The sequence below is a fragment of the Cucumis melo genome, chromosome 6, assembly GCF_025177605.1.
Source record: "Cucumis melo cultivar AY chromosome 6, USDA_Cmelo_AY_1.0, whole genome shotgun sequence".
NCBI classification, from domain to species: domain Eukaryota; kingdom Viridiplantae; phylum Streptophyta; class Magnoliopsida; order Cucurbitales; family Cucurbitaceae; genus Cucumis; species Cucumis melo.
In genome coordinates this window covers 31,123,630-31,267,808 of record NC_066862.1, presented here as the reverse complement: position 1 = coordinate 31,267,808, position 144,179 = coordinate 31,123,630, and the positions used below count along the sequence as shown (strand labels likewise).

Sequence of the window (144,179 nt, the reverse complement as noted above, 5' to 3'; positions counted from 1 at the left end):
CTGATGATCAACTAAACATGCTAGTTTTATAGTATTTTAAATCGAGAAAAAAAAACCTCAATTCCTTTTAAAAATTGAATCAAATGGTTTTGATTGTAGTCGGTTGGTTTCAGTTTTAACAAATTTTTCCTTTACATATAACATAGCTACAAATGAAAGAGAGAGAAGCATAGAAGAAGATGAAAATAAGATAAAGTGGTAACGTACAGTGAGGCAATAGACAATGGAATGAATAGCATATAAAAAAATAAAGAGTGGTAAGAAAATGAGGGTATAAAGTAAGGAATGTAATTTCCAAAGAATTGACGAAAATGAACAACAATGATAACAAATATACAACGAAAAACAAACCTACTATGGTATGTGGTCATGGGAGAGAGGTGGTGGGGGCTTGAGTAAAGATAGAGAGAGAAGAACGAACACTTGAAGTTGTCGTGGCAAGGGTTGAGATGGAGAGATAATTGAAAGCTTTTTTTAGTATAAAATGAGGGGAGATTTAAGTCACAAACTTTCTGTTCCTTACCACGTATAAGTTGGGTTAGGTCTTGTTGAGAGAGAGAAACGAGAGTTTGAAGTTGAAGGAGAGAGAGGGAGGGGAAGAGTAATATTCTTCGATGTGATTTAGTGAAAAGAGAGATGTGTTATTATTTTAAGGCTTGGAAGTGAGACTAGGCTTTCAGCTTTTGGGCTTTATATTATTTGGAATGTGGGCTAATACATTGATGGTTTTTATTAATGGATTTTAACTCAAATTGTCTAATTTGGCCTATGAATTTATACAATAGACTTAATTTGCCTATATATTGCACAAAGGTCCTAAATGAACTAATTTTTTATACAATAGACTTAATTTTCCTTTATTAATTTACGAATTAAAAAAAATAATAATTGGGTAACTGATATGTTAATGGCGTGAAAGAAGGGGAAATTTTGAAACTATTATGGAAAGAGCATAATGGGAGAACGAGCGAAAACCAATCTACTCTCCTTCGTGTGCAGACATTCTACGTTCGATCATTAGGGTTTTCAAAAGCTCATTCTTCTGCATACATTCTAGGTTCGTGCAAGTCGGTTCCATCACTGTGTTCAGAAGCATTCTTCCCTTTCGGTGAGTGTTTTTATTCTATTCTTATCTAAAATTAAATGGGGTATATATGGAACTTCATTTCGTGCGCATAGATACACCGTCAACAGCTAATTAGGATTTTCAAAAGCTCATTATTTAGCAGACATTCAACGTTCGGGAAAGTCAATTCCATCACTCTGTTCAGAAAGTTGGCTCTCTTCCAATGAGTGTTTATTTTTTGTTCTAATCTGAAATTAAAGGGGGTATATTTAAAAGTCTTCCATCACTTTGTTTAAAATGTCGAAGAAATTAGAGTTCAGGTGATAATTATCTTTTTAAATCACCTTAAAGTGTAGAGAGTCTATGTAAAACAAATCTCAAAAGTAATGCATGTTGTATATATTGAATGATTAAATCTAGTTTGCAGTTTGTATATATTGAAGTGTTGATTTAGTATTTAAACAAACAATTTTAAGTGCAGATTCTCTGTGAAAACAACAAAATAGTTTGTAAAAGCGAAAGATGCCTAGGATCGAGGATGAAAAATATAAAATCAAACAAGGATGAACCTATTGTCATTGACGATAATACAGAGATATATTTCTTATTTACTGAATTTAAATTTTAAATTGTACAAATAGTTAAACACAAATATAATATGTGTATATATGGTAGGAGAAAGTACAAAATGAAGAACCAATAGAATACCAACCACTACAAACAATATATCCAAAGGATGATGAAGAAGAATTAAGAGGACTGACAGGTACACAGATGTGTACCAGGATCAGAAGTTCGAGAAAACGAATGTGGTGTTCGAAACTCCAGAAGCAAAAATGCCAAAAAAACAACAAAGGAAAACAATCTAAAACAGTAAGTATATGTTATATTTACTAATATATATATTTTATATGATTTATGCTGATGACTTAATTATATTTGTTTGTAGATTAATGAAAGAGAAACTTTGTATGGTGTACCACTAAACTTCTCGTCTAAGTGTGATGAGGTTTATTTATGATCAATACAAATTGAAAAATGTTTTTTGTACAAATGATATTCAGTTTTATATATGAATAGAAACTGACGTTAATGATATTCTATTATCTGCAGGACAATGTACCAATAGCCAAAAGGAGATTGTTCGAACATGTGCTGAAGGAGAAAGGGAAGGAAACTCAAAGTGAAAATGTACGTATATATAAAATGTAGGTATGTAAATAACTATCCCTACATTACAATAAGGTTTTGGTTGTTTATATGAAATGTAGGCATCTAAGAAGAGGAAGTTAGAGAAAGTTGTGAAACCAATGGAACAAAAGAAGGACAATAGTAAGAAGATAAAAAAAAAGTGATAAGAAAGAAGAGGAGGAAAAACAAGGAAATACAAATGTGAATAAAGCAAGAAAATCAATTAAAAAGGTATATAAAATAGATGTATATAATATTTAAGTTGAGTAAAGTGCAGTTAATTATCTCTAACAAATGATTTTATAATTTAAAATGTATATTACTAATATTGTTTCAGAAATCGACTAAGGAGAAAAGAAGAAGGAAAAAACAGAAGATATAGAGGAAGATTATAAGGTAGTCATTAAGTTATTGAAATATACTTTGGGTAATGTAATTTAATAGTATAAATTATGTGTGCAGAGTGCACCATTGGTCCTGAAAAGGAGTCAATGGTCAAGAGTGCAAAAATTAAACATCTAATGCAAGATTAGATATAATTAGAAATATAAAAAGAAAATTAAATAGTAGGGAAATAGAAGTATTTAGAAATACGACTTTTTGTAGTTTTCTAAACCTCAAATTCTCCAAATTCCAAAGCCAACTCCTGTAGCACATAATCAGACGTCAATGTACATTGACGAAAAACGATGAATTATGGTTTAACTTTAAAGCAACTATAGCCAAATTCGGTATTAGGGAATTCGAGGCAATAACTAGTTTGAATTGTGCTCCATTGCCAACCGTAGATAATTCTAAGGTGAAGAATAAATTTCTTTCAAAGTAGTTCAAGAATGAAAATCCTATATCAAGGTCAAGGGTCTCATTTTTATTTATTGAATCAAAAAAACTAAAGGATGAAGATAAAATAAAAATGGCCAAAATATACTTCGTAGAGAATTTCCTCCTTGGAAAACAATTCACCACCGGATGTGATTTGGAATACATCAAACTACTGGATGATGAAAAATAGTTTGATGCGTATCCATGAGGAATGATAGGGTATAATGTGTTGATCGATTCTATTAAGAAATCTATAAAAAAAACCTTTCTACCTTAGCTGTTGGAAGTTTTAGATTTGCTTACTCTCTATTAGTATGGGTGTATGAGTGCATCCCTCTGTTGATCGGTCCTTCAATATTTTGTGCACAAAGAATTGATGATAATAAGATATGCATGTTGAACTAGGTAGTCGACAGCCACCCAGAATAGAAAGAACTAGCAGAAAAGGTCTTCGACTATGAAGTGGTTTGATAGAAACTCTATATTTTATACTTACTGAGAATATTTTATATGTATATGCATATAGTATAAACTCATATCTAAATGTAAATTCTGAAACAGTTCCAATACAAGGCCATGTTTTCCTAAGGATGATTTCATGGAACGAAACACGTTCCATGAAACAAAAATGATGGAGTAAATTGATGATAGATTTGAGAGAGGTGAATGCTCACGGGAACCTGAGCAATCTAAGGAAGTTCCTGAATACTTCCTCAAATTTCAAGAAATTATGATGGTCAACGATCAATGTTTAAACATGAAATTGGACAAACTTATTCTGGAGGTCGAAGGTCTAAAAAATATGTTGAAAGAGAAAGAAAAGGAAACAGTGGAAAATAATGAAACCATACAAAGGGATTGTAGCCACCTAATTTCATCCTACATTTATTTTTATTCTTTAAAATATTTAGTAATTATAATTTTGTCTAAGCTTTTATTTTTTTTAAAGAAAAAAAAGGGTAAAATCTTTTGTAATAATATAAAATCTTATGTTTTTTTAATCTTTTTATTAAAATGGAAAATAGAGCCATTAATGAGAATATCTATTATTTAAAAAAAATTCAAATCATTTTTTACTTATCATTTTAGAAAAAAGATAAATACAAAATATTTTCTGATTTATCAGTTTAGGAAAAAACAAAGTATTTTATTTTATTAGTATCATATTTGATTTATCATTTTAGGAAAAAAGTAAAATAATATATTTCATACAAAATTCTTTTAATTTATCTTTATCATTTTAGGAAAAAACAAAGTATTTTATTTTATACAAAATCTTTCAATATCATATTTTTACTATTTTAGAAAAAAGAAATTCAATAAAATAACCTAATTTAATTTTATACTTATTTTTTCCTAATTTGTGGCACACCCTAAGGTCTATAAATAGAAATCTTTTGTCATTTGGAAAGGGGGAGAAGAAATTGTTTTAGAGAAATTCTCTAGGAGAAAAGAAAGTGTATTAGAAAGAATCTCTATGAGAGAAAACAATTTTTGATTGCTTAGAGAATCTCTACAAAAAAAAAATTAAGATACATATTTCTTTACAAAAGGTGGGTTATTACTTCTTTTCGCTTTATTTTTTTATGCGTTATTTTCATTTTTATTTATTTACTTATCTTTTTTTTTTACCCTAAATCTAATCTCATAGAGGAAAAACTTAGTTGGAGGTTGCATTAGGTAGGGATTTATTCCAAGGATCCGCACTTCATACAACAAGCAATTTCCTTTAGGATTGAGTCCTTATGTTTGTTCTTCTCTTTTTTAAATGTAAAGAGAAAGAAAAATTGCATAAGGAATTTTTTTTGGCTACTTTTTTTATTGTCATGCTAAAAAAAAGTCTTTTAACCTTTTTCTTCTCTCTAAAAAATAGAGAGAGAAAAAGTTATAAGCTAAAAATTTTGTATTATTATTATTATATTATATTTTTTTAATTTTTAATATATATATTTTTCCCTTTTAGAATGGCGGCAAGGTTGCCGCCACCTTCTGTTTTCGTTCTTCTTTTTTCTTTTCCTTTTATTGACTTTTTTTTATTTGTTAATTATTTTATTTAGTTTTTCCTTTTCTTTTCCTTATCGTTATTATGTATCTTTCCTTTCTTTTTCTTTTAACTTATTCTCATTACCACCATAATAATAATTGACTTTAAATACATATATGTATGCATTGATATCTCATGTTATTTGCCTAATTTATTGTTGGTGCATTTGATTTGACTTATGATGCATTATTCCTATTTGATGTTCATTAAGAATTTGTTGAATTTTTTTAAAATATTTTTAGCCTTAATTACATGTGATCTTGAAATATTTCTTAAATCTCCATTTTTAAACCATTTAGAATCTTTTTTTTTTTTTGCTTTAAAATTATTTATTTTAAAACTCAAAATTAAATAGATATTTCATAAGGTTTCCTAATCAACCTTTTTTGTAATAACCCACATCGATTTCGCTAAAAAAAATCCTACGATGGAATCTAGAAATTTCTGAGAGTCCATTATTTCTAGATTCTTGAGGTGAGGGATCAATATCTTTGGGAGTTCGAGATTTGGTCCCAAGAAAAAAATAAATTTAATCAATGTTTTAAAAAAAATAAATTTTATCAATGTTTTAAAACTCAAAATTAAATAGATATTTCATAAGGTTTCCTAATCAACCTTTTTTGTAATAACCCACATCGATTTCGCTAAAAAAAATCCTACGATGGAATCTAGAAATTTCTGAGAGTCCATTATTTCTAGATTCTTGAGGTGAGGGATCAATATCTTTGGGAGTTCGAGATTTGGTGCCAAGAAAAAAATAAATTTAATCAATGTTTTAAAAAAGACTTTATTCGAATATTAGCCTATGATAGCTAGAATTTGAGAAATTGTAATAATCTCTCATTCTCTTAAGATGAGAAAATTTTCCTTAATATAGTCTAATTAATGGGTGTATCCCACTTATTTTATGGCATCATTGCTCCAAATATTGGAGTGGCGAGCAATGAAATAAGACACAATTTCTTTTTTAAAAAAAATGAATTTTACTCAAGACAAAAAAAATTGGCAACCGTTTTTCTAAACGGGTGTTACGGGGTGCTAACACCTTCCTCGTACACATTGATCGACTACGTTTAATCTGTTCCTTTAATATACCTTCAATGGTTTTAGTAAAATTAGTCACTTGATAATCAACTTCATTTCTTCGTTCAAAAAATCATCTTTGCAACATCATTCGCAAAACCTCAAGCATTGAACATATTGGTAACTCCCCAGCTTTAAGCATAGCAGAATTTGAACTCTTAGATATATTAGTGGTCATGACATTATATCTCCTACGTGGTGAGTAGGCACCAAACCACTTAGCAAAACCAATGGATTCAAGCTTCTCACGTATACCAAAGGCAAAAGATTCCAACCAATGCATTTCGTGTTCGAAATCTATAATATTAAATGCCTTCTCACATACATGAAATACTGTATCGACTATTCTCTTATACTTCAACTTTAGATTCCTAAGTAAATGAACAAGGCACATGCAATGTAAAACGTTGGGAAATACTACCTCTATGACTTTGCATATACTTTTATGTATATCAGATACTATGACAACCTCATTTCGGCCACCTATAATTCTCTTCAATTGGTTGCAAAACCGGGTCCATGAAGAATCATTCTCATAATCCACAACACAAAAGGCTAGTGAAAAAATCTGATCATTGGCATCAGGTGTCGAAGCAGAAAACAAAGTACCACTGTAACGACCCAACTCCTTATACTGAATCGAAGTCATTACTAAATATAGAACAAGTGGTTTAAGTCATGAAATTTATTAAAGACGCATAAGGTTTAAGAAATTTTATTTATGAAAATTTAAACAAGGTAGTTATGCAAAAAAGTGTAATGCATTTTAAAGTTCTACTCGGGCCCTGTCTACATAAAAAGATGCTAAGTAATGAAAAGTACTCAAACTCAAATACGAAAGTCTAAAATAAGGATAAGCGGAAGCAGTAGTCCCTATGGCCCTCCACGGTCACTTCGGGTCGCTCGCCAGCTTGCCCTTGCCCTTGCCTCGTCCTCTACCTGAAAACATAAAATGAAGAGAGTGAGTATAAAATACTCAGTAAGGGACCCACTACTAGTCCCACTAGGTGCCTGTTAATTTCCTGTCAGAGTCCTGTAACTGGTACCCAATCTCTGGCACGTTCCCGAACACGTGCAACATGCGCTCCCGTAGGAACGTATCTCTGGTCTTCGGAGCCCCGGGGGACACCTAGGACAGTCGGGATGCGAGGACCCCGTCGAGTCACTCGAGTCATATCTATATCCATGCTAGACTGGCGTCCCGTCGGACCACACAGTCCTCAATAGGTGGTGATCCCGAAGGACACCCATGCAGGTACGACTCTAACAGATTAAGCTAACAGGTACCCTAATTGCAGTATACATACACATGGCATCAGCATAAAACATATCACATAAATCATCTCTGCCCTCTCCGTCTCGGCATTCGTCGTATAGCTATAACAGCTCTCGCCACACATAACAGGCTATAGTATAACCATACCGTCATTTACATCATACTAACATTGATTTCAGGCATCGTACCGTCTAATCCTCAACATGCAAAATTGGAGTATACATCATCTCATATTTCTAAGCATGGAGCTAGTAGTAGAATCTCTTACCTGGAGATTTACTTGTCGAGTCCTGACCGCGAGGCAGTACGCTTTCCAAGCGACGAGGTCCTAACTGTTTAATATGCAAAAATTCGTAATTAGGTCGCCAACGACTAACGGTTCAAGACTCATTTGAAATAACTTACCCTAGAAGGAGGTTGCAGTGCTCGAGCCCCTACTGAAGAAATCCCGCGCTGCCGCAATTACTTGGTCCAAGACGTCCCTTAAGGAAAATAACTTAATTTAGTCCCAAATTAATTTAATTAACGTCCGAAGCATGGAGTCTTACTGGAAAATGCCACAATAATTAATTAAATTACCAAAATTTAGGTGGATGGAGCCAAATTAATCTTGGCGGCTCGGCTGGAAGAGGACAGGGATCGGCTCGGCTTGGCGTAGGCGCGGCTCGGCTCGGTACAGGAATTTACGCGTGCGGCTCGGCTTGCAACAGGAATTTACGCGTGCGGCTCGGCTTCGCAGAAGCGCGCGGCGCGGCTTCACACGCGGACGCGGCTCACACGCGGATGCACGCGGGCGCGGGTCGGGTTCCGGAAGATGGCGCGCGCCGGTTCGGGTCGCGGAGCGGGTTTTCGGACGGATCTTTACGCGCGGGGCGTCGGCTTCCGGATTTCGGGTGGCGCGGCGGCTACTGGTGGTCCGGCTACCGCGGCTTCGCTCGGCGACGGCTGCAGACGAGCGTTTCGGCTGCGCTGCGTCGAATCGAAGCGGCGCGACTCGGCTGGCTGTCGGGTTAGCTGCGGACGCGCGAAGGTGGCTTCGACTCGGCTTCGGGCGTGCGAGAGACGGCTGCTCCGACGGACGCTCGGCTGCTGGATCGGCTTGGACGATTCTTCCGCCGCGGCTGGAAGCTCGGCGACGGCTCGGTTTCGACTGTAGGCTCGGCTGCGCTGCTGAACAGAGAGGGGAGATGCTTGGCGGCTCGGGTTCGCGGCGTGCGGCGGCTAGGGTTTCAAATAAAAAATTTCCTTTTTTTCTTTTTTTTTTTTCTTTTCCCCTCTTTCTTTCTTTGATTTTTTTTTTCTTCCTCTTTACGCACGAGTCCCAAGGCCTTTTTTTTTTATAAGAGAAGGGACTCTTTTCTTTTCCTTTTAAAAGCCCAAAACAACCCCTCCTCTCTCTCCCCAAATCTCACAAAAAATAACCAACTTTAATTTAATAAGGTTTCCCTAATTATTTCCAATAAAAAAATAAAATAATAAAATAAAAGTAATACTTATTATCCTGAACAAATAGGGATTCCCAACCTTAATTACTCGAGAAAATCAAAATGGTAAGGTTCTTCCAATAAATTTAAAAATTCCCATAACCACACTTAATATTGATGACAATGGCCAAAACAAAAAGAAATATCGAATTTGTTGGGCGTTACAATCTTCCCTCCTAACAAAAACTTTCGTCCTCGAAAGTTCTAATCCTCGAACAGCTCGGGGTACTGGGCTCTCATGTCCTCTTCTTTCTCCCACGTGGCCTCTTCCACTCCATGGTTCTGCCAAAGGATTTTGACCAGTGGAATTTCTCGACTGCGAAGCTTCTTGACCTCCCTCGCCAGGACCTCGACAGGCTGCTCCTCGTAGCTCAAGTTCTCGCTAATCTGTAGTGGCTCGAAGTCCACCACATGTGTTGGGTCTGCGACATATTTCCTCAGCATGGAGATATGGAATACGTCATGCACTGCCGCAAGGGATGGGGGTAGCGCCAAGCGATAAGCCACGGGGCCAATCCGCTACAGTATCTCGAACGGCCCTATGAAGCGTGGACTCAGCTTCCCCTTCTTCGCGAACCTCAGAACACCCTTCATGGGTTACCTTCAGAAAGACCATATCTCCCACTTCAAACTCGAGGTCCTTACGTCGTACATCAGCATAACTCTTCTGTCTGCTCTGTGCTATCAGCATACGAGCTCGGATCTTCTGTATGGCTGCGTTGGTAGTCTGCACTAACTCGGGGCCTAGCATCCTCTGCTCTCCAACCTCGCCCCAGCAGACAGGGGATCTACAGCACTTGCCATACAGAGCCTCGAACGGTGCCATACCGATAGTAGCTTGGTAGCTGTTGTTATAGGCAAACTCCATCAGATGCAGATGGGAGTCCCAACTTCCTGAAAACTCTAGTACGCAGGCTCGCAGCATGTCTTCCAAAATCTGGTTCAATCTCTCTGTCTGACCATCGGTCTGAGGGTGGAATGCTGTGCTGAAGTCCAACCTCGTACCTAAAGCAAGTTGAAGTCCTTTCCAGAACTTCGATGTGAAGCGAGCGTCTCTGTCTGAAATGATGGATACGGGTACTCCATGTAGTCTCACAATCTCTGTCATATATAACTGCCCCCACTTACTGGCAGTGTAAGTGGATTTCCCTGACACGAAATGGGCCGACTTCGTGAGTCTGTCGACCACAACCCAGATCACCGTGTAGCCCTTTAGGGTCTTGGGCAGTCCCGTAATAAAATCCATCGACACACTCTCCCACTTCCACCCTGGCACACTCAAGGGTTGCAACAACCCTGCTGGATGCTGCCTAGGTGCCTTCACCTGCTGGCACACCAAACACCTACTGAGAAAGTCTGCCACTTCCCTCTTCATGCCCCTCCACCAATAGACACTCCTTAAGTCCTGGTACATCTTCGTACTCCCAGGGTGCATGGTAAACGGAGAACTGTGAGCCTCAGTCAAAAGCTCCGTCTTAACTGCGGTGTCTTCCGGCACACACAGGCGTCCCTCAAACATAAGGCCATCGTCAGCGGATATGGAGAAGTCTTCGCCTTGCCCTGTCTCCACCATACGACGCTTCTCGGCCAAGTAAGGATCATTCCACTGAGCAGCGATGATCTTTTGCCTCAAGGTTGGCTGAACTGACAACTGAGCCAACTGTGCGGTAACCTCACCCACTGAGACTGCAATCTCGGCTCTCTCAAAATCCCTGAGTAAGGGGGTCTGCTTGGTGATTAGCGCTGCTGAATGTGCAACCTTCCTACTCAGCGCGTCAGCCACTACATTTGCTTTACCTGGGTGGTATAGGATCTCGCAGTCGTAGTCTTTCACCAACTCGAGTCACCTCCTCTGCCTCATGTTCAACTCCTTCTGAGTGAAGAAGTACTTCAGGCTCTTATGGTCGGTGTAAATCTGAATCTTCTCACCGTACAGATAGTGCCTCCATATCTTCAGTGCAAAGACTACAACTGCCAACTCCAAGTCGTGGGTAGGGTAGTTCTGTTCGTGAATCTTCAACTGGCGGGAGGCATAAGCAACTACCTTACCTTGCTGCATCAGGACACAGCCCAGTCCCTTCTTGGAGGCATCACTATAGATCACAAAGTTTCCCGAACCATCGGGCACTGTCAGGACCGATGCAGTTACTAGCTTCTGTTTAAGCTCCTGAAAGCTACGCTCGCATGCTGGGCCCCATACAAAAGGGGTTCCCTTCCTGGTCAACTGGGTCAACGGGCTGGCTATACGTGAGAAGTCTTCCACGAACCTCCTGTAGTAACCTGCCAAGCCCAGAAAACTTCGAATTTCACTAACCGTGGACGGTCGAGGCCAATTGGTCACCGCTTCAATCTTTGCGGGATCCACTGAAACTCCCTCACTGGAAACCACGTGGCCAAGAAACGTCACCTTCCTTAACCAGAATTCACACTTGGAGAACTTGGCATACAGCTTGTTGGCTCGAAGAGTCTCCAAAACCTGGTGCAAGTGCTCCTCGTGCTCAGCCTCAGTTTTTGAGTAAATCAGGATGTCGTCAATGAAGACTATGACGAACGAGTCTAGAAAGTCCTTAAATACCCTGTTCATCAAATCCATGAACACTGCAGGAGCGTTAGTCAAGCCGAAAGACATCACCACGAACTCGTAATGTCCGCACCTCGAACGAAAGGCCGTCTTAGGGATGTCACCGTCCCTAATCCTCAACTGGTGATAGCCTGAACGCAGGTCGATCTTGGAAAAGACAGTGGCTCCCTGCAACTGATCGAACAGGTCATCAATCCTGGGCAAGGGGTAGCGGTTTTTGACCGTCACCTTGTTCAGCTCTCGGTAGTCAATACAAAGGCGCATCGACCCATCCTTCTTCTTCACGAACAATACTGGGGCTCCTCAAGGCGACACGCTGGGCCGGATGAAGCCTTTGTCCAGCAACTCCTGTAACTGGACCTTCAACTCCTTTAGCTCGGCTGGAGCCATTCTGTAAGGGGCCCTCGAGATAGGGGCAGTGCCCGGCTCTAACTCGATGGCGAAGTCTACCTCTCTGGGAGGCGGAAGTCCTGGGAGTTCGTCTGGGAAAACGTCGGGGTACTCCCTTACCACTGGTTCGGAAGATAGGGAAACTTATGGCTCTCTAATATCCACTACGCTTGCCAAGATGCCCCAAGTACCCTGGCTGAGTAGTTTACTAGCCTTCATGGCTGAGATGACCTTGGGTATACATACCATGCCTGCCCCCCTGAATTTGAAACTAGCCCCGGAGGGAGGGTTAAAGACAACTTCCTTGCCAAAACAATCTATATTTGCATGGTTGGCTGACAGCCAATCCATGCCTAGTATCACATCAAAATCCTGCATGTCTAACACTAGCAAGGTCACGTCTAACATACGATTCGCTATCTCTACCCGACATGCCTTTATTTGTTCTTTGGACAACAGAACCTCCCCAGATGGAGTAGAAACCGACAAAACACTACCCAAGGGTTCTACCTCCAAACCCACATGCTGAACGAAAACGGAGGATATAAACGAGTGGGATGACCCAGAGTCAAATAGAATAAAAGCATAATGCCCCAAAATTGGGAGCGTACCTGTCACCACTGTGCCAGCTCGCTCGGCCTCCTGCCGGGTAGTGGCGTAAACTCTCCCCTGCTGGGACGCCGAAGGCTGGGGCGGTGTCGTCTCAAAGGGTTTCCGAGGACACACATCAGCAGTGTGCCCCGGCTGTCTACATCTGAAGCAGACTCCACTTCCAGCCAAGCAACGACCTCCGTGGACTCCCCCACAGGTAGTACAAGTGGGTAGCTCTCTCAGAGTCCTCCCGGCTGCTGCAAGCTCCCATCGGTGTCTCTGAAAGACACCTCCTGACCTCTGTGTTCGCTGCGGTACTACGTCAGGCTGCGTCTCCACCTTTCTCTTCTGCCCCAAGGCTGACCCTCTGCCGGCAGCCTTAGACGAATCGGCTCTCTCAGGTAGGCTCAAATCCAGTGCTATACGTAGTGCATCAGCATGCGTGGCTGGCCGGAGAGCTCTGACAATGCCCTGAAGGTCTAGCCTGAGTCCTCTAACGAATTTCTCCGTCCTGGCAGCCTCATCCCTTACCATATCGGGAGCAAAGCGGGACAGCATATCGAACTCGGCGTCGTACTGCTCCACCGTCATGTCGCCTTGCTCCAAGTTTAGGAACTCTTGCAGCTTGGCGTGCTTCACATTGGCAGAGAATAACTTAGCATAGAAGTTCTCCTTGAACTGCTCCCAAGTTATCTTGCTGACATCGCCCCCCAGCATTCTCTCAGCGGTCTCCCACCAGGCGGTGCCCCTGTCCTCCAAGAAGAAGACTGCACAGTGCACCTTCTGGTCTTCTGGGCACTTCATGTACCGGAAAATAGTCTCTATGGACGTTAACCACATTTGGGCCTTTGTGGGGTTGTCCATGGATCCGTCAAAGGTCTTAGGATTATACTTCCTAAAGTCCCGTAAGTGTTTCGCCTCGGCCGACAGTTGAACTGGTACTGGTGGAGCTTCCTCATGGGCTGGAGGAGCGACGGCCTGGGCCTGAACAGGGGCGGCCTGGTTCTGCTGGGCGGCGAGGAAAGGCGCCAAAGCAGCTTGCAGCATGTCCTGATAACGCTGCTCCATCGCGGCGAGATCCGCCTGGGTGACCGGTGCGTTTGGGTCGACTGCCAGTGCAGCAGGGGGCGCCTCCGGCTGGCCACGCCCGACTCCTCTGCCTCCCCTACCACCTCCTCGGCGTGCACCTCTACGTGGCGGCATTCTCCCTAAAATTCACCAACAAAACTTTTCACCACAAGAACTGAACACCCTATCTCTAGGTCTTAGACTATTCAGGCAAAATCGTAATCTTAACATTAGCAAGGCTTTAGACATACCTGGCGAGTGCCGAAGGACCGTATAGCCATAGGGTGAAGTAAAACCAAAACAAAATGACTTACATCGTAGGTCAGTCTACAGAACCTAAAACACTGTGCTCTGATACCAACTGTAACGACCCAACTCCTTATACTGAATCGAAGTCATTACTAAATATAGAACAAGTGGTTTAAGTCATGAAATTTATTAAAGACGCATAAGGTTTAAGAAATTTTATTTATGAAAATTTAAACAAGGTAGTTATGCAAAAAAGTGTAATGCATTTTAAAGTCCTACTCGGGCCCTGTCTACATAAAAAGATGCTAAGTAATGAAAAGTACTCAAACTCAAATACGAAAGTCTAAAATAAGGATAAACGGAAGCAGTAGTCCCTATGGCCCTCCACGGTCACTTCGGGTCGCTCGCCAGCTTGCCCTTGCCCTTGCCTCGTCCTCTACCTGAAAACATAAAATGAAGAGAGTGAGTATAAAATACTCAGTAAGGGACCCACTACTAGTCCCACTAGGTGCCTGTTAACTTCCTGTCAGAGTCCTGTAACTGGTACCCAATCTCTGGCACGTTCCCGAACACGTGCAACATGCGCTCCCGTAGGAACGTATCTCTGGTCTTCGGAGCCCCGGGGGACACCTAGGACAGTCGGGATGCGAGGACCCCGTCGAGTCACTCGAGTCATATCTATATCCATGCTAGACTGGCGTCCCGTCCGACCACACAGTCCTCAATAGGTGGAGATCCCGAAGGACACCCATGCAGGTACGACTCTAACAGATTAAGCTAACAGGTACCCTAATTGCAGTATACATACACATGGCATCAGCATAAAACATATCACATAAATCATCTCTGCCCTCTCCGTCTCGGCATTCGTCGTATAGCTATAACAGCTCTCGCCACACATAACAAGCTATAGTATAACCATACCGTCATTTACATCATACTAACATTGATTTCAGGCATCGTACCGTCTAATCCTCAACATGCAAAATTGGAGTATACATCATCTCATATTTCTAAGCATGGAGCTAGTAGTAGAATCTCTTACCTGGAGATTTACTTGTCGAGTCCTGACCGCGAGGCAGTACGCTTTCCAAGCGACGAGGTCCTAACTGTTTAATATGCCAAAATTCGTAATTAGGTCGCCAACGACTAACGGTTCAAGACTCATTTGAAATAACTTACCCTAGAAGGAGGTTGCAGTGCTCGAGCCCCTACTGAAGAAATCCCGCGCTGCCGCAATTACTTGGTCCAAGACGTCCCTTAAGGAAAATAACTTAATTTAGTCCCAAATTAATTTAATTAACGTCCGAAGCATGGAGTCTTACTGGAAAATGCCACAATAATTAATTAAATTACCAAAATTTAGGTGGATGGAGCCAAATTAGTCTTGGCGGCTCGGCTGGAAGAGGACAGGGATCGGCTCGGCTTGGCGCAGGTGCGGCTCGGCTCGGTACAGGAATTTACGCGTGCGGCTCGGCTTGCAACAGGAATTTACGCGTGCGGCTCGGCTTCGCAGAAGCGCGCGGCGCGGCTTCACACGCGGACGCGGCTCACACGCGGATGCACGCGGGCGCGGGTCGGGTTCCAGAAGATGGCGCGCGCCGGTTCGGGTCGCGGAGCGGGTTTTCGGACGGATCTTTACGCGCGGGGCGTCGGCTTCCGGATTTCGGGTGGCGCGGCGGCTGCTGGTGGTCCGGCTACCGCGGCTTCGCTCGGCGACGGCTGCAGACGAGCGTTTCGGCTGCGCTGCGTCGAATCGAAGCGGCGCGACTCGGCTGGCTGTCGGGTTGGCTGCGGACGCGCGAAGGTGGCTTCGACTCGGTTTCGGGCGTGCGAGAGACGGCTGCTCCGACGGACGCTCGGCTGCTGGATCGGCTTGGACGATTCTTCCGCCGCGGCTGGAAGCTCGGCGACGGCTCGGTTTCGACTGTAGGCTCGGCTGCGCTGCTGAACAGAGAGGGGAGATGCTTGGCGGCTCGGGTTCGCGGCGGCGGCGTGCGGCGGCTAGGGTTTCAAATAAAAAATTTCCTTTTTTTTTTTTTTTTTTTCTTTTCCCCTCTTTCTTTCTTTGATTTTTTTTTTCTTCCTCTTTACGCACGATTCCCAAGGCCTTTTTTTTTTATAAGAGAAGGGACTCTTTTCTTTTCCTTTTAAAAGCCCAAAACAACCCCTCCTCTCTCTCCCCAAATCTCACCAAAAATAACCAACTTTAATTTAATAAGGTTTCCCTAATTATTTCCAATAAAAAAATAAAATAATAAAATAAAAGTAATACTTATTATCCTGAACAAATAAGGATTCCCAACCTTAATTACTCGAGAAAATCAAAATGGTAAGGTTCTTCCAATAAATTTAAAAATTCCCATAACCACACTTAATATTGATGACAATGGCCAAAACAAAAAGAAATATCGAATTTGTTGGGCGTTACAACCACCGTACTTATTCTTCAAACTTGTTCCATCAATAGAAATGACTGGACGACAATGTTGCCAACCAGAAATGGAAGTAGATAACGTCATGAATAAGTAAAGAAATCTATCATTGGCATCAACTTTGTATTCAACAACAGAACCTATCAACATAAACAAAATCAGAACATATGATGAAAACATGTTAACGAAATAATGATGGAAATTTTTTAAAATAAATGCCTAAGTATATTACTAATATACCTGGGTTGTTAAGTTCCAATATGTGTGCAAATCTAGGTAGCATCTTGTAAGAGTCCTCTAGAGATCCGCAAAAATCATCAAACGCAGCCTCACGAACACGCCATGCTTTTTGGTAGGATATACTTAAATCATGCTCAACACGAATGAAATGAACTATATCTTTGGGAATTGACAATTTAGAACCAACTAAAGATATTTTGTTCTTAAATAAGTCATTGATAACAATAAAGATGGTCTGTCTATGATCGGTTAATGGAACATCTACTCAACATGTATGTTCAGAATTAAATCTAGTATGAACTCATAATGACCTATCCCCATGAATACAACAAGAAACACGCAAGAACCATTTGCAATTTCCAATGACGAAACGTATTGCAAAATCATAACTTCCTTGTTTGATTTCACAGTAACGTATTGAAAATTGTCTCTAAGAGTAATGGTTTGTACACACTGTTTCAACAATACTATAACATTATGCTTCATCTTCTTTATATTTTAAACGGTTTAACTTCTATCTTGAAAATTATCGTTCAGTTCTTAAATTCTTATTCTCAAGCATTTTCGATTCGTTTAAGCTTATATTCTAGAGATTTTTAAATATTTCAATTTATCATTACTTACCGATTAATTATATTATGAATGTCTTTCTGTTTGGATTAAACGATATGTTACATCAAGTAAACGATAATTTAATTTTAGGGTTTATGGTTTAGTATTTTATAAACGATCGTGTACATAACAAAAGTATATTATGATCATTATTTTCAAGATGGTTGTACCTAGCGACAAGTACATTCCTGCCACTGTCTCATGCCAAGTGCACAAGATTGGTAATCTTATTAAGGATAAACTGACTAAGGAACAGCTGCAGATGTTCAACAAAAAACTTTTTGGTCCATTGTTGAATGTCAACATGGTCTTCAACGGCTAGTTGATTGTAACGCCCCAAAAATTTAGATAATTTTGGAGTCAGTTATCTTAATTTTGTTTATCTAGATTTAATTTATTGGGCGTTATTTTGAATCCATTTAATGAGAATTATTTGATTTATGTGAGAATTAAAATTAATTAAATATTTCTTGGATGAATATTTAATTAATTAGAGGTTTTGAAACGTGGTGTTTGTTGAGTTTTTATTAAATGGTAGGTTAAGAGGATTAAGTAAAGTTGTGGATTTTTAGTGTTGTTGAAGTTGAATTTAATTAAATAATTATGGACGTTATTTAATTAAACCGTAGGGTGGAAAGTTTGTTGGAGATTTGATAATTATATGTATACGTGGAAATATATATATAATTATTATGTTAAAGGAAAAGATAATTATATTTGTTGAAATATAACTATTTAAGGAAAAGGTAATTGTATTTTGGAGAAAAGATATTTGGTAAGGGAGAAAAAGTAAAATAATTATATTTTGGGAAAATATAATTATTTGTAAAAGGATAATTATTTTGGAGAAAGATAAATAATAATTAATTATTGTTGAAGATAATTAATTATTTTTGGAGAATATAAATAATAATTAATTATTGTGGAAGATAATTAATTATTTTGGAAGAAAGGTAAATAATAATTAATTATCAATAATTAATTATTCTGCAGAAAGATAAATATTGATTCTAGAGTAAAGTTGTTATGGTTGGGTTAAGATAATTCATGTTGGAAGTTATAAGTGATTTATTGGAAAAGATTTGATTGATTAAAAGAATTGAAGACTTAAGTTAATTTGAGATTTTGGAGGGAAAAGTTGGTTTTGGTGGAATTGGATTTAATTGAGTATATATATATGGATATATATATATATATATATATATATATATTTAATTAATAATTTGGAAAAGTGAAGTTAATTATATGTTGGAATATAATTATATTTGTTTGGAAAAGAAGATAATCCATAAGGAGAGAGATGGTTGATTTGATTGGACGAAAAAGATATATATTTATTTATAAGAGAATAATGGTTTAAATAAATATATATTTATTGTACATTTTGGTGAGAGAAAAAATAATAATAATAATAAAGAAGTATTATTATTATTATTAATGTTTATAAATGCCTAAGATTAAGGCATTGATTTAGGAAAGATAATGGGAATAAAGATATATGTATATTTTTTTTGGTATTATATATATATATATATATCCTAAAAGGAAAAGGAAATAATAATAATTATTATTATTATTGTTATTATTTGGGTCTATAAATAGCATTGAAATGCTTAAGATGAAATTAAAAGAAAAAGAAAAAGGTTCTTTATCTTCTTCTCTAAGATAACCCTCTGCTGTCGCCGCCTCAGTTAAAGTTAAGATTGGTCTCTTTGGAAGCTTGAGGATTTAAAGTGATGAATTAAGAGGATTTTTCGACCTCCATTTGAGTAACCTTGGTAAGCAAATAAAATTAAATTAATATTTTATTAATTTAATTTTGGATCTATTTGAGGTTTCTTTAAAGGTTCAATTGGCTAAAATTTTTAAGATTTAAATCTTGGATTTTTCCCAATCAAGGTTGAATTGGTTTCAACCCCAATTTTTAGAAAGTTAATTAATTTGGGAGGATTTTTGGATGTTAGCCAATTGCTAATTTCATTAATTAAGATACTAAGTGTTCCTTTTATGATTAGGATCAAGTTAATTGGAGAATTTTACTGTCAACTAAGGAGTACCTTTGTTTGGCTAAAATCTCCAGGTAAGAGATTCTCCTACTAGACCTTCGAACTGAATTCAAGAGACCGCATGTAATTATGATTATGCATTGATGGTAGCTAAAATGCATAATTTGATGATAATGATTATACTGAGATTATGATGATAGTTGATGTTGATGATGATGACTGAGATTATTATGTTGATGATTGATGATGATGACTGATGTTATGTTAATGACCGGTAGTATGTTGTTGATGACTGTTGATGATTGTTAATGCATGATATATTAATCACATGATTAAGGACGTTAAGATTAATACTCATGTCATGTTATGATGTTATGTTATGCTACATGCTATGGATAGGGTGTTCTGTTAACTTTGTCTATTAGAGTCGTACCTGCATGGGTGTCCTTCGGGATCACCACCTATTTAGGACTGTGTGGTTCGACGGGACGCCAGTCTAGCATGGATATAGATATGATTCGAGTGATTCGACGGGGTCCTCGCATCCCGATTGTCTTAGCGTTACCCTCGGGTTCACTACAGACCAGCATGTCCTAGGTGCTCCCTCGGGACGCCGAAGACCAGATTTTCGTTCCTACGGGAGCGCATGTTGCACGTGTTCGGGAACGTGCCAGAGATTGGGTACCATTTTCAGGACTCTAATGGGAAGTTAACAGACACCTAGCGGGACTAGTAGTAGGTCCCTTACTGAGTATATGTTTATACTCACTCTTTCTATGTTTAACATTTCAGGCGAAGGTAAAGGTAGAGGAAAGCTGGCGAGCGACAAAGAAGGATCCATGACATGCCATATGGGGACTCAGTTTTGCTTCCGCGTTTATGTTTCAGTGTGTTAATATTCCTTTTTTAATGAAAATTTATTCTTCCCTCGTTTCAAAAAGTGTCTCTTGTCATTGTTTCTTTTTTAGTAACGACCTCAGCTTAGTATAAAGAGTTGGGTCGTTACATTGATCCATCATTTCTTGTTGAGGCAGATACCTGAAGAAGTCAACGCAAATGGAATCTATTTTTTAGTTTTGGAGAAAAATATTTGTTTCACCCAAAAGGAATTCAACATCATAATTGGATTGTGGCCAACCAATGTAACATTGGAGAAAGATTATGATAATAAGCGCCTACAAAGCCTTCTATTCGGATCAAAAAACAAGAAAATAATAACGTGCTTGGAAGTTGAGAAAATTTTCAAGAATTTTGAGTTTACGAATGATCATGATGTTGTGAAGATTGTCTTGGCTGTCTTTATTGAAACTGTGATGGTTAGGAAGGATAAAAAAAACACAGTTTGATATGGATATTTTAGGTAGAGTTGATAATGAAGAAGTTTTTAAGAACTTTGATTGGTCAACTTTCTTCTATACTCGTCTACTCAACAGTTTGCAGACAAGTCTACAAGGAAAAAAGAAGCATACGAGTTAAAGAAGACAAAAAGTTCCAAAGCAGTGGCATACTACAACATCAAAGGCTACATACTTGCTTTTCAAGCGATTTTTATTTCTTTATACACTTTAATTAAATGCAAACTAAACATCAAAGTTTAACATATTTGTTTAAATATTTTAGGTGTGGACTTATGAAGTACTCTCAACTGCAAGTGAGCATCTGGCCACAAAAAACAGTAAGGGATCAATCCCTAGGATATTAAGATGGAATTGTACACAAGCTCCATTTTACGAAAGGTTGCAGAAGAACATATTTGACAACAAAAATGTGAGTAAAACTTGTCAGTGATCGTTTAATACAATTACACGATCGTTTACATTTTAACATATACGATCGTTTAGCTTAATGCAATATCGTTTATATTGAATACCATATGTAGTATCATATTATTTTATAAACGATTATTTATATTAACAATTCTTTAATTGTAACATTGCAGATTGTTGTTAAACATAAACTGAAGCTATTAACCTAAGAGAAAGCTTTCATGGAGAGTCAAATTTGAGGGGATGATAACATGGAAATAGAGAACGATGAATCCATTCCAGATATTAACAACAGTGATACCAATACTCCTGATGATGCAATGAACAATCAATCATCGGAGCAATCACACTCATCTCCACAACTGTCACCACGAAGGAAACAAAGACAAACAGTGGCTGACCAGTCAGAAATGCATCCAATAACTAACAAGAAACGTTGCTGATCAAATAAGTTCAATGACAAAGAACAACAAAGTCATTCGAAATCCTACAAAAAACTGAAGAAGGAAATAAAAGAAGTTCGTAAGGATTTATCCACACTGACTTCTATAGTCTATAGGATGGATGACACAATTAGAAAGCAGTCATTGGAGCTGTCTGAAATGAAGCAGATGCTTGAGAGATTGGTCAAGGTAAACTTTGTTTTCAGAAAGTATTTCGTTTATCAGTTGTTTAAATAAACGATCGTTTAACTAAAATATCCAGTCGCCTATCAAATTTCAATGATTGTTTATCAAAGTTACACGATCATTCAGATATGATACATCATCGTTTACTTTTATATACACGATCGTTTAACAATTGGTTTTTTTATTTTATTTTCATTTTTATTTGTTTATTAGAATCAAAATCAAAATCAAGAGAATGATCATACTCATCAGAGTGACAATGATCATCATCAGAATAGAGAAGATATGATCACCACTGACCAACCATATGTTAAAGAACAACATATTGAACATCAAGAGGAAACCCAAATGTTAACATTTCATTCATTGTTTATTGCTTTATATTGTTGAAAATTGCTTACATTCAAAATAAGTAACAATTGTATTTTTTTTCTTATTCTCATTTTTTTCTCATTTTATTTAGGGAACAAAAAATAACTTCACTTGAACATCAAGAGGAATCAGGTATTGATATTAGCATAGACGGCAGGGATGCAGACTTGCTATTGACTATAAGACATTTATCGAATAATATAAATGCTCAAAGTCAAAAAGAAAAAGACCTGCCAGAAATTATTACTACCCTTGCACTTATGAGCTAACCTCTTCCACTTTGTGAGATACTACCATCATCAAGTAGTACTCTCAAACAACTTGCAATGGCTCCATTGGATCAAACTGTACAAATTCATTAAGTGTCACCATCAATTTCAATTGTAAATGAAGAATGTCAACTGGTATGTATACATAACAATTGTGTAATCTTTTGAATTAAGAGTTTGTTTCTTATCTAATATTATGCATTATAGTAAATACAAAAAAATATCAAGCAGTTACTTTGGATGAGATAGAAAAAGAAAATGAACAAGTAACTGAGGATCAAACAATTGGAAATGTGTAGCAATCTACCTCAACTGAAAAAATAGAATCTTAATTTGTATGTATACACAACAAATGTGTAGTCCTTTAAATTAATAGTTTGTTACTTGTCTAATATCATGCATTACAGGAAAGACCAAAACAACAGGCTGAGATTCAAAAAACTGATGAATCAGTTTCTTAGGTTGAAAATGAACCAGTAACAGAGAAAGAAAGTTCTACAATTGATTTAGAATCTATATTGGTATGTATATAAAAGAACTCTGAAGTACTTTGCATCAATTATTATTATTTTTTCCTTAGTTAACAACATTGTGCATATAGAAAATAAATGAACAAGAAAAACCAATGAAAAGAAGGAAGCTATGTAACATAACAAATAAAAAAGTGTCAGATCAAGATCAACAAATTAATCCACCCACAACATCTACTAAGGTCATATTAGAACCTACAATAACTGCCCCGATGTCAAATTCAGAGATGTAGATAGATGTGATCCCATGTGGCAAGTGGATCCGAAATTATGGAAGGCATACTTATCTTAGAAAAGATTAAAAAAAACTCATGAAGAAAGGACAGTAGTGTCCACAACCAGAAAGAAAGAATTTTTCAAAAAGCTTGAAGAAAATACATGGATACTAAGAGACGTAAGTACTCTTTCCAAATTTCATTTTATATATAAAACTACAGGATCGAGTATAATATACTTTATCTAACCAAACAATCGTTTATATATATTACACGATCGCTTAGTAAAGAAAAGAATGTTGTAAACGATCACTTGTATCTGCTAAACGATTGCTTAAACTATCGCTTCTATTCACTAAACGATCGTTTAATTTTTTTGTAGACCATGGATTTGCTATTGACCCACTTGCAAAAAAAAATGTTACATATCAAGCAACTTTGCAAGTATACTTTTAAAGTACTAGATTCGGCATTTATAGTAAGTTGTTATTCTTTAATTTTTTTCTATAGAAGTTAAACAACGTAATTATATTTTAACTAAATTTTTTTACTTGTTCTTCAAGATTGGAATCAATAAACAACACTGCATAGTTTGGTAACGACTTTTTGATACTCATGTGCTGACAGCAAACAATAAGAAAGTTGAATGGACAGACACAACAGCACACTTAGAACTATGGACAGAATCAGATTTGGAATGCTATTTTAATACAGCTCTTGGTGATTTCCAAGATAAAGAAGGGTGGGGAGATGACAACTACGTGATTGGCTGCATCAACATAAAAGAACATTGGTTGGCTGTTGCAGCTGATATGAGGAAATGCAAGATCTACGTGTTCGACTCAATGCCAAAATATGTTGAGACAAAACTTGTTAATGAAGCTCTTAAAATGCCTGCACGATGCATCCCCTCACTCGCAATTGCAATTGAAATGAATGTCCATTCTAAACGTTTCAAATATAGCCCTTGGCCAGTAGTCAGATCGAATACCACATTATAAAAAGGGCGTTCATTAGATTGTGACATTTTTGTGCAAAATTTATTGAATGCCTTGTAACAAATACTGACCATGATTGTCTAACTGTGGAAAACATGAAACTGTTTATACAACAGTATGTACTGGAACTTTGGGCACATAAATACTTTTGGTAAATAAATGTGTATTTGATTCATGTACTTTTGACTGAATATTTGTATTCGTTTAGATAGATATCACAAAACAATTGTATAAAGATATAAAAACATTTGCGTAGAGAAATGTTCATCGTGCATATATCTTTAAGCGATCGTTTAGTAAAGTCTAAACGATCTTCTTAATACACATAAACAATATTAAGTGATCGTTTATAAATACCACAGTAATATCTAAAGAATATTAAGTGATTTTCTAAACGTACATGTGAAGAATATTAAGCGATCATTTATATGTATCACACTAATGTAAAAGGTCGTGCATATATCTTTAAGCGGTCGTTTAGTAAAGTCTAAACGATCTTCTTAACATACATAAACAATATTAAGCGAATATCTAAAGAATATTAAGCGATTTCCTAAACGTACATGTGAAGAATATTAAACAATCGTTTATATGTATCACACTAATGTAAAAGATCGTGCATATATCTTTAAGCAATCGTTTAGTAAAGTCTAAACAATCTTCTTAATACACATAAGCAATATTAAGCGATCGTTTATAAATACCATATTAATATCTAAAGAATATTAAGTGATTTCCTAAACGTACATGTGAATACTATTAAGCGATCGTTTATATGTATCACACTAAAGTAAAAAATCATGCATATATCTTTAAGCGATCGTTTAGTAAAGTCTAAACGAGCTTCTTAATACACATAAACAATATTAAGTGATCGTTTATATATCTAATGTCTAAACAATATCAACTCTCCATCAAATTTAATATCAAACTTGTATACATAATAATGAAAGAGAGAGAGTACGCATTTTCATTAATTGTTCAAACCTTGCCTTGCTTACAAGTCCTACAATTATGTCCTTTACGATTAGAATTGAAACATCTGGTTGAACTACTAAATTCGCCAACAGATGGAATTCTTTGTTTTCTTGGTCTTTCATCCTACTGCTTAAAGATTGGAGGTAATATTTTCATGACAGAACCTACAACTCTTCAATCAAAATGAGATCCAACAGGTTGAATATAACCATTGTATGTTTCTGATAGTGTTTCTCTATAATAAAACTCAGATACATAAGAATAAGTATCTAAATTAAACATTCGTAGAATAGAAACAGCATGTGCACAAGGAATTTCTTCAACATCCCATACTCGACAACTACAACATCTCACGTTTAACTTCACAATAAATTGTTGATTTTTCTCTGTACTTGGTATTCAATCGTACTTATTGGATTAACCTAATACATCACACAAATAAGGAAAATTTCTAAAATAATAAGAAATAGATTTCAATATCTATATACATCAGATATATATAGATATCAATCTATCAGTGCCTATCTGAGACAGGAACAGATAAATTGTTATCTTTATCTATCAGATAGACAAAGATAGCAATCTATCTCTAACTGTCTGAGATAAAAAAAAATCTTACCAATAATCTTCTCGACTTTTCATGTTCTAAACACAGAACGTTCTCAGTCCAAGAAGTCAAATGACTCTTCATTGTAGAAGCAGCTTTACTTCGTTCATAAAACCACTTTTGCAATACATCCCTAATTGAACAAAGCATCGTAGCCACAGGTAGTTCTCTAAGATCTTTAAATACGACTTCTCAAAACCAACACTACTAAGATAATCTCTAATATTTGAATAAACAGACTCCATGCATCTCATGTGGTACTCAAATTCTTCAACAGTGTAGGCATAAGCACAGCTAAAGAAATACTTATCAAGTAGTGGATCCTTAAAATGGAGTTTCAAGTTACTTAAAAGATGTCTTGTGCACACACAATACTCAATATCAGGAAACACTCTTAAAACTCCTTTAGTGATGCTAAGATACCTATCAGAAACAATGACTAAATTAACATGCTCTAAAAAACTACCTCATATCTTCTCAAAAAACCATGTCCAAAAAACCATGTCCATGATACATCATCTTCAGAATCTATAATGGCAAAAGAAAGAGGGAAGATTTGATTGTTACCATCTAGTGATGAGGCTATTAATAGAATGCCACTAAACTTACACTTCAAAAAGGTCTCATCAACAGAAATAATAGGTCTACAATATTTCCACCCCTCAATTGATGCACCAAAAGCCATAAAGAAAAACTTGAAATGACCACTATCATCCATTTCTAAAGCAGTGCATGTACCTTTAATAATTAAAAACACATTTTTATCAGCACAAACAAAAAAGAACAGAAAGAATATGGAAGATGCCAATATTGGTCTATCTAGATAGATTGTGATATTAGTCTATCCATATCTATCTGCAAATGAATTTAAATTTGATATACAAAATTGATCATACCTGGGTTAGATTCAACCAATTTATCAAAGAATCTTGGAATCAATGCATACGACTCAAATGTGTCACCATGTAATATCTTTACCATATGTTCTTTCGTCCTCCAAACTTTTTTGGTAACTTATATTAACTCTAAGATTTGTACGAGCCTTATGCACAATCTCTTTAGGAATGGAATGATCAGTAGACATAAATCTAAAATCATCTATCAAACAATTGTCAATTACTGTTGAAGAAGCTTGCATATAAGAACTTTGGGCAGTACTCAATGAACAATCATGGTCAGAAGTGTATTTTCGTAGCATCCACAAATCACTCTTATTATAACGAGATGCCCTTACATACCATTTGCAGCCTTCTTACAGACATCTAAATTCAAGAGACCTCAAATTTGATACTGTAGTCCTAAATTGAAAGTTGTTCTTCACTGCTATTATGCAAAAACACTTCGAAAGCACTTCTTTACTTTCAAATAAACTTTTTTCTTCAAATCAAAATAATAAGAGATGTCTCTTATGACTTCATCATTTAAAAAAGAAGAAAAAAAACCTATATTCAATGACATATCAACATCCTCTCGTACATTACTAGATGAAAAAGACATTCTTAAACAATTAACACTTACATGGGCAACTAATGGATGTCTACTAGTTGCATCTTTAGCAAAAGCTAGATACCAAGCAACATCATTGTCCTTTTTTATTGACACCACAGTTTGAACATTACTCTTACCAGAATCAAGTAAAATAGATAATTCTACTTATTCATCCAATTCAAGTTGTTCACATGTCAAAGCAACCAAAGAATTAAAGCTAACTCGTATATGTACCAAAATTTCAGACACTAAGTAATTCTCATAAACATTGCAGTCATTCCATTGGCCTCCATAAAAAACAACAATAGGAATAGACATGGAAAAGAAAAAAATATAATTAAGTATTTAGATGTAATAAGAGAATATTAAACGATCGTGCAAAGAAGTTAATAAATACTAAACGATCGTTTAACACCAATAGACGATCATATATAATAAATTAAATCATCGTATAGAATAAGCTATAGTTGATTGTTTAAACCATCATATTGAATTTGATACATGATCGTTCAAAGATGCTGATCGTTTAAACCATTGTATTGAATTTGATACACGATCGTTTAAAGACGTTGATCGTTTAAACAATCGTATTGATTTTGATACACGATCGCTTAAAGATGTCGATTATACAAAATATTGAAAATTTACGTGTTCATAAAGATGAACGGTCGTGTTCATATAGCAAAACAATCGTTTGTATATTGTTAAAAGATGATGTTAATAAAGGTAAATGATCAAGTAATTCAATGAAAATTATCCTGAAAAACATCAAACTATCGATTTTCATAATAAAATACACAATTCTTACAGTGATTCTTAAAAGTTCAAAACGAAAAAAAAAACTTCAAATTCTTACAAACAACAAAAAAACAAAAATGACATTCATACTGAAATTATAAATTCTTAAATCGATATAAACAGTAATCAAAATCTTCAACGATCTTCATAACCAAATACAGGATGTCTTACAATAATACATACATATTCTAAACATTCTATCTTTACGCCGAAATATATAATTCTGAACGAAATTTTATAATCAACTAAATAGTGTAGCCACCTAATTTTATCCTATATTTTTTTTATTATTCTTTAAATTATTAATTGTAGCAACGGTTAAGATATTTCATTAATTTATTTTGTTAAAAAAAGAAAAAGGTAAAATCTTTTTGTAATAATATGAAATCTTATGTTTTTTTCTTATCTTTTTATTAAAATGGAAAATAAAGTCATTAATGAGAATATCTATTATTTAAAAAAGATTCAAATCATTTTTTTTTACTTATCACTTTAGGAAAAAAATTAATTTATTTATACAAAATCTCTTTTGATTTATCATATTAGGAAAAGCAAGATAATTTATTTTATACAAAAATTTTAATACCATATTTGACTTATCTTTATCACTTTAGGAAAAAAGCAAAAAATTTATTTTGGACAAAATTTTTCAATATCATACTTTTACTATTTTAGAAAAAAGAAAATTAATAAAATTACATAATATCTAATTTGATTTTATACTTATTAAATTTTCCTAATTTGCGGCACACCCCGAGTCTATAAATAGGGTCCTTTGTCATTTGGAAAAGGGGGAGAAGAAATTGTTTTAGAGAAATTCTTTGAGGAAAAAAATTGTTTTAGAGAGAATCTCTACGAAAAAAAAGTGTTTAGAGAGAATTTGAAGAAACGTATTCCTCTGCAAAAAAGTGGGTCATTAGCTTTTTCGCTTTATTGTTTTTATTTTTATCTTCATATCGTCCTTTTATTTGCCTAATTCTAATCTCATAAGGAAGGAAAAACTTAGTTGGAGGTTGCATTAAGTAGGGTTTACTCCCAATGATCCGCACCTCATACAACAACTAATTTTCTTCGGAATTGAATCCTTATTTTTGTTCTTCTCTTTTCAAATGTAGAGAGAAAGAAAAAAATGTATAAGGAAAATTTCTTTTTTTCATTTTTACTACCTTTTTATCATCATGCTAAAAGAAAAAAAAAATCTTTTAACATTTTTCTTCTCTCTAAAACAATAGAGAAAAAGAAAAAGTTATAAACAAAAAAATTTCTATTATTATCATTTTTATTATTATTATTTATTATTATTATTATTATTTCTTTTAGGGTGGCGACAAACCTTGCCGTTTATTTACTTATTTAAATTTAATTTTATTTGTAATTTTATTATTATTATTATTATATATATATTTAAACTTCTGTTTTTTTTTTTATTTTCTATATATAACTTTATTTATTTAGTTTTTTTATATTTATGATTTTTTAAAAACTTTTTGCTATTTTTATTCTTATATCATTATCATTATTTCCTTTTATAACTTTTTTTTTAGTATATGCATACATTGATATCCTAAATTATTTGTCTAATTTATTGTGTGGTATATTTGTTATTTCCATTTGACTTTCATTAAAAATTTCTTGAAAATTTTAAAATACTTTTAATCATAATTGTATTTAATTTTGAAATCTTTTTTTTTCTCTTTAAACCATTTAGAATCTTTTTTTTTTTTGCTTTAAAATTATTTATTTTAAAACTCAAAATTAAATAGATATTTCATAAGGTTTCCTAATCTACATTTTTTTATAATAACCACGCCGATTTCGATAAAACACTCCTACGATGGAATCTAGAAATTTCTGGGAGTCCGTTATTTCTAGATTCTTGAGGTGAGGGATCAATATCTTAGGGAGTCCGAGATTTGATCCCAAGAGAAAATATATTTAATCAATGTTTTAAAAAAAACTTTATTCGAAGACTAGCATATGATAGAATTTGAGAAATTGTAACAATTTCTCATTCCTTTAAGGTGAGAATTTTTCTCCAATATAGTCTAATTAATGGGTGTATCCACTTATTTTATGGGATCATTGCTCCAAATATTGGAGTGGTAAGCAATGAAATAAAACATAGTTCTTTTTTTAAAAAAATAAATTTTATTCAAGACATTAAATTTGGCCACCGTTTTCTAAAACGGGTGTTATGGGGTGCTAACACCTTCACCGTACACAAATGACTCCTGAACTCAACTCTAATTTTTTCGTAGACCAGTTTTTATTTTATTTAAATGATTCACTTTATTTCGGTGTCCAATCACACCGTAAAAAAGATTGGTGGCGACTCCTCTTTTTTTTTAAAAAAAAATAAACCTTTTAAGGATGTCGGCCGCTCCGCGTCGTCTCGGGTACGTGGCGACAAATAGTTCAAAGAAAAAATAATATTTAGAATACTCACCGAAACCAAAATCACTAAGACGATATTAATAGAGCAATATACACGATCTTGATTGTCCAAGATGACAAGAAAAGAAACGATGTTATCGAAGATGATGGATATGAAAGTGAATATTGGCGAAAATTATGAAAAAGGCAAAAAATAATCAAGATAAAAGATATATAAAAGACGAGATGAATAACTCGGAAACGACGATCGTAAAAAAATTGGGAAGAAGAAGAAAATCATATTTGAAAGATCGTTATAAAAGATTAAGAGCAAATGAAGAATTCTGAAAAAATAATTTGCCTTAATAGACTTGTTATACTATTTACAGTTTTGTTACATTTATGTAAGTTTCCCTTTTCAATTGCTTATAATTTGGAGTTGTCATAGTTAAGGAATTGAATAAATTAAGTCCAAAGTTGCTGACTTGTGTGGAATTACTTAAAACCAATGTTTTTCAAAAATACAATTTTATTTAAGACTTTTTGATAAAACAAAGAAAAATCTTTAAAATAATAACACGCATTTATTTTACAACTCTTTATCAAAAAAATAAGTTTTAGGTAAAAGTTTGATTTGTTATATATTAGAAATATTTTTTTTATTTAATTTCAAATTACTATAAAGTGTTTGTTGGTGATGGTTGGAATTGGTCAACTATCACTAAAGATAGTGGTTAGAGGTGGCCAGGGGTGGTCGAAGGTGAAATCGTTGAAAATTGTCATCGGAAGTTGGCTATAGCCAGTCATCCAAAAGGATGGTCTCTGAGTGTTTATCCTAATTAAAATTATTTCATAATCTCATTTTCTTCATAATCTATTTTAGGTGATTGTCAAACAATTTCTTTTTCAAAATAACTTAAATTTTAATTTGATCCTTTGAACACCCCTCATCTATAAAATAACAAAACTACAAGAAAATGAAAAGTAGAAGTGCGTCGAGAGTGTTTTTCTCTTTTTTTCTATTTTTCTTTTAAAGAAGAAGTAGGCCTAGAACTAAAATAGTCTCTTTTTTTTTTCTTTTTAGCATTTTAGGTGTGACGATAATCATTTTTAGAGATAAGTATTTGTTCACTCTTGTGGGTTGATGATTTCTCTTATCGTTAATTCCACGATACTAAAAGTGGTGTTATATAAGAAATCAAATAGTTTGTGTTGGTCTATTGGAGAGAGATTTGTAGTCCAATTTTAAAGGTTTTTACAATCTCAATCATATTAGAACTTACAGTTGAAGAATATTTGACCTAATCCCAAATTTAGGGTGAATTAATATATTTTTCAATAACATTATTCTCTTTTTCTCTTCTCGTATTATGGTTAGTTGTTATTTTATGATTGATAACTTGTTTGGGTCTTAGAGAGTTTGAGATATGTGATTATTTAGTCTAATATTGTATAACTATTTATATGTAGGGTAAATTTCTCAACACCTATAACTCAATGGAAAAATAAAAAAGGGTCCAGCCATCATCATTCCTTGAATTGATAATTATATAGTCACATCACCAACCATCAAATCTTTTATCCTTTCCTCATCTTTCAATTTCCTATTTTAAGCTCAATAATTACAAATTAGAGTGTAAAGCAAAATATTAAACATACCTAAGTCTATTCTATTGATGATATTTAGTTACATAACTTCGAGAATTAAATTTAACTTTTGCTTATTCACAAATTCCTTTATTATGAGAAAAAAGAAAAAGATTGTAATCTCATGTTTATACCATGGGAAAGTAAGAAGTCACGAGAGAAAACTACAAAATTCAGACATAGTATCTTTTCTTCCAGAAATTTAAGAAACGAAATAATATCATAATTTTTTTCTTCTATTTTAGTAACCTAGAAAATGTTTTTGACAATAATAATTCAAAGAAACAACTTAACCTTAAAAGGCCCATTTGTCAAAAGATCAAAAGAAAAGAGTGTGAAAAAATAAGAACAAACATGAAATTTTCTACTAGAAAATTAGAACAACAACAATAAAGAAACGATGTCAACTACGAGGACAACAACAAAAAATTCCTAAGTTGAATAAAGGAGAACAAAGAAAGAAATGATATTGGAAATATAAGAAAAAAATAATCGATTGTTGGTATAATTACTTTTAAAAGCTATTCTCAAAAACAATTCTTGAAATATCTCATTTTAAGAAAAAAAAAAACAATCTACTGTTGTTTTCTTTATTTTTAAATTCACAACCCTTAAGAAAAATAGAAAAAATTATTGTACACAACTCAACAAAAATAACACAAATTTTAAATTTGGAATCAAGTTTATTTCCAAAGACAGTGAAAAAGAATAATTTGTTTTGATTTTTTTACTAAATTCTTTATTTTCTAAAATAATTTTTGATTAACAATTCAAAATGAATTTGATTTTCTAAGTGTCAAATCCATTCCATCAACTTTTTCGATCACTGGCCCCTCCAGAAAAAATCATACAATGAATTTCAAAGTTATATATGTTGTTGGATTAACCTTTCAACATGAATCTCATCAAATCTTCTTTGATTAAAAGAACTAATAATTTATATTAGAGATTCAATTGTATGATTCTTTTTTAGAAAAAAAAACAATTGAATTATTGTTCTAATTTTAAATATGTTCAACATGCATGCTTATTTATTTGTGATAATATATATAGTACACTGTAGTAACTTTTCAACTAATCCACTTAAAATATATAATAAATAATTAAATTAATATTGTATAAGAAATTATTTTTTATATAGAAATAAAAAAAATAGTTTAGATATTCTCTGGATCTCAGTATTGAAATTGGTCGGTTGAAAATAAATATACTATATAGATGAATGAACAGAAATTATATAACAAAAAAGTTAAATTCTTTTTTAAACCTGAACATATATCTGATCTTATTGTCTCGAGGAGTAGTTACTAATATAACAATCAAATTCAAAATATATATTAACATGTATAGTTATATTTTTTAAAAAATTGCAAATATAACAAAATCTATAGAGTGTTAATAGGCTCTCATTATTTGAATTTATCAATGATAGACCATATAACATTGGCGATTGATAACTAATAGATCAGTCAAAAAAAATAATTAAATCAAGAAAAAGAAATGACAAACAGTTAAAAAAAATTGGTATAACTATAATGGTTCATGTATAAGTATTGACTAGCAAGTTTTACTCGATATATCAAATGATTTAGTGGAAAATTTTGAAAGAAAAAAGAGTTGGGTGAAGCATGCATTCATCTTGGCTAAGGCCAATGTGCAAGCAGTTCGTTAAGATTGCGATGACACCCCAGGATAAAACAATCAAGATTTCGTCTATCTCGATCAAATATGCATCAAAAGTCGATCGGAATACTCAACCCTTTTGATTGTACTCAAGAAACTCAAAGACTATGCTCGAAAATTTCAAAAAAAAAAAAGCGAGACAGAGAAAATATGGTTTTTATTCATATTAATATGATCAATAGAAATAGTATTTATAAAGACTTGGAGATCTACGTCTTTACAAAACCTCAAGAGGGTCAAATATCGTCAAATAGTCAAGAATTAATTAAGGAAAACGAAGATTTAAACAAGGAAAAACTTATACAATAATCTGATTCATTAATTAATTTCTAATAATAAATAAGCATTTAATTAATAAAAATATTATTTTATTCGTCATCTCATCATGCTCAATCAGATGGCAGCGATAAAATATGAGAGAATCATCACAATAACATTTGCTTATCTCTTTACCCCTTTAAAACATAGGTATCCATGTCGTTTTGATATGATTTTAAATTAAATTGGAAATCAAAGGTGTCTCAACTTTCCAGTAGTTCTCTTTTTTCCCTTTTTCACTTTTTTCTTTATAGAAAAATTAAAAGTTTTGTCGAGGTGTTGAAACAATCAACAAACCGTACCATTCTATAGCCTTTATAAATGCATTATACTCATTTTCCCAAACTTCATCCACCAAAAAAGTTGGCACACACCCTTAGCTGCCCTCTTTTCATCATCAAACAACTCCGGCAAGAAATGACTTCCACGGCAGAGGAAACAACCATCACTTCGTTCGACGACCACGACGTCGTGGAACAACAACACTATGCTTACGCTATGGAACTGGCTACCTTATCGGTGGTGCCAATGACACTCCAAACAGCCTTTGAACTCGGCGTGTTTGAGATCTTATCTAAGGCTGGGAACGGGGCCAAGCTCTCTTCGACAGAGATAGCGGCTAATATAACCACAACAAACCCCGAAGCGTCATTGATGATTGATCGGATGTTGAGGCTTCTTGCAAGCCATGCTGTCGTGGGATGCTCTTTGGCTTCTGATGAAGATGGCAATGTGAAAAGACTTTATAACCTTACGTCGGTTTCTAAATGTTATGTTCGCAACAAAGATGGTGTCTCTTTAGGTCCACTTCTAACATTACTCCAGGATAAAGTCCTTCTGCATACATGGTTTGCTTTCTTTTACTCACACATGTGTTGATTTTAAGATGAGAAAATGTTAAATTTAAATTTATTTGGCTTTGGTGACAGTAATCATTCACCTTTTTTTAATTTTAGTTTTTTAAACTTAAACTAGTAAACACTAATTTTTTCGTAAGTTTGTATGTTTCTTTTTTCTTTTTGCTAGCTTTGAAGAATTAATTCAAAATTTAAAAACCAAATGGTAGATTTCAACCCCTCTTTTTTTTAATTTATCCATTTTGACTTCAAATTCAAGTATCTTTTTTTAAAAAAAAATATATGATAAAGTTAGCATCAATTTCAAGGAAAAGGAAAACAAAAAAAAAAGAACAAAAACGTAAACAAAATGAGAAGTCACTTCCAAATGCAACTCAAACAATATATATATATAACCATTTTAAATTTTAGTTTTTTTTTTTTTTTTTTTTGTTATTTTTTACTTTTTTTCTTTTAAACAACGAAAATCACGCACACATGTTTGATATAAATAGTTATACATTTTTGTTTTTGTTTATGTTTGATAACTAAATATACGTTTATATAGAGAAATATATGTGAAATTAAAGAAAAATATATGTTAAAGAGTAACATTAGAGAGACAAAAATATTTAAATAGTTAATTACGGAAGAGAAATAAAGGTTTAGAGAGAAAAAAAAAGTTAAAAAGGAGATAGCAAGTTGCTATTAGCAACATTGGATACAAAATTGGAAAATATTAGAGGGATAAATATAAATATTAGGAGGAGAAAAGGTCTAAAAATAAAAAAGTTTTTCTTTTCTTTCCTTTCCTTTTACGAGAAAACCAAGAATAAGATCTCTAAAGTAGATCCCGGTAAACAAAGGGCTCAAATTATGTCGGTAATTAAAGGTCGTAGAGCATAATGAAGAAAAATATAAGATATTTTCAAATATATATATAGCAAAATATAATTACACCAGTTTAGTATTTATTTGCCAAACACTGTAACTAGTTTTTTCTAGTTTAAAATTAAAATTTATTAAACATTATTTTACTTTGGTTAACAATTGATTTTTCTATAATCCAAAACTAAGTATCTAGAAATATGCAACTAAAAGAAGAAAAAACTAATATATGTTAGATAAATTAAACAAATAAATTTTCAAAATTGCAGGAGTGAGTTGAAGAATGCAGTTATCGAAGGAGGAGGTACTACTTTCACGAGGGCTTATGGGGGAATTCATGCCTTTGAATACCTTGGGAAGGATTCAAGATTTAACCAAGTTTTTAACATTGCAATGATAAATCATTCCACTATGCCCATCAAGAAAATTCTCAAAGCCTATAAAGGCTTTGCAAACATCAAGCAACTAGTTGATGTAGGTGGTGGCCTTGGGATCACCCTTCAACTCATCACTTCTATGTATCCTTATATCAAAGGCATCAACTACGACTTACCTCATGTAATTCGTGATGCCCCTCCCTATCCAGGTATTACTACCTACGAGGATTTCTTATTTTAGATATATTACTATTCGATTCTTATATTTGTTCATTTTGAGATATAAGACTATGAATTAAAAACAATGTTAAAGAGAGTTTTGATTATGATTTTGCAGGTGTGGAACATGTGGGAGGAGACATGTTTGAGAAAATTCCAAATGGAGATGCTGTTTTCATGAAGGTTAGTTTAGTTTTGTTTGTGTTATTTTCTTGCAGTCACTTTTGTTTTTTTCTTTGTTGTTTTTAAGAAACATTATATTTTGTTTCATAACATTTATTATCTATCATGTTGTTTAAAAATATTCTTAAAAAAACACATCCTCAAACAGCTCTTAATGAATTACACCCAACACCCACTCTAAACTTAAATATTTTAGTATAAACCTTGCTTTGGCAATTGTTACACAATATCTTAATCCCAAATAAAAGCTCTAATCATTCTAGTTGGTTATATTAATATATATATATATATTTACAATAAATCATGACTCAATCTAATAAATAGGTCGTATGATCTTGATATAAGGATTAACAAGTTATGAGTTACTTAGCTTATAGTTTTTTTCTTGAAATACTCCAAATGTTTTAGAGTTAGGAGGATTATTCCTTGAGATTAGACGAGATGTCTGTAAATTGAGATAGACATCTACAATTATAAAAGAAAAAGTAATATATATTTGCAAGTTTCTATTTTCTTTTTTAGCTCAATGTTTTGTGGTATGAGATTCAACCAACATCCACGTTTCAAATGACATAATTTAATATTCTAATCCACCAAACTATATATATATATACTATTATATTAATGTAGTATAAAGTTAAACTTGTGACCTTTACTGATTACCTAGAAACAAATTATGTTTTACAATCTCGATTTCACGGTGTTGTATTATAGTGGATACTACATGATTGGAGTGACGAACATTGCATAACGTTGTTGAAAAATTGCTACAATGCAATTCCTGATGATGGAAAGGTAATCGTAGTGGACTCAATACTTCCAACATTACCGGAGACCACAAGTGCAACAAAAGCTGTTGCCCAATGTGATATGGTTGAGATGACTCTGTATGAAGGAGGCAAAGAAAGAACTAGAGATGAATTCAAGGCCCTTGCAACCAAAGCTGGCTTTAAACATGTCATATTTCAATGTCTTGTGGCTAATCTTTGGGTTACTGAGTTTCTTAAAATTTGATTGTTATTATTATTACTACACACAACCAAGGTTTTGGGATGTTGTGATCATGGGTTTCAAACTGTAATTATATATATACTTTCCAGAGAAAGTACGGTGTGTGGTGTGGCTAAATTGCTAAGCTATTTTAGTATTTCAACTTCAATTTGCTATGTTTATTTGAGTGTGTTAAAATTAATTTGGCTTCATTTCTCATTTGCATCTTTTATATTAGTACCCTAGTAAGTGTTGTTACTTTTTTACGTTGCTTGTTTCACGTATGGAAATTTTATAGATATATATATTGTTGTATGTTTATATATTTGTGGAATGTAATTAGCTTTTTACACGGGCAAGTATTTAAGTAAAATAGATCTTTAAGATTAATGATAAATTAATAAGGTATTTAGGAATTAAATCACAAACTAATTTTTTAAAAGAAAATTACTTCTCAGTGTTGGAAAAACTCACAACTCTATTTAATCTGAACTGAACATGGATGAAAGACCAAAACCTATAAAATGTTGAATTACATAGAAGAAAGAGATGTAAGTTAATGGTCTTCCTTAACTATGCAGCTTGTAGACTAGAATAATGGGTGAACCCTTTACTAGAATAGGAGGGTAAAAAAAGGGCATAGTACCATAACCTTATATTTTATAAGTTGATCCTACGATTCCCCTAATTTCCTAATATCAATGGGTTGGATTTCTACTCAACCATTCACACTTCTATATGGAAAAAGTAATAGGCCCATAAATAAAATCATAATATACTTTAAATAGGTCAATATTAATGATACAACAATAAATCAATTTTGAGTCAAAGAATTTGTTCGATCATTATTGACAATGGAATGATAGCATATAAAAAAGTAAAGAGTGGTAAGAAAATGAGGGTATAAAGTAAGGAATGTAATTTCCAAAGAATTGACGAAAATGAACAACAATAATAACAAATATACAATGAAAAACAAACCTACTATGGTATGTGGTCATAGGAGAGAGGTGGTGGGGGCTTGAGTAAAGATAGAGAGAGAAGAACGAACACTTGAAGTTGTGGTGGCAATGGTTGAAATGGAGAGAGAGTTGTGAAAGCTTTTTTTAGTATAAAATGGGGGCAAGAGATTTAAGTCACAAACTTTTCCTCAACACATATTAGTTGGGTTAGGTCTTGTTTGAAAGAGAGAAATGAGAGTTTGAAGTTGAAGGAGAGGGAGGGAGGGGAAGAGCAAGATTTTTCGATGTGATTTAGTGAAAAGAGAGAGATGTGTTATTATTTTAAGGCTTTGGGCTTTTGGGCTTTATATTATTTGGATGTGGGCTAATATATTGATGGTTTTTAATAAGGCCCAATTAGGAATATAGGATTGGGCTCTAAATTAATCAAGAATATAGCAAAAGTTTAAAAAATTTGTAAATATGGCAAATTTTAACAATAAAGACGAAAATGCCCCAACATATACACTTTAAGGAGCTGTTTGGTGCGCAGGTTCGGAATCAAATGCCTGGGAATTAAATGCCATGAGCTTATCTGATGGGGTTTTGATGCCTGGGAATTAAAAATGACTGTGTTTGGAGTGCAGGATTTGGAAATCTAGGTTTGTGCAGGATTTGTAAATTAAATCATGTGTTTGGATGTTGGTTTTACATTCTTGGGTTTAACTTGCTTAGTTTTTTTTTTTTTTTTTTTTTTGCAAATTGTACATCCTAAAATTTATCATGCATCAATTATTAAATTGAAATGTTTTTTTTTTAAATTATGTACCTCTAATTCAATTTCTTTACTCTGCTGATTTTTCATGACAATAATATAAAAACGACAAATTTTAACATTCAATAATAATAATGTTGATCTAAATTGCATTAACATGGTTGCTCTAATTAGGAATATTACAATCCATCCACAAAATATAACAAGTCATTTAATTTGATGGGGTTTACAAAAGTTATAGTTAAGCAAGGGGTCTAGTTTGTTTCAAAAGTAAGCAACCAAAGGCTCAAACAAAAGTGAAAGTCAAGTAAAGTTACTTTAGTTAAGGTTATGGTTGCCTTCCTAAGATACGCATGCATTTTCTATACTTCCATTCTGCTGGGTAGTCAAGGAATTCGTGCAACATCGTGGGATCAGGTAATAGAGACTCGGCTACAATTAAATAATCATCCATGTCCATTCCAGGAATAGTCTGTAATTCAGCATATAATCGTTTGTGTAGGGATGATTCTATTTCAATTTTTTCTCTCTGCCATGCAGCAATCTTTCCAATTTCCTTGGAAGTTTCTCGCATACTTGCACGAAATGTGTCCATGAGGTCCCCTGAATATGACCGTCTTTTCTTACTTGGCCTAGATGATCCTGCATCATGTGCCATACTTGTTGGAGTGGATGGCATGTTCTCCCCCGAAGGTGGCTCGAGACCATGTGGATTTGGAATATCAAAGTCTTCAAGATTAATGTCCATGTCATCTTCCTCAGTATCTCTTACAGTCTGTGAGCCTATTTCAACAGGTGTCTTACATCTACCACCAGTAGCCCTATCTCTACCAAACACAACTTCCAAATCATAGAAGTAAAGAAATGGTTTATTTAGTAGGCCTCGAGCATTGGGGTGTCCCTACATGGAGTTAACATATGTAAGTATATATTTTACTTTTATAGAAAGTATGAATTATATTCATCTTCTTACCTTAACCCAATCATCAAACACGGATTTCTCTGCCTCAATGCACTTTCGTTCCTCATTCCAGCCAAACCCACTACAAGCTGGCCCCATCATCTCTGCTATGGCAGTGTACTCCTTCTTTAAAATTTTTACTCTCGACTCTAAATTTAGAGTCACTTGTATGTTGCTTCCAGGAATTTTTTTCTTTCATTAGTTTTTGTATTTGTACCAAATATCTCGGTTTGAATGTTCCATTATCAGCCCTCCAGCCACCTTCCTCCACTAGTTGTAGTAAGCATTCAACTAACACCTCATCCTCAATAGTTGTCCACCGATGCTTAGTTGCTTTTGAATTTGTCGATGCCATCTAAATTAGCACATGAATATTATAAAAGTCAATGGATACAAAATCTATAGGTTGACATATAGACAACTTAGTTCTCATAATTTAGAGGAAACCCTATGTATTTCTGACTTCAATTACACAAAAAAATATAGTTCAAGTACAGATCATGTGATAAAACAAAATTATATAGGAAGCTAAACTACATATATTAATCATACATTATTCCAATCCTCAAATATTTGGTTTGCAAGATTATCCCTCCATTCAGTCCAGACATTAGTTGTTTCCACGAAGTTTATATTCTCAATGTTCATCTCGCTTGAATCACCTTCACCAAGATGTGGCTCTTCAAATGTTTCCTCTGAACCCATTTCTCTATGTATCAAGTTATGTAAGAGGCAACATGCTGTTATTATTTTACATTGATGTCAACAGGGTAATAGGATCTCCCTCGTAGAATGGCCCACCGACCCTTCAATGATCCAAATGCTCTTTCAATAACGTTTCTAGCAGAGGAATGTCTCATGTTAAATAGCTCTTTCGGGCATTTTGGTGGGTTTCCTCCACGCCATTCAGTTAGATGGTAACATTGACCTCGGTATGGAGCGAGGAATCCTTCAGCATTTGGATAACCAGCATCACACAAGTAGTAGTAACCTGCCCATGTTGCACTCATAATGAATTATTAGGGTAATCCATATTAAATGAGAATATGGTATAACACCACTGTGTGGGGAAAAGAGAATGCATCATCTTATCCTTTGGGACTTTTAGACCAGTAGGTCGTGACACTGCATCTCTAAGTACTCTCGAATCAGATGCAGACCCTTCCCATCCAGGCATGACAAATATGAACTCACCATTTTGCGAACACACACCAAGTACATTTGTGGTAATGTCACCCTTTCTAGACTTATACCTTGGGCGATCACTCATACTTACATTCACTTTGATGTGTGTACCATCTAATGCATCTAGACATTTCTGTCAAGGGGCAAAAGACATTTTATTCGTCAATTCATAGAAGCACATATGTGGTAAAGTAGTGGCGGGCCGATTATATACCTGAAACCATCGCCACTTCTCATGCGAACATGAATGGGTCACTGGATCAGGTTGCTTAAGAAGGATTTCATGGAGTCTAAGAACTGCGTTAAGAACAGCATTGAAGTGTCTTGACACTATTTCACCAGACCTTGCAAAATGTCGTCGAGCTACCCTATTCTTAACATCGTGTGCTACAATATGCAAAAAAATCGCAACCATCTCTTCAACATCCACATATTGAGTGGCTTCCAATCCCCCTCTTGTTCTTAACATAGTACACAAGATAGTAAAACATCTTCGATCCATCCGTGTACTCTCTCGACAAGCTATATCACTTTCATGAATTAGACGAAAAAAGTTAAGTTGCCTAATTTGGTATCTTAGGTTTGATGATTGGTTTTCTATTCTTCTGTCTCCAAGTCTCATTATCATATTGAACATTAGCATCCATTGTTTTTGTGTTATGCAAATGACAGTAAGTATTGCAATCAACTCGTTTGGTTCTATGTCCATGCTATTTTAGTACTTTAATTAACGATGAGTTCCTGACAAAACAAACACAATTGAGTTCCTAGTACACGAGGTTTTTTTGTTCTTTTTTTTAATTATGTAAACAAAATTGTGAGACGTACTTGATTTTAATTTAGCATTGCTTTTTAAAAAGAATACAAGATTATCTTCTTTTACAATTTTTTTCTTCAAAACAAAAGTTTAAAAAATTGTTTTTGCTTTTTATTTTTAATTATGTAACTCTTTGTTCTATGTAATTGCTTTTTTTTTTTTAATTATGTAACTCTTTGTTCTATCTAATTTCGTTATGAAGTTTAAAATTTTTCTTGATTTAGTTTTAATTTTAGAAAAGACAATTATGTCTTAATTGATTTTAATTTAGCATTATCTTTACAATTTATTTTCTTAAAAAAATTTAAAATAATTATTTTTGCAAACTCATTATCTATATAATTTAGATATGAAGTTTGAAAATTTTCTTGACTTAGTTTTGATTTTAAAAATAAGGACAATGATGTCTTTTAAAAAAATTGTGAAATTTACTTAATTTTAATTTAGAATTACTTTAAAAGATACTAGATTATCTTATTTTACGATTATTTTCTTAAAAACAAAAGTTTTAAGAAATTGTTTTCGTTTTCTCAATTTATGTAACTTAATTTAGTTATGAAGTAAAACAATTTTTTTTTTTTTTGTTATTTAGTTTTGATTTTAGAAAAGACAAAAAACTTGCTTTGTAGATTATCTTTTTTTAATAATTTACAAACAAAAGTTTTAACATATTGCTTTGTTACAAATTTACCAACGTTTTAGAAGTTAAAAATAAGTTGTTAATTTGCCTTTCATTTGTAGCCACCTAATTTTATCCTACATTTTTTTATTATTCTTTCAATTATTAATTGTAGCAACGGTTAAGATATTTCATTAATTTATTTTGTTAAAAAAAGAAAAAGGTAAAATCTTTTTGTAATAATATGAAATCTTATGTTTTTTCTTATCTTTTTATTAAAATGGAAAATAAAGTCATTAATGAGAATATCTATTATTTAAAAAAAAATCAAATCATTTTTTTTTGACTTATCACTTCAGGGAAAAAAAAACAAATTAATTTATTTATACAAAATCTCTTTTGATTTATCATATTAGGAAAAGCAAGATAATTTATTTTATACAAAAAATTTTAATACCATATTTGACTTATCTTTATCACTTTAGGAAAAAAGCAAAAAATTTATTTTGGACAAAATCTTTCAATATCATACTTTTACTAATTTAGAAAAAAATAAAATTACATAATATTACATAATATCTAATTTGATTTTATACTTATTAAACTTTCCTAATTTGTGGCACACCCGGGTCTATAAATAGGGTCCTTTGTCATTTGGAAAAGAGGGGAGAAGAAATTGTTTTAGAGAAATTCTTGATGAAAAAAATTGTTTTAGAGAGAATCTCTCTGGAAAAAAAGTGTTTAGAGAGAATTTGAAGAAACGTATTCCTTTGCAAAAAGGTGGGTCATTAGCTTTTTCGCTTTATTGTTTTTATTTTCATATCGTCTTTTTTTTTACCCTAATTCTAATCCCATAGGGAAGAAAAAACTTAGTTGGAGGTTGCATTAGGTAGGGTTTACTCCCAATGATCCGCACCTCATACAACAAGTAATTTTCTTCGGGATTGAATCCTTATTTTTTTTCTTCTCTTTTCAAATGTAGAGAGAGAGAGAAAAAAAAGTATAAGGAAAATTTCTTTTTCTCATTTTTACTACCTTTTTACCATCATGCTAAAAGAAAGGTCTTTTAAAAATTTTCTTCTCTCTAAACAACAGAGAAAAAGAAAAAGTTATAAACAAAAAAAAAATCTATTATTATCATTTTTATTATTATTATTATTATTATATATAATTTTTTTCTTTTAGGGTGGCGGTAAACCTTGTCCCTTCTGTTTCTTTTTTTTTTAATTTATTTATTTACTTATTTAAATTTAATTTTATTTGTAATTTTATTAATATTATTTTATTATTATTATTATTATATATATTTAACCTTCTGTTTGTTTTTTTTATATATATAACTTTATTTATTTATTTATTTAGTTTTTTTTATATTTATGATATTTTTAAAACTTTTTGCTATTTTTATTCTTATACCATTATCATTATTTCCTTTCATAATTTTTTTTATCTCTTTTAACTTACTATCATCCCTATGTCCTCTTTTCTTCACTTATTTATTTAATTTTTTTTTACATATTCATTTGTTTATTATTTCATTTAGTTCTTTTTTTCATTTTTTTCTTATTTTCTTTATCGTTATTATGTATCTTTTCTTTTCCTTTTCTTTTAATTTATTTTTATTATTATTGTTATATTTAGTATATGCATACATTGATATCCTAAATTATTTGTCTAATTTATTGTGTGGTATATTTTTTATTTCTATTTGACTTTCATTAAAAATTTCTTGAAAATTTTAAGATACTTTTAATCATAATTGTATTTAATTTTGAAATCTTTTTTTTTTAATTTTTTCTCTTTAAACCATTTAGAATCTTTTTTTTTTTTTTTGCTTTAAAATTATTTATTTTAAAACTCAAAATTAAATAGATATTTCATAAGGTTTCCTAATCTACATTTTTTTTATAATAACCACGCCGATTTCGATAAAAAAAAACCTAGGATGGAATCTAGAAATTTCTGGGAGTCCGTTATTTCTAGATTCTTGAGGTGAGGGATCAATATCTTAGGGAGTCCGAGATTTGATCCCAAGAGAAAATATATTTAATCAATGTTTTAAAAAAAAACTTTATTCGAAGACTAGCCTATGATAGAATTTGAGAAATTGTAACAATTTCTCATTCTCTTAAGGTGAGGATTTTTCCCCAATATAGTCTAATTAATGGGTGTATCCCACTTATTTTATGGGATCATTGCTCCAAATATTGGAGTGGTGAGCAATGAAATAAGACATAGTTCTTTTACTAAAAAAATAAATTTTATTCAAGACATTAAATTTGGCCACCGTTTTCTAAAACGGGTGTTATGAGGTGCTAATACCTTTCCAGTACACAAATGACTCCCGAACTCAACTCTAATTTTTTCGTAGATCAGTTTTTATTTTATTTAAAATGATTCACTTTATTTCGGTGTCCAATCACACCGTAAAAAAAATTGGTGGCGACTCCTCTTTTTTTCGTTTTTAAAATTAAACCCTTTTTAAGGACGTCGACCGCTCCGCGTCGTCTCGGGTACGTGGCGACAATGTTTAACTTGTTTCTTTGGCATGTTGATCTATTTAAGGTTTGTGTGTTGCTTAGGGTTAGGGTCTATCAGTGATATGTTTGTATCACTAATAGTCTTGATGGATATTTAGTTTGTTTGCATTGGAATGTTAGTAGATAATTTAGTTTAATGTATATTTTTATGTGATGTTGTTTATGTTCTATCAGTGATATGTTTCTATCAACTTGAAGGATGTTTTACTTGTTTATGTTTGATTGTTATTAGATATTTCAGTTTAATGTGCACTTTTTATATGTTGTTGCCTAGGGTCTATCGATGATATGTTTCAATCCTTGATAGTCTTGGAAGATGTTTAGCCCATTTGACTTGGGAAGTTAGTAGAAGCTCTAGTTTAATTTGGATTTTGTGTGTTATGTTGCTTAGGGTCTATCACTAATATGTTTCTATCACTGATTGACAAATTTGGAGGATGTTTAACTGGCTTATGTTGGGATGTTTAACTTGTTTGTTTGACATGTTGATCTGTTTTAGGTCTATGTGTTAGTGCTTAGGGTTAGAGTCTATCAGTGATATGTTTGTATCATTGATAGTCTTGAGGAGTATTTAGTTTGTTTGCATTGGGATGTTAGTAGATAATTTAGTTTAATCTATATTTTTATGTGATGTTTTTATGTTATATCAGTGATATGTTTCTATCAACTTGAAGGATGTTTTACTTGTTTGTGTTGGATTGTTATTAGATGTTTTAGTTTGATATGCACTTTTTATAAAGTCTAATTCAATATTATTATTTCAGGTTGTTCAAGAAAAGAAACGAAGTGAAAACTATGCAAATAGCGAAGAATGTTAAAAATGTTAGGCCGAAGAGACAACTTAACCGATAAAAAAAATGTTGGAGAACGCAAAAGACTAGAATATTGCAAGAGACCTATTGATTTGTCCCTAGTTTTGATTTGCAACTCTCTCATTGAGTAAATTTATATTGTACTATATTAGTTTTGTGGATATTCCATAATAGAAAAGATCAATGATAGACTTCACATTTTATTTGATTTTGTTCTATTGACAGAGAAAAGTGTTGGACCACAGGTTGAATATTGCAAATTATTCCCCTTTATATTCTTAAATAGTCATGACTTTTCAATGTATGTTGAAGTTTATTAATGATAACGGTGAAAAACTTTATGGTGACATTACCTCTTCACATTTAGTTATGTGCTTTTGGGTTTCCATTGAGAAATTAGTACTATACATGTTGAATAATTGCAAATTAGATTAATTGGTGCATTTTATTGAGAAAAAAGTTTGGTTAATATACATGTAAAGTCTATCATTGATAGAATCTATCAACAATGGTTGACTAGTATCAGTGATAGAAGCTATCAACGATAAACTTCATAGTAAAGTCAATATTCGATAAAAACTATCAGCTAAAAATTAAACTCCATTATGACATTTACTGTTACACTTATAACATTGATTAATCATAATTCTGAATTACTGCAAAAGAAAAATATACAGTTATCATCCTAGTGTTACACTTATAGCATTGATAGAAGATAGAGTCTATAATTGATTGACTCATATCAGTGATGGACTAGGATATGAGTCTATCATTGATAGACTACTATCAGTGATAAACTAGGATTAATACAAGTCTATCGATGATAGACTAATACCACTATGCAAATATTAACTATATTCTATCAGTGATAGATTTCAGAAAAGAAAAAAAACTCAATTTATTTTAACCTAAAAACGTAAAATTGATAGAAAAATTCATAATATGCTCAATTTCGACGAAGTTCCATTCTTGAACAAGAAATTTTGGCCAATTAAATCATGTCACGTCATCAAAGCAAAATTGAGATGATTATAATTTGATTGGATTTAGGTAGTCAAGTTTTCTCCTATCCAACCTAGTTCAAACACCTGAAGAAAAATTGGACCAAAGAAATAATGGACCCTAGCCTGTGCAAATAAGTGGACCCGAGTCCGAGCCTACCAAGCAAATAGATCCAAGCCCAAACTCGCTGAGAAAATGGGCCCGAGCCCAAGCCTATCAAGAAAATAGGCCCAAGCTCAAACCTGTCAAGAAAATATGCCCAAGCTCAAGTCCAACAAGCAGATGGGCCCAAGCCCAAACCCAACAGGCAGATGGGCCTAAGCCTAAGCCTACTCAACAAGCAAATGGGACCAAGCCTGCCTAAAACCCATGGAGATTTTCTATAAATAGAGACCTTCCCATTCATTTTGGAGATCTTTTGGTGGAAGGAAGAATCGAAGCTCTGAAGAATTGAAGACAAAAACTTCTGAAGGCTCTCAAGACATGCAAGTCATTATCAACCTCGAGATCATCCTTCTGAAAGATCGAAGACTTGGAAGATCAAAATTTCCTTGAATTCTTGAATTCCAGAAGATTGAAGCTCGAATTGACTTGTAATTACAACTTCCTGAAGAACAAAGATCAAAAAATTCTAAGTTTAAATTGTATGTGAGATAAAGAGTCAAAGGAGTAAATACTAGAGATTGTATCCACAATACATAAATCAATACAAAGTTCGATTCCATAAATTAAATTTCTCCTGAAATTTCGTGTGAACACCCATAGAAGTAAATAAACACATTTTTTTCTATAAAATTCTAGTAAAATCATCAAATTGAATTGAACAAAATCAACCTACCGAGATGAAAATCAAATTGTAAAAATGGGATGAAGTCAAATGAAAAATTTAGGGACAAATCACATATGAAAACAAATATCAAACTGAGATGATTAACATAAATTGGATGAAAAAACTAAGAAACAAATCTAAGTTTTTTAAAAAGAAATTTTGATTACATACCAATAAAATTGATATCAAAACCCTAACATTGACCTAAAGTAGAAGCAAATAAAAAATTGTTGAATGCCAAAAATAGCTGAACGCCCAAAATTGTTGAACGTAAGACGAACAGTTGGAGGAGAGAATTGAATGAAAAATCGACTAGTTGGAGGTGGAGACAAAATCACAAAAGCAAAAGAGAGAGGACGAATCATGAAAAAAAAGAGAAAATTGTTTAGGTTTGAGAGAATGAAGAAGATGATATTAGAGACTGAGGAGAAGATCGTACAGAAAAACAGTTGTAGTAGAGAATGAAGAAGACCATCGCCAAAAGGGAGAAAATCGTGCCATGTATTTTTCATCTAAATTAAGGGCATTTTAGGAATATATAACAAAGAAATAAAAAATTTACTATATTTGCAAATTGCTTAAGAAGTTGCTATAACCTTGACATGTTATGCCAAAAAAGCCACCCATTATAAAAACTCTTTTAATAAAGAAATGGTAGGACATGTCCAAAATGGAAGGGTAGTTTTGTAAAATGTCTATTTCAACTAATCCAACTTGCTCTCTTTTTTTTAGGATTCAACCTTCTAACCCTCGAGACAAAAGTCTAGTCAATTTCATCGAGTTAAGCTCACTTTGTCTAGTCGTTGATTTCAAAATCTTTTAATTATATAAATTAATGGGGTCTTTTTAAAAATATAAAAAAAGCCGCAAAGTATTTACATTGTATAGAACAATTTCGAAAATGAAAAAAGCTCAGAGGCCCACCGTCTAAGATACCAAAAATGCCCTGTCAACAATGAGCGTAATATATTTGGTAACGCGATTTGGTACACGATCGTTTAATTAATTGGATACACGTCGTTTAGATTTATCTACACGATCGTTTAGATTTGGCTACCCCAAATCTAAACCATTTTTTTTTTCAAAATTTGGTATATGATCATTTAGATTTGGTTACATGATTGTTTACATTTGCCTACACAATCGTTTACATTTGCCAACACGATCGTTTAGATTTGGCTACACAATCGTTTAAATTTGGGGTTCCAAATCTATTTTTTAAAAAAAAAATTGGCTACACAATTGTTTAGAGTTGGTTACACGATCGTTTAGATCTGCCCACACAATCGTTTAACGACTTTTTTTTTCAAAATTTGGTATAAATGATTTTTTTAATATTCTTTACATACGATCTTTTAGTTTTGGTTACTCTAATTTAAATGTCTAACCAATTTTTTCAATGTTCTTTATACACCATCTGCGTAAAAAAGAAAAGAAAGACTATTTTTATCAATATTCTTTATACACAATATTTTAGTTTTGGTTAACTAATTTTTTCAAGATTCTTTATACACCATCTGTTTAAAAAAGAAAAGAAGAAAGACGATACAATGCATGCAGTGAATGAAAAAAAAAAAAAGAAAAAGAAGAAACAGGAAGAAAAATATGCCTAAAAAAAGAGAGAAAAACAAGAATGACGATATAAAGAAATAGATTTGGGTAAAAAAAAGAAGGATGGAAGAAATCGCATGAAGAGTACAGAGGAAGACAGATAAAAAATCGCAGAGAAGAGAAAATGATGGAATGGTCGTAAATATTTCAGTAGTTTGTTATATTTAGGAAAGTTTTCCTAAATTAATTATGAAGTAAAATTTTATTTTAATTTTAATAATTATGAAAAATAGTAAAACTCAGGGGTTCTTTTTTTTAAGAGAACAAACAATTTACTCTTCATAGAAAAAACCACTAAACACAAAAATTCAATAGAAAAAACCACTAAAAACAAAAATTCATTGTGCTTAATTTTTCTATGAAGGGTAAATATTTTATCCATTTTACCATTCTTAACAATTTCCCTAAAACTTCATTGATTAATTATAATTTTCTAATTCTTCTAAACTAATCAATAGACATCAATGCTAAAGAGACCGATGATATGACAATTTATTGTCTTCTGCAAATGGTCAACCAAATAATTAAATTGAATCACACACCAAGAGCTAGTCTTAGTGGCAAGTTTTGGTCGAATACAAGGAACACAGACAATTTCTCAGGTAAACAATTTCCAACCCGAGGGCAACTGATGGATGAATTGAAGTTGGTTTTAGTTTGCAAATAATGTACATATTGCAAGAAAAGTAACTAGAGATGTAAATCGATTCAAGAAAGTTTAAATTCAGTTTATAAGACCCCTAATCATTATATTTGATCATCGAATTTTCATTACTGAATCTAACAATTGGTACTTCTAACCAATTTAATTAAAAAAAAGAGTCAATCAAATTATCCTAGGCATTAAACTAGTTTGTACCAATGAAAAGCATGCAAGATTAAATTCGCGTTAATTGCATTACGATGAAGGCTAAGTTAGGTTGAGAGTCTTTGTAATGCCTCGAATTTAAGAGAGAAACATGAATGAACTGATATCACATCTGAATGAGAAGGGTCTTGGGAACATGAAAATAAGGTTAAGAAAGACTTAAAAGAATTAAAAGTTACTATCCTTTTCGACGGCTCAATCATAGGAACTCCAAAGTTAAGCATGGTTAGTTTGGAACAATTCTATATTGAGTAACCTCTTAGGAATTTTTCTATGATGCATGTGAGTGAGGACAAAGCATGCTGAAAGCATTCGTGTTAGTTTGTAGCTACAATTTTCCCTCTAATAAGTCTTTAAGACAAATAAGAATGATATAACGTTCACTCTAATAAGCATTTAAGATAAGTAAGAATGATATTATCAGATTGTAGGGAATGTAGAAGATTGTCGGAGATCCAATCCGAATCCTAGGCCTCGGAGTTACAACCTTATTTTCATGCGCTTAATTAGACAATCATCTAGTCCAAACCTAAGTCGGTTAGAACAATACAAGATTGAATTGATTTCGTAAGCTAACTTAACTCATCACTTTTAATTGAATTACGTACAATCACTAGAAGAAATATGACCTATAATGTCGGTTGAAAAAAATGAACACGGATCTTTAATGTCGGTTTTTAAAATACGGATCTTTAATGTCGGTTTTAAACCGACATCAAAGATGAAGCTTTAATGTCGGTTTAAAACCGACATTAAAGACTCCATCTTTTACAAACCGACATTAAAGGTACATTCTAAACCTATATCCAAACACCCCACAAACTATCCCATCAAACCTAACTCCCAATAACCCCTACATATAAATGCCTTCTTTAGGGTTTTTTTCAAGCTCATACACTCTCAAACTCCTCATTATCATTTTCATTGTAGCTTCTTCAATAACACTAATCATGGCTGAATGAGGAGGAGATCGTGGCGGCTTTGGCAGAGGCTTCGGTGACAGAGGTCGTAGTAGCGATCGTGGCTGGATGATATGAAGCTTTAATTTAAGTGTTTTCTGACATGGGTTTGCCTGATTCGTTGATATTCTTTTCATTTATCTGTTTGTTTCCCTTTTTGGTATTTGAATTGCGACTTTGACTGGTTGAAACTTGAAGTTTTTGTTACCTTTTTGCTTTGGGAATCGGATTCTACATTGGCTATTTTCCCAGTTTTATTACAAATTTCTTGAGTGGTTTTCATGTTTCTTCTTTGTGTCTTATAAGGAAAAATTAAAAACAATGATGATATTCCCCTTTCTAGTTTGATAATCAAGAATTTTGACCCTTTGTTCTTTTGCATAGCGGCTGATATTCTTCTGTGGAAACAGTGGCATGTTTCTTTCGGCATTATTGTTGTTTCTACAGTATTTTGGCTTCTAATTGAGCACTCTGGATTGCCATTGTTGACAACATGTTTGGATGTCTTGCTGATTTTGGTTGTCCTATTGTTTCTTCGTGCCAACTACGCTGCATTCCGAAACAAGTACGGTTATGGCTGACTTATGTTTTGATTCACTCTGAAGTTCTTGCATATCGCAGTCTTTTACAGATTACTTTTTGCTTATACTACTTCGTTCTTCCAGCAGATAATTTGTTTTCCTTGTTAGCTTTTCTTCATTTTCTCTCTTTATGCAGGCAACTTCAAACATTACCGCAGCTGGTACTGTCAGAGGAGTTTGTCAACAACGTAGCAGCATCGCTTCGGGCGAAAATCAATAACACGTTACTTATGGCCCATGATATCACACTTGGCAATGATTTCAAACTCTTTTTCAGGGTTAGTATTTGAAGCAACATTGAATGCGTGAATTATCATACGTGTGATGCATACTGGATTCGTAGTCCTAATATCCCATATTATTGGAACTTGAATTAAATGGCCAAAACTGATCAAGTATTTATTGGGTTTAAGTACTTTTCCTCTGGAAATAATAGATTTAAGATATCCAATATAATATACGCCTTCGATGATGCCATTTGGATGAGGCAACCATGAGTGGCTCAAGCCTCAGGTAGTGAATGTTTTACAGGACAGTTTCAAGAACGCATGAACTTAATATTCACTTCAAGAGTATAATGTTGACTTGCTACTTCTTTTGTTTTTGGCTGCAATAATTTGATTAACCTTGCAAACACCTTTTGCAGATGGTGATCGGTTTGTGGCTTTTATCCGTCGTTGGTAGCTACGTTTCTTTCTTCACCTTTGCATATATTGGTATGTATCACTTGCATTGACATATCTTTAGCTCGTATACGTTTCATCTCTTGGTAAATTACAGTAATCAGTCACATTACTTCATTTTGATCCTCACCGACAAGTAAAACTTTAGAAAATTTTGTTTGTTTTGTCCATACATCATTTCCTTTCATGTTTTTTGCTCCCATGAAATGAATACTGTCTAATGAATACCCCTTTGTAATTGAGTCTTCTTAACGTAGGATGTTGATTTTGTCCATGTAACTGGATGACAGGAACAATCATCTCAATAACCATCCCTGCATTGTACAGCAAATACGATAAACATGTTGACAGATACTGAGTGAATTCTTTCGTTCATTTCCCCAGGAGGAGTTACATGTTCTAATCATTGAAAGCTCGTGTCCCACAATAAATAGTTGTGATTTATATTATTTTATTTTGTGTTCTTGCTAAACTAAATGATTCATACTCTTTATAATGAAGATCTCATTTGATAGTACCTCATCCTCTGATTGCTTACTTTTCTTTACTCCTCTGTTTTTTTTTTTTGCAATAATGGAGATGATATCAGATTAAATGGTTTATTTTGATATTGCTTGTAGAATGATTGAAGTCATCAGATTGAAAGCTAAGCGATTGTTTAGATAGCCAGGCGATCATTGAAGGTTGAAGACTGAGAAGACGTTTAGGATTTCTTATTTGTATTAGGATCTTGTTTCATGTACTATTGTAGAATGTGTATATAAACACAATATTAAGTTTTCATTTTGTGTATTTGTAAAAGATAAATATTGTAGTTTCTAAAATAATATTCATTTGTTGGAGCGAGAAAAAAAAATTTATCAATATGGATTCAATGTTGGTTTATAAAAAATGGACAATAATACAACAATTAAATAAATATAAATTTCTAAAAATGGACAAAAACAAGCCTTTGATGTCGGTTTTAAACTGACATTATTGGCCTCTTTAATGTCGGTTTTAAAACGACATCATAGCCCAATCGACATTAAAGGGCTTCAATAACACTATCAAAGATGTCGGTTTAAAACCGACATTAAAGCCAAACCGACATTAAAGGGCTTCAATAACACTATCAAAGATGTCGGTTGAAAACCGACATTAAAGGCCTTTAATGTCGTTTTTAAACCGACATTAAAGAGGCCTTTAATGTCGTTTTTAAACCGACATTAAAGTCCAACCGACATTAAAGGCCTTTAATAACGCTCGCAAAGATGTCGGTTGTCAAGTGACATTAAAGCCCTTTAATGTCGGTTTTAAACCGACATTAAAGGTCAAATTTCTTGTAGTGAATTAAAAAGAAAATTGGATTCAGCATAAGTCCTTGTGCGTATGACAATATGAAATCATTAACAACAAAATTAGAACGATCAATACATGAAATTGATTCAAATCTCAGTAAAATGTAATGAATTTAAAGGAGATTACTACAAATCCAAACTAAAAGTACCTTAGCCTACTCTTGACATGTCGAGCAATGGGGTGTTGATTGCGCAATATGTATCAAAATAGAGAGAAAAGTGTGGATAAATCGAGGTTGGAGCTGCTGAAATCTAAGATAGGTCAAGTGGGTGGTGGAAACAACACTTTGCACTTTTCACAAATACTTATGCTACTGCTAGCGCTACAAGGCAGTGATCAAATATGACATTTTCTTTACATTTTGTTGCAATTTATGCATCCTAGCTTCGCTTTCGCCTTTTTAAGCACCATATCAACATCAACAATAAATTCTACTCTTAAATTTTTTAAAGCCTACACAATAGTCAAATAAGAACGTAAAATCATGAAATGATTCCTAATTAAGCGGGATTAGATCGCATATTTTCGATGCTATCAACAGAAAAGGAATATTTAGTAAAATTAAAATTAAAAACGGAAGATTTAAAACCTAAATACAAAATTGAAAACAAAACTCAAATCTCAATAATAAAATTGTAGTATTTTAACATATAAAGACTAAATTGAAACCAAATTAAAAAACTTAAGGAGAAGTTTGTTGGACCATAATTGAATAGAAATGTAATGTAATGTAATCCAAAACCTATGTTTGGATTTAGTATTTATGATCCAAATTATAATAACAAACTTGTTTCATTCCAGCAATTTTTAATTCAACCCTCTTTTATATCGTTTTCAAACTTCATAATCTAATTTTTGTTTCTTCCATCACAACACATCTTGATTACATTGTAGCTTTTCAAAGAACCCTTAAAGATGAATTATATAACAATAACACCTAAAAGATTAAATAAAATGTAGGTATTGAAAAGTTGATCCTTTCCGAGACTTTTATGATCTTAAAGAGAGTGGGCCATTAGAGGGTAGTTCCCAAAAGGGAGAAAAGTGAGATACAAAATGCCTTTGCTGAGTCCTACTTGACTCGGATAAAGAATTTAACAGAATAAAAAAAGATTTTCTTTTCTTTTCTTTTCTTTTCTTTTCTTTTTTTATCAAAAAGTTTTAATTTTAACTATTTATTCAATTTAACAACCAATAGAAAATTAGGAATCCACGTCATCTAAGTCCACCATCTTTTGTTATATTTGCCTTGTCACATCCCAAACTTACCAAAAAAGTTTATACTTGGGAGTTGGAACTCGACTATGTAAATAACTTATATATATATATATATATATATATATATAATTACATGTTATTTCTTTATTCAACTTTTTTTGCTTTTACTTCTTTATGCAACTTTTAAGTCTTTATGCGTCGGCTTGAAAACGAATATCTTAGTAATATTCTAAAGTTTTTATTTAACATTGTACCATGAAACACAAGTTTTTAGAATTTGATATCAATCTTTCCTTTAAAAAAATATTATTCAACTTTACTTTCTCAAATTTTACGCGAGTAATCATTTTTTTAAAAAAAAAAAAGTTAAATCTATTTTCATCTCATTTTTTTTAAAAAAAAAAAGTTAAATCTATTTTCATCCCATATTTTACAACTCGTCAGAAGTACGTATTTTGTACATCCCACATGCATAAATATAAAACTTAACAAAGTAAGTGTTAGCATAGTTACTTTACATCTATATAATATATTTAATCCTTAATTAAGATCATTCATGTCAAATTGTCGATAATAATTAAATTACATATTGAATTCTAATCAAAAATTAAAAATGGCTATAAGATGGTTATTGTCTTTCTCAAAACTCTGAATGTCTTTGCTACAATATTCATTGAAATGCCCTTAGTGGAATCTTGATAGGATACAAGAGCTTATTGTTTGTTTTGTTATATTGAGTACTAAAGCACTACGTCAGTTTTCATTAAACTCTAATCAATTTAGGAATATGTCTCAGACTACATAATATAGGGTCCAATCTAATAAAATAACCAATGTGATAAATTATTAACTCACATACATGATGAGTGAAATTTTGAAGATAGCTAATAATTTCTTCGATTTTCTTTTTATGAATTTAAAATTTTGCTTTTACTTTTATGATAAGAAAACATTAATACATATCCAAAGAAGTTTTATATTATGTAGTTGACAAAATCAAAGGCCGGAATAAAGAGATCATGTAAACAAAAATAAAAAAAAAATTAAATAGATTAGATAAAAAAGAGAAAACTTATGTTCCAAGAAGCTACATAAAGAAAGAAAAAAGTATAATGAAATTTAAAAATAGGAAGAAGAAAGATAACAAGCGTACCACAAAAAATTCTAAACATAATTTAGCTTGAATTTAGATTTAAAGTTTAATTCATTTTAATCTAAATCAAATCTCGAAATTATTAGATACAAGGAGATTTAAAATAAATATTTTTTATTAAATCAAACGTCAAAATTATTAAATATAACTAAATTTTAAACTAATAAAATATATAAAAAAAATCAATTTATCTTTGTGCTATGAATAATTTGTTTGTAATTTTTTAATAACAAATTTTAGGGATTTTTTGAAAAAAAATAGTCACACCCATTCGAAAAAATGAACTTTCATAAATGTAGCAAACTGTTAAAATGTTTATGGCCTAATAAATTCGATAAAGTTAGCCATTTTTTAAATATTACAGTTTGTCCTTACTTCTTTTTACTGTTGTGCCAATCGTCTTTTTCTTTTTTTTGCTGTGAATCATCTTTCTTCTTTTCCTTCCATTTTTACGTCATTTAGATTTGGAAAAGATCGTGTATAAAAAAATCGTTTAGCCAAATCTAAACGACCGTTTACCAAAGAATCTTGAAAAAAATAAACAATCATGTAAACAAATCTAAATGATCGTGTACGTTGAAAAGAAATCTTTTGGCCAAATCTAAAACGATTGTGTACCAAATTTTGAAAAAAAAAATCGTTTAGATTCTAAACGATCGTGTAAGAAAATTAAACGATAAAATTGAAAAAATAAATGTTTAAATTTGGCTATATATCCAAATATAATCGATCAAATTTGTACTAAAAATAGCCAAATCTAAACAATCAGTTACCAAATATATTACGTGCATTGTTGACGGAACATTTTTGGTATTTTCTATGGTGGGTCTGTAAGTTTTTTGCGTTTTTAAAATTGTTCTATATGATGTAAATATTTTGTCGTTTTTTTATATTTTTGAAAAGCCTCCTAGAAACAAATCACATACAAAATTTATTACACATAATTTTTTTATGGACTATAACTATTTAATCAATTTTTCTATTTTTGACGATTTATCCTAAACTTTTAAAGAATTTCAAACTAATAAAATCTATCTAAGAGGAGTTTGTAAATGGTATGAATACATTGATTATATATTTTTCTTATTATTTTTACAAATTTAGAAACCCAAGTTTGTGTGAAATCTATTATAAATAATTTTCAAATCTTGTTCACTCACAATATTTAAAAATTTAATATTTAAATCAAATTTTCAACGTGAATTTAACTCCAATGACACATGTATGTGTCAGTGGACAAAAGATCCTCGGTTCAATTTTTTTTCTATTCTTGCATTTAATTACAATATCTTACTATCTTTTCAAACCTGAAACTATAATTTCTTTTTAAAATATTTTTTTCCTCTGCGAATATATTTATAATCTACATTTTTTTAGTGTAAAATTACATTGTATAACCTTACTATCACTACAAGGAATAAAAAGGGGAAAGAAAAGGATCTCAATGTTTAGAATATAAATCCCTTACTTTTCATAAAAGTAATAAAAAGCAATTTTGTATTACCTCTTGGAAAGGCTATAGTCTAGTCAGAAATCATAAACATAAAATATATCTTATAATTGAGTTCAATTCAAAATAATTATATGTAATCTATTTCATATATAATATAAAAGAATTCACCCTTTGTTAGATTGTACCGTACAAAAATCTTTGTCATATTTGAGATAGTACTTAGTATAAATATTAATTGATTAATCTTAGTCCCAATTGACATTGACAATTTCATATATAATTATGCACTGCCCTTACTTTAAGATAATAATAATGTAGGTTAAAAATAAGCAACAACTTTGGGTGGCTTTACTCTAACTTTTCCTTTCTTTTTATTTGGAGATAATATTTACGCAAAGATTCTCTTGAGACTTGTTTGGATGTTTGGAATCGGTTACAAACGTATGTGATTGTACTAGTAGGTCTTGCATGCCTTAATCTTTCACGTGTTTTTAATATCACTCATTAAGATATTAAAGCTTAATTGAATTTTTCATGAGGCCTAAGGTCGGGAAAATACTCGTCGTTTAGTGTATTATTATTTATCATACCTGGCACGAACTTAATATTTTATATACATCGAGCTAGTTTGGTCCAATCCCATGTGATTAGACGTCAAGTGGTATAGTCAGAGGTTTTTTCTTTGTTGTTCTTAGTGGCTTGATGTAACGACTCAACTTCTTATACTGAGTCGAAGTCATTACTAAACACAAAAAAGGTTATAAAGTTTGGCTAAAACGAACAAAACCTCAAAATTTTATTTATTTAAAGAAAACCAAATCAAAGGTAATGTGCAAAACGTAACAAATATTAAAATCCTACTCGGGCCCTATCTACTTTTAAAGAAACGAAATAATAAATAAAGAATAATAAAAATTCAAATACTGAAAGTTTAAACTAGGGTGTAAAGCGGAAGCAGAAATCCCTATGGCTCGCCACGGTCACTTCTGGTCGCCCGCCAGCTTGCCGTTGCCCTTACTCCTGCCTCTACCTGAAAAATGTGACATGGAAAGAGTGAGTATAAAATACTCGGTAAGGGACCCACTAGGTGCCTGTTAACTTCCTATTAGAGTCCTGAAAATAGTACCAAATAACTGGCACGTTCCCGAACACGTGCAACATGCACTCCCGTAGGAACAGAATCTGGTATTCGGTGTCCTGAGGGAGCACCTAGGACATACTGGTCTGTAGCGAACCCGGAGGAAACGCTAAGACAATCGGGCTGCGAGGATCCTGTCGAATCACTCGAATCATATCTATATCCATGCCAGACTGGCGGTCCCGTCGGACTATGCAGTCCTAAATAGGTGGTGATTCCGAAGGACATCCTTGCAGGTACGATTCTAATAGGCTAAGTTAACAGGTACCCTAACCATAGCATACATATAACATAGCATCATCTCGTAATCATATCAGTCTAGTCATCATGTCACATCTCATTACAATATCCAAACATAAAATCATAACAAGCCACGTCATCACATTATACCATGCCATCATATCAAATCACATCATCAGTCACATCATGCCCTCATTAATTGACATATCGTTATACAGTCTAGTCCTCAACGTGCATAACTAGGAATGCATGCGGTCTCATGATTTTAGTCGTACAGCTAGTAGTAGAAATCTCTTACCTGGAGATTTGCTCAATCGAATTCTAACAGTAAGGTCACACGCTTCCCAAGTCGCAAGTCCTAAACGGTTAGGAACAACAATTAATAACCTAACCTTTATGGAGACGAAGTCCAAGAATTGTTCGAAGCAACTTACCCAAGATCAAGGTTGCAATAATTTCCTTTAAGACGAGAAATCCCACGCTCCAAACTCCAACTGGTCTAACCGACCCTTTCAGAAAGATAATTTAATTTAATCCAAAATTAAATTATTTAAAAACAAAAATTACTCTTCGTTGGGTATGCCAAAAACCCAACCAACTTACAAAAAACTTACCGATGATAGGTGGGGAAAGGACCGAAAAGCTAGGTGGCTCAAAAGGGCTTGGTAGCTCGGCTGGAAGGAAGGAGACGCGGCGCGGCTCGGCTCGGGCGCAGGTGCTGCGCGCGTGCAGCTCGGCGCGGATGGATGCGGCTCGGCTAGCGGTGCAGACGCGGCGCGTGTGCTGCTCGACGCAAGTGGATGCGGGTCGCTCGGGTTTACGCGGAGCAGAGACACGGTTGGGTACGGGTGTGCGGCTCGGGTTGCGGAGGCGCGACGCGACTGAGCTTCGCGGGCTTCGACGACCGGCGCGCGGCGTGCGACGGTTTGGCTGATCGAGCGACTGGCGATGGCTGGTTTCGTGGCGGCAACTGGCGGAAGAAATCGGCTGGAGAGACGCAAGTCGGCTTCCGATCCGCGAAGGTTGTTGGCTGGAGAGACGCGGGCCGACTTCCGATCCGCGAAAGTTGTCGGCTGGAGAGACGTTCGATTGAGGGTGACGGCTCGGCTTGGTGGCGATCGGCTCGGTTGTTCTGTGACGAACGCTCGACGGCGGCGGCTTGCTACGGTTTCTTCTTTTGGGTTTGGTTGAAGAGGAAGATGAATAGTGCAAGCTATTTAATGCCACAATAATAATTCTTTATCATTATTATTATCTTTTATTTTCTCCAAAAATCTCATACTCTCTTTCTTCAATTAAACCCATCAAAATCTCCCTCTTTAAAAAATTCAATTTCAACCAATCACATCAATCCCTTCTCTTTCTTTTTCTTTTTTCCAAATAATATTAAATCACCATTACCTTTAACAAAAAATTCAATTCTCTCTCTCCTCAACCCAAATATCTTTATCTTCAACATATAACTTTACCAATCTTATTATCCAAATCAAAATAATTAAGTCCTCAACTTAATTAATTATGCAAATCAAAAATATCACTAGTGAAGTTTCCTCAAATAAATTCAAAATTTCACTAACTACACTTAAGATAATGAAAATGAAAATCTAAATTGTTGGGGCGTTACACTTGAAGCTTGTTTCAAAAAGATTCAAGCTTAGTCTTCTCCTTGAATTCTTTTCCTTTGAGTTGTGTTTAATATGGGTTTTCTTTTCCTTTGAGTTGTGTTTAATATGGGTTTGCTTCAGTACTTTGATTTCTATTTATAGTTTGATCATAATGAGGTTTTTTTTTTTTTTAATAATTCTATAGGTTTGATTCTCTCATCTCACATGTTTTTAATTTTAAAGATTATTCTAATTATGTCGTAGTTATTTTTTTCTTGTTTTCTTAAATATTCTAGATCTATTTCATCTATTCCTAGTTAAAATACTATTTTGGTATTTGGACTTTTTTCATTTTCAATCTATGTACTTTTAAATATTCAATTTAACTGATTAAGTGGAATATTTATTGAAAGCAAAAGACCAAAATTGAACATTTGAAATTGCATTAACTAAATCTAAACAAGTTGTTTGAGAATATAAGACCATGGTATTTACTTAGACTAATAATCTTACCATATTGCCCAAACAATTTTACCAATGCATTGTACGGTTGTAGACATGGAAATAAATTATCACTATGCCAATTTTTTATGGTAATAATTTTTTCATCGACGCGTTAATCTTTTCCTTGATAATTTCACATTTCTATGGTTTTGACATCAACACAAGGAATTGACATTTTCGCTATATCATAACAAATTTATAAACATTAAAAAGACAAACAATAAAATATCACTAATGCCATTTTTTTCCTAGTAATATTCATCAACATCAATATCTTTAGTGGTAGGTTCACGCATTTCTATGGTTTTGAATCAATACAAGGAGTGAATTGGCATTTTCATTGTATCATAAAAAAATCCCTAAACATTAAAGATAAACAATAAAATATATCACTAATACCAATTTTTCTAATAATATTGATGAACAACAATATCCTCATCCACTGAAATGCTTTTAATCCTATGAAATCAACAATTAAGCAATACAAAAAATGTATAGAAAGCGTCACAGAGATATACGTGGTTTACTAACAATGTGTTATATAGTTAGGTCCACGAAGCAGAATGAGAACAATTTTAATAGAGAGAATTTTTTAGAATACAATACGACGTTAAATATTAAATTCAAGACATTCCAACATTTACTGAATTGAAAATCCTTTGCAAGAAAAACCCGCAGACTAATCCAAGTGTACATAATACAAAATTGGAAGAATTCTGAATCATTTTCCAAAGGGAATAGTGTTTTTGACAAAATTTAAAAATAACATGAATTTTCTTCAAGATTGCAACAATGGTACAAACAAAAGAAAAAAAATGTACGAATCAATATTTTAATTCAAACTTAGATGATTAAAATTGTAATTCTTTTGCCCAATGCCTAGAGCGAAAAACAAAAAGGTTTTAGTTCAAGCTCTCGTTTTCAAATTTTTTAGATTGTCTTAACAAATCTAAATCTTATTGAACCCTCTCTATGTTAAATTCGATTTTTGTATATTAATTTAGGTGACAAATCTAAAACTAATAATATTGTAAACTCTAATCAATGAAAAGAAACCTGCTAAAATACTAAAATTTGACAATATGTTAGACTTGTACTTCTCCTTGTCTTTAGAGTATCCACATATATATTTGAATCCTAATAAGAAGGTTAGCTCATAATGATAAAGAGAAAAATAACAAAGAAAAAAAGAATTGACATAACTAATAAAAAGAAAATGGGAGAGGGCTTAAAGATGAGATATTATACATTGTGAAATAATTGAATAAGTTTACCTCAAGATGTGGGGGAATTGTTACTGCAAATGGAGGCTCAATATTTGCCAAAGATTGAAGAAGAAAATCGTTGAATTTATGCCAAAATCGAATTGTATGAGATAAATTGTATAGAAGCTCAAAAAAATCATAATTAGATTTTGTCTCACCTTTTATAAACTTATTTTTTCCACTTTGCTTATTATCATTGTCCATCAACTTTACCAAAATACCTTTAACCTTTTTATTTATTTTATTTTGCCATTTTCTTCTTTCTCCACTTCTGAGACCATATGTTTTCATCTCACCAAAAAGGAATATGTGTGGTTGTCGAAGTGCGAGCGAGGGGCATGAGTTTGGGATCGGATCCTGTGGATTTTGCTTGGAAAAGGCACAGAAGAACGAGAGAGAGAGAGATGAGATCAAGAGTGAAAGGAAATAGAGAGGGGAGCAAAAAAAATGAGAGACCACTCGATTTAAGTTACTTCGAAATATTTCATTCTGATAATCTTAGAGGTCGTGAGCTCATCGAAAAGATATCTATATAGGTTGTTCAACGTCGAGTCCAAAAGACAATTAAAATTTGACTCAATTTTTTAAAAGCATATTTATATATATTCTAGTTACGTTAATCAGAGTGAAATTACCTAAACTAACATTGTGCATACATGGAAATATCTTGGTCGCTACATACTACTACTACAAATTGTTTACTTGATGGTATTTGTCTATCAAGTAGTCAGACATCAAGAAACCCCGTCTATTAAGAAAAGGGAATTTGATGTTTTTTTACCATCAAGTATAATGAAAAACTCATCAAGAAACCTAGGTAACCAAAGTCATCGATAACCGTTGATGGTTTTGACCATCAAGAAAGGAAACTTTATTGTCTCTTGTCCATCAAGAATATGGAAAAAATCCATCGACATAGCCATTTTTATTGACATGTTTTACCCATCAAGTATCATCCTAATATTAACGGTGTTTTACCGACTATATATATATATATATATATATATATATATATATATGTTACCATCACCCTTCTATATATGCGACCTGTAATCAAACCTAAAATCACATAAACATCAAAGTATCCAAAATATGCATACATACAACTAGAAAACAACTTATGTAAAATACCAACAATCACAAATATTATATCATTTAACAAAATCAACATGTATAAACAACTTGTTACAAAATGTGTCCAACATCATTAAGAAAATGAAAATAAACTTGTAATCAAAATTACTTAAACATCAACAAGTTTTCAAGTTTGAAACAGGTTCGAGTAACTTATTCGAACTTGACGTCATATATATCTTGATGATTGTTTCTTTGTTCCTATTAACGAATGAATAAAACAAAATGTTATTATTACATTATAAATTTAAAAACTAACAAGATCACTTTTAATTAAATTTGATGGCTAATTTAATTGAGGAGAAAAGGTTATACACAAGTTTGATAGCGTAGCAAGTCTTAACTTACCTCTAAGGCACACTTACAGGCAACGTTGCATTGTTATGTATAATAACAATATAATATTGTACTGCATATAACATTATCAAGAAAAAAGGAAAAATGCAAATAAAAGGATTATAGAATAAAACTATAATTCAATTACCTGCTCTTGAATCCTTTGTAAGAATAGTTTTCTGAAAAGAAGTGGTAAAAGAAAAAAAAATTAAAAAGTTCAAGTATCACTATTCAAATACAAAATTCCATTAAAAAAAATATGGTGTGAAACAAAAAGAGTTGTGTGAATAAAAAAATTATTATAGGAATGCAACCAACTAGCCGAGACCAAAGAAGAAAGTAAATTTCACTTCTAGATTATCACAAACCTAAATACATTGTATCAACAATAACAAAGAAGATTAGGAACTCTAATAATAAAAACAAATTAAGAATCAATATCACTATCATTAAGAAACCTAAATTGAATTAAGAAAATAAAATTAACAATAGAAAATTGTAAACAAGAATTTGGTAAACCTATATGCAAGTATCAAGAACCTATAATTAAAAAATATTTTGGTGTTGAGATAAATCGAATGGATGAATGGAGGTAGGAAGGAAGAGAATTAAACCCACAAAAAAGGATAGCGAGAGGCAAACTGCTACGTCTAAAATAGGGAATAGTAGGAGACATTTGCCATTTACCTATTTTGTTAAAATATATATATGAAAATTTTAAAATTTGAAAATAACCGTTATTTTTAAACTAAAATGGTTAATATTACGTAGAAAAAATGGTAAAATTAAGATTTTACTTTAATCAATATAATATCATTTTTTTACTAAAAAAATAAAGTTACGAAGTATAAATTAAAATATACTTAACACATAAAAGAAATTGTTGCAACTAATGAGTGATATATACGATATAACATTTTTTTTTAAAACGTTAGATTACTAAACAGAGGTATTTGTATTATTTATTGTGACGCTTTTAAATGCTATAAGTAATCATGCAATCGACTCTATTGCAACCGTTGTTAAAATTGTTACAACTTAAAATGTCAAACTTAGAAGAGATATCAAGATATCGGTAGCAAACTCGATTTTGAAAAAAAAACACTAAGGTAAACGTGAGGGAAGAACGTTTATCTCACATTATCTCTTTTCTTTATTTTTTTAATTATTATTATTATTATTATTTATTATATTTTGTATTTAAATGTGAATGGTTGATTCATGTCATAATTTTTTTTCACACGAGAATTGAAAAAAAAAATGGAGTGGGTCAAAATTTCCCATCTCTATTAAGAAAAGAAAATTTCTACAAACAAAAACTTTTATAGAAAAATAACATTAATAAAATAACAAAATATATAAGGTAAAAAGAGAGTGAAACAATTAATATAAATATTAATATTAATTTTATATTATTCTTGATGGTGTTGTCCATCAAGGAACCGTTGGTCACCAAGAAAAATAATTTAAAAGATAAATTGTTTATTTCCTTAATGGTTCATGTCCATCAATAAAGGTTTTCCTTGATGAATGTTGCCCATAAAGGAAGAGTTTTTCAAAGATAGACCCATCAACAAAATTCATTCCTCGATGGGTGCAAACCAAATTGTTTTGCACGATTTCTTGGTAGGCAATGCTTGTTAAATAATATTTTCTTGACGGTATTTTTTATATGTATTTCATCAAACAATGCTTTTCTTTGGTTTTTGACCGTCAACGAAATCTTAATTATAACCCAAAAACTCAGGTATTTTATCTTTTTTGTATGTGTCCACAAAATAAGAGATCTTTTCCACAAAATAAGAGATCTTTTCTTGACGATTAGGACCAAATAATCAGCATAAAAAAAATATTTTTCTTGATAGTCTTTTATCATGACCATGAAGAAATCAAAATTGGCATGCGTTAAGAAAAACCAAATTTGTAGTAGCTTGCTCTCATTCTCACTAGCCATACTCCTCTCCTTCCTTTTACTTTAGACTTTCTTGCTCCTCCCTTTCTATCTTCTCTCTCTACTCATTCTCGATCGCTATCGTTATTTTCATTATAAGGGAGCGAACAAAAATGGAGGTAGAAACTCTAAAGTGAAACGTACTTAGTCTAGATAAATTATATGTTAGGTGACATCCTGTAACTTTTCTTTCTAAGAAATTGTAATGACCCAACTCTTTATACTAAGCTGAGGTCGTTACTAAAAAAATAACAAAAGACACTATTTTTGAAAAGAGGGAAACTAAATTTTCAATAAAAACAGAATACGATACATAGACGCGGAAGCAAAACTGAGTCCCCGTATAGCATGCCATGGATCCTTCTCTGTCGCTCGCCAGCTTTCCTCTACCTTTACCTTTACCTAAAAAATTAAACATAGAGAGAACGAGTATACAAATATACTTAGTAAGGGACCCACTACTAGTTCCGCTAGATGCCTGTTAACATCCTATGAGAGTCCTGAAAACTGGTACCCTTAACTGACACGTTCCCGAACACGTGCAATTTGTGATCCCGTAGGAACATATTGGACTTTAATAGGAAGTTAACAGGCACCTAGCAGGACTAGTAGTAGGTCCCTTACTGAGTATATTTTTATACTCACTTTCTCTATGTTTAATTTTTCAGGTAAAGGTAAAGGTAGAGAAAAGCTGGCAAGCAACAGAGAATTAAGGATCCGTGACATGTCATATGAGGACTCAGTTTTGCTTCCGCGTCTATGTATCAGTGTTTCAACATACTGTTTTTATTGAAAATTTAGTTTCCTTCCTTTCAAAAAAGTGTTTCTTGTTATTTTTTTTAATAATGACCTCAGCTTAGTATAAAGAGTTGGGTCATTACAAAAACATCCAAGCATGGACAAAACATCTTGAAAGGATCTATGTTGGTTTGTAGGGATAGTCTCCCCTATTTGTAGTAACTTAAGACAAGTAGGTAACGACGTTAAGTCGTGAGGATGCAAAAAAATGTCAAAATTTGAATTTGAATCATGGTTTGAATTATATGCATGACGGCATTACATAGGTTCAAAGCATAACCTCTTCTATTAATATCTAGTTTGTGGACGAACCAAGGCAAAACCTTATGGCATGTATTGCACATTTTTTTCAGTTGCTCATTCATAGAAATGACTCCTAAAAATTTTCCTAGAAGCATATGAGTGAGGACGAATAATATTTAAAAGTTTTTTCTCTTGAAAGAAGTAATATTTAAAAGTTAAAACCAAAGTTTAAAGGAATGTTGTTATTATTTTTTTTACAAAGGATAAATTTAAAATTATACCAAAAGACAAATAAGTAAAAAGGGAAAAAAAAACAAAAATTATTACATAAAGAAAAGAGAGATATTTTGTAATATGAAAGAAAGAAAGAAAAAATAAATACAAAAGATGTCAATTTCTTATCTCTCTCCTCTTCGTCTCTCTCCCATCTTTGGCTGGGACTCTGTGTCAACGTGTATGTTCCTTCCTACGCTTCGCTAAAGCCAAGCCTAAGAAGTCACAACTTTCTTGTTGAAAAAGAAACAAGAAGGCCGAATTTGTAAAACCCATTTCTCAAAATTCCATTTTACATTGCTCCTTTTCCTCACTCTGTTTCATTAGCTTCTCTTCTTCCCACAAAACCCACAAAAACCTTCTTCCCTTCATTCACTAATTCTACCCATTTCATAAGATTATTCCGAATCTGGACTTCTTTCAGCTTTTGAATCTTCGTTTTTGATTGTGAAAATGCATCTCTACAATGCTTGGCTTCCACCCCCTGTTGCTCTAGATACCACCAAAGAGAAGGAATCTTTCGCTCTTGTCGTCAATTCTGTCAAGGATTCTTATCGCCCTGATGATCTTGATTCTGTTTATTCCACTCTCAAATGGGTCTCTGTTATTGACCTGTCAGTATTTCTCCTTTTCCTTGATTCTGATTCGGGTGTTGCTTTTAATGGGTTCTTAATTTCCCCTTTTCTTTTATAATTTTTTTTAATTACTGTTACTTGGGATTGTTCTGCCTGTCTACTTCTTTAAGTTTGTATGCCTCTCTCTCTCTCTCTCTCTCTCTTTTTCTTCCTCTTTTCATCTCTTTTGGGGATTAGCTTATTAAATAGTAGGAGGATTTATCATTTAATCAAGGTTTAAAGTCTTTTAACCATGATTAAACTCAGTTATCTGAATTGGGTTATGCTTTTAGTTAAAAGAACCCGTTTCCCGTGCTTTTGATAGTTTAACTATTTCATTGGATTCTGTATCCTGGAGTTGGAAACTCAGGATTAGTATGTCTCCGAAAATTAAGGAATTTTATTTATTTACTAAGCATGGTGCCTGGAGCTGTCCTGCCACCCGGATTCTATTCTTACTGATGATGAACATGAACTTTCTTTTAATTTATAATCTAATTTAATTTTAAAAATCTCTTTCATACAAAGATCTCAATTTTCTTGTGTTCTTGGATGGACCACTGTTACATGGCAATATCAGACGGTTTGAAGATGACCATGTTCTGATGAAAGTAATGGGTTCAGGAAAATGGCTTTTTCCAAAAAGGTGCTCTAAGTAGCTTGAGTTGGCCGAACTTGACTTGATGAATATGTATCTCATGTCTGGTTCAATTCTCTTCAGCTGATAATACTATTAAAAAATATCAACTTAATGAGACTACTTCGATAAATTTGACCTAAGATGAATAGGATAGACTAGGAAATGCTGTCTAGAATGTTATTTGATTTTTTGGATTTTATTCGCTTTGTTGCTTCTCTTGGAGTGATCTTGCTTTAGTATTTGTAGCTACTCTCCATCCCTTATTTACTTTAGTATAACTGCAATTATTATTGCCTTTTGATTCTGGTAGGCTGTTTTATCTTCTCATCTCCCTTTCCCCAACAAAATGTTATTAGGATGTAGGATGCTGCCAATAATTTGTTTCAGTTTTGTTCATTGTCTTGAATCATGAATGTAACTACTTAGATGCTTATCATGCAGTTTTATCAAAGCCAAAAGCGAAGTATCATTGGAAGATGTGGCTGCTGTTGTAGATATTGGGTTAGAATTGTTTCACATGTCACAAGACAAGCTGTATGCACAGGTGCTAATTTTTACATTTGAAAGGTTACATAATTCTTGTGTCTATTTATTTTTCCCTTCCTAAAAGAAGATTCTATTTATTTTTATAGGTCAGATGGGGAAATATCCTAGTCAGAATACTAAACAAGTATTCGAAGAGGCTTTCCTTGAAAGTTCAGTGGCGACCTCTGTACAACACTCTGGTTCATACACATTTTACTAGGTCAGCCATCCTAGCAAGAAACGGTTATGGTTATTAGAGCATGTAATATGTTCAATTATCTTGCAAATGATTTTTCATGTTACATCAAACTCTTCATGTTGTTGCTGTCTAGTCAAAACTCATGCTTTATCCGTGAGTTTTTTAGATTCAGAGTGATGGCTTTCAATATTTCTTGGTCTTAGATTTCATGAGATTACTGTCGTGCTCTTTGGTATTAAATTCTCTAATTTCTAATTTGGTACATGTGGATTTCATCACTCATTTCTAATTGAATGTTCATGATATTGAGCGAGGTTTGGTCTTCGGTGAGGTTTCATGTTTCTCTTTGGACTTCGGTTTCGAAGACTTTTAGTAATTATTTCCTAGGCAATATTTCACTTAATTGGAAACACTTTCTCTTGGGGTCTTTTGGGCTTGGTTTTTTGTTGCCTTGTAATCTTTCATTTTTTTCCCTCAATGGAAGCTGTGTTCCTTAAAAAAAATGTGGATTTCATCATTACTTTCAGACTGTGGAATGTCCTCGACTGCTTGTATTTGTTGGTTAATTTGCTTGCTAATCTGTTCTGAGTTCCTTTTTCTTTCTTATTAGAAACACTGGCCCTGAAGGTTGGAGGTTAAGGCAGCGTCATTTTGAAGCAATAACCTCTCTTGTTAGATCTTGCCGAAGATTCTTCCCAGCCGGTTCTGCTGCTGATATATGGGCAGAGTTTAGGTGGTGATATGCACTATTTTATAGTGTTACCTACTAGTCTATAAGCTTACTCTAATTACAAATTTTTTTTGCTTTCTTATTTTTGTTTTGCTTACATTTTACGCATACATTCTTAAAGTAGTACCAGGGAGTGACATAGTGGTGAAAGAGATGAGCTGTAGATCTAAATGCTCAAGGTGGTGAGATTGAGTTGGTGGCAACTCACTAAATATTAATTATTTAGTTTTGGTTAACTCTAGAAGTTGTAGTATCATACAATAGTTGAGGCTTGTAAAATTTCACTTGGAAACCCTCAGTTATGACGAAGTTTTTGCTTATTCTTGGTCATGCAAATAAGAATATGTCCCTATATTTTTTACGTGGTTGCAAAAAAAAAAAATGTGTTCTCATTTCTATCTTGGGTTAATTTATAGAATTGGTTATTATGGATGCACAGATCATATAAGGACCAGTCACTTTTGTCATAGTTTTGATCTTTAACCTCACAGTTTCCACATATTATCACAATTTAAAATGAGGATAGGACATGAATGTTTGACATAGATGGAAATATCCGTTTTCTTATAATTAAAATATCGATCCCTCGTCTTCACCATAGTCCTTGCACATTTTATTCTTTTTATACAATGGCGTTGTTTCCTAGCTCCACCCCCAAAATGAGGAAAAAGAATCAGTACAACTAATTGATGGAATTTGCAGATCTATGCTGGACAATCCGTGGCATAATTCATCCTTTGAGGGTTCTGGTTTTGTCAGACTGTTTCTTCCTACCAATCTAGACAACCAAGACTTTTTTTCACAGTAAGGAGTACTCCCATGCAAGAATTTCATTTGAAGTAGTTTTCTAGTTCAATTATCAAATTATAACTTCTTGCCATTGTATGGTAGCAATTGGATTGAAGAGTGTATGAAGTACTGGGACTCAATTCCAAATTGCCAGTTTTGGAACAGTCAGTGGGCTGCCATTATAGCTCGTGTTGTCAAGAATTACGGTTTCATAGACTGGGAGTGTTTCTTGCCTACACTTTTCACTAGGTTCTTAAACATGTTTGAGGTGAGTATGTGGACTTTGCTAGTTAACTTCGATTATGTTAAGTATTAGTTAGAAGTACGAGGTTGGTTGCTAAGTGGTAGTTGAGCACTTGAGTTTCCATGAACTGCAATTTAAGGATCATCTTAAATGAGTGTTGGTTGGATTCAGTTTTAGAAGTACATTCGGTGGATTCTGTTTGTTATTACTCAGTTGTAGTTGTGCATTAACCTTGTCCTATGAAGTCATTCATAAAGTTTAATATGTTGATCATATTAGAAACCTTTTCTTGTGGTTCATTTTTATTCCAAAAAATGATTCTCTTAACCTTTGTGGAAATTTTAAAGGTTTAGGGCTTACTTGAGTTGCAATTGAAACATGACAGTTTGGAAACATTAAGACAAGGAAATTCTTTCTGAAATTTCTAGAAGTTCTGGAACACGTTTGGTTTGACTTTCACTCTCTCAAAAATAAATTAATGAACTTAATAAATGTTCTTCTGTTATTTCAAGTGAAATCATATTTTATTTTATTTCACTAATTTGTTATATAATTTTGATAGTTATTAAGTTATATTTTTTCAATAGTGAAGATAGACAGGTGATATGCAAAATACAAACCAATTATGAAACTAACATCAACTTTTTGTTGTTTCTAAAATTTTCATGAATCTTATTCATTTTTCTATATATAACACTGTATCTTGAAATAAACCTTTAGGTTTGTTGCTGTTGAATCAAATGGGCATTGATTTTATCTAATTAAATTATTTATTTATTTATTTATGTTATCTTGAATAAAGGAGATAATTGAAATTCAACCACCAAACAGAAACTCATCCTTTATGTGAGATAATTGTAGGTTCCAGTGGCAAACGGTAGTGCATTATATCCATTTTCTGTGGATGTTCCTCGAAACACCAGGTTCTTGTTTTCCAATAAGATGGGAACCCCATCTAAAGCGATTGCAAAATCAATCGTAAGTTGATTTTATGAAGCCTCTATGTTATGATACTTACCGGGAGATACTATATAAACGTGCATCAATGTTTAAATTACAGATATATCTACTAAAGCCTGGCAGTTCAGCACAGCTTCACTTTGAGAAATTGGTCAACCTTCTCGAACAGTTAGTTCATCGTCATTTTAAAGCTTGCTGCTATTCTTAGGTCTATCAAAACTTATCTTTCTGTTTTTTTCATTTAAATCTCTAACAAAAAATTATGTCACAGATACTATCATCCTTCTAATGGTGGACGTTGGACTTATGTGTTGGAGCGATTTTTGCTTCATTTGGTTATTACCTTCCGGAAACGACTTCAGGCAGAGCAGTGAGAATTTCCAGTATTTGGTTAGCAAAACATATTGTTATCCATTATGGCTTTCTAATAAAATACTGTTATTCCAGGAAAGCAGATGAGAATAATCAGAACAAGCTGTATTTAGGACCATCAGAAAGAAAATCTTTTGTCAATACAATCCTAAAGTTAATTGATCGTGGTCAGTATAGCAAAAATGAACATCTTTCTGAAACAGTTGCAGCTGCAACCTCTATTTTATCTTATGTAGAACCTTGTTTGGTTCTTCCCTTTGTGGCCTATCGATTTGATATGGCCTTGGAGACGGTTAGTCATATTGCCTCTTCTTAAAAAATGCTTAGATCACTAAATTTAGAATCTGTCTTGTAGGTGAGCTGTGTAGTTTTGACTAGTAATTGAAAGTTATGTTTCTTCCAAAACAAAGATGAAAAACTAATTATTGACACCAAGCCAAGTACGTTGGCTTCCTAGAAGGAATCTGACTAAAAGCTATTGAATAAAACTGATGGTAATTGATAACATGGTCTTTTTTGTTGGGTGTGGTTAGTTCTTTTATGCATGACAACTAAAAGAAGGATAGGTTTTAGTTGTGGGTTTCAACTAATCGTTCATTTGTGGGTTTCTCATGTAAAAATAAATTTTGTTTGGATTTTTATTTTGTTGCAAGTGTTTTAGTCACATGTGATTAGTTTACTTGTCATATTTGTTTGTCCAGATGACTGCTACCCACCAGTTGAAAACTGCTGTTATGTCAGTAGCATTTGTTGGGCGTCCATTATTTCTGACATTTTTGTCAGCTTCAACTGCAAAGTCAGCTGATCCTGTTGCTGATGATAAGTTTGGTAATCTTCTCATGGTTTCACTTTCCAACGCCTTACTAGGTATGGATGCCAATGACCCTCCTAAAACGTTGGCCACCATGCAATTAATTGGTTCTCTATTCTCCAATGTGAGTAACAACATAAATTCATTTTGTCTTTTTTCTCCTTAGTCATTCCTCTGATGATCACAACTTAAATTTGCAGTTAGCTTCTTTGAATGATAACTTAGATGAGCTGTCTATTATTCCAATGATCCAATTTTCCGAATGGTTGGATGAGTTCTTATGTCGCCTATTTTCCTTACTTGTGGACCTGGAACCCAGCAGCGTTCTGTAAGTAATGGCACTGAGTTCTATCTTTTTGGCCAAATCATTTTCTTAAATCCATTTTTAATTGCTAAATCAAGATTCAGGCATTAAAAATTGCTTTGGCAGGAATGAGGGCCTACTTTCATCCTCAGCTTCAGGAACTTTTCTTGTTGACGATGGGCCTTACTACTACTGTATGCTTGAAATCTTGCTTGGAAGGCTTTCAAAACCATTATTTGCTCAGGTTTCATAGATATCATTACTGCTTCAACTTTGTTTTTCGAGCAACTAATAAACCTTTTACCATCGTTCTTATGTCCCTTGGTGCGAATTCTGTCCTTTATTTCTTAGATATAGTATTGCTGCTCATATACTTCCTTTGGCAAAGGGTTTATCTCTTCTTTACCCCTTCTTTTTATCCTACCATCCCAAAATGAAGGAATTGATCCTCATAAATTTGTTCTTCCACAGGGTATAATTTTATTTCTTTTATCACTTGCAGGCCTTGAAGAAAATTTCGAAATTTGTCAAGACAAATATTCTTCCTGGTGCAGTTGCAGAGGTTGGACTTCTTTGTTGTGCATGTGTTCATTCTGACCCAGAAGAGGCAGTTGCTCAACTTGTTGCGCCAGTTTTGTCATCTGCTATGTCCTCTATGAAATCAATGCCTAGTAGAGGATTTGGAGGGGAAGGAAAATCCAAGGTTCTTTTAGCTTCACACATTTTGTCTCTATAATTTAATAACCTGTGAAGTGTAACAATTTCCTTTTCAGGAAAAACCAGCACTTTCTCCAGCTCTTGAAACTGCAATTGACTATCACTTGAAGATGTTATCTGTAGCCGTCAGTTTTGGAGGCCCGGCACTACTTCCTTATAAAGACCAATTCAAGGAAACTATTGCATGTGGTTTTGATTCTCCATCATGGAAGGTCAACGTCTGCTTGCTATATCTTGATAATCAACGATCATCTCAAACGATAGTTTAAACTCCTTGATGACTAAGTTTGTTTAGTCTATTTTGAAAATTTTTCTTATGATTGTATAACAGGTGAACGGGGCTGCTGATCATCTTCTTAGGTCTCTCCTAGGGAGTTTGATTCTCTATTATCCTATTGATCAGTACATGTATGTCCGTCTCTTTCCAATAGGATTCTAGTTGATCTCCCTACATTTATCTCTTTCCACATTTTCCCAATAATTGGACTTTGAAATTTCTGGTATAGGTGCACTGTACGTCATCCTGATGTTTCAGCATTAGAGGAATGGATCAGTACAAAAGATTATTCAAATGACGAGTCACCATTAGTTGTCCCCAAGTGGCACATTCCTAATGACGAAGAAATTCAGTTTGCAAATGAATTATTGGATCTTCATTTTCAATCAGCTTTGGATGATCTGTTAAAAATTTGTGAAAGCAAAATCCAAGCTGATCCAGGTGCTCTACATTCTTGTTCCTCTCAAGCTGTGCTTGCAAAACCTAGATTGATTTTATCAGGAAGGATATGAATAGTTTTAGGAGTTCGCTGACCTTTTTTGTTTTTTATTACAAGAAACAAGGAGTCTTCTAATTTCAGAGATCCTTATTATAGTTATTCTTGAAATTATCTGAATGCATGTGATTTTTATTAAGATTACGAGTAGCTCATGACGTTCACATGTTTGATTGGTGTTTTTTGCCCCAAGATTATGGTTATGCAAGAAACTAAGTACTAACACCATACTGGTTGCTATCTGATCATGCAGGAGATGAGAAAGATCACTTGAAAGTGCTTCTATTGCGCATTGATTCTTCATTGCAAGGTGTTTTGTCTTGCTTGCCTGATTTCATTCCATCCGTGAAGAATGGGAAGGTTGGAAGTCCTGTTCATTCTTTCTTCATAGCTGGGGCATCAGGTCCAAGTGTTGGTTCCACTAAATTAAGGGAAAAAGCTGCCGAAATTATACATATAGCCTGCAGGTACAGAATGAATCTTATTTTTATTTCAATTTCGAATGGTGTAATAAGCTGATTGCCACTTTCTTCGTGTGGTGAGCAGGTATTTGCTGGAAAAAAAAGCCGATGACAGTAGTTTATTGATGCTCATTATTCGCATAATGGATGCTTTGGGAAATTATGGTAAAGTATATGTTTGTTTAAGTTTTGTTTTTATTGTCCTGGCTACATTTTTGTGTTTTTGTCTTTGTCCCGACTTTGATTCGTATCCCTTCATAAAACAACTATTGATTTTTATTTCGTATAGGTAGTCTGGAATATGATGAATGGTCCAACCATAGGCATGCTTGGAAGTTGGAATCTGCTGCTATTATTGAGCCTCCTACAAATTTTATCATGTCCACTTGCTCTAAAGGCAAGAAAAGGTAGCATTTTCCCCTTTTTTTTTTTGGATTTCACTTGGTGATGTTATTGTGCTTAGATATTATATTGGTGTTTAACTTGAGTCTCTCTTTCAATTCTAAGTATTATTCTTTTTTAAAAAAATTATCAGGCCGAGGTGGGCACTTATAGACAAAGCATACATGCACAGTACGTGGAGATCATCACAATCATCCTACCATTTATACCGAGTTTCTGGAAATTTCTGTCCATCAGAGCATGTGATTCTTCTGGTGGATGATCTCTTACAGCTTTCTTTGCACAGTTACGAAAATGTTCGTGTGTAAGTCTTCTAAGACTCTACCCTGTAGCTAGACATGCAACTGTTCGTGTGTAAATCATAATGATCATCCTTTGAATATTAATGCAACAATTTAATCTTTTTCTGTACATTATAAAGAAGTGAGCCTTTTGATGTAAAATTTCCCAATTTCCTGCACGGTTTACTTGAAGAATCATAACCAACAAAATTTAAATAATAAAAAAAATCGAACAGAACCAGACGCACGCATTTGGTATTTTCATAATTCTTCTGGGCGTTACTATCAAAAGGAAAAAAGACTGCTGCCTCTGAAGGGACCAATATCAATGAACTATAACATACAATGATCCTATCCAAGGTGTTATGTCTTCTGTAGTGGAGCTACCAAACCAGAAAAAATTTAACCTTCTTGGAATTACCATTCTCACCTTCCACCATGAAGCAAAGACTGAATCAGTTGAGGGAGAATGATTAATCAAACAAATAAAAAGGATCTACATGAGAACCCTTTGTATGAACTAGGGTTCCAAACGTGAACATCTCTCTCCCTAAGATAACAAAGCTCCCCAAGCTAAGAAGGTTGAAAATATCAAACATTTCCTTGCTGAACAAAGCACATTCGAACAGCAATAAGTGCAGGCATGGAGAGACAAACTAGTAGCCACTGGCTGATTCTTCGTTGAGGATTTCCCAACTTCTTATCCTCCCAGAAAAAAGTGTCCCTGGATAAAAAACAAAAAAAGGTGTCCTGTCCATCCCAACTGAACAACAAACAAAAAGAGAGAAGACAGAAAGATCCTCAGTGTTGCTGTTAGGTGGGAATGCGATCAAAGTCCCACTTAGGTTAAATAAGGGGATGATCATGGGTTGATAAGGAAGGATAACCATTTCTAATATAATGAGGTCTTTTGAGTGAAACCAAAAGTAAAGACACGAGGGTATATGCTCAAAGTGGATAATATCATACCATTGTAGAGATGTTAGGAGATTTTTTGTTCCTAACGAATTGGTATCCTTGCAGGTAGCTGGTTGATCAACCACTTAAAAATACTTTTAAAACCCAGCTATACAGTAACATAAGATACATCAGACCTATTAACACAAGGTATTGGTCTCATGATGAAAATGCCAAAGTCATTTAGCCTGAAGAACCTTGCTATGAGATCTCAAATTACCAATACCTATACCTGCAAAGTCCATGGGGTTCAATACAATTTTCCAGTTATGAGCCCCCTTGCCTTCCTTAACTGCCTTTGATAGAAAGTGCTTCATAGGGCTTTCTCAGATAGCTCATTGACATAGAGATCCTAAATAAAGATCAAGTCTCCCCCGTTTTGGGAAAAGTTCCTTTTCCAGGACTAAATTGTTTCACCCCTAAATTGATGGGCACACTTTATAAGGGACTTGAGACCTATCTGTGCCAATGATATAATGTAACAACTCCGGAGTTGTGGTTTGTTAGTTGAATGTAAGCTAGTTAAATCCTTTCGTACTTGGTGCTTCTATACCTTTTCTTTTCTGTTGAGTTTTTGTATGGAGACACCATCTCTAGTTTCTTTTATTCCCGATGCTACTTCAATTATTCTGCTAGTCACTAGCTAGGGAATCGTGATGTTATGTTAATTGAATGAAAGTTTACCTTTAAAATGCTATTGCTAGCAACGATTGATCATTACTTCCAATAGAAAGCTCTGTAATGTTCAGTTACCTGTTGAGAAATTGGCTATATGAAGTTAATTCCTTCCGTATAAGCAAGGCATTTAAATCAGTGGTTGAATGCTAAATAGCCCAGTATGTATTTGGTTTTGTTGCTTTACTGTGTCTATTAGTTTTGTCTGCATGCATTATTATTGCCAGAGTCTTCCATTCTACTTCGTGGGGTTCAGCTTTACTAAGTCATTAACAGTACTTTTCTAGTTGTTTTAAGCCCTTGACTACTTTCTAGTAACACGGTTTTGGTAGATTTGCCAGTTAAGGCTTTGGGCTCAGGTAAATAATACATCCCTAATGGCTAATACTTTGTGGTGGTGGGGGGTTACTGATCTTCTTGCTAGGTGCTTTTTCTTTGATCGTATGTGGGAATTGGCAAGCGCCATTGTTACCTGATTTCCTGATTTCCACATTGCAAACAGGGTGGCTCTTTAAAGGCCAGATGATGATTGAATGCCTTCCAGAATCCTTGTCTACCAAAAGAGGAATGCTAAGGAGTGAATGTGGGCCTCTTTCATAACTGAAAATCAAATTGAGGATGATATGAACTTTAGGAGTTAGTTCCTCTTTTTGGTATATTTAGTCATTGGCATAGTATTGGGAGTCTCTTGGATCTTTACCAGAGATATAATTCCAATATTTGAATGATAACACTAGTCGATTTTAATTACTTTTCAATGGTACAAAAAGTCTGTCAAGATTTTCTGCTGATTTCAGTTCTCTAGAGTTCCCTGGTAATTGGCAACTTTTTATTACTTTCTGCTAGTCAACATGGTATCTTACTTTTTCCATTATTATAATGTTAGTTAGTGACAGTTCTTTACATTGATGTCAACAATGCATGTTTTGGTTTGTCAATTTTATATATGATTTCTAATGTAATATTGTAAGTGTTTTAACAGTTCTCATTTAAAATTTCGGCTTGCTGCACAGACTTGCTGGAAAGTATCTTATAAAGTTGCTAAAGAGGTGGCCATCTATGATTTCGAAGTGTGTTCTCTCTCTTTCTGAGAATTTAAAGAATGCTGAGTCACCTGAATATGCTGTACTAGGTTCCTGTACAATTCTGGCCACCCAAACAGTTCTGAAGCATATGACAGTGGTAACTATCATAACAGAGGTCTTTTAACTGATTATATTAGTAATAAAATGTTCATGATATATTTTCCTTTTGGTACCAGAATTCAAAGTCGTTTTCATCATTTATTTTTGGAATTCTTTCAAGGTAACTTTTTTTTTCCTGCCTTCACTCGATATCTTTTAAATATCTGCCATGTTCACTTATTCTCCTTTTTGCCTGAAGCTCCCATCATGCATCACTGAAAGCCCAGAAAGCAATCAATGAGGTATAGCAACCTCCAAAATAATTTGATGGCAATTGTGATTTTATTCTATTTTTAAATAATATCTACCTCATCAAGGAAGAACCTTCAGTAATATCTTATGTGACTTTCTGCAGCTATTTGTCAAATTTAACATTCACTTTTCTGGAGTGTCTAAGAGCATTTTCTTAACATCCGAGAAACAAACAGATGAAATGGATTTTGCAGATTTGGTTTCTCAGCTTAGTTCAATGAATTTTGATTCTACCAGCTTACACTGGAGGTAAATTTCTTATTTTGCTTTACTTATGTAGTGAAATGTTTATGGTCGATCAGTCAAGCACTTCACCAGATGTTGAGGAACAAATGCACGCAATGATGTAACTCATTGCTTTACTGACTTTGACATGTGGGATTTTAAAATTGGTTAAATGTTCCTTTCCTTCTTTGTAGGTACAATTTGATGGCTAACAGAGTTTTACTTCTATTGGTGATGGCATCGCGGAATAATCCAAGCTCCTCAAAGATCCTCAGTGAAACTGCCGGTTTGACCAGTTGTTTTTGTGATGACATTATGCACTGAATGATTTTTTTTCCCTATTTCTTGAATTTCCTATCCCAAATGCTTTTTCCAGGTCACTTCTTGATGAATTTGAAAAGTCATCTCCCTCAAACTAGAATACTTGCAATCTCGGCCTTGAATACATTATTGAAAGAATCACCTTACAAAGTTGCGGTTCAGGGGGAATGTGTCTCGCCTGTGGAGATGCAATTAGATTCGAAGTCATCCCTTGAAGGAGCTTTGACACAAATTTTTCAGGAAGAGGGATTTTTCAGCGAGACTTTTAACAGTCTCTCTCATGTTCACATTACTGATGCTGATGCTTCAGGCTCTGGTGGAAACCATAGAAACTCTTCTTTCCAGAGTCATGCTGACAAATCAATTACCCGTTTTTATTTTGACTTCTCGGCTTCATGGCCCCGCACTCCTAGTTGGATATCATTGATGGGAAGTGGTACTTTTTACCCAAATTTTGCTCGGATTTTCAAACGGTTGATACAGGAATGTGGGGTCACTGTACTATCATCACTAAAAAGTACATTAGAAGAATTTGCAAATTCAAGCGAGAGGTCTAAGCAGTGTGTTGCTGCTGAAGCATTGGCTGGCATATTGCATTCTGATGTCAATGGCCTTTTAGATGCTTGGGAAAGCTGGATTATGGTTCAGTTGCAGAATATTATTCTGGCACAGTCTGTAGAATCTACGCCGGAGTGGGCAGCTTGCATTCGTTATGCGGTCACTGGAAAAGGGAAACATGGAACAAGAGTTCCTTTCTTAAGGCAACAAATTTTGGAGTGTTTGGTTAGACCTTTGCCTGCAGCAGCAACTACCACTATTGTAGCTAAGCGCTATGCTTTTCTATCAGCTTCACTTATAGAATTATCCCCTTCAAAAATGCCATCAGCCGAGATACACCTACATATTAGACTTCTTGAGGAGTTACTTGGAAATATGTGTCATTCTTCTTCCCAAGTAAGCATGTGTCTCTTCTATGAAACTATATTTCTAGTCAGTTTCATTTTGCTTGCATGTCTTCTAAAACCCAAAGTAATGAGGAAGCAATAGGCAGAGGTAGAAATTTTGATACGTGGGAAAAATTTCTCTGTATATATGTATGTGTGAGTGTGTGTGTGTCTGTGTTTGTATCTATATAATCTTTCCATCCTAAAAATTTTGGGGCAAATTGGGGAGAAAATTTTCAACTTTTTTAACGTAATTTTTCTAAAAATCTTAATCGAAGATGGGGCATTTTCCCTCTCCTTTGCTCTGCCACTATCCTGAAGCATAAACTCAAATGATGTCTTGAATGACATCAGTTCTAATCATAGTAGTATCCATCTGAGATTAATGGCTGCCCCCATCCTGAAGCATAAACTCAAACACATGTCTTTATTGACATCAGTTCTAATCTTGGTAGTTATCCATCTAGCACATTAATATTCTATGAGTTTCATACACAAAATATTATATGGTCAGGAGGTTATTCTGTTTAATTAATTAAGAGATAGGGTTCTAAATCCAGACATCTTGAAGAATTATGGGGGGTTACATAAGGTGTGGGCTTTAAACTCAACTGTCCAAACAAGTATGCCTACCTGGATCATCTTAAATTCCTAATCTATTATTCCTTCTCTTCCTTTTTTGTTAAATCACAAATTTTGTCCCTATGGTTGGAAAAAGTTAGAATTCAGTTCCTGCAGTGTTAGAAGTTAGAATTTCATTCTTATCAGTTGATAAAACCTCATAAATAGTCTCTATAGTAAGTGTTTTTTCAAGCACCTCACTAATTTTCTGTATGGTAAGGTTTTTATCAAATGATGAGGACTAAATTCTAACTCTCCAAACCATTAGAACCAATTTGGTTTTTTTTCCTTTTTTCCTTCTAGTTTTGAGATTAGAAAATGCAGAGTTATCTATCTTGTATTTGAAAATATTTTTTAAAACAGGTAATTTTTATAGTATAATGGAAAAATGCATCACATGAAATTTTTGTATCATTATTTTTCGGAAGATGTGCTTATTCTATCTTGCCCTTTAAAATCATCGAGTGAGATTAAAGAAAATGTTGATGTACAAGTGCATCGGCATAGTAGATTTTGGAACTTAGTACTTTTTAATATGATTACCTCAATGTTAATGAATTTTTGTTATTGATATCACAATTTCAAGCATAGGGTTACTGGTTTTGTTGACTTATTTCAATAATTTTTTTTTAAAGGGAAACAAGTTTCATTTATTAATAATAATAATGAGACAAAAGCTCAAAGTACATGAGAACTGTACAGTAATCAAAGAATCTAGGAATCAATGTATTTCAATGATTTTTATTCTCTATTTTACTTTTTAAAGACATCAAATTCTGTCTTGACGGTACTTATCTTCATTTTAGTTGTTGTGCTTTATAGAGCACAAGAAATTTGTTATCGAACCAGTTAAGTTGGATACAGGAAAAAGAGAAAAGAAAAAGAAAAAAGAAAGGAAGTCAACTATCATTAATCTTCGTGTTGTTTTCTTGAAAAGGTAAGGGAAGCAATAGGTGTGACTCTTTCTGTTGTTTGCTCAAACATTAGACTTTGCACATCTCATCCTCACGATCATTCACTTGAAGATGATAATGTTGAACTTAAAGAGGAAAGATGGGTTAAGCTCTTAATCGAACATGCTACTCAGGCAGTAAAGAACATTCACAGCTCAAGCCATTCTTTTAACTTGGACACAGCTCAAAATGGACACTCAAATGTTGATTCAGAAGATGATGTCAAATGGATGGAAACGGTAAATATCATAGTTATTTGTTTTGAACTTCTAATTATATATCATTTTATTTTATTGAATCTCTTCCACTTTTGCAGCTATTTCATTTTCTCATATCATCAATGAAGTCAGGAAGATCTTCTCATTTGTTAGATGTTATTGTGGGTCTTCTATATCCTGTACTTTCCTTGCAGGTATGCAAAACCCAACTTCACTATTGCACATACTCGATTAATTTAATTGCAAGTTCCAAAATTTTAATCCAGCGAATGGAACCTTTGGAATCTAACATTTAGAGAGATTTGATATACTTCTTACCGCTTTTCCTGCATCCTCTAGTAAAATAGCACACAGTAGCAGTGTACATCTTTTGACTAAAGGGAAGCCTGCATTTTGTTTCTTGGGTCTTTTTGCTAACTTACATGGTTTATTACAGCATGGCTAAAAGGGTAATTCTGCATATATGGTAACTCATAATCGCTATTTTTATTTATTATTACAATTATTTTATTCTTCGGTTATGAAGGAGACATCAAATAAAGATTTGTCAGCATTGGCAAAGGCAGCTTTTGGATTGCTTAAATGGAGGGTCTTCTGGGAGCCCCACCTGCAGAAGGTTATATCTGTAATTCTCTCTTCAGCTGGTGATTCTATCTGGAGAACGAGATCTGCTACCTTGACATATATTCGATCATTCATGTACAGGTACACTATTAGTTGGCTGTACACTAACTTGACTTCCAAGCAGTGCCTCTGTTCTTTAAATTAGTTGCGGTTGGAAATAAGACCACGAACTCATTGTCCCCTCTTCTGTGATGACATTCTCTTTACTCTTAGATTTATTCGATAAACTCATGATATTGGCAATATCATGTGGTGCGGTTGAATTACTTTTTTCTTAACCTTTTTGGTAATAAATACAGGCACACGTACATTCTCACAAGCTCAGAGAAACAACAAATATGGAGAACTGTTGAGAAGCTTCTAACTGACAACCAAGTGGAGGTATGTTCCTGATTCCCTATTTATTAACAAGAAGTATGCAGGTGTGTCATTGCGTTAGTGTTTGCTGATAGATGATTTTGCTACTTTGACCCCTTGACCGGTGACTGGATTTGTATCTTCTTTTGATATGATACCTAATTTTTTTTGTTTCAGATAAGAGAGCATGCTGCAACCGTTCTAGCAGGCCTTATGAGGGGTGGGGACGAAGATCTAGCTAGAGATTTCCGTGAGCGAGCATGCAGAGAAGCAAATAATCTTCAAGGAAAGAGAAGAAAAAGGTTAATCTTAAGTCCCATGTCATCTAATCTATAATCTAAAAGATCATTGATTACTTTTTAGATTATAGATTACTTTTGTAGTTAAAAACATAACCATTTATGAATAGAACTGAGAAATGTGAATCAATGTCTTATTCTTGCCACGCCATCGACTCCATTAAGTATGTGGTTTCAAATTTGCAATAGCGTTCATAGTAATGAGTCGAGCATGTATATAACTATATATTTTAGTTTTATGGGAGACATGTGAAGTGAAATGAGAATGAATACGTTATTCTTGCTTTCAAAGCTTTCATTAGGATGAATGGAAGATAACTAGTGTGAGCATCCAAGTCTTGTATGCTCCACATATTTTACTATAGCTTTAATTTAATGTTAGAAAATGGAAGGTCTAGCACATATATTTTCTGTTTGTTTTGCATTTATTGCAGACTATTTCAAAAAAAATTATTTTATCAATTTCAGAAATTTAAGTTCGGGTCAGTCGCTAGCTACAGTTCATGGTGCCGTACTTGCTTTGGTAGCTTCTGTCTTGTCAGCTCCTTATGATATGCCGGGGTATGTTTACTCATTCTTGACATATTCTTTCTTCTGTTTTTTTTCTCCATGAAAATAGTTTATAACCAATATGGCCGAGCATGATAACCAATATAGCAAGCATTTTCTATTATAGTTATCCTCTTTAATTCAACTCCTCTCCATGCTAGATATGTTTGCTTATTCCAAGTTATCTAAGATAAATGATTATTCAACTTAGCTTAGCACATCCATGAGACAGCCTGAAAAGCTTAAGTTTAGGTTTCCTTTCTGGGAAGTTCATCATGAAATATGATTTGTATGGATCTTCTCTGGGATTAATATGGTGAGTTTTGCTAGTTGAACCATCTGATGAACTATTTGAACAACAAATTCATACCCCATTTCCTGTATCTACTATTTTAGTTGGCTGCCAGAGTGTGTTACGCTGCTTGCTCGGTTCAGCGTGGAGCCATCACCTGTGAAAGTTACTGTAACAAAAGCTATTGCAGAGTTTCGAAGGACTCATGCTGATACTTGGAACATTCAGAAAGATTCATTTAGTGAAGAGCAACTGGAGGTGGGTTTAGCTTCCTATCGTATGCTTTGATATAGATGATCAAACTTTGTCTAAACCGTTGTTCTTTTGTTCTGCAGATTCTGGCAGATACATCCTCTTCATCATCATACTTTGCTTGAACAAATAGTGTAAAATTTGGAGGAAAAGATAAAGTTAAAAGAAAGTAGTCAGTTGATATTCTTGTATAAACATTATTGATAATATTCTGTTGTAATGCATAATATTGAGCTGCATCGGTACAAAGTGTTGCATTTGCATTGTTTGAGGCTCATAGAATTTAATGAGGAAATGAAGTGCCAAGATCCCTACTGCCTTCATCTAAATTAAAGCTTTCTTTTGGTACTTAAAATAATTTACTATTGTCCAAAAGGAATGTTCTTAACCACATCTTTCTATTGTTTCAACACAAATTTGCTCATAAGTAATTGACATGAATTTTCTCTCTTAAGGATTGAACTCTGATCTCACATCTTGGAATTATTACATTTAAAAAAAAATACATAAATTTTTGGAATTAGAAAGTCTCAACAAGTAGTAAATGAAGTAATCTTGTAGAAGTATGAGTCAAGTTTGTATTAGCAGTATTGTAAGAAGTGGGTTCACTGTTGTTTTGTATTTCTCTTTTTCTTCTAAAGAAGTTTAAATGAAAGTAATTGAGTATCCAAAGAGGATCAAAGGGAGGGAGCAAGAATCATTCTCTCATTCTCATTTTTACTGACTTTATCAACTTCATCATCTATATTAGAACGAAAACCAATTTTATTCAGTATACTACTATTCTCTCATTTTAGTTGGGTCCTAATATTATTATTCATTTTGATAGATTCCATGTTTCAACATTACAATGCTCTTAACTTTGATACCCACAACAAAATAGTTGTAGTTGATAAAATTGTTGAACCTTTGCTCTTATTGCACAAATTTTCTTTGATTTCATATTAATATGGAACTAACTTTTAAGAATCTTGCAAGTAGTTGAGCTAACTATTTTGTTTTTGTGTGAAAACGAGTCATCTGCTAGGATAAAGAATGATTTAGTGTGCATTTTGCTTGGCACAATTTGGCATGGAGCTATCGCATCTGAAAATTAAATAAACTAAAGCCACTATTGAGTTTGAAATTTATATGGAGGCATCTACTGCACATTAACGATAACGTTGTTACAAATATTGTTAGATTATTTCACAAAAAAAAATTACTAGCAAAAAACAACAAATAAAAAGAGCACTAGAGAGTGGTAACTTAGTGTGCTTAAGAAATATAACTTAACTAATATGAATGATAAGTGATTACACTATAGTACTTATCTATAATATTAATACAACTACAGTAACTTTCAATCAACTCATTGTTTAGAAGCTCGTTTAAATTCATATGTTGACCTCTTTAATTTATACATCATATGTTCCTTTTCTTCAACCATAAAACCTTCTGGTTGATCCATGAACATTTTTCATCTAAATTTTTATTTAGAAAGGTAGTTTTCATATCAATTTGATGAAGCTCTAAATCATAATTGGCTACTAAAGTCATAATAATTCTTAATGAGTTCTTTCTCGAGATAGGAAAAAATGTCTCTTTGTAGTCAATGTCATCTTTCTGAGTATAACCTCTGGCAACAAGTCTAGCCTTGTGTCCTTCGATATTGTCATTTGAGTCCCATTTGAGTCAAGTTTAGTCTTAAAGTCCCATTTACACCTAACTCTTTTACTTTCCTTTAGGCAATTCTACATGGTTCTGTACTTCATTATCATTAATTGATTTTAACTCTTCTTTCATGACATCCATTTGACTGATTTTTTTTTTTCAATGGCTTGTGAAAACAAAACTGGATCATTATTAATACTTAAGTCAAACTTTGACTCGTACAAATAAGCCACATAGTCATCACAAATAACTAATCTTCTTTGTCTTACAGATCTTCTTAATTTTATATCTTGTGGTTTCTCAGTTACAGGTTCATTTGTTTTAACATCATTATGTGGTGTTTGACTATTAATTTGTTCTTCTTATGTATTGTTAACAGAGTCAACAACTACAAGAATAACAACTTGAGAAGAAGTTACATATGAAGGAATTTCCACCCTAACTTATTGAATTTTCATTTTAAGTGGTTCCAAACATATTGAGTGATTATTAATGCATACATCCACAAGGACACAGGTAAAGACAAATTAATTAACATACTCTAACCACATTCATAAATGTACATGTCTCTTTGCAACACCATTTTGTTGTGGTGTTCTTGGTATTGTGTATTGAGCACATATACCATGACATTCTAGGAATTTAGCAAATGGGTCAAAACAATGTGCTTTCTCATCATATTTTTCATAAATTTTATAAAAACCTTGGCATTTTCAATATTGTAATTGCAAACTTGATATTGTTTACTAGAATCATTCGCATAAATATTAGGCTCAATCTATTTGATATTTTCCAAGCGGGTCTCTTCCGATTTCAGTGAAAGAGCAAGGTAGGATGGATAATGACTCTCCCTCGTCAGTCCACTAAGTATTCTCATCACTAGGTTTCTCACTTGAGAATGCCAGATAATCAAGATCCAAAACTCCATGATGGAATTGGATTTGTTTACACCAATTGAGTCCATTATACTTGATTATAGAAAATGAATAGAAACGGAAGCAAAATAATTACAAAATAGATATGTTTATATATTATTGTTTTGAGAAATAAAACATGAGTAGTGATTGAATCAACTTCAATTTGATGTCCATTTCTTTCAGCTCACAATGTATAGGGGTAGGAATGGATTTGAACTCAAAACCTCTAATCCTCGAGTACACATAGATACCAGTTGAGCTAAGTTTTTGTCAACCTTTCACTCTCACTTCTCTTTTTGTTATCTATTTGACACTTATCTAAAATAAATAAAATTGTAATTAAGGTATATGAAATATAATAGTAATAAAGATAATAAATAAAGCAGTAAATGATTCTAAGATTCACTTATTTTAACAAATTTGTGAAATAGTAGTTGTGTGCTTCAATACCCACGTACTTTTTTTTATTTGACTATTTATCATTTTCGTATGTTAAAGAAGATTTTGATTTTGAATTTCTCATAGAATTTTATGTTTTAACTTCAAATTTTGGTTCGATTATGACAACAAATTTCATCACTCAAATTTGTGCCAAATAATTACCAAAATACACATCAAACACTAGCCTTAGTGGTAAGTCTAGGTCGAACTCAGAGAGCACATTGATTCTTCAAACAAACTAATTTCCAACCATATAATTGAATGAATGGTTTTGAGGTTGATTACACCTAACCAATTCAATTAGAAAGGCCAATTGACTTTTCCTAAACAACTAATAAATTGACACTAATAGAACCGAGAAAACACATACAAAATTCAAATTATTATCAATTGCATTAAGTTCAAGGGCAAGTTAGGATGAATAATTAACTTCTATGCATCTAACTAATCACTCGATGATTCAATCCTAAGTTGATTAAAACAATATGCACACAATTTTGCTGGCAAACCAATCTAACCTAGGGCTTCATTCAATAATCATGAAAAGCGAGTTCTCTGCCAAACAACATCGCGCAAGGCACCATGGGGTGCCATGACACTGCTAGGCAGAAGCCAAAACCTCTTTTAGGCATCCAATTGCCTCGGTTTGCCTCGATTGATGTTATTCTACTTCATATTCGTCGAAATTATCTCCAAAATGACTTTAGCACCAAATTCCACTTATGAATTGATTAAAACCTATAACACAATCAAATAAGATCTTAAAATTACAGAACGAGCTTGAATTAAGTGGAAATGGATTAGAATGTACTTTTAATGTCAAAGGTTCTACATACATGGTTAAAGGGAATCAAACATGTCTAATTCACTCCCATTAATAATAATATTGGTTTATATGGTGACATGTGAACATTCGTTCAAAATTCACTACTATTTTAATATTTGATATATCAATAGTACATTAACTTATTCAAAATACCAATAATATATCAACGCTTATTCAAATTGTTCTTTCAAACATCATTAGTATATGGTACAATAATCATTTAAAATTTATTTGAAGTATCATGTTTTAATAATATATCAATTTACTCATTAGGAATGTGTAATTTCAAGTATATCATAAATGTATCAATTGTTAGTGTATCAATAATCTATCAACATTAGTTTAAATATAATTTCAAGCATATAATGGATAAATATCATTTATTTAGCTTTAATAACCTAAACTTTATTCACTCATCCCTAGAGTTGTATACCAATAATCTAATATAATACTCTAGTAGTACTTAGTTCTAGCGGAGGATTATTGGTAGGAGTGCAAACAAATGTTTGCATTAACTAAAGAAGGAAAATATTCTTAATATATAAATTCAGAAGTATGAGGCACTTTGGACCAAACAAAAACAAAGTTACAAAGGATTAGTCTCAATATAGGTGTAAATATCATACCGGTATGTAAATACGTCCTGATTTTGTTGTCTTTTAAAAGAAAAAATGAGAAATCATACGACTCAAAATCAACAAGAAATAAGAAGGCAGTTATTTCAGATCTGTAGAGCTAAAATATCAAATTAAAAAACATGAGGATTCATATTCAATCAAACCCTTGAGGATCAAAAACGTATTTTCCCTATATTTTACCTTACTTCTTTGTTCCAACTTAACTCGTTACCCTGAACAAAAATATGCTCTGTTTTAATGTTGATACAACTAGAAAGAAGTGAACTAAAAAAAAACTGTTGTAACCCTTTGTTGAATGTATTTTATTGTAGCCCATAAAGTGAGCTCTATTCACAGTTTCATCATTTAATGTGATAGAATTTATTTTTTAGATACTCTTTTTTGTGGCATTTTAAATTTCTTTGGTTTCATCTTCCTCAAACTATCGGATTCATCAGATCATCACATGGTAAATCCCACAACACTGAGTCTGAACTGAATATACTTGTCCCATTTCTTATCTCTTTTCCACCCTCTGATAGACCCTCTTCATTTTCTTCAAGGATTTCATGCAATTGCCCTTGCTGTTCTCCTGCTGTGCACGTGCTTCCCGTACATATACTCTGGCTCCACGACGACCCATCCCCCTCGTTGCCGAACGTCAATGGAGCATATTGAAATCCCGATGTCGATTGTGGGAAACAATTGCTTGTCCCTGCTGAATCAGCAGAACTCCAAGGCTTATAAGGGGGGATGAGATCAGGCTGTTGAATGGCTCTTGACAAACCAAGTTTGATATTCTCAACAGTACCATCTCTCTCATTTTCTTTGCCGTGTATGTAAGTTCCTGTGGAAGTTCCGGGTGGTATGTTAGCCTGTTGAAGCTGGAAATCGACACGCTTCTTAGTCAAAAGGTGAAGCATTTCGTCTTTGAAGCAGCCGAGCGCTGCTTCAGCAAGATGGGCAACTTGTGGTGGGGCCAAAGTGGTGGCAATTTCAGCCATGAGATGGGAAAATGGTTTGTGAGTGACTGGATCAATTCCCATACCTGATAGCTTCTTCTTCAGCTTAGTGTTCCAGTGATTCTTGACGTCATTGTCCGTGCGACCAGGTAATTGAGCTGCAATCAGTGACCACCTACAGAATAGAACCGATCCTATTATATTAGAAAGTAATAATACACAATTTTGATTAATATAACTGTGGGTGGGGATCGAACCTTTGACCTCTAAGAAGGAAGACCATGACAACTATTGCTGAACTAAGTCTACTTCAGTAATGTTTTAATAGTATATAAGTTACGCAATTCCTTTTGTTGATAGACAAGCAATATTGATGTTGATAAGATGGTGTTACCTGTTGCCAACAACAGAATGTAGCTTGACAATAGTTTGCTCTTCAATGTCCGAAAACTGGCCATGCTTGAGGTCCGGGCGCAGGTAATTAGTCCAACGTAGCCTGCAGCTCTTCCCACATCGTTGGAGACCTGAAAAACAGGGCAGCATTAGCCATTTAGTAACTTAATAACTTCAAATGTTATAGAGAGAGTGTGTGATACCAGCATTCTTGGGAATAAGGCGCCAGTTGCGAGTGCCATGCTGGGCAATGTAGGACGAAAGCTTATTATCTTCTTCAGGAGTCCACTGTCCTCTCTTAACATTTTCTTTCTCACAGCATGGAATTCTCCCCATTTTTCTTTCCTTTTCCTAATTCCTTTTTTTATCTTTTTTTTTTTTCGTCTTAACCAAAAGCAAAAACAATAACAAAAAGAAAGAAAAGCCGAAGAACAGATATGGTAAGGCAAAGAAATGTAAACTGTTAAAAGAGAATGCTTTGCTGCTTCACTATCTGTCTTGCTCAATAATCTTTTTTTTTCAAGACAAAGAAAAAGAAAAAGAGGCTGGTTTTTCTATTATGGGAAGAGAGTAGATTGGCATTGTTATATATAATGGACAGTAGGAAATGGGAAGTGATTGCATGAGGTTGGTTATACGGTAAAAGAGAGAGAAAGAAGCATCAAACCTGCATGATTTTATTAAAAAATTCAACGCCATTGAGCGTGTGAGAGATGGGTCGGTAGCTCACTCTTCAGACACCTGGTCAACTCCCCCTCTCCCACTCCCTATATTTCTCTCTCATCCACTCGTTGACTCTTTTGTGGGGTCACGTGGCCTTCTGTTCGTTTCGCTCACACAGAAGATAGCCACCTAAGAAATAGCCTCTTTGTATTTCTTCAACAATGGGCTCACAATGCTATTGTAATGAGAAGAAAAAAAAAGACACGTTCTTATTCATAAAAGCTGTAGATCTAGGATCTGGAATTGACCAATATTTACAGTTCAATTACACGCAGAATTAAGTTTCCTCCTAGAGATAAGAAAGTCCAAGTTAGAGCAGCACTGCTTAGGTACATACAGTACCTCTAGCATTGTAACAAAACTTCAAAGCCTTTTCTTCAAGTAAATCTTCCTTCCCCTTTAGTCATACATGGTTAATCTTTGAGCTAAGTTGTTTTCATGGAGAAAGCTCTTCTGCTCACTACGCTTTCAAACTCCCCAGTTCATTCTCTGAAAAAAGTAGGGAAGAAAAGGAACGTTTGAGCCACTCAAGTGTGAAAATATTGAGCTCTAGTTAGTACTCACCGGATAAAGGAGGATCGACGTGCACGAAAAAGCTAGCTGCAACTATCAGATAACAAAGGATAAGCATCAGTCCCTTGAAGTAATTTGAAGTTCCTTCCTGCAGATAAACATAACGTTTACATGAATGGTGATTAAGTTTAAGTTTTTGATTATTCTGAAATGGGAAGTAAAAGAAGTATTTATATTCCCAGATATGATTAACGGGGTTTGATTACAAACCTGGAGCAAGAAAGCTACGACTATTACAGTAATAAAAAGTGTTGCCGTCTCAAAGAGTTGAAAGTTCAAGTCCATTGGTTGTCCCATAATCCACCCAGTTACCACACAGAAAGGAATCTGCATTTATTTTCCGAGCAAGATGACTTAAGTCATAAGTTGAGAAGGTAAACAAGGAAATTTAATAACGGTGAAAATAACCTTCAATCCATCATTCATTAGCTACGTGACACAAGGAACAACAAAACAATTGAATGGCATCGAGATGCAGATCCAAATTCATAGAAAGTAGAAACATAACGGGCCTTTTACAATGACAAAGTGGCAGAAGGACAGTAAAAGTTGAATTTTTAAAGAACAGCAAGTAGTAAGAAATAAGGGCTCCGAGGTCGAGCTATCGTGTTCTAATGGATACAACACTTACCCCAAACATAGATATCTGAGTTGATGACCCGATAGCTACACCGAGAGAAATATCCTGCAAAGAAACTTGACATCGCATCAGTCCATTTTTCCATTACCAAAAATTTGAATGGACAATGAGCTCTGAGCTTACTAGCTTATCTTTCATAGCAAACATAATAGCGCTTGCATGCTCAGCAGCATTCCCCACAATCGGAAGCAGTATAACACTAATAAAGGACACTGGGATTTTCAATGATTCAGATGCAATCTGTAGAAGAATCATTTAGTAAGCAAGGCTTATTAACAAAGGACACTCTTCCTCAGATAATAAGAAGGTGATAAAACAAAGTAATACCTCGATTGCATCGACTAAATATTTTGATAGAACAGAGATCCAGACAGTCAAAATTGATAGCCAGATAACTGACTCCCACTTGGAAATCTCAGGAGCTTCATCTTCATCTGAGCTTTCTTCACTGTGAGTTTCTTCCTGAACTTATAGCATATTATGCAGAAGACAGAACAAATTAAAAGTAACATCTACCATGATAATACACAGCATTAAAATAAATACAACTGAAGGAAACGTAATCAACCTCATAAACAGAAGAATAAAGATTCGTTTGACTTCTCAATTGGAAGAAGAGATAAGCAGCATAAGCTAGAAGCATAATGCAACTGCTGAATCTCGAGAGTGCCAATTCCGACTTCCCAAAATGGGCTTCACCGTGGGTGTAGTGGAGAAGAGCGGGAAAAAGCAGGCCCATGACAGCCATTAATAACAATCCTGAGTTGACAACAGCAGTTGCCTGTTGGGGATTTCAGTTGAGCACAAAAAGTAGCTTCAGAATTAGTAAGGAGAAAGAGAAGGCATTCCTGAGTTATGGTGAAACCTTTATACCTTGTTAAACGTCTGTTCCTTTTGATAGAAAACAATCCCACCACAGAAGAATGCACAACCAAGCACCAGCAACATGTTCGACAGAATTGAGCCTAGCAATGACAGCTGAACAACACGTATCATTTGACTTCTCAGTGCAAAAATAGATATAATCAGTTCTGTAGCATTTCCAAAAGTAGCATTTAGAAGACCACCAGCTGCAGATTCATTCTTCAGGTCAGCGGAGAAAATTGAACAACAAAAGAAAACAGTATATAAATGAGACTGCCTAAGGAAGAATAGTTAATTAAAAAATAAAATTTTGCGTATCCAGAATATGAACAAGTTTACCAATTTCTTGAAAGGTCGAGGGTGCACCACAGTCCCTTATACCTTCGTAGTTACTTTTTCATTTATATGCTTGTGTGCATCTTATATTTTTCCTATCAAATGCACTTAAGCTTTTCACAACTATGATAAATTGATAATTTGTACATAGTAGTGCATTATAACATCAACTTCACTTCCCCTCCCCTTTTCAGGAATCTATATTCATTAGACTAGTGGCAACACATGAATCAGCAACCCAGAGTTATAATGCAAAAAGAGCATCGTGAGGTTGCAGATATTTTGCAACACAACACAACACCTAATGCATATCGACGAACATACATGCATCTTGAGTTAGCCCATGTCAAAAAGACAAGTTATATCAACTCATGAATATCCCATGAGCAATTTTCTTAGTTCTAGAAATCGAAAGAGACTGAAAACTGTAGACATCTGAAAATATGAACGAGACTTTACCTGTAGGTCCAGTGTAAAAAGCTAGCTGCCTGTTTCAAAGGAAAAATTAACTGAGCTGCAAAAAGCTTTTTAGATTATAAAAATAAAACTAAATAACTAAATAAAATGGGAAAAAATTAGCATAAGATGAGGGATAGAGAAGTCCCCACTCTGTGGCATAACCTAAGCGCTCAGCCAACGGTATGATACCCAATAGGCTCAGGAGGAAGACCCAACTCTGGAATCCACATAAAGACCTCAACTAATGCATAAATTATAATCCATAACTGATATTAATTCATACCGAGCAGTGACGTCTTTAAACTTACATTGTGTCCAGCTAACTCATCCACAAGAACTGCTAGAGGCCCAAAAGGCATAAGGAAGTTGAGTTTATTTGTGAAGATTACAATCTTCACGCTCTTGTAAGCAAAACTATCGAACATCTTTTACGAACTTGAAACCTTCAAAGAAAGTAATTCATTTTCAACAGCATTAAAAGACTCAATCTTTGAAACCTCAATTAATGAACCAGTTGAATTATCATATTTTGAAGCTATTATGTAACAACATGAAACCTCCAGTTCAAAATCATTGTACAATTAATTTTAACAGCACAAAGCTGTCGAATGCGATGCAACGTAAAGAATAACCCATCAGAACAATAGAATAAAAAAATGAAAACTACCAAGAAGTGGAAATTGTTACGTTATAGTCTTGTCATACGTCTCAAAATAATGACAGAGAGAGAACCGATCATGATTATCTAAATGCCAAAGAAAGTTTAGATCTCCGAACCTCTGTTGTACGAAAAAAGAAATACATGATCATGGACTATCTATATCTTTGTGCTGATACTAATGCAGACTTCCAAATATTAGAGCATTAACGCAGTAGGTTGATTTGAATATCCCATTAATACAAATTCGGCAAATACATTCATGCAGTAGTATCAGCATGTGCAGAACCATATTTGTCTAAGGCCACGTTTACTTTGGGAGAAATGTAAACCATCAATGGTAATCTCAGAAGTGGCCTCATTTGATTCAGTTTGTTGTTGTGTTGTCCACATGTGTGTAATAATTGTAATGAAATGTGGGGACTACAGCCAAAACTGTATTCAACAAACGTAATCCATTTAATAAATGAGGGTGATTAATCCGATTGCATTTGAAAATTACATGAAACCTATTAGGAGATACCGTTATCATTACAAATACTGTTGCTGTAGAAGAATTACGAATTTATCACCGTTATTGTTATCCATTGACCCAAGACGTAATGATAATGATAAGAAGAAAATAGTACTGACAATGTAAAATTATGTTTGGAATTGAGGCTCATTAGGATTGATTCAACAATGAAATCTATCACGGTGCACCAATTTTAATTACAGATTGTTAAACATGGCCTAAATTCAAGAGTGTATAAGAGAATCAAAGCCCACAAATCCATTTGAATCACAATGAAAACCTCACTAGAACCTCGCACAAAATTTAATTACCAAATATAAAAGGAAAAAACCCACAAATTCATTTGAATCACAGTTAAATATAAATAAAAAAAAAAAAAAAAAAAAACCTCACCAATCCAAGTCAAACACGAACAGATGAATCCAATGAACTAAAATAATAATTAAAATAAAAAAGGAATTCAGAATCTAAGCACCCAATTCACCAGTCCTCTGCTCGCGGCCGGAACAAAAGAAGACAAATAAAAAGAAACAGAATATATCCAAAGACAAAGAGTTGTATGTACTTCTAGCAAAAAGTATCCAGCTCGGTAATAAGAGAAAGACAGAAAAAAATTAAAGGTAAGGCATCGTTCGTTGTGTATTACCGTAAATAGCAGAAAAAAGCCAACGAAAAGAGGTTGAAGAAACTTGAAGCCAACTCAGGGGAGAAAATTTTTCGGGAAAACTTGGCGTGTAGTGAAAGAAACCAAAAGAGAAGGTCCGGTTGTCGTCGATGGGGTAAGAGGAAAAAGAAATTGTGGGTATTTTAGGGAAGCAATGGTATGGCGTGGAACGAAATTGGAAGGAGGTTAGTGATGATGAAGCCATAGTTACACGACAGAGAAGAAGAAATGGAACAGCGAATTGGTCTCAAGTTTTGATGGTTTCGTCTTCTTCCGACGACTGTCGTCTCTGTGCTTTTTCACTCAGCATTCATTAAAGTTAAAACTCTTCATTTGAATTTTTGCCATTTCTTTTTTTTTTTTTTTCTTTTTTGAAGTGCTTTTCCTTATTTGAATATTTGAGTTATAATTCACTTTTAGGTTGGAGTAAGCATTATAGACAAATGGATCGAATAGAAGTCTATTGGTCGGAGAACAAGAGTGTTAGTCGGAGCTCGTTTGAAAAAATTTTAAGAAGTTTACCGATCAATCGATTTTTATACCTTAACGGTCAACATTGATTCAAACTTTTACTAAATCGACCATGGTTGATTATGTGGTGGTTCAGTCAGAAAATCGACATCGACCGATTGATGATCTTTCCTACTTTTAGGCAACCATGAAGCTTAGTTCAATTGTAGTTCATCTAACTTTGTTATTACTTATTAGGTGATGTTTGGAGTATGAGAAAGCATGAGTATTCGAAAAGGCGAAAATGAAATCTTGAAGCACGAAAACAGTGAGAAAATGGTTGGATTCAATTGATGAGTATTCTACTCCAAATGGAATAAAAGAAACGTCCAATCTAAACATAGATTTTGGATTACATTACATTACAAACTCATTCCGTTACGGACCAACAAAAACTCCATAAAAATCAAAAGTTCAATTTTCAATAGCATAGTTCTTGATTTTGTTTTTTAAAACATTAATAAAAAATGGATATCAAAATATTAAAATGAAAGAGTTATAAAACATTTAATAAGTGAACTTTTCAAATTACACGTTCAAATGTTTCCTTCCTATACACAACCACGGTGGAAGGTTGTATATTGTAGTAATAATTGGCCAACAACTGTAGTTCATCAATAAATCTCCAAATGGGTTAATTCCATCGGTGTACAAACCCAAACAAAGATTTCTTGGTTGTGACCTAAAGGTTGGCCACATGTGATCTATCAACCTCCATGATGGAGTGTAGCCGGGTGTCTCATAATATCAACGATTTTTCTAGCATGCCAATGCAAGTTCTTAGCATTCTCCTCTTAAACATTCTTATAAATCTTGAAACTATTGGAAAATACTACATCTGTTTGGCAGCCACTCCACTTTTTTTACTTGTTGAGTTTTTATAGTGATCTTCCACCTTGACAAACCGCACTTATGACACCTAGTCATGTTTGCATACTTGTTTCTATACAAACAACAATCGTTAGGACATGTGGTAACTCAGTCCTAAGACACCTAGTGTTTTCTTCGCTTCGTATAAAGAACTTGGCATTTCGTTGTTTTCAGGTAGGAGATCACTTATTATGGACAACAATTCAATTTTGAGAAGCTAGTGTTGCTCCAACCATATCTAACCTAAGTTGTACCATCTCACGAGGGCTTCATGAATTTCTTACATCTTGGGTATAAGGGTTTTTTTTTTTTTTTTTTTGCATCATCAAACACAGTATTAAAGGTATTTGATGTATTACAAGATTAGTCATGAGTGGATTGAAACATGTTCACTGTATTAAACAAATCGTTGTGTTCATATATTTCATCCATTGTATTTTCCATTCTACTGTAACATTCTTTGAGTTCAAATCTTCACCATGCCAAAACCATACCTTGTAACTTTGATCAATTCCATTGGCGTACAAATGATACCGAACTATTGAGACATCTTTAAGTAAATGATTCCCACATTTCAAACATGGACATCTTATTGAATTAACCTTTGACATGAGACAAACCAAATTTAATAAACCTTTCGACTCCTACTTCATATTCTCTGGACATCTTGTTTTCCATCTTTCATGATTTGTCCATTGTGTAGTTGTCACAAACTTGAATCTTCTATAATTGCTCTCTAAACAAACCTGGTTACAAAAGAGATATGGATGGCAACTGAAGGAAATGAATCAGTAACTACATCCTATGATACACATATTTCATATAGAACTTACTACAAACTAGAAAAACACGCAAAAGATGAAGTACTTGGGTTCATATGGAACATTAGGTAAACAAATTGGTACACCTTCTCTACAGCTACATATTGCAAATAGATCAAATTAAGTTTGAGCAAAACTCAGTTTCATTGAAACTGGTGTTTTTTTTTTTTTTTTTTCCTTAAACTAGTAGGTCAATTAACGGGGTAAAAATTGTCATATAACTTGCATAATTTACTTATAAAAATGGAGCCATCTCTACATTTTCTTATCTTGCTCCTTCTATATTTTTAATATTTCAAACATACCCCTACTTCAAGATTCATTTTCTTCGAACTCCATTTCTTATAGTTAGAAACTATTTTAGTGAAGATTGGTCCTACTTGGCTGCCCCGAGGCAATTATTGTTTTTTAAAGGAGACTGAATCCTTCAAAACTTAACTATTTTATAAGGCCCTTTTATATGGAAAATAAGAAAATGCATAAGAATGATTTCCCTTAGAGGCAATCAAAGAGTATCAAAACATTCTCCAAATGCAAAACATATCAGTCTTTGTTCTTTTTTCCTTTTTTAACAAGAAATAGAAAAACCTCATTTTATAATAGGAAAGAAAAAACTAAAACGATTCTCCATCACAAAGATTCTCAACTAAAAGAAGAAATATTTTTTCTCCAACACAAAGATTCTCAACTTTCTCTCCAAACAATAAACATCATAATCAGAAGGTAGAGAAATGCAGAGATATTTGAAAATCTCAATCTCAACATCTTAACCACAATCTCAATCAAAATAATAATAAAAAGATAAAAGAAGAAGTGGTGAAAACGCAAAGGTACTCAAAACTAAGGCTTACGAAGGGTTTCAGAGAGTGGCGGCATTCAATTGTAGCAGCGGCGTTTGAAGGGTAGAAGCGACGTTCGAAGGGTAGCAGCAATTTTCGGGGAGAGGAGACGAGGACGGGGACAGAGACGTTCACGGGGAAATTGTATTTGCGTTTGAAGAAGGAAAGGGGGATGGAGGGTTTTTGTGTTTAGAGAGATGGAGGGTTTTTGCACTTTGTTTTTTTTAATTTAAAATAACTTTTATTTTAATAAATTTGAATTAAAAAGTATTTTAATAATTTTTTAATGTCTTTACATATTATGACAACGAATAACTCTTATGTATTAGTGAAATCTGTAAACACCGTTTTTTCCCGTCAAAAACGCGCATTTTGACATTCCATGATATTTTTTTTCTTCCCTCCTCTCAATTTAGGATGAAATGAACTGTTATAATAGATCCCTTTTCTTTTTGTGAACCGAGCTTTAATTTTAAACTTTTCTAAATTGTTTGAATTTTTATCCAAACTGTTCTTTTAAAATTAAAAAAAAAACCATTTTAAACTGGAATAGATTTTGAATTGTCGAAGTAGTTCTTTTAACGTTAATTTTCTAAAGAAAATTTTGAAAAATTAATCTAATAGAACCTTAGAGTCTATACTTTAGCATTTGTAACAATTATATACCTTTAGTAAAACGTCCCATGAAAATTAAGCGTTGATTTTTGTTTGTAACAACTAATAGGCATGTTCACTTTCTAAACTATACGAATCTACACATGTAAGAATTATAATTGAACCACTATTTTACGATAGTCTAAGAACTTATGAATATTAAAATACAAAAAGCAAGTTATTATACATTATTCTTCTTACAATTGAAATTTGAAAATTAAATATACAATATCATTGCTTTAAATGAAAGTTTAGGAGTTAATCCATCAAAGGAAGCAAGAAGAAGAAAAGAAATGAGGTGGGAATCACTTCAAATAAGTGAATTACTCATTTTGGCACTTTTTCGTCTTATTATTATTAGAGCAATTGGTAAAAAGTTGATAAAATACTTTTCATGGTTGTTTGCAATGGAATGAATTTTTGTTATTTAGCAATTTTTTACCATGAAATGTAAATGTTTTATTTTTTTTTTTATTATTCTTGAAACAAACTTCTTTACAATTTCACAAATTTATATGTGATAGACCAAAATAGATTACTGTTAATATCTACTATCTACTATGATCCATTATAGATAGACTCTTTGTATTTTGTTATATTATATAAATATTTTGATTCATATTACCGTATTAAAAATAACTCTTATTATTATGGAGGGCTCTTTTAAAAAATATAACAAGCGACAAAATATTTCCATTGGATAATTCAAAAAACGGAAAAAGCTCAGAGGCCCACCGTGAAAAATACCAAATATGCTTCGTCAACCACGCCGTCAACAACGCGTGCGTAATATTTTTGATACACGGTCATTTATATTTGGCTATTGTTTGATAGCCGATCGTTTAGATTTTATCGTTTAGATTTAGCTAAATTCTCTTTATTTAAATTTAAGGCCAAATCTAAATGACTTTTTTTTCAAGATTTGCTACAGGATCATTTAGATTTGGCTACCCAAATCTAAACGATTTTTTTAAGATTCTTTTCATACACAACCGTCTTTTTTTTTTTTTTTTTGTAGACGATCGTTTAGATTTGGAGTCAAATCTAAACGAATTTTTTAAGATTATTTGTGCATGCTCATTTAGATTTGACTATTTATTTACACGATCATTTAGATTTGACTACCCAAATCGTCAATTTTTTCGATCTTTTATATTTATTATACGATCTTGAACCACCAAATAAGAAAGTTTGAAAAATAATAATACACGATGAACCAAATAAGAGTTTGAAAAAAAAACTTTTATATTTGTTACACGATCTTGAACAACCAAATAAAAATGTTTGAAAAAAAATAATACAAATCAAATAACAGTACGAAAAAAAACAGACGAAGATGAAAGAAAAGAAAAAAGAAAAAAAAAAAAAAGAAGAAAGAGAATTTGTTATATTTATAAAAGTTTTCCTATTATTTGTGTTTTTCTTATTTCTTTCTCTTTTTTGGGACCTTTTTCATTTTGACACCACAAATCCACATTCATAAATATTTGTGGATCATACTTAATATTCTTATATCCCACCCTATTTTTAGAAGCACAAAAACATAACATGTAAAAGATTGAGGTAATATAATATGCAAAACTTTCCATCCTAACGTAGTATTAGAGTTTTTCTCACAATTTTTACATGTGGTTGTTGTAAATATAATATAATAGATTATAGATATCAATAATTCAACGATCTATCATTTTGATTCATTAGAGTTAATCAACACTCTCACGTATACCTTTTTTTAATAGAAATAACAAATTCATTAAGAAAAAAAGGAGAAAGAATACAAGAGCAAACAAAAAAAATTAGTCCACAAAAACCTTTGATTAAAGTAAGAGGATCAACTGAGAAAAATGTTATTTGAAGCTAACTTGCATGGTTAATAATCAATTTGCTCAAAATGCTATCCTCTCCCTTAGAATAACTACAAGAACCTCCCACTTTAGTTGATAATTTGTGTAGCCAAGAACGAAATATATTGCGTGTAGTCAAGAACAAAACATATTAGCAAACTAATTACAGCTCAACTAAATACAGTATTCATTGTATATATTAATAATGTGTCATTGTTCATGTTTAGCAAAATCGTTACCAAGCGAGACCAATTGAAAAATACAATTACTCCCTCCTTTTTTTTTTCATGTGTTGCTCTGGTTGGAGAGTTCATGGATTTTGACATATAGAAACTCATTAGAATATGCGATTGTTCTTTTTCTTCTCTAATTATATTTATAAATATATAGTTTCTTTTTTCTCTATAATTATGTTCATAAATAAATGATTTTTTTCTAAATACATTTATAAATAGATAAATTCTATACACATATATCTATACTATATGCAAAAGTTTCTATGTGGAAAAAAAATTAAGTCCATTTTATCCATTTGATTATATGTATTTTTACTATTTATTTGATGACAATTTTGTTGTTCAACTTCAATGTATGAATAGTTGATGAATTTTAAATCTTTCTTTCCATTTCTTTAACCACTTCAATATTTGATTGAAAAATATTTATTATCCTAATTAACTTTATGGGTAGTGAAAGAGTTTTTATAGACATGATAATGAATTCAAGGAAACCTTTTAAAATTCTTTAACTAACACTCTCTACCAGTTTATTAAATATAAATATATGGTATCCCCTTGTGTCAAGTAGATGGTGAAATGCAATGAGACGAGAAAAATGAGAAGATAAAATAAAGAATGAATCTAAAAAATTGCTTGTAGAGAGAAAAATGCAAAAAAACAAGATTTATTTCTTCAACGTTGGAGATCATATGTACAAATGTCTTCTTTCGTTTCTTTATAAATATTATCTTCTTTTCTATTTCTTTGAAACTATTTTTCTTTTTTTATTTTTATAGTTATATACGTGAGTAGAATGAAAATTTTTCCTGCATAATCTTTTCTATTATATTTTTACTTCTTATTCCAAACTGAAATAAAAAAAATAAAATGATACAAAACCTTATTTTTCATTATGTCTTTGATCTTAAATTAGTTTATCAACACTCTAAAATGTCTACTCCAATATTCACTGTTATCATGTTTCTATATATTACCCTACTCTCTTTTTATTGCTTTTCTTTATTACTCATTCTTTCAATAATATTCAATAATATAATATAATTCAAAATTATTCTATAATCTAGAAAAAAATTTTAAACAAATAAATTAAATATTATCACATTTTGATTTATAACAAAACCTGAAATAAAGTGACAAACTAAAAATATAATATAAATATAAAAAGATTGTACCACTACTCTATAGAAATTAACTTTGAAACATCTCAATTATAATTAACAATAAAATATTTATTTTAAATAGAAGTTGAAAATGACGAGAGGTAACTCAATTATGTAAATTTTTTTTATAAAATTATAAAAATGTAATTATTAGTCAAAAACTAATTTATATTATTAATTTTATATTTTTAAAGATAACACGCAATCCACGAGCAACCTACATGAAAAAAATCTAGTACCCCGTTAAAGCTCTTTTACGTATAGGGAGGGGAGAGAAAGTAATGGCACAAAGTAACGCATGGTAATAACTAATTGTTTGTAACAATGTAAAACATACAAGTGTAAATATAATCACGATAAATTCATTTAACTTTAAAAGCATAATCTAAACTATACTATATTACAAACTCCGCTATTTATGTTGTATTCGTAAATATTTTAAGCCTAGTTATATTTGCAACTATCCCAAATAAATAAAAAATTATATACACTCTCCCACTTAAATGCAAATCAAATCGATAATGAGCTCTCTAGACACATACAAGGCAAAGAAAGATGTGACATGAAAGATCATAACCATTATCACTTGATATTACAAATTTGACAAAAAATAATAATAATAACAATAAAATACAAATTTGACAAATTGTTTTTCTTTTTAATTGATACACATCAATCAGTAACACAAGTATTGATACTTATATCAGTCTTGAATCAACACTCAAGTTCATAAATTGATGGACATTGCATTTGAATCATGAGTGAATGAAAAGCCAAAAGGGTACCAACAACAGAAACCTCCAAATACAATATGATGCTTTTTTTTTTCTCAAGTTCTTAAATCGATAATTGATAAATTTCTTAAAATCCCAAAAAATATATAGCAACGATACTGATAATACAAACTTTATTATTGAAACGATAATTCATAATTGGAATCTACTAAATTCAAAATTGATATATTAAAGATGAAACAAGGTTAGAGAAACAAAAAAGATCAAACAGACCGAATACATTGAATGGGGAAAAAATTGAAAGACATGGTTTTGAAAAGTTTTAAAATTTGGACAACAATGAAATTAGGGAGGTGGAACTCTTCTATTTCTTGACCTCTCAACCACCCCCCCCCCCCCCACAGGACAGGAAAAATTGATTCTCCTGGTGCTGAAAAAGCATTTATTTTCTTTCTCAGCACTTGATAAAGAAAAAAGTGCTACAAAATCTTTCTTTCCCATAAAGGTTGTTCACAAACCTTTGGGGGAAACAGAAAAAATAAAAAGAAATGCAACATATTCCAACATGTTTTCATCTGGAAGATCTCTAGCACAAATGACAACCAAAAAAAATTACCCGTAAAAAGGGAAAAGAAAAGGAAAAAGAAAAAGAAAAGAGAGCGAGCCTATGCTACGCCTATTTCACAGATTCGACAGTGGATCTACACGGTTTTGGTGACTTTTACAGAAATAAACATGAAAGAGGAGATGTGTATCTATGCTCCATGCTCTATATCTGCACATTAGGGTGTTGAAAAGCCAGAACAAAATTACATACGAAAAAGAGGGAAGAATCATTTACAAGTTACCATCATGGAGTTGACAAGATGCATGATTATGCGAATGCCGGTGAGCTCGACTGGAGAAACCGTTGGCAAGGTCCGTTGGTGGTTCAAAATCTGATACACCTGTTCGAAGATAGGCCGTATGTGCATCGCTATCATTGGGTCTGCAGGATTAACAGCAGCAGCCACTTCAGTCATCCATGCAATTTTCCGGGATCTATCCTTGTTGATATCGCATGCTAATTGTTGCAAAAGGGACAGCAGTACTCCTTGACTCAAAGCAAGGGGATTTGCCAAGACGGCTCTAAGATCAACCTGTCAAACAATACAGTAGAAGAATAACATCATATCTCGTCCTACTTTAGTGGTTAAAGTGTGAATCAGTATTTCCAATTACCCACTGCGGATCACATTCATGGCAAGATGGTAAAAAACAGTGAAGAAATAGATGCAGCGATGGTAATTCTAACTTGTAAAGCTTTGTCTATATTCATGCAACCACGAGCTTGTCCAACCATACCAAAAAAGAAAAATACCACAATATGAAATATCTTTCCTTGGGAAAATTTCTATACATCATTTTACTAGCATGCTATCAACTTGAGGACATCCAGAAGTTCAAAACCAAAATTAATTTATAGTAGTTTTCCCAGATTTACAGCCAAACATTCAGCTTTTGTTTTTCCCTTTTCTCCAGAGACAATTCAGCTTAAACTTTTATCCACGAAATGGCTCGTACATGAATAACATAACTAACTTTTTCTCTTTTTTCCCCAAATTGTAAAGAATAACCCTGAACTTTGTCCCTTACTTCAAAAATATCCATGTACTTAAAATAAGTTGCAATGTTGCTCTTGAAATTTCATAAATTTTTCAAAACTACCTCAAATACAAATTTTTTAGAATTTTAAACATAAATTGGGACTAGAAAGGATGTAGCAATGATCTACAATACATTGTGGTAACTGGTGAACGTTGATACAATTTTCTGTTCTAGGTGCCACACCATGCAGGTATCGATTACTGTAAAAAGAATATCTTAAGCATTTATACTACAAGGTAATATTGAAACTTTTAAAAGTATAGAGGTATTTTTGAAACTTTTGAAATTATAGGTGTATTTTAGAAACAAAGGGAAAAGTAAGCGTACTTTTCTTTATTTAAGGTTTTTCCACACAAACTATTTGGTGAAAATCATAAAAGTTTAAATCAACTTTTGATCAATTTAAGACTTCAGTTATTGTATAATGTTTTGAGTTAATGAACTAAATGTTCCCTCCTTCACTCCAACCCTGATTCCGAGTTTAGCACAAACTAAACCCAAAATTAGTAAGCTGCCACTCCAAGCATTATATGGTATGCTGAACAGTACCATATATGAAATATGAGGATGTTGCTTTACTTGATTAAATGTGAGAATTAATATGAACCACTATGGATAGCCAGAAAAAGGATCCATCCTACAGAAAGCTTGTAAAGGCCTATGCAGTCCAAAAACTGCTTTCCAGAACTTACATTCCAGATTGAAGGACATTAAACATTATCATAAGAGTCGGTGGAAATTTCTGTAACAAAATTAATAAATATTGAAGATAACTTTTGAAGAATGAAAGGCAAACACAAGAATATTGAAAAATAAACAAAAACATGTTACCACATTACCTGAGAACATAACCAAGAGACAATGTTCACATCACTTCTCTGTAAAGCAGCGGTGAAAGCTTCCTCGTATTTCCTTTCAGATAACAGTCTCGACAGTTCTTTTGTAGGATCCAAAGGAACCTCAACCTAGTGCACGTGTTGAGAACAATACATAAGAGACCAGGCCAGTAGGAAATATACAAGGAATAAAAGTAAAACAATATAAACCTTCTCATGGAGAGCACCCAATGGCCCATTGCTTAGTTGGCTAACTAAAGGATTTATTGAACTAGCATTTGCTCCTGCAGTCGCAAGGGCTATCAGTTTTCTTTGGCCTTCAGCCAATTCTCCACTCAAGGACTGCGCAATTGTTGAAGCTGAATTTATAGAATCCTGTATTCCATGCTTGAACCAGTTAGCAAGTAAAAAAAGCAATAAACTAACAGTAGTCAATAAAGAAAACAATAGTCAATAAAATTACAAGACGCTAAGGTAATTAAAGATGGTGTCCAATCATATGCTAATGTGATATCATCACCTTCAACCTTCAAGTGTACCTAATAGTTTAACTTTGGATTGAACAAGATACAAGAAAATCAAAAGAACTTAAGGAACTCCACCATCCAAAAGAAAATTGAAAATAAATGCATGGCCCATCAAACATAAATTTCAAAATATGACTACAACACAGCTTTTATCTATGAATCGTATAGCCAAATGCCCAAAACTGATCCTTCTGCAAGCAAAGCAGATGGAGAAAAGTCCATCCATCCTTTGAAAAGTAAATACCAATTAATTTAGATAACCAAACCATAAAAAAAAAAAAAAAGGAAAAATCATTTCACATACTGCTCAAAAAAATTTGGAGAATCACATGTAATTACTTGATCAGCACAAGCTTAACAATGCCATAAGACGAGATGAGCTACACCGTAAAAAAGATGAAACACTTATTTATAACTGGGAGTAAATCTATATTCTATCAAAAATTTAGGCACAGCAATTGTACCCTCAAAGCAAGTGCTAATGGAGAATGTGAAGAGTCGAAGTGTTGTTGAGCTGCAGCTGAATGTTCAACCAATCCTTTCTGAAAGGTAGAATCTACTTGCTCAAACATGGTTTTGCACGACATTTCAAAGGCTGGAATCACTGATGCTTCAAAACTAGATTTTAGTGCATCCTGCAGATGATGATGATTATTCTAACAAAAATCTCAATATCCAAGGGCTGCAAAGAAATCTTGACAATGAATTCTGATAGACGCAGATAAACTGAAGAAACAGAAACATTTATCAAATCAACTCAACCTGCAGAGCTTGTTTGCCAGAGGTTTGAAACTGTGCTTGAATGTGCCTAGCAAGCGTAGCTTCAAGCTTTGAGCTAACAGATTTCTCTAGTTGATTTACTGCCTTATCACCTACTCCTCTCTACAGCACATAAGGCATGAATAAGGTCCAACGATGAAAATGACAAGGGAAGAAGAACAGCATGCGAATAATTTCAAACCTGGAAGGAATCAGTAATGGCAGAAGAAATTGTTTTCTCAATAGCTGGTGTTATTGTGCGAACCACAGCAGGTCCAATGGCAGACATTTCCTTCTTCATAGCTTTCTCTAAAAAGGCAGGCAAGTCCTTGTTCACAAAGTTTGCAACTAAACTAGTTACTTTTTGTGTAGTTTCTCGCAACAATTTCTCATTTTTAGCACTTTCTTCCTGAATCCGAGCCCATAATGCATCATGATTCGCTTTCAATGCCTTCTCCATGCTCCGGCCAAGAGCTGCCTCCAGCCTTTTACCTTCTTTAGTGACTGGAACTGAAAATGTCATCTGCATCTGCTTTTGCATTTCTTTCTGAGTGCTCATTATCTACACAAAAGTATTTGAAATGATCGGTTCAATACAATTAGGCAGGCCAAAGGGCCGTGTAGAATACAACTCCAGCAATCATCTTAAATTGTGACAAAAATGGCCATAAAAAATTATTTCATCAACAATGATCACAAAATTTCTAAAGTTGAGTCCATTGTGGAATTAAATATTTTCCTTTCTAGAGATGACAAAAAATGGATATATGACGACATGCACAAAAACCTACTGATAGTAACCTGATTCAACGTATCTTGGATGGCCAGTAAAGGAGCAAAGCCTGCATCGGTTTGGGGAAGGCTTGAACTACCACAAGGTTCAGTGGAAGATTCATTAGAATTAAAAGCACTTGGAGATGGTGAAACAAAGCCTGAAGCTTGAGAATTTTTCCCCTTGTTCTTTTTCCACTTTGTACTAGGAAATGGAATTTGCAGAGTCGTTGATATAGATGATTCAGGAACCTTTTCAGACACATCTTTTGCGGAAGTTCTATCTCCCTCACCAGCTTGGGAATCTACCTCTGAGTCAATTATATTAGCATCAACTTGCGGGGCTTCCTCAACGACATAAGTTTCAGATGATAGTGCACTACACTCCCGGGCCACTTCCATACCAAGATCTGACGCTTGTGAGCAGAAATATTTTTCCTTGTTCTCCAGAGAAAGGTTTTGAGGCTCACCTCTACTACCATATTCACCATTTTGAGGAGACTTCATTTCACCCACCTCTTTAACCTCCAGCTCCGTATCTTCATTATCGTTGTTAACCACTACATCCTGGATATTTGTCTCATTGTCACTCTTACCACCTTCAATGATATTGGTTGTTTCAGACGAAGAAACAGCCATCAGTATCTCAGAGGGAGTAATAAGATGAGTTGGATGCTTAAACACGATAGGAGGATTGAGGACAGTAGACAAATCTTCCCGTGCAATTTTCTCCTCACTGTTTCTGGACTCATCATCCAAGGAAGACACTTCAGACAAATTTGTGTGCATGGCATCCAATTGTCGGTTGACTGTATAATCATTACCATGTCGGTCACCGGAATGATCACTAACTGCACTAACAGGGTCAAAGGCAACCACTGGACTTCTAAAACCAGACAGATTTCTGGACAAGCGGGGGCTCAGAGGAAGTGGAGGTGATGCAGTTGAGACAACGTCTGTGTTACTAGGTACAGGCGACAGTATAGCAGGTTTAGATTCCATATTTGCAACCAACACCGCATCTTGAGAATTGGTGCTTGCTGGGTATCTTTCTGCAACAGCACTTTCAGGGCCATTGACCAGCACTGAACCCCTGGGTGTAGAACTAGTGAAGGGTGTGTCAGTTGGTTTGCTCCCAGAAGGAAACAATGCAGCCAGACCTTCAACACCAGCAGAATCCTGTGAAACATTAGAATCTGCCTTCTCTAACCCTACGTTGTCCAATGGTGGTGGTAAGCACTGAGACAAATCCAAAGCATACTGCTGAATCGCTTGTGTTTGTACGCAATAAACCTGGACAATATGTGTTAGACGGTCTAATATTTCACTTGTTCCAGTAAAACTTAAAATGGGCATTGTGACAGTAAACTCTGCTATGTAATCCATTCGTGTCGAGGCTGGATTAAGACCATAATCCAAGTGAATTGCATATATAGCATTCTTCTTAGCATTAGCAAGCAAAAGGAGGCCAGCTTGAGACAGTGCTACAATTTGATTAAAGAAAGCCTCTTCAACTTGGCTTTCAGCTGAACTCTTCAATTCCAAGGTCTGGGTACATTTCCATGATTCAGCGTCACTAGGAAGCAGCCAACCTTCTTCACTTGCGGATGACCATATTTTCACTTCCCGATTCAAAGGCCCCTATTAGGAATTGTAAATAAGAGAAAATGCTTAGCTACCACAGTTAGCACAAGCGCGGACAATTTTTCAACCAAACTGAAATAAGAAAAACAAATTATTGTATTACTTACAGCTGTTATGAGTACAATGTGATCTGGTCGATTAGGAGCAGTCAAGAAAGTGGCTGCATTAACCGGTTGGCCATCATGTGGTCTCAAAACCAGTAAAGGTGATGCCTTGCGGTCTTCCCAGATTTTGATCTATAATGTACACGATCAAAAAAAAAAAACAGTCCATAAAGCAGCTTTTCTTGTAAATAAACATCCATGACTAGAAAAGAAAGGGCAACCCTTATCTTCAGTTATTTATTGTCAGAACAAGATCTGAAGCTGTAAACATTTTGCAAAAATTGAAAACAGAACAATATGCTACAAAACATCTCCTTGATAGGAAATAAATGCTTAATTAGTAGACTAAAAAAAGAGGGCAATCTTTTTTTATTTGGTTATGTGAGCAAATACTCGTGAGTTTTAGCAAGTGCTTGCAAAACGAATAAACACAGACAAACCAGTCAAACAGAAAGATTCAGAGCTTCAAAAAGATAAATACTAACCGTTCCATCCATAGAAGCAGAAACCAATCGTGAAGTCATCCACTGGCACATGGACAACTCGGTCACCTCTCCATCATGCTTCCCAACAAGCTGGACTCCATCAATCAACTTATCAAGAGAAAATTTGAGAGGAGATTCAGCAGAAAAGCTTTCACCCTTCCCAACTTTGGTTGTGTCAATCCTGAGAACAGCCTTCCCAAATCCAACTACCAAAACTTCCTATACAAATTCAGACAACATTCACACATGGGAGGTTTGAGCAACTATACAAAACTAATTATAAACCATGCGAAAAATTATTTATGAATCACATATAGCTGTTAGCATTAAAAATAATGATTGCCTGTTTGTGACAATGCCAGCAAACTCGTGGATGCACAATTTCTCCTTCTCCTCCTTCCATGTGAAGGGAGATAACAACTTTTCCAGTGATTTGTGGCTTTGTTTCTTCATCAGGGCCCTCCGAAATCTTCCAGACATAAACTCGTCCACCTACATCAACGCTGCATAAAAGAAATGTCCATAACCAGGTTAAAATCAGTGGGGGAATGGGGGAGGGTTGATTTTATTATGGAAAACCATTCTATAGAGACAAATAAAAGAAGCCCATAGGCCAAGCTGAAACAAAATAAACTTGAGATGCCGTAAATAATTACCTAGCCAAAAGGTGAACATCTTCAGCGAAAAATGCCATGTCAGTGACCCTCTGCATGAATAAGACATTATTCAGAAATAGGAAGGGGGGAGGAAAAACGTAAGGAAGAGGATTTACCCACCACAATTTACCATATAACCCAAATAAATAATAGGAATGAAACATGTGTAAAATATAAAAATATAAGAATAATATCCAAACGACCATGGGTTGTTCTTGAGGCCAATAAGGCAAATATAAATGGGCTTAGAGGAAGTAGATTCAAGTGTCTTTTTTCTCTTTTACTTGTGAGGATCGGGTAGCTTTGACTAATCTCACAAGACAACTCACCTTACCATATAACACTCATAGGCTTTTTTTCTTTTTGATATATGTGAGTGTTCGGGTCAGCTTACGTGCACCTTGACTGAGGACAACCTACCTAACCCTACAACTTTTGGGTGTCAGTCAAGGTAACTCGTAAGAAATTAATTCCTAGGTAGGTGGCCACCATGAATTGAACCTATGACCTCTTAGTTATCTTAGTTAGTTATTGAGACTAAACACTCATTGGCTATTAAATCCTAGGTAGGTTATTCGTGGTGTAACGTCCTGAAAATTAAGATAATTTTGGAATTTAATTATCTTAGTTTTGTTTAATTATGTTCAAAATAGTGGACGTTATTTTAAATATTTATTAGTTCTTCCTTAGAAATTGGAGTTAATTAAATAATTTTAGGAGCTTATTTAATTATTTGGAGAAAGATAGTGTATTGTTGAAAGAAGGTAAAGAAGAGTAATATTAGGAAAAAGGATATTTGTGGGGAGAGAGAGAAATTTAAAATAATTATTATATAATGGAAAATATAATTATTATTTAATATAAGATAATTATGATAAGAAATAGAAAGTTGATTGGATGGAGATTTAATTGAAGAGAGAATATTTGAGTTTTAAAAGAAGATTTGGTGGATTTTAAATGAAGAGAGAAAATGAGATTTATTTTGAGATAGAATAAGGAAAAATAAAAGAAAAATAATAATAATTATATTATTATTATTTTCTTTATTTATAGGCCTCGTGAAGCGTGCGTGGCAACTATTCACCATCTTCTTCGTCACAAACCCTTAACCCTAGATGCGGCCCTGCTCCAACCACAACTGCCGACCGCGATCTTCGTCCGACTCCATCTCACACACAGGTCCGCAGCCGACCATCGCAAATCGCTCACGACCGCGCCGTCCGTTTGCTCTACGTCGCCTGTCCACCTTTCGCTGCGTCTCCTCCATCACCGCTTCTAGTTTTCCGTCAGTTTTCGCCCCACGCCGTCACCATCGAAGCCTCTGTCGCGTCGTCGTTTCACCGCTTCTTTGACAAGTCGTTCGTTTCCGTCTTCTTCGACCGTTAGCGTAAACCCAAGCCAGCAACCGAGCTAAGCTACACGCGAACCCACGTCGTCTGCAAGCTACACGCCTCTAGCCGTCCTCACGCAAGCCGCATGCGAGCCGATCCTTCCTTGCAAGTCGCCGACCCAAGCCACCACCCCCTTCAGCCATGCACGCCCAGCCAATTCTACCTTAGTCAAGCCGATTTTCCTCTCCATCCAAACTATTTTGAGCTGCAAGCCTATATTTTAGTCTTCTCCCTTATTTCTAGTGAGTATTTAATGGGTTTTGGGTAATACCCAAGAGATAATAATTTTGGACCATAAATATTTAATTCTGGATTATTTTGGTTAGATTTTATTTGGAAGTTTTGAGTTGTAGAATTTTGCCCAACCAAGGATAAATTGGATTCGACTCAACTTTGGGTAAGTTGAATTAACTGGATTTTGGATCCTTACTATTTAGGACTTCTCTTGGGAAACGTAAACTTGCTGTCAGGATTATATTTTTTGTTAAACTAATCTCCAAGTAAGAGATTCTACTACTGGACCTTCGAACTAAATGTAGGAGAAACTACATGTATTTACGATTATGCATTGATGGTCGTTAAAATGCACAATGCGATGTTATTGATTATAATTGGTATTATATTGATGATGATGACTGATAAGTTTATGATGTATATAATACATGATATATTAATCACATGCTTAAGGACGTTATTATTAATATTCATGTCATGTTATGATGTTTATGTTGATGTTACATGCTTTGGATGGTGGTATGACTGTTAACTTTGTTTGTTGAGCTTTTTACCCCATTTATATTGTGATCTTATCTATGGGGTCACTCGCACGACTGGAGGTGTTCCTACGGGACCACTCACACGATTTAGGGGTGTACCTACAGATCACATGCACGGTTAGGGGATAGTTATATTGTGTATACAGGGTCACTCGCATGACTAGGGATGTTCCGACGGGACCACTCGTACGATTAGGGGTGTACCCACGTATTTCAAATATGTTTATGGAGTGTGTACCTGCGATCACTCGCACGACTAGGGGTGTTCCCACGAAATCACTTTCGTATAGTCCCACTCACCCAGGAGTGCTCCATTGGACACACGACGTTATGATTATGTTTCTAATGAAAAGTTAACAGATCACCTAACGGGACTAGTAGTGGGTCCCTTACTGAGTATATTTATATACTCACTCTTTTCTATGTTTAATATTTCATTTTACTTAAGAGCAGTTAGCTTCCGCGTCTATTTATACGTTTTTCAAAATTTTACATTTTACTTAAGATTTTGTTTTATTCTTTTTATTTTTTCTAAAATTGTTAGAACTCGCAAGTCATGTTTTCAAATTATTTTTGTTAATTTTGATAATCTTATGTTTTTGTGAGCATCTTGATATTAATTTTATAAAGATTTTAGTTATGCTCTTTTCAAGAAAGTGTCTTTTGATGTTTATCTTTTGAGTAATGACCTTAACTTGATTTAAAAATTTTGGGTCGCTACAGGTGGTCACTATGGATTTGACCCATTCCCTTTAATTTCTTCTAGACCCATAACCCTTTTTTATCACTAGGTCATCCATCAATGATGGTTAAAGCTGTGGCGTCCATCCACTTAGAATTTTAATATCCGACGAATATTCTTAATAACAATGTCAACAATTATGTGTGATGACAGTAAAGATGGCAAGCATGTCACTTACAAATGTTAAATAAGTAAAAGGAAAACCAATAATTTGAAGAAATTACCAAACCAAGGAAATTGTTGCCACCTTATCTCTTCTACAATGGGGTTTGATTATAAATTAGTCCCTACCCTTAGTTTATAGTTAACTTTCTAGAAAAAATATATATAGTCTCTCTCAACCATCCTTCAAACTATGGAAGCATGATCACTTTGTATTTTCTTAAATAGAAATTCTTGTTATTATTTTGTGAAATAAGATAAATGAACTTCAAACTAAGGACAATGACTAAGTTTAAGATTAATTGAAAGTACTAAGACTAAATTAGAACGTTTGACAGTATAGGTACTAAAATATAATGAATCCCAAAGAACAGGGACCATAAAAGTGTACTAACCAAAATACTTTTTCTAAACAAAGTTTTGATTATTGTTTATTAACGGGTTCAAAATAGCTTCATCTTTGTCATTACTGATGGTGAATTTTAGATTCACTAGCTCATTAATAACATCATTAGATTAGATCACTTAAAGTTTTTCTTCTTTATTTTAGGAAGGACACTATTCCATGTAGATAAACGAGGAGGGTCATTATGAGAAATGTGGTTGATGCAGCCTTGTGGTCAAACCTCAAATGAGACTAGGTTTTCATACTATGAGTTTATCAAATGGTGGAAGAGAATACTCAGAATAGGGTGTTTCCGGTATAGAGTTCGAGAAGACAAGCAAAGGAAGGGGAACCAATTTTTTGTCAGAGATATAGAAAAACCAGCTCAATATAAGGGTTGGAATTAAGACTAGGAAAGGAACGATGATCAATCTAGAGAGATAGTTACTTGAAAGAAACTATGGGGAGGTAAAGTATTCTAACCTGGCAGTAGACAAAAGTTTAAAATGGATACACTAAATATTAAAAGAACCAATTTAATTGTGAGCATATTCGAGCATTAGTCCTTCTCCATTATTTCAAAGAAAAGTTTTACTTCTGAAACAGAAAAAATGAATAGAGAAGAGAAGGTTGCTATGGTTGCCAACTATCTTTCTTTCCCTTAAGGTAAAAGGCCTCTCAACTAGGACTACCCTTGAGAGAAAATCCAAGGACAGGGAATTTTGGACCTTAGTTGTTGAGAAATCCAAAAAAATAATTCTAAACTGAAATAAGATTCTCACATCTAAAGAAGAAACACTTGCTTCAATCAAAGTCATCAACTTATTGCCTGTCCGTCTTTGTGGCTTCTAGTTGCATTACTAATGAGGTTGATAGATTGTTTAAAAAATATCATCAAGCAGGGGGCAAATTTGAGGATACTGTTGCCTTGTCAATTGGAATGTTATTGATCTCACTGCCCGCCCTCTGAGTTCAACCTATAAAATGGTTTGGCATTGTGCATCGGAAATATAGCTAGAAGAAAACTGAACATTTTCCCACAAACAACTTTAGAGGTGAACTTTCAAGGTAGATTCTCGATGACATGTAATGATTAATAGAGAAAGTTCCGTAAATATTTTGAATCATTGACCCACAAGAGAAATAAAGGAAGCAGCTCAAATATCAAAATTCTTTGTCAATTTGGCAAATGATGACAACTTTTCAATGGCAAAGGAGATATAGTTAAACTTTAGGAAGTCAATTAGATCTTGGCAAGGCCTCTAGCAAGAACTTCCCAAAGAAGTGCCCTATTATAAGCCTACAACAGAAGATAAAAATCACATCTGTTAGACAGAATTAGGACCAATAAGATGACAAGGCTAAGGATTTTACAGCAAAAGTTCATTGATAATGGAATAGGTTATGTTTAGTGCAGAAGACAAAATAATCCAAAAGTTGAAACCTTCAGGAATCTTTTTTCTTAAATCTCTTCTCCACAAGCTCACTACGATTAATACCTTCCCATGAAATGGAGAAGGTCCTTTGGTAAGATAAAATTCCAAAGAGGATAGTCCTCTTTGGAACACTTTGGCCTACCGTCTTTAGAGCTATTATGTAGGTGGTTAGGCTCAAACGAAATGGGATGTTATTTGCAGAAACTATAAAAATATTTCAAAAGCTATAGAAAATATAACTTCTGCAGCTTCTCATGGGCTCCGGCAGGTTGCATCTTGGTAAATCTCCATACATCAAATGAAGGTACTTGTTTCCAAAGGAAAAATTAAAACTATATTGCAATATTCCAAGTATTAGAATGCAAAACAATGATTAATGAAAAACCAACAAAATGAGGAACTCCCCAAGAAAACAAAAAAACAAAAAACGAAGCAATTCAATCAAATTAAAGAAACAAGAAACAAAAATTGTAAAACAAACCTTTTCATGGCCTCGAAACAAAGATCTTAGAGCGGTATTGATATTAAGAACTCGAATATTCCCCTGTTTCAATCCATAACATATATATGTCTTGTTAACTGCAATTTGACGTCCCAACACAAGCTGAGGATCTGAACCATATTTGGTAATTGGCGTCACTTCAAGCTGTGGCTGGATCTCTCCTTGCAACCTAACATTCACATCATACACCACATGATCACCAATCAAATGCCGCCCTTTCGGAAGCTTACTGCTCGGCATTCGAATGGGCCCAGTAGGCGAAATCCCAGGATTAACCCCCTGCATCATGGGAATGGTAGTCATAATAGGAACATTAGGAGGAGGCGTTGAAGATTCAGGAACAGCCGAAGAAGGAGATGGCATGGAACCTAATGGAGCAGAGGGTTGAGGAAATTGTTCAAGATTAGAACCAGGGGCTCTAATCATGGCCATTATCCTCGCACCAGAGCTCTGAGCCGGATTATTCTGAGGAACAACAACATTAACCGGAGGAGGAGAAGGCTGAAGCGGGGGAGTGGGGTAAGAAAGAGAACGCTGATGATGAAGATTAGAGAATTGGTCTTGAGAGTAAGGAAGTTGATTGGGATGGTGAGGAGAATGATAAGGATGATGAAAAGGGGCGTTTTGAAGTGGGTAAGAGAAAGGACCTGTGGGAGGAGGGTAAGATGAAGAAGGAGGTGGAAATGGAGGTGAATTCATGAGGGTAGGGTTTTGGGAAGTCGGTGTAGGGTTTGAAATGGTGGTGGGTTTAAACAATTTCTGAACATCAAAAGGTTGGTTTGTGGGATTTGGGTTTGGATTCCCAGGGGAAGCCATGAAGGAATCAGATGAATTGGACAAAACCCAGATCTGCAAATCCTCGATTTCAGATCAAAAACGATGAATTTGGGATCAAATTTTGGAGTGGAAAATGAAAAAAAATTGAATACGATCTGACAAAAAGAAAAAGAAAAAGAAAAGCAAAGAGAGTGAAGAAGGAAGATAATCGAGTGAGAAAAGGAAGGTTAAAAGAGAACAAGAAAAACATACAAAAAGAAGAGAAGAAATAGAAATGAAAATATAGAGAAGATTATGTGTATGGAATTTGGTATCTTAAGAAACCCAGAAGACCAGAAAAAAGTGAAGAGCCAAAGACTAGAGAGACCCCAAATTATATACCCGATGAAGATGGATTGGAAATTGCCTTTTTTTCTTTTTTTAATTGGAAAATTTTAGTTTTTCTTTTTTCCTTTTCTTTTTCTTTTTATCTCTTTTTCAGAGTTTTGAAAATAAGTAAATAAATAAATAAACTTATTATTTTATCTGTGCCCTCCCAAAATGATAATCAATACCCGTAGACTTCTATCATAAAAAGATTCGTACCTTTTTTCATATTTGTAGTTTCTTCTAGTATTGATATATATATTAATACTTTAAATCTAATTGTTATATTTATAATTTTTACTAGTTTACCTTCGTCATTTTTTTTATTATTTATTATGTTGTTTATTATTTCATTTTCAAACTACAATAAACACAAAATTACTATAATAAGAATTAACTCCTCGTCCTATACATCTTTTAGTGCTTGAACTTTAGTATGTAATTATTTTTATTTTTCTATTCACAAATTTATAAGTAAAAGAAAAAACAATCATTAAAAAATATTGATTTTTATAGGAGGACGAAGATTATGGATTTTGTAAAGATATCAAATCTCTAATTAATTTTTTGATTTATTTATGTAATAAATCTCCATCAAAATTTGGACGGTAACTTCTGCCATATAGATTGAATTATTGTAAATGTTAGAGTAATAAAAATCGAAATTATTACCTACTAACTTTTTTTTTTTTTTAAGTTATGAGGACTAAATTATTCGTTATATAAAATTTCAGCCATTTAACAAAAATATTTTTAGCATATTATAATTAGTGTTTTAGTAAAGTTGTTATAAATTTTTAACATATTATAATTATATAATTTAGTTAATAATAACAATGTAAAAAAAAAAATCTTAATTTCCATTGTTCATCGTTGTGGATCTATTGATTTTGCCCAGTTGGCACCAAAGCAATTTTAAATTATTTTATCCCAATAAATCCGTCATGACGTATGAATTTTTTTCTCAAACAAACAAAATATTTTTATTCTTTTTAGTTTTTCGAGTATATATATATATATATATATATATATATATTTGAAAAACTAATGTCAAAATCATGCATGAAATTATGACTACGTGGTGTGATTAATTTAGTTTAAAGTAGATAATAATTTGAATGTTTAGTTATGCTTAAGAAAATGTTAGTTATAACATAGTTATTAGATTTACTAATAAAACACAAATAGATATCTATCTAAATTTATTATAGTTTATCCAAGATAAAATAAAATAAAATTTTATTGCATTTATAAATATTTTAAACCGTTTTGTTTTTAAAATAATTTTTCTTTTTTTAGGTAATTATAATTTGTAGAAATTTTAGAAATAATAATTAAGTATATGGTAATATTTCTTAAAAAAAATTGGCAAAATATACATATTGTTAAAGATGTTAGTTATATATAGGTGTGTAAACGGGTTGAATTGAGTTGGATTGAGTTGAGAGACATTCTCAACCCAACCCATATTTTCGAGTAGATTGGGTTGGTAACCCGAATTAATTTTCCAACTCAATCAGTAAAATATGGGTTTGAGTTGTCGAATTGTGTTATTTTTTCTTTTCATTCCTAAAAATGTTGATAAAGTTTAAAATTATTATCACTACTCAACAGTCAATATACACATGCTATGTTTAGTTGTGCAAGAATGTTATCACGATCATACATGATCATAAATTTAAACAATTGTATGGAAAGTTAGCCAATCATGTAAAAAATAAACAAGTGTTTGAAGGTCAGAAGCTAAACAATCGCATAAGAGGGTAAACGATTGTTTAACTTACTACGTGATCTTTAATAAATTACTCATTAATTTACTTTTATTAAATAATATATATATATATATATATATATATATATATATATATATATATATATACATACATTATTAATTCGGGGTTGGGTTGGGTTGAACCAAAATTTTCAACCTGAACCCGAGACTCAACTCAACCCGAAATAACCAAAAGTTTCAACCCAACCTAACTCAATCCACATTTTAGACTAATCCAATCCAACTCATATAATATGCATGAGTTGGGTAGTCCGGGTTGTCGGGTTATTCAAGTTGGACTTCCACCCCTAGTTATATACTTAATTATTTTAAATCTAATTGTTATATTTGCAACTATTATTTTTTCTATTATTGGGTTTTTTTTGCTGTGTTAAATCATGGTTTTGTTTTCATATATTTTAGTAGCATGAATTACCTATCGATCTATATCATATATTTTATTGTTTCAATGTACTATGCATACATCAATTTCTTATAGTTTATCAAATTATTTAATTTTCTTTCACTTTTAAAGTCCATAGTTTGGGAAAGCAACAAATCTTTTTCATTGTATAAATGATAAAGCTAAGCTAAACTATATGTCTCAATTTGGTCCTCTTTGTTGCTCTAATTCTAGCAATTATCATAGCAAGATCTAGAATAAATGTTGTGACTTTGAAATTAAGCAAATATTCAATAATTCAAGTATAAGAAATAGCCTTTTTATAATTGTCGTGTACTTCTACGCAAGTAAATGGTGACATTTTATACTTCTTTTTTGGACGTCGGTGATCATCGTTTTCTAAAGAAAAATTCTCCCTATTATTTCTTTGATCATTTCAATCAAGATCAAAGATTTAGATACCTTATACTTATATTGATCTTCTTTCTTTTATGCAACTATTTACTTAAGCGACATCGTCAATTTGCTAACTCATATGACAATTAAAGTTTTCCGATAACTTTTGAAATTCTTGCTTTTTTTATTGTCATACTTGAATTGATGAATGTGTTAAATTTTTATTGTATTGAATCAAGAATTTGCTATAAGTTTCAATACTGAAAAAGAGGCAAATCTAGATAAGGCGTAAAAAATCTAAAATCGATATGGATAGAAATTGTCTTGCTCGTTTGACCGAATTGTCGTAGTTGTAAATAATATTTGTTCTATTAATTACCTCTTTGAAAACTATTTTGAAGCTTCAATTTTACGTCCAATATAGTCTCAATAATCATTTGCTAACTATACATAATGTGGATCGTTTGTGGCCACGTACCATCACTCAATGTTTTTTAGACTTTCCACTAGCCACTAATAAACTCACTCACGTACATAACCACCATCATTTCATTTACCCACTGAGATAAAATTCATTTTGATATGAACCGTCGAGGCATCAAATTACTAATTAAATTATATTTAATAATTTTGATGTAATTTTAGTATAATTTTTTTAGTTTTATTCTTTTTAGTGACACTTAAGTAGGGTTAATTTAGTTTTTTTTACAATGCATTAAGGTTTTTATTGAGAGGCTATTTAAGCCTTGCTATTAGGTTATTTCGATCAATTTTGACGATGAATCAAATTTAGTCTTTGTGTTTGTGTCAAGTTTAGCCAGAGAACTTCTTGAATTTTCAATTTGTGTATTGAATTGTCAGGATATTCAAGTGGGTTTTGATCATTCTATCTCGTGGAGTGTTTGAATCTTTGAAGAGGAATTTGTTGAATGAGAATTAAGAGTTCTCATCGCAAAGGAGATTTTAATTCCAATTCGCTAAGATTTTCGTATCACATTTTAATGTCAAGCGATACATATCTATTATCTTGCATTACACCTAACTCACTATGATTTTATTTAAATAAGTTTAATATAGAAAATTAATTATTTATCTTGAAAGACTACGATTTTATTCAAAATTAAACAAAATCAAATAGTTCAAACAAAAGAAATAAAAACTTTAAAGAAATACAGAAATAATTATGGCAATTCTTCTCAGATTATAGTTCCAATGATGTTGAAATTCTCCACGAGAACCCTTCTTATTAAATAGATGATCAAAATGTTTATGGGAACCTTGTAAAATACAAAATCTTAAGTGATTTTGGGCGTCTTTAGATTGCGTTAAGAAGAAAAATAAAGTTTTTCAAAAAAAAAAATTATTTTTATTTAAACAATTTTTCTATATTCCAAACACACTTTTCAATTGAAATGATTTCAAAATTGGAGGATTTTAAAAGTATAGAATGATTTTAAATCTGCTGCCCAAATCCATGGTTACAAAGAGGGGTAGGGGAATTCTTGTTTTCACTCTTAATGCTCTCTTTCCCTTCTCAAAAGAGTCCAAGGAGACAATGGTGTGTGAATATTTGCCAATTTTGGAATATACACACATAAATATCTTATGTTAAATTCTTCCTTTTAAATTTACTTGGACTTCATTTAGTATCATATATATATATATACATACATATATACATATCTCCAGCTAGTTTGAATTGCTTTAATGATATAAATTTAATTAATTAAACTCATTCATCAATCGATTCTTATTTATTAGCTCAACGTTGTTAGACTATAGACTATAGACATTCAAGGTATTTAGGCTTCCAACAAAGTTGTTATAGCTATTCCATATCTTGGACTCTAATTATAGTAGTTGGTTTTTCGAGTTATTATAACCTACTGTCAATTATAGTATTATTATTTCAGCTTCCTATTTGCTTTACTACTAGTTTTCTACTTGTCATCCATTTTCTTTTTTGTTACAGTGCATGTTTATTATTTCTTACATAGACTAAAGTGGTATGTACTTCAAATGCAAACTATTATAACACACATACTATATATAATGACTAGGGGTGTTCAAAAAATAGTTGGAAATCGAATTGATTCACAAATTGAACAAAAATCAAATACATATAGTTCGATTTGGTTTGTGTTAAATTGAAACTGATTCTTATGCTGTTCGGTTCGGTTTAAGACATTAAACCGATTCTAAAACCGAACCGAACCGCTTTATTTAAAAAATTTAAATAATATAAATATATAAGTATAATTTAGGGTAAAGTATAAGTGTAACTTTGTAGAAATTATTTGGATGGACTTTCAAACTTCATTTTTTGAAACTTTTATGTATTATACTTGATTACTGTGTAGAATAATTTATGCTATATTTATTTGTAGAATTTTTATTTATGTATAATGTTTATAAAGGATTTCAATTATAATATTAATGCATAACCGGTTCGGATTCAATTCGGTTTTATTTATGCTTAAGCGATTTGGTTTGACAGAATGAACGGTGCGGTTCGATTTTGGATGATTTGTTTTTTCATTTTTCAATTCAGTATGGTTTTAGCTTCAAACCGAACCGTGAATATCCCCAATAATGACTTTAGAGTATAATAGCCAACTAAGTGCCTGACGTGAGATGCACCATACCAAATGTCTAGACTATTCTCTCTCTCTCTCTCTCTTTTTCCTTTCTTTTGTAAATTGTGTATTCGGTGATTAAATAGATTCATCGATATGCTCTTGTAGATAAAGTGAGATATTTTTATTGATACATCAAAATTTAAGATAAAATAAAACTTTTAAAAAACATAGATTTCTTACCCTTGTTTTTGTAACACTTTCACTTTCCTTGAAAATACATTTGAATTTTGAATACCAAGTAAAATTTAAAAATAAAAAATAAAAATTTTGAAAATAGCTAATTTGAAGTTTTTAACTTTTGGCTCAAGTCTTCTAAAATGTTTGTATATAAGTAAACCAATACAAACTACATTCTTAAATCATGTCTTCCAGAGAACATCCATTGCCATTCATTGGGCTTCAATGGGCTTGGACAAAGAGCCCTACAAGTCCCATTTGTGGCAAAGAGGAGGCCCTGAGATTATACAAAAGTGTCTTTTTTTTTTCCATGTATTAAATCCATAATAATATCGGAGTCATATAGTTCATGGATTATAATAATACTCATCAGTAAGTTATGGTAATCTATCTTTGAGATACAGACTATTTTAATTTGAATTATAATAATCTATTCGTAAGATAACATTTATTTTAATTTGGATAAAAAATAGTTGAGCAAAAAAATAGAGAATAAGTAGAAAATAGTAAATAAATTTAAAATAGTATAATAATTTAATAGTTTTTAAAGAAGTAATATTTTAGTTAATTGTAGATTGTTAATTATTATAAATGGAGCCCTAAACATGGAGTTGACGATATAATGGTCCACTCGAATTCCACCCAATAGAAGTAATGGGCCTGAACACTTCCTCAAAAGACAAATCGTTATTAAACAATTAGATGGTATAATACGATTTAAGATTTGTTTGGAGGAATGTAAAAAGCTTTAGTTTTAGGTATTTATGTAGGAAGGAATTTCTTTACATGCTTAGAGATGTCCACATATCTTGTGGGTATCTATCCCAAGCGAGGAGGGAAATCTCCGATTAAAAGGAGAATGGGAAAGGGAGCATTTTCGTTGCATTAGTCTTTGTATTTACTCTTATGTCTTCTTGTTATATGTGGTCTCCTCTCTATCACCTATGGTTTCATCCTGTTGCTGTTTCGTTAGATCTAATCAAGTTTTTATACAAATATAAATTATATAATGTGTATTTGCTACTGTGCATTGATGTTTTGTATACTTTCATACATTGTTCTTCCTACGATTACTCTTCTGCTTAATTGTGGTCAAGTACTTTCATTTATTGTCCTCGTAGATTTATGACAAAGGATTTCCACGTCTTGCTAGATGTTGGTAAACCAAAATCACATAGATCGATCCAAAGATTCTCTCATAGTCAATTGACTTTGATACAAACCGACATAGAGTTGATCCAAGAATGATGAATTTATAGAGACACCATTATGAAGAAACACATGTTGAAGGTCGATTTTTTCTTCAAAATATCTCTTCGATGCTTCTATTGTTAAATTCATAGACATAAAAGCTTTAACCATACTTATGCTTTACTTGATTTAATAAACATAGCCTTGAACGTAAGAAAATTTAAGGTTTAAGATTAGTCTAATAATCAAAGACTAGAGACGTGAAGCCCACGAACAACATGCATAGTCCACATGTTATAAAGATAGTTGTAATTACAGCAATTAGATTTAAAATAATTAATTAATATATAACAACATTTCTAAAAAAATTTAAAAATGGAAAAATTTGTTAAAATTTATTATCTATAACTCATAGAATTTGCTACATTTGCAACTTTTTTAAAATGTTGCTATACTTAATAATTATTCATAAAATTACTAACTACTATAACTACACTTTAGATTTATTTATAAAAAGCAAATCCAAACCTTTTTAACTACGAATTTAACAAAAAAAAAAAAAGTTTAGAAAAGTTGTTTTGAACAAACTTTAAGAAAAAGATGTTATGAAAAACTGTTTAAACAACAATTCAAAAATTGTTTCGAGTAATTACTGAAGACTCTAATTTTCTTTCAAAAAATTAATTTTTAAACTAAGCATTTAGAAATGTATTTCAAACGCACGTTTGTGAAAATAACAAATGTTAATTAGTGGAGACTACTATAGTTTATAATTTTATAAAAATTTGTGGTGTATATGCAATTATTTTATTTTATGGTTTATAAATAATAATTTAGTTTTGACAAGTAAAAATTGGGCTTTGAAAGGAAGGAAAGTATTGGTTGAAAAGCCCAAAAAATTGTTACGTGCGGGAAAGTACCAAACCCGAAAATAACCTCCAAACCTAATCCAACTGCCACGTCTTCTTCAAAAGTAAAACACCTTTTCTTTTTCTTTCTTTCTTTCTTTCTTTCTTTCTTTCTTTTATAAAATATAAAATTACGAAAACCTCACTTTCCCAACCAAATCCCAAACGCCTTTCAAAAACTACTATTGCCTTCTTTTCAAGCCATTTCACATTCCCATCTTCCTCAATTCTTTCTTCCTCCTCCTTAATCCCACAAATTCACGCCAACCGAATCCTAGATCCGCCACCGTCCCACCCATAATGTGCTGCTTTGGGAAGCTCTGCATGCTCTGCACCTGCCTCATTCTCGTCGTCGTCGCCATCGGTTTGCTCTTTGGATTCGGAGTTTTCAAAGATGGGTTTCATAAGATTAAAGATAAAGTCGATTTCTGCGATGGAGGTCTCTGCGGCGGTGGACGGCCTTTCTTCCCGGCACCTCCGCCTCGGTTCTAGGGTTTCGTTTCTGTGAATCTTTGTTTTTTTTTTTTTTTTTGTTTTTTTTTTATTTTAGATATATTATTTTGGGATTGGTTTGTTTGTTTGTTGTTTTCGTTGCATATAATATATTTCTCCTTTGTTTTTTTTTTGTTTTTGTTTTTCTTATTGCGTCTTCCTAACATGATACGATTTTCGATTCTTTTTTATTACGACAATATGAATTTGGATGAAATAATGTGAAAATTCATTGATTAAAAATGTTTTTAGAGGTTTATTATAGTTCATAATTTTGATTCAATTTTAACTTGTTTATTTCTCAACTGTTCTTGCATTAGATAGATTTGTGCTCATTCAATGTCCTAAAATTGGTTTGGATATGTCCATATGGGATATGGATATAAATGTAGATGTAAATCCAAACCCAAAGGTTCGTTGGAGGATATCCATTATTAAATATATATGGATTTTATAATTGCTGTTTAAGTTAGTTTTTGAGTAAATGTTATTTAATTATTATTCTAAATAAATATCATTGTATTTTATAAGGACAAATTACAAATATGACGAGTAATTAGATATATTCCGATCGCAAACACCCATTTTGATAATCAATATTAAAATTATCTAGCGTAACTATATATATATATATATATATATATATTCGTAAGTATAACATTGTATAAACCATAGTTTATATTTGAAATGATATTTAAGTTTCTTTTCAACATATTCTGATACTAAAAATATATTTCGAATAGTTTGAAATATAGTAATTAGATTCAAAACATTAGTATATATATAAAAACTTACAAATATAACAAAATATTTAATTTATCACCGATAGACTTTACTATATTTGTAATTTTTAAGAATGTTGCTACATATTCTTAATTATTATTCTTAAAATTGCTACCCGTTATAATTACCCAATACATTTTAGTCGTATTTGAGCTTTGTCAAATCACCAACAGTGAAGGTATTATTTGTTTTTTATGCCTTTTAAGTCCAAAGATAACTAACACACATTGGCTTATAAATTTGATAGGATTAATTAAGGGTAACAATTGTATATAGTATTTTATATTTCATATATCATAGAGCATGAAAATGTTTGTAAGCTTAATTTGAGGCATTATTATTTGTTTTTTAATTCCTAGCTAGTTAGCTAAATTTATAGGTTTAATTTTCACCCTCAGAAAGTGAAATTATAAATGTAACATAGAAATAATCCAATTGGTAGAAACTTGTAAAGTTCGAGGAGAGTTGAAATCAAATTCGAATAGAATAGATAAGATATGAAAATATGGTTAATAATGACTTACAAATAATTTATGATATCTACTACTTATACAATCAACAATGTGCACGTTTTGTTAGGTGTCCCAATTATCAAGAGTCTAGAGTTAGATGTATTTGACTAGGAATAGACATGTGTTGGGCGACATCTTTAACATTTTTCTAGAATATACGAGCGAGGACATGTCATTCTTGAAAAAACACATTTTTGGAAAATAAGATCAATTTATGCCGGAAGCTTTCGAGTCATATCACTTTAATTTAAAACATGAAATTAATAATTGTATTAATTAAAATTCTACACACTTTTCATATTTTTTATAATAATTTTTCTTACTACTTTTTTGGTATTTTTGATTTAGAAGAATAATTTTATTTAAGTGGGTACGCACGTATACACAGACTGTTATGTAGCCAACATGTTTTTTATTTAGTATAATGTAAAAAAAAAAAGTTAAATAACACTATTAAAAAGAAAATATACATCGTGTTAATTTAAAGATACCAGAAACACTTATTCAAAACAAAGTGGAGAGTAAGAATAAAAGATTGGAAAAAACAATAAAATACCAAAATCTGAAAACCAAATCGTTTCAATAAAATCGATCAATTGGTTTTGTTCTTTGTTGTACATTTGTTTGGATTTCTGATGTATGCGAACATCCATACGAGTGACAAAATCACTAAGGGAGTGTGTTGTTGGACCATACGTGAACCAGAATCGTAATCTCCCATTAAATGTGACACTTACTATGATCTTGATTGATACATCTTTGGTTTGTTGTTTGTTATTTCATATCAAATTATTCAAGAAAATTAGGGTTTGTTGTTCTTTCTTTTTATCTAACATCACACTGTTACACCATTGCACATAGTTATCAAACAATTTGTTATTTTTTTTTAATCAATAGAGATTTGTTTTGTTTTGATTTTTTTCCTTGGACTATTTATCTAACAATAGGTTAACCACACCACCTATATTTAGCTTTTGACTTCAAATAAATGATAATAATAATATATTTTTTAATCATTTTTAAATAGTAAAATAAATCAAAATATTTTAAAAAAATATAACAAAATTTTAGATTTACGATAGACATCGATAAATTTCTAAATCTTAATGATAGATAGTGAAGTCTATCATTCATATATAATTTAAAATTTTGTTAATTTTACCATTTTTGGCAATCCCTCGAATCTTTTCTATCGAGCATGAGAAATAGAAACAAATTATAATCCATTTATAATAAAAACCAGCTTTTGTCTTTATAATAATCTTTGTGTTATAAATTATATTGTAATGCATTTAGTTTTACCTCATGAACTTTTACTAATCACAAAATTATGAAGATTTTTTTTAGTACAAACTTTATTTGTTATTATTAGTTTGATAGTAAAATAAAATGGTTGTAATTAACTTTAATTAACCATTTGTATTATCTTATCTGTATTGTCTTAAAATGAGAAAACTACAAAAGAGAAAAAGGACAACCTTTTTCACTAATCATGGGCAAAAGAAACAATTCAATGTTTAATTTACATCTAAATTTAGATACTACAAATACAATGCCAAATTTTTTGAAATCAATCAAAAAAGAAATCATGGGTTTCTTCAATCTTTCTCCAATGGTCCTTCTCATATTTCTTCTTCTCACTTTGTTACAAACTTCCACCATTGCCACCAAAAAGGCAAGCAATCACTTCCCTTGTATCATCATTTTGTTTCCCATTTTTGGTTGACTCGTTTTATTTTTTGATTTAGAGAGATTTCTTTTTCTCGTGTAGCCTTACATCGTTTATTTGGGATCACATTCTCATGGTTGGAGTACTTCCCCATTGGATCATCGACGCGCAACAACATCTCATTATGATTTGTTGGGATCTGCGTTGGGAAGGTGAAGAGGATTTCAAGCCATTGGTTGAGTTTGCATAGTTCAATCTCATATTTTTGTTTTTCTTGAATCAATCTGCAGCAAAAAGTTAGCCAAAGAAGTTATTTTGTACTCATACAACAAAAACATCAATGGGTTTGTTGCGATGCTTGATGAAAGACAAGCAACAGATCTTGCAAGTAAAGTTTCGACATTTCTAAACAAGTAAGATATGGTGCCTTTTTGTTAAAAGAAACTCAAGATTGATGTTGACTTCAAATATATGGCAGAATTTCCACATGTCGTTTCGGTTTTCGAAAGTCGATCAAGAAAATTACATACAACACAATCATGGAAATTTCTTGGAGTAGAAAAACATGAAGAAATTCCAACTTCCAACTCCATTTGGAACGTTACGAGGTTTGGTGAAGATATAATCATAGCTAACTTCGACACAGGTTTCTTCTATTCTTACTCTTCAAATCCCTATTTTTGATATATTTTTCTTTAAGGGATTGCTTGCTTCAAGGGAATCCAAAAATGGTTTTCTATAATACCACATTTGTTTTGCGGTAATGCAACATGCTCGAGAGAAATTTTTTGGACATCTAGGATGCTCTCATAGAGGATATCTTGAGAGTTTTGGATGTCGGCCTCCTGCAACATGGGTTTTTGGGATTCTCGACACCCTCTTTTTACTTTTTTAATATTCTTTTTTTCACATAAACATATAAATACAAATTTCATGTTTGTTTATTTTAATTTTATAATTAAAATAAACATTTTATACCTACCTAATCCACTACTTTTGTTGATTATATTGGAGTTGTTTTATCTTTTTAAAAAAGATATTCAAATTTAAATATAAATTAATAATAGATATATAATTTTATAAATATCTCAAGCTAATATATTATTTTGTTGAAAACTGACAAATAAAATAATAACACTATATTAATTTTTGAAAAATAAAAATAAATTTTGTTATGTAAGTTCAACTTATTATATTAATTAATTAATTATAAATGAATTAATAGTATTTGACATTAGTGAAAAATCCGTAAATAGATATTCCCGAATAGAAATCCTACAAGACAAACACACATTCAAATATACTCAAATATCCTAAAAAATAGTCCTACAAAACAAATAATAGTTATCAAATGAAACAGAATATATATAATTCCAAACATTTTAACGTTCTGATAATATGCACTTTCGAAGAACAAACGCCCCTAACACTGTTCATGTAATTGAGATCATAGGCGTTTGGCCAGAATCTAAAAGCTTTAGTGATGAAGGGTATGGACCTATTCCATCAAGGTGGATGGGAACTTGTCAAAGTGATGCCGACCCCAAGTTCCGTTGTAATAGGTCAAGAGATTCATGTCCTATCTCAGTTTTTTTTTTCTTCTCTTTCTATTATAAGTAGCAAATTCAAAAATGGCTACATTAAATGCAGAAAATTGATTGGAGCAAGATTCTTCAACATAGGCTATGGTGAACTTGCTGATACCTTCAATTCTTCAAGAGACAATGTAGGACATGGAACCCACACTTTGTCAATAGCTGGTGGCAATTTTGTCCCTGGAGCTAATGTTTTGGGATTGGGCAATGGTACGGTCAAAGGTGGCTCCCCTAGAGCCCGTGTTGCGTCCTATAAGGTTTGTTGGCCAGACGAAGCCAATGAGTGTATGGACCCAAATACCTTAGCTGCCTTTGAAGCTGCAATTGACGATGGCGTTGATGTTATCTCGATTTCTGTTGGTGGAGAGCCCAAAGAGTTCTTTAGTGATGCACTCTCTGTAGGAGCATTCCATGCAGTTGAGCGAGGTATTGTTGTTGTTTCTTCCGCTGGGAACGTGGGACCAACTCCTGGGACTGTATCAAATGTATCGCCATGGATCCTAACTGTTGGAGCTAGTACTACTGATAGAGGTTTCACCAATTTTGTGATCCTGGGAAATAAGAAGAAATTCAAGGTAACTCACATTCAATGCATTCAAAAGTCGAAAAACTCCATATGAACAATATTCTTTATCTTAATTATCTCTAAATTGCCTAAACCAGGGAACAAGCTTTTCTTCTAAGGTGCTGCCAGTTAACAAGTTCTACCCTTTAATCAATGCTGTGGATGCAAAAGCCAAAAATGTCTCCGTTAGTGATGCGTGAGTATATAAGCATAAACATTTATTCGATTCCTTTTTTTCCTAGATTTTTGGGAATGAATAATTAAACAATGCATAAATGAGTTATTGCAGAGAAGTTTGTGACGAGGGCTCACTTGATCCCAAAAAGTTAGCAGGGAAGATTGTGGTTTGCCTTCGAGGAGGTCTTTCAAGAGTATCTAAGGGCTATGTAGCTGCCAAGGCAGGGGCTGTTGGAATGATCGTGGAAAACGATGAGGATAGTGGGAATGCAATTATAACTGATTCACATGTCCTACCAGCTTCTCATGTAACCTACGATGACAGCATATCTATCTTCCAATACATCAATTCTACCAAGTATTCCCCTATATTTCCCCACCACTTCTCAAGATTGTTCATAAATATTTTGTCATTCTACAGGTTTTAAGTCATAATAACAACTACTTTGATCAGGAGACCAAAGGCCTACATCAGTTCTGTGATGACAGAACTGGAAATCACACCATCCGCAGTAGTGGCTGATTTCTCATCAAGAGGCCCCAATACAATAGAGGAGTCGATCCTTAAGGTTTTCCTTTTCTCAATGTGTTACAAAATGTTTCAGTTAATAATTCATAAGTTCAAATCTAGGTGAATTAATCTTAAAGAAGAAAACCATGATGACAAGTGACAACCACGATCAATATAATCATATGTTGTTGTGTTTTATCAGCCTGATATAACAGCACCAGGTGTGAATATACTGGCGGCTTACCCCGACGGCATACCATTGACAGAAGCACCATTGGACGATCGTCAATCTCCTTTTAAAGTAGATTCTGGCACATCCATGGCCTGCCCCCATGTTGCTGGCATTGTAGGCCTTCTCAAAACCCTAAACCCCAAATGGAGTCCAGCGGCCATTAAATCTGCAATCATGACAACAGGTTCATGTTCAATCAAACAATCAAATCAAAAACACAAAAAGCAAAGTTCCATCTCTCCTATATCCTTCTTTCCGTAAACTAAACAACTTTCAATCAATTTCATCTATGCAGCCAAAACAACAGACAACAATTTCAATCCAATAGTAGACCACAGAGGACTCGAAGCAAACCCATTAGCATATGGTGCCGGACATGTAAATCCAAACAGTGCAATGGACCCTGGGCTAGTTTACGACATTACAATCGACGATTACCTCAATTTCTTATGTGCTAGAGGCTACAATACAAAACAAATCAAAAGAATATCAAAGAAGAACTTTATTTGTGATAAATCATTCAAAGTGACGGATTTGAATTACCCATCGATCTCAGTTACAAATCTGAAAATGGGTCCTGTGGCGATCAATAGAAAATTGAAGAATGTGGGAAGTCCAGGGAGGTATGTTGCTAGAGTGAAGACGCCATTGGAAGTTTCAATCATTGTTGAGCCAAGAATATTGGAATTTACAGCTATGGATGAAGAGAAAAGCTTCAAGGTGTTGTTAAAAAGAAGTGGAAAGGGAAAGCAAGAAGGTTATGTGTTTGGGGAATTAGTATGGACTGATTTCAATCACCATGTTAGGAGCTCAATTGTTGTGAATTTAGGAGAATGAATATAACTTTTTTTCTTTCTTTCTTAAAAGATGAATTTAGGTTAATTCCAAATAACACAAAATTTTCATCTTTGATGGATAAAATATTTTTAAGGACAAAACTTTGATTTCTTTTTCGATATATTCGAATCACTGATTTTTTGATTGAGCTTTTTTATGATGAAAACTCGATTGAGATCGAACGAAAATGAAGAGTGAAAATAAGGAATAATTTCGACCTATTGTTCTTAGGTTTATATATGCTCAATTTTTTTTTGTCGAAAGAAATGACTATTTATTTTTTCTTAACAAACAATCATTTTTTAAAAAATAAAAATTAATAGTATCTATAGAAATCTTCCAAACCTTATGTTGACCCGTGTGTTCTAGTACAAAATTGATGGTCTAGAGATGTCAATGACTGGTTTTTAAAAGTCTTGTTTTGGTTATGATATCGATTCTATATGAGACACTGCTAAACTATTTTGAACGATAAAAATCCTATGTATTAGTAAAGGCAACTATCCAAAATACAGCTCTATTTATATGTTTGATTTTGGATGAAAGGATATATTTGAAAAGAAATATTTTGGAACCAATCAAGATATGATTTTACTATTTTATTTTATTTTTGTTTTAAAAGACAATAAATTCTAAAAAGTTTCTTTTTTCATCTCATACTCTCTCGTTCCATTAAGTTTGAATATCTATATTGATTCGACTCGTTTTTTGTATTATCAATATGTAATATGGTTCCACAACATAAAGTTAAGTTATCGTATAAATAGTACATCCTATTACGTTCTCTAGGGTGAGTATGATTGTTAAAGGTCATTGTAAAAGAACAGCCCCTAAATACCTACAATTTGCAAGTAAAGAAAGAAAGAAAAAGAGAAGGTTAATACTAGCTTATGAATAAGGATTATTTATGGATATTATGAAATGTATAAACTTCGTGGTTATCAATTACTAAGAAGTTCTTAAGAAGGGTTTTTCGAAAAGCTGGAACGTAATTAACATGACTGAAAACTTATTTTTTCACTTACATTACATCTGATTTTTTATCGGACTACATTATAAATCTATTACATTAGGAATGCCCGTGTTATTAAATTCATATCTCTCCTGCTATGGTAAGTTATAATCAAACTAAAGATGAAATCAAAATTATTTCCTCAAATTAACGACAATTTGGGTTCTAACATTGTGTCTATAGATGACCATGCCAATTTCCCATACTTATCAAACACATTGAAACGACTAATGAAAAATCAATCAATTTGAAAGAAACCCAGTTGTGTTAAACAGGAAAAAATCAATCAATCCTTTCTTTCTCTCATAAAATAGTTCACACTTTATAAATAGACTCAGATGGACACCAATGTTTCCTTCAATTAATCAAACATATCTACGTTAAAATAACACCAGCAAAGGCCAAGAATCACCTGATACCCAGATTGTGTATCGATCAATGTTTTCGACAAAACTTCAGCGCATAAGCTTTTTGACAAAGCTATACACTCCTCTTCCTCAAACAACTAGTGTATGCAAAAATCATTTATCATGAGAAAACTTTAACTTACTCTATAATCACCATGAAAGATCAAAACCTTTCTGCCAATCTGGCAGTAACTGCCCTTAGCTTTGAATAAACTTTTCCAGCAGGTGACCCTAAAATGAGACTGCAAAGAGAATCCCTAGCAATCTTGATATTTGCAAAGGATCCTAATATGTGAATCTTAGTATCTGCAATAACTATCCTCGTCTTTGTGGCATTTTCGATGGCAAACTTTGTCTTACCAGCTTTACCAGACAATCTACCAATGGCTCGGGATAAGTGCTCGCCTCGCAACGTTTTAACATCTTTTATCTCAAAAGACTCGACATAGAGTTCATCAACACGTAAGAGTGCAATGGCATCAATAACATCGAAACCAAGCATGAAAGCATGAACAAAATCTGCACACTTCTGCAAGTTACTAATGTCGGGTGTGTCTGCTCTGGTTTTCAACTCCACTTTCCGTGCCTTGAGATTCATTCGGACGTCGATTTTCATCTGGTCGTAAATTGGCGTATAAATCTCCATCCATGCTTTCTTTAGAGGGGAATAACGATGGGGTGGAACGGAGACCTTTCGGAACTGAACTCGACCATCATTCATTTCATGAGGCTTTAGAGGATCAAACTGTGGTTTTGGAGGTAATGTGCTAACTACATCTTTTGTTTGAGTTGAAATTGTTTCCACTTCCATGGAAGTGGAAGCTTCGGTTGATTGCATTATGGAATAATTGAGCTGAGTTTCCACACTGAAAACACCCAAAATCTTCAATTAAGTAACAAAATATAGGTAAGATGTCACTATATTATGCATATATGAAAAGGCTCAATCAGAATGAACTTCAAAAGTGCCTTACTGGGAACGTGAGAAGGAATTCAAGTAAAATTACTATCAACTACAAACGAGTAACATTGCGTCAATAAGAGAACCGGATTCGAGGGTAGTATAATCCAATTTAAAATCAGGAAAAACTGGAAAACGATTGATTTTAAAATCGGTTGCTATGGAACTAAAGTTTGCAGAGGTTCATCCATTGCAAGCAATACAAGTTGGAAGTGAAAGATGGGGAAATAAATGGAATACCTGAGATGGAGAGAGGGTAGAAAACTCGTGAAAAAGGAGAACAGCGACGGCAACGGCAGCGGCGGCGGCGGTTCCTGAAGTGGTGAGAGGAAGAGGAGAAGAGATTGCGAAGATGTAGGGTGAAGGAATGAGGTGGCTTTAGGGTTTAACCATTTTCATTATTATTATTATTATTATTATTTCTCATTTGTTTTTTTTTTTTTATTATTATTATTATTATTATTATTTTCAATTATTAAAAGAAGAAAAGAGAGAAAAAATCAAGTGGAATTGGGCCGTTGGGCTGGATAGGCTGATTGATGGGCCTTGGTTATCCATGGCGGGACGATAATATTTCAAATGAAATTTGAAAAATACCCTACCTCGAAACGAGGTTGATGAATGGATTAAAGTTGTAATTTTACCTAAAAGTATAGATAAAATATCGATTTCCATTGATATTTTTTAAGAAAAAAATTTAAACTTGATATCTCTTTTATCTTCGGAAACATACAAATATCAATGCTTATTTTCTTTTATGCGTAAGATAAATTTTATGGAGCACAAAGTTTTAAGACTTTTTAATAGATATGAATCTTTTTACGTTAACAATTTAGCCTCTAGATGTAATTTTATTATATAGAATATAGTTAAGCCTTTTGTTGTTGAAGAAAAACTAGAACGGAAAAAGAGAAAAAAGAATCTAAGAACTAATTTGGTATTTAATTGATTAACAAAAAGTTGAGATGGCCGAGTTGGTCTAAGGCGCCAGATTAAGGTTCTGGTCCGAAAGGGCGTGGGTTCAAATCCCACTCTCAACAATCCTTTTTTCTTTTTCTGAGCTTTATTAAAAAAATTTATATCTACTGTGATTAGATCTGTGAGAAGTTGCCATTTTAAATTTCTTTTTGAAGATTTTTCTCTCAATTATTTTGAAGATTTTTCTATTGATCCTTCTAATTTTCCCTACAATAAAATTAGAAAGCCTACCTTTTCAATATTAGAAAGATTTTTTTATTACAAAATTTAGTACTCATTTTTTTTTATACTAAATCGTAGTTTGATCAGTACTTAGAAGAAGAAAAAATAATAATAATAATTTAGAGTTTTTAAAAAATAATTTTCTTCAAAGAACACGCCTTCATTCTTTTTTGCATTATCAATCATTCACAAGAAGAATAGAAGATCCACAAAAGAAACACAGAGTTCCCGAGAACAGAGTATCACATCATCATAAAAAGAACAGAGCATCATCATCATAATATTAGATTAAATTCTCCAACATTTCACTTAAGAAATTTCCACATTTTCTGTCAAACCCCACTACAATAAATAAACCAACACAAAAATACACAACATCATATAGTTCCCAACAAAGAATAACAAATCGATTCAACCAATTACACTAAAAAGAAAAAAAAAAACATTAATTAAACTTGAAAAGGCCATGGCCAATCTTTCAAATCCTCATCCTGTTGAACTTTAGCACTTCTCATAGCCGCACCATTGTTATTACTCCCATCACCTTCCACAAAAGCATAATACCTCAAAAAGAATGCCAAAGTAAGAACAACCCATTCCAATACAAACATAACCACACTCAATCCACCAGCCAATTTCAATATCACAGCCCCATCTTCTTCTCTAACATAAGATTTCAACTCCAACAGAAAATCCCCTGTTCTTGTGTACACAAGCATTGCCACCGATCCTTGGAATATCGCTGTCAAGACAGTGAACACCATGTGGACACCGAACCATCGAGTCGAGGAAGCGGCAGCCATGGCACAGCCGGAGACGGCAGCAGCAATGGTGAGGATGTGGAGGAAGATGAGGGAGAGGCCGCAGAGAGAAGGGAGGAGACGGAGGGAGAGAGTAAGGAAAATGCAGCTCGAGGCAGCGCCGAGGAGAATGTAGTTTGTGTAGAGGAAGAGCTTGTGAGTGTGGTAATGGGATCGGGTCATTGAGGTTGATGGGGTTGAGGTTATGGAGAAACCCATCTTGGTTTTTCAGATGTGGAATTTGACTCTTTGAAGAATGGAGATATTTGATTGAGTTTGTTTGGAGAATTGGTAATGGGGGAATTGGGAAGATGAAGAAGAAGATATAGGGATTGGGATGCGCAACGGCTAGTTTTTTGGCCGTTGGGAGAGGATCTGAAAATGTTGAACGTTGCTTTTTACCGTTATTGAGTCGACATGTAACGGCGACTTTTCTTCTTTTCCAAAATGTATTATTCTCATTTGAAAAATTTAAAGAAGTGTGAGTTGTTCAGCATATGAATTACGACTTTTAGAATCTTAGATTTGTGAATGAAATGGATTCAATATTCATATATATATATATATATATATAAATATATATATTTTTTTTGAATTGTGTTTTTCTCTATTTATTCCATTAGAATATCTTTTTTAAAAAATTGTTTTATTTCATATTTTTAAAGGATCTAGATTTTGAATATGTTTGAAACAATGCTCAAACATAAATACTTAATTGAATAATATTCTCCTCGTAATAAAAGACCCACGATCTTAGGTCTCAATTAGGTCTCAAAGGGTTATTCCTTAAGACTACGTATCTTCAATCCTAAAATTGTATATCATAAACATCAAATAGAACATATTTTTCTTAAGTCACCTCTGAGATGATTGAAATCATGTTCTCTTTGATTTTCAATTAGGTGAAAACTTTCGCTCATTCAAATCAATAATTTCACCGGACTGGTTACATTTCATCAAAGCTCATAAATTTCTTAGAAATCAAAACTTTTTAAACTAGTTTACACTAACGTAGAAACATTTAGAAATTCACAACAATCTTAGAAACTAAAATTAGGAGGTCAATAAAGATCCCTACCACAAAAAACTATGGAGAATGCAAAAAGCAAGAGGATATATTGTACAATCTTCAAAGGGCCATCCTCCTTCATGAGTGATCCAACTGAGTGATCGACCTTCGAATCTGAAGAACAAGCATGACTGGACCGACCCATCGATGGTTACATTGAATACGGTTCATCACATCACAGAACATTTTAATTTACAGCAGTTTCAGCCAGATTTTGGTTTTCTTCGTGAAAATGATGGTCTTGATGAGAAAGGGAAAATAACCTCATGAATGTTGTGTAACAATCCTTGATCATAAGTATTATTCTTGACAACCTGCACTTGTTCGAGTCGAGATCTACGAAAAATGGTTCTCCATTTGCTCTCTGGAGGCTTTCTTTCAGAACTCAGACCATCCATGCTTGTTTTTAAGGCTGCTGCACTTGCCCTGGCTTCATTTACCTTCCTCTGCCAGCTAAGGTACTCTTGCCACTTAAAAGTCTAGCAATACCCGAGAAAAGTCACACAATCCGGTCAGTTTTAAGGTGTCGATAAACACCAGGAAGTCATCAAATTTGAAGCAACAGTACAAGCTACGAAAAAAGTCCTACTACTTGTTTGAGAAGTATTTTTAAAATAATGTTCTGTAAGAAAAAAAAATTCAACAAACCACCATTCATGTATTTGATAAAGTTGATTCGAGCTACTTGGATGGGATGCCAACCAGGAGTTACAAAATTTTGGGCTTTACGAGGATAAACTTTGGCTTCCATACTAGATAGATCCCCTGCAGGTCTCCATTCTTTGCCCACGTCTTCTCAAACGAAGCTTGTGATTTTTTTTATAGGTCATGAGAGTATTTTGTGCTGTCATCTGGTTTTATTTATTTATTATTTATTTCGATAACCGAACTTTGGTTAAAGAAAAATGAAAGAACACACGGACCTACCAAAGAAGAATCCATAGAAAGGGGGGCAACCTAGAAAAAGAACCTCCAATCTACCAAAGTAAAACCTCGCTGCTAATAAAAAAAAAAAATAAAAAAAAATCTAATGTTCCTTTCCCCCAATGCCCAAAGGAAAACATTGAATCTCAATACAGGATCACACCTCACTTAAGGACCTTCAAACATTCATTACTGCACACTCCAACATGCCACAATAACATTCATTTCTCATGAAAAGGAGGATGAAGGAACACCTTGATCATCTCTCGCAGCCTCTTGACCTAGTTGAACTTGAAAAAACAGCCTCTCGTTTTACTGTCAACCTCAATATAAATAATTAATTAAATCAAATGAATAAAAATCGAAAATAAATAACTAAATAAAAGACCAAGATTTATGGGACGTAATTGTGATAGTTCTTTGATTCTAGAAGGTGGCAACCACTTCAATCGTACTATTGAATGCTGGCCAATCAAGTAGATACGGTTCCCCTTGAATGGCATCTCTAAATCTCTGGCCTTTTAGAAGCCTATTCTAGAGAAAGGGCAATGAGGCTAAACTTGGCTCATCTCCCATGATCGCCTATTGAGAGTGCTGTTAAACTTAAATTTCTAAAGTCTTACAGATGGATACTGCCTCACTGTATAGCCCTCATCGTTTAGAGATTTTCTATCAAAATACAGAATGGTCTATAAAAACTTGTAAACAACCCAAGTGCATCCAAGTTCTTCAATCTTCAATTGACTAGTTAAAATTAAGTATGGCCTTCATTTTAGAACCATGGGTAAATAAAGTTACTGTTTCTTTGGACGTCGATCATAAAAAAGTGAGCAAATGGAAAAAAAAATAGAAACACACCTCATTTGTTGTAGTATTTGTGAGACAGAGTTTGGCGTGGTAACCAAAGAAGCCTCCTAATAGCAGGGATACTATCGCGAGAAACACCATAAGTAGTAGTTGAGTATTGTATGAGCCCAAAATCCACTGTTGCATGCCAAACAACAGTAATTATCTAGAATGCATAATTAACGCAAACAAAACAGATAAACAAAGAATCAACATAAAGTACTTGTTTGATTTTATCCAGAGAAGGAAAGAAAAAAAAAGTACGTACTTGTACAACATATGGAGCTAGACTGGAGAAAGAATTTTCAATTCCATAATAAACTGCATCAGAAATATGGAAAAGCATAGCCATGTTTCAGGTTTACTTGAACAGAAGACAAAATAAAGAAGCTAAAGTAAATTAACATTTACCCGTCAAGACATAAATAACTTTTAGTTCTTTTAATTGTCCAGCAAGAACTAGTCCAATTGCAACTGTCCCGTATATACAAAGAAGGAAATGCCTGTAAGACATGACACATTGAAGAAAATGCATAGTGATTGAAAGACTCGAGAACACTAACATAGCAGAAACATAATGTAGCAAGAATCTAAAGTTTTGCGAATGAAATGACCAGTACATTCAAATTCCAAAAAGCGAAAGTCAAAATAATATGGTACAACAAATATTTTCAACTTCATTTAGTTGGAAAAAAATGAAGTTAAAATTATTCTTATAACATTGACCTTTATGCAAACATTAAAGACCAGATTTGAAATTTGACTACATCCAACAAGGCTGATACAATATAGATGCTCAGGACTCAACTAGCACCTACCACAAAAGGAAGGCCATAAAATACCGGGTATTCCTCTCCCCTATACAGTTATTCTGCAAAGACAAAAAAACATCAAAGTATCAAAAGTCCAAAATTCAATGACTTAAGACTATACAAACGACACTATCAGGAAAGTAGTGAAAAGTAGGGGACTGAGGTAATTCAAACCATCCATCCACAATGATGATCAAAACGTGCAACGCAACGATCACATATGCTGCAATGTTTGGATCTAGCAGGTCTGAGACAATGAAAAATTGGGAAAAGAATTATTATAATTACAAGCCAGAACACTATTAAATTATTAAGTTGTATTAAAAAGATGTTTACTTTGGAATTTTGCAAGTTGAACATTCCTTTTCAGAGTAAATAATGTTGTCATATGGATAAGCAGACAGATAACGAGTTACATTATCAGCATTCACTGTCCCTGGATCAGAAAAGCTGGTTAATAGAAAGAGGAGAACACCAACAGTAACAGCCAAAAAGCTTGTATACCTGCAAGAACACAAAAAGCCTAAGGCATTCAAGATGGAAGTCTACTTGCAAAATAGTGAAACAGTAGAACAAAAAACGTAAAGATTTTAGGACAGTTACCTATGAATCCCACTTAAATAATAACCAGGGACATATTGGAATGTAGACATCGTAATAATGTAATAGGTAACCCCAATAATGGCAAGATAAATAACCTGCAAGAAAAAAAAGTCGAATGAAAGAAAATTACAGAAACAGAGCAGTGAGCACAACAGTATCCTTCCTAAATATATTCAAGTTAGTGGAAATGTCTTTATGCTAGAGCTTTAGAAACTTGGACTATAGGATAGCGCCCTAAGAAATATTTTCTACTTCCCTTTCTGATACACATGGAAAATAATCAATAATGGCCCCAACAAAAGATATGGCAGTTTTTAAATCACGCACAAACCATCTTCTTATCATAATCATCCGTAACCTTGGGCCAATTTATTACACAAACAAGTTAAACAAACTAGACATACTAATGCCACAACTAGTAGTAGAACTCAGCAACAGGAGAAACTATTTTCTAATGTGAAATCAAAAGATAACCCAAGACATAAGCTCCTAACTAAGCATAAATATAAGTGTTTGTGATAATAGCAGATCTATAACATGATAAAATATTATCAATTATGTATAAAATTGGTATATCAGTGATATACTTTATTAATGATACAAAATAGTATATCACTGATATATTTTGTATTCGATATGACTATAATTTACCTGAATCACGTAAACGTTATATAAATGATAAGCTTTAAATTATGTATACATGCAATAAACTTAACGTTAGGTGTGTTAGTGGTGAACTTGACATTTGTATAACGGCATGCTGGCACAATACTTTTTCTTTTATAAGAAACAACATTTTAATGATACAGTGCTATAGTTATTGATGACACAAAAGTGGTATAGTGGTGGTGTACAAAGGAAAAACTATTTGCAAATTATTTTTCTATATAATATATTGGAAAATATGGCAGCCAGTTCTGCTCCGCATTATGATTTCCTTAAATATAAACATGAAGCTAAAACATATGTAAGTTCCAATGATCCAAACTTTGCAACAATGTTATAACACCAGCTTGTGTATTAAAACCTGGTTCGTTCAACTTATCAAAAAAGTAAATAATTAATAGACCTGAAGGATTGGATTAGGTCTGTCGCAGCAGAAACTTTCAACCGCAAGAACTGCATTAGTTCCTTTTGACCCAAATACGTATCCTACAAATCGTCTGCATTAGAACCAAAAATTTCTTTTTAAAAAAAATGGAAATTTAGCATAAAACTACAGAGTTCGCAAAATAGATCTACAAAAGGTTAAACTATAGATTTAGTTTATAAACTTTAGATGTTGTATTTATGCTGTCCCAAAACCTTAAAAAGTTTCAACTACATCTCTAAATTTTGAATTGTAGTGTGTATTTTTCTTCTCTCTTTCTTACAGGCCCTTGACTAATAACCCATCTGACTTTACAACATTTGGGTGCCAAATTTTTTTTGTAAGATATTAAATTCTAGATGGGTGGCCATCATGGATTGAACCCATTCTCTACAACTCCTTTATTAAACTCAAGGCTAACTCCTTTCTTAAACTCAAGATAATTATTGCCCACTAGGCCAATCCATGATTGTTATGTAGTTTTTGTTGTTGGCAGTGTCAACTGATCAAGTACTTGAACTACTTTATTTGACATGAAAGGAAAATGGCAAAAGAAGATTAACTACACAAAATGAAGTAGTTTACACCACACACTCTTCTTTTCAATCAATACATTAAACCCCTTCCTCTTGACCATGTAACACTATTTTGTCTAACTATCCATTCTTCTTGTCATGTCAAGCTAGTCTAATCTTGTGCAATAAACTGTTCACATAATCATTTTAGTTAACAATGTTAACAACAAAATGGCATAATTAAAACTTAAATGAGTTCAAGGAGAAATTAAACACAGCACATAGAAACTAAATTCACACTTTTAACCTTAAGAAAAAAAGTGAAAAGATAAGAGAGAGAATTACAAGAAATAATCGTAGGCGCCAGAAGTGATAAAATGGTGAATACGTTGAATGGGAGTGCCCTCAAAGATAGGCCATTGACCACAAAGGAAAGAGACCACCACTAAAAGAGTAACAAAGCCATGACATAACAGTAACCATTGAACAGCCATCGCACTAGAAATTGAAAGAGAAGCTGATTTTGATTCCCTTATCAATTCGGTTACTCTACATCCCTGTTAATTAGACAAGAAGCTCAATTACGAAGGATCAAACAAAAAACCAACCCAACGGAAAATTAAGTCACCCATTAACGAGAATCTAAAAACAAAAAAACAAGGTGGTTTTTTTACATTGGGAAAAAAACGAGTTGAAATAATAGAATCAATAGAACAAAATAATTCAGAAAATTTATTGAAGGAGCTTAAAAAGAGGAAGCAAATAGAATGCTTGAGCAGCTTACAAAAATCAAGAGGTTTGAGAATTGAACAAGGGCATCAACAAGGTAGCGAGAAGAGACGGAGCTTAACGGAAGGATCAAAAGGGGTAGCGTCGGGCCGGCCAAGATCTTGATGCAGTGATCAATCTTCAACCTTTGGGTTCTTCTCGATTTTTGTTTTGAAAATTGAAGCCCCAAAATGGAGAAGATTTGAATGGGGAGAATTAAAAAATCTTTTCTTTTTTCTTTTTCTTTTTCCTTTTGGTTTCTAAAATAAAATAAAATAAATGAAAAAGAAATTATTTTTAATTTAAGGAAGTATTTTTTTTTTTAATAAAGTGATGGTTTTTAATGGGATAAAAGTAGGTTAGGTAGGGATAACTTTTTTTTAAAGAAAAAAAACTTAAAAAAAAAGAACTAGACTACTCTCTCTATATCATGATAGATTATGATATTTTGTAAATATATTAGTTAATTTTACTATATTTGAAAATAACAAAAAAAAAAAAAAAATTGACTAATTTTGGTGTTTGAATTTTAGTTCTCGTCCCATCTTAATATATTATTTAGAAAAGGGGTGTGTTTCATATCATTTGGATTTAATATTTTTTGCAATAATGGAGAGTTCAAGATCTTGCATTCTAAACACAAAAATAAAAAAACAACTTAAAAATTTGAGAGCTAGATGTCTAGGTTCAACTTCGTACGTAAACCTTCATAAATGTAAATGTACGAACAAAATTTAGTAAAGAATGTGAATGAAT

At 33.1% G+C, this 144,179-nt stretch overlaps 11 protein-coding genes and 1 non-coding gene across 17 annotated transcripts; 6 read left to right on the top strand and 6 right to left on the bottom strand.

The window, feature by feature from the left end:
• The first annotated feature begins 33,996 nt into the window (after positions 1–33,996).
• On the top strand, positions 33,997–37,521 carry LOC103503246 (caffeic acid 3-O-methyltransferase-like). Its single transcript, XM_051086539.1, has 4 exons — positions 33,997–34,657; positions 35,803–36,119; positions 36,248–36,312; positions 37,027–37,521. The coding sequence occupies exons 1-4, from the start codon at positions 34,131–34,133 to the stop codon at positions 37,324–37,326; spliced, it is 1,209 nt and encodes a 402-aa protein (XP_050942496.1). The 5' UTR covers positions 33,997–34,130; the 3' UTR covers positions 37,327–37,521.
• A 13,803-nt stretch (positions 37,522–51,324) lies between these two features.
• Positions 51,325–52,911, top strand: LOC103504502 (reticulon-like protein B16). The gene is made up of 5 exons (XM_008468842.2): positions 51,325–51,328; positions 51,528–51,786; positions 51,939–52,080; positions 52,449–52,518; positions 52,776–52,911. The coding sequence occupies exons 1-5, from the start codon at positions 51,325–51,327 to the stop codon at positions 52,841–52,843; spliced, it is 543 nt and encodes a 180-aa protein (XP_008467064.1). The 3' UTR covers positions 52,844–52,911.
• Positions 52,912–67,283: 14,372 nt separating this feature from the next.
• LOC103491012 (proteasome activator subunit 4) lies at positions 67,284–84,989 on the top strand. 2 transcript variants are annotated; one of them, XM_008450794.3, is made up of 35 exons: positions 67,284–67,750; positions 68,832–68,934; positions 69,023–69,135; positions 69,725–69,847; positions 70,547–70,648; positions 70,736–70,901; positions 71,739–71,855; positions 71,938–72,005; positions 72,109–72,204; positions 72,285–72,501; positions 72,911–73,144; positions 73,221–73,348; positions 73,451–73,568; positions 73,827–74,027; positions 74,098–74,253; positions 74,373–74,449; positions 74,548–74,759; positions 75,068–75,281; positions 75,361–75,440; positions 75,565–75,682; positions 75,811–75,981; positions 78,604–78,772; positions 78,852–78,895; positions 78,974–79,016; positions 79,130–79,275; positions 79,446–79,537; positions 79,628–80,526; positions 82,075–82,329; positions 82,407–82,502; positions 82,835–83,013; positions 83,232–83,313; positions 83,467–83,591; positions 84,057–84,149; positions 84,534–84,687; positions 84,765–84,989. In XM_008450794.3, the coding sequence occupies exons 1-35, from the start codon at positions 67,590–67,592 to the stop codon at positions 84,804–84,806; spliced, it is 5,394 nt and encodes a 1,797-aa protein (XP_008449016.1). In that variant the 5' UTR covers positions 67,284–67,589; the 3' UTR covers positions 84,807–84,989. The 2 variants fall into 2 exon arrangements, with proteins under 2 accessions (XP_008449016.1, XP_008449015.1); XM_008450793.3 differs by having other exon boundaries at positions 72,109–72,207.
• Positions 84,990–89,416: 4,427 nt separating this feature from the next.
• Positions 89,417–91,307, bottom strand: LOC103491010 (transcription factor MYB80). 2 transcript variants are annotated; one of them, XM_051086537.1, is made up of 4 exons: positions 91,158–91,307; positions 90,694–90,874; positions 90,492–90,621; positions 89,417–90,272 (listed from the first exon to the last, which is right to left on the bottom strand). In XM_051086537.1, the coding sequence occupies exons 2-4, from the start codon at positions 90,824–90,826 to the stop codon at positions 89,573–89,575; spliced, it is 963 nt and encodes a 320-aa protein (XP_050942494.1). In that variant the 5' UTR covers positions 90,827–90,874; positions 91,158–91,307; the 3' UTR covers positions 89,417–89,572. The 2 variants fall into 2 exon arrangements, with proteins under 2 accessions (XP_050942494.1, XP_008449010.1); XM_008450788.2 differs by lacking the exon at positions 91,158–91,307 and having other exon boundaries at positions 89,417–89,982; positions 90,184–90,272; positions 90,694–91,016.
• LOC103491011 (vacuolar cation/proton exchanger 5) lies at positions 91,158–96,272 on the bottom strand. Of its 4 annotated transcripts, none has more exons than XR_537997.3 (13): positions 95,904–96,271; positions 94,394–94,528; positions 94,235–94,302; positions 94,086–94,114; positions 93,300–93,496; positions 92,995–93,207; positions 92,754–92,888; positions 92,550–92,666; positions 92,418–92,471; positions 91,997–92,113; positions 91,778–91,874; positions 91,556–91,702; positions 91,158–91,388 (listed from the first exon to the last, which is right to left on the bottom strand). XR_537997.3 is itself a non-coding variant. In XM_008450790.3 (13 exons), exons 3-13 carry the CDS (start codon positions 94,508–94,510, stop codon positions 91,674–91,676), a joined length of 1,173 nt encoding a protein of 390 aa, XP_008449012.1. In that variant the 5' UTR covers positions 94,511–94,528; positions 94,863–95,178; positions 95,904–96,272; the 3' UTR covers positions 91,158–91,673. The 4 variants fall into 4 exon arrangements, 3 of the variants coding, with proteins under 3 accessions (XP_008449012.1, XP_008449011.1, XP_008449014.1); XM_008450790.3 differs by adding an exon at positions 94,863–95,178 and having other exon boundaries at positions 91,158–91,702; positions 95,904–96,272; XM_008450789.3 differs by having other exon boundaries at positions 91,158–91,702.
• A 7,859-nt stretch (positions 96,273–104,131) lies between these two features.
• Positions 104,132–117,531, bottom strand: LOC103491009 (enhancer of mRNA-decapping protein 4). The gene is made up of 12 exons (XM_008450785.3): positions 116,395–117,531; positions 111,022–111,071; positions 110,709–110,868; positions 110,366–110,584; positions 109,884–110,012; positions 108,163–109,773; positions 107,564–107,923; positions 107,365–107,484; positions 107,067–107,237; positions 106,286–106,450; positions 106,079–106,204; positions 104,132–104,731 (listed from the first exon to the last, which is right to left on the bottom strand). The coding sequence occupies exons 1-12, from the start codon at positions 117,229–117,231 to the stop codon at positions 104,426–104,428; spliced, it is 4,254 nt and encodes a 1,417-aa protein (XP_008449007.1). The 5' UTR covers positions 117,232–117,531; the 3' UTR covers positions 104,132–104,425.
• A 7,638-nt stretch (positions 117,532–125,169) lies between these two features.
• Positions 125,170–125,662, top strand: LOC103491008 (uncharacterized). The gene has a single exon (XM_008450784.3). It carries the CDS (start codon positions 125,344–125,346, stop codon positions 125,533–125,535), a length of 192 nt encoding a protein of 63 aa, XP_008449006.1. The 5' UTR covers positions 125,170–125,343; the 3' UTR covers positions 125,536–125,662.
• A 4,320-nt stretch (positions 125,663–129,982) lies between these two features.
• LOC103491006 (subtilisin-like protease SBT5.4) lies at positions 129,983–132,537 on the top strand. The gene is made up of 6 exons (XM_008450780.3): positions 129,983–130,669; positions 130,758–130,855; positions 130,949–131,194; positions 131,291–131,405; positions 131,550–131,763; positions 131,875–132,537. Exons 1-6 carry the CDS (start codon positions 129,983–129,985, stop codon positions 132,414–132,416), a joined length of 1,902 nt encoding a protein of 633 aa, XP_008449002.2. The 3' UTR covers positions 132,417–132,537.
• Positions 132,538–133,690: 1,153 nt separating this feature from the next.
• Positions 133,691–135,205, bottom strand: LOC103491005 (uncharacterized). Its single transcript, XM_008450779.3, has 2 exons — positions 135,037–135,205; positions 133,691–134,701 (listed from the first exon to the last, which is right to left on the bottom strand). The coding sequence occupies exon 2, from the start codon at positions 134,671–134,673 to the stop codon at positions 133,999–134,001; it is 675 nt and encodes a 224-aa protein (XP_008449001.1). The 5' UTR covers positions 134,674–134,701; positions 135,037–135,205; the 3' UTR covers positions 133,691–133,998.
• Positions 135,206–135,755: 550 nt separating this feature from the next.
• Positions 135,756–135,836, top strand: TRNAL-AAG (transfer RNA leucine (anticodon AAG)). The gene has a single exon. It is a non-coding gene; the product is annotated as a tRNA-Leu (tRNA).
• A 415-nt stretch (positions 135,837–136,251) lies between these two features.
• On the bottom strand, positions 136,252–137,100 carry LOC103491004 (uncharacterized). The gene has a single exon (XM_008450778.2). The coding sequence runs from the start codon at positions 137,013–137,015 to the stop codon at positions 136,446–136,448; it is 570 nt and encodes a 189-aa protein (XP_008449000.1). The 5' UTR covers positions 137,016–137,100; the 3' UTR covers positions 136,252–136,445.
• Positions 137,101–137,663: 563 nt separating this feature from the next.
• LOC103491003 (probable protein S-acyltransferase 17) lies at positions 137,664–143,649 on the bottom strand. Its single transcript, XM_008450777.3, has 11 exons — positions 143,440–143,649; positions 143,001–143,212; positions 142,120–142,213; positions 141,051–141,145; positions 140,784–140,951; positions 140,622–140,694; positions 140,454–140,506; positions 140,047–140,138; positions 139,904–139,956; positions 139,648–139,773; positions 137,664–138,344 (listed from the first exon to the last, which is right to left on the bottom strand). Exons 2-11 carry the CDS (start codon positions 143,147–143,149, stop codon positions 138,069–138,071), a joined length of 1,179 nt encoding a protein of 392 aa, XP_008448999.1. The 5' UTR covers positions 143,150–143,212; positions 143,440–143,649; the 3' UTR covers positions 137,664–138,068.
• Positions 143,650–144,179: the final 530 nt, after the last annotated feature.

Coding starts and splice junctions, on each gene's coding strand:
- LOC103491006 (XM_008450780.3), top strand. CDS start 129,983: ATGAAGGGTATGGACCTATTCCATCAAGGTGGATGGGAACTTGTCAAA. Junction 131,195..131,290: donor CAATACATCAATTCTACCAA/GTATTCCCCTAT, acceptor TACTTTGATCAG/GAGACCAAAGGCCTACATCA. Junction 131,764..131,874: donor ATCTGCAATCATGACAACAG/GTTCATGTTCAA, acceptor TCATCTATGCAG/CCAAAACAACAGACAACAAT.
- LOC103491008 (XM_008450784.3), top strand. CDS start 125,344: ATGTGCTGCTTTGGGAAGCTCTGCATGCTCTGCACCTGCCTCATTCTC.
- LOC103503246 (XM_051086539.1), top strand. CDS start 34,131: ATGCATTATACTCATTTTCCCAAACTTCATCCACCAAAAAAGTTGGCA. Junction 34,658..35,802: donor AAAGTCCTTCTGCATACATG/GTTTGCTTTCTT, acceptor TCAAAATTGCAG/GAGTGAGTTGAAGAATGCAG. Junction 36,120..36,247: donor TGATGCCCCTCCCTATCCAG/GTATTACTACCT, acceptor ATGATTTTGCAG/GTGTGGAACATGTGGGAGGA.
- LOC103491009 (XM_008450785.3), bottom strand. CDS start 117,231: ATGGCTTCCCCTGGGAATCCAAACCCAAATCCCACAAACCAACCTTTT. Junction 107,924..108,162: donor TCCAAGATACGTTGAATCAG/GTTACTATCAGT, acceptor ACTTTTGTGTAG/ATAATGAGCACTCAGAAAGA. Junction 104,732..106,078: donor TCTCTTGGTTATGTTCTCAG/GTAATGTGGTAA, acceptor ATTGTTTGACAG/GTTGATCTTAGAGCCGTCTT.
- LOC103491003 (XM_008450777.3), bottom strand. CDS start 143,149: ATGGCTGTTCAATGGTTACTGTTATGTCATGGCTTTGTTACTCTTTTA. Junction 141,146..142,119: donor GACCTAATCCAATCCTTCAG/GTCTATTAATTA, acceptor TTTTTCTTGCAG/GTTATTTATCTTGCCATTAT. Junction 139,774..139,903: donor TAGCTCCATATGTTGTACAA/GTACGTACTTTT, acceptor GGCATGCAACAG/TGGATTTTGGGCTCATACAA.
- LOC103491005 (XM_008450779.3), bottom strand. CDS start 134,673: ATGCAATCAACCGAAGCTTCCACTTCCATGGAAGTGGAAACAATTTCA.
- LOC103491004 (XM_008450778.2), bottom strand. CDS start 137,015: ATGGGTTTCTCCATAACCTCAACCCCATCAACCTCAATGACCCGATCC.
- LOC103491010 (XM_051086537.1), bottom strand. CDS start 90,826: ATGGGGAGAATTCCATGCTGTGAGAAAGAAAATGTTAAGAGAGGACAG. Junction 90,622..90,693: donor CCTTATTCCCAAGAATGCTG/GTATCACACACT, acceptor CCTGTTTTTCAG/GTCTCCAACGATGTGGGAAG. Junction 90,273..90,491: donor CATTCTGTTGTTGGCAACAG/GTAACACCATCT, acceptor TCTATTCTGTAG/GTGGTCACTGATTGCAGCTC.
- LOC103491011 (XM_008450790.3), bottom strand. CDS start 94,510: ATGTTCGATAGTTTTGCTTACAAGAGCGTGAAGATTGTAATCTTCACA. Junction 94,303..94,393: donor ATGAGTTAGCTGGACACAAT/GTAAGTTTAAAG, acceptor TGTGGATTCCAG/AGTTGGGTCTTCCTCCTGAG. Junction 93,208..93,299: donor AGGAACAGACGTTTAACAAG/GTATAAAGGTTT, acceptor AATCCCCAACAG/GCAACTGCTGTTGTCAACTC.
- LOC103504502 (XM_008468842.2), top strand. Junction 52,081..52,448: donor ATTTCAAACTCTTTTTCAGG/GTTAGTATTTGA, acceptor CACCTTTTGCAG/ATGGTGATCGGTTTGTGGCT. Junction 52,519..52,775: donor CTTCACCTTTGCATATATTG/GTATGTATCACT, acceptor ACTGGATGACAG/GAACAATCATCTCAATAACC.
- LOC103491012 (XM_008450793.3), top strand. CDS start 67,590: ATGCATCTCTACAATGCTTGGCTTCCACCCCCTGTTGCTCTAGATACC. Junction 78,773..78,851: donor TTCTGAAGCATATGACAGTG/GTAACTATCATA, acceptor TTTTGGTACCAG/AATTCAAAGTCGTTTTCATC. Junction 78,896..78,973: donor ATTTTTGGAATTCTTTCAAG/GTAACTTTTTTT, acceptor TTTTGCCTGAAG/CTCCCATCATGCATCACTGA.